The following is a 144,179-nucleotide window of genomic DNA, read 5'->3' as shown; positions in this document are numbered from 1 at the left end:
GCTTATTTTTTTTAATATTTGTATAATTAGTTTATTTATTTGCCTGTTCAGGTTGGGTCTTATTTGCAGCATGCAAACTCTTAGTTGTGGCATGTGGGATCTAGTTCCTGGACCCGGGTTCAAACTCAGGCTCCCTGTATTGGGAGCTCAGAGTCTTAGCCACTGAACCACCAGGGAAGTCTGCCTTGTAGCTTATTTTGTACCTAATAGTTTGTACCTCTTACTTTTCCCCCTGTGTTGCCCCTTAACCTCTTCCATTTTTTCACTGGTAACCACTAGTTTGTCCTCTATATGTGAGCCTGCTTCTTTTTTGTTATGTTCACTAGTTTGTTGTATTTTTTAGATTCCACACATAAGTGATACCCTACAATGTTTTTCTCTGACTTACTTTGCTTAGCATAATGCCATCCAAGTGCATCCAGGTTGCTGCAAATGGAAAAATTTCATTCTTTTTTATGGCTGAGCAGTATTCCATTATGTGTGTGTGTGTGCACGCACACACATATCATATCTTCTTTTAACTTCTTTTAACAAACTATTAACTTTTAGGACTATATTCCATTTATATACCTCTGAGAGATTGGATTGGGTGCAGTTTTCATTTTCTACAGCTCACACGTATTGCTCTTATGACTTAGAAAAAATCCAATAAAGATCTTAAAAGCAGACACAAAGGAAAAATAACAAAGAAATACACAAAATTAATAATGATGCCAATTGAAGGTGGAAGGATTATTGGTAGCTTTTTTCTCTTTCTCCCCCTCTTACTATACAGCCTGCAGTGTTATGATACTGTTGGGTAAAATGACTGTGAGAACCACATCTCCACGCCTCACCACAGCCCCTCTTAAATTTGCTTCTTTCTCTATCTAGCTATTAAGTCCTGACCTTCCAGTAATTAATCCTTTATTTTATTTTTTTAAATTCATCCCATTTCCTTCCTGGTATCTAATTTCAATTTTATAGCAAAATCCCTCTTCCCTTTATTCTAGTTATTTTGCTTAATTCTAACCATATCCTCAGTTCCAGTTCTAAATATTTACTAGAAAGCTAGTGCATTTCTCACTTGTTTTCTAAGACCTTTACCTCTTTAGAAATTATAGATAACCTAGAGTCTCAAGGTATCTGAGGCTCTGAACGCGTTTGCTGAAATTCACCCTGAGTTGTACTTCTTCTGGAAGGCAACAAATGACACAAGGGTAGATTCCATGTCCTCGAGTTGAGAATGAATACACTGCTCAGTGCTCCAGAGGCTTCCGCCATGCTGTTTGAGCCTCCCTAGAGGCAAAAGTGCTGGAGTGGTTGCCGTGCTCTCCTCCAGGGGATCTTCCTAACCCAAAGATCGAACCCACGTCTCTTGTCTCCTGCATTGACAGGCAGGTTCTTTACCACCAGTGCCACCTGGGAGGCTATGGAGGCCCTTCCTAATTGATCTCTATCTCAGCACCCTGTTTGTAGTCTGTTGTCTGCTTACCTGTTGATTGTCTGTCTCCTCCATCAATTACATAGGTAGGTGCCAAGAGAGCAGCTTCTGTTCTGCTCACCACAGGACGTAGAATTTCAATATATACCTTTTAAGTGAAATAAATGAAACCATAGAGTGGAAGAGACCCCAAAGTCACCTAGTGTGTCCTCCCAATTCCCTCCACATCTTTCCTAATGAGCTCAAGATAGAAACTTCGGGTCACAGCAAATGCTGTATTTGGATATCCCAAAATGTCAATTAATTCTAAAGTATATTGAGTAGAAATCTGTCTTTCTTTCTGAAACTTCCCTTTACTTGTCATCTGGAGGTACACGTAATAGACTTAATTCTTTTCAATGTCACTTTCAAATATTTGAATATGACTATCTCTTCCTCCACACATATTCTCATTCATTAGAGAAACTGTTCCAACTGCTTCAATTACTTCTCTCCCCACCAGACCCCCTCACCAGCATTTTTCAATGAATGTTTGCTTAATTTGAGGCATCTCAAATAGAATTCAATATGAAGAATACTGTGGAGTAATTATCTCCTTTTTTTTTAATACAGCCACTTTATGTATGTAATAAAAGCTGCAAAAATTGTTTTCTCTCTTTTCTCGCAAATGTCATGCTCGTAATTTATATCAAGAGTGCAATCAGCCAAAACCACTGTTTTCATTTCTCATGCATGTTCTCAAGTCTCCCTTACCTGGTGCATCTAATTGCTTGAACTTAACTATGGCTTCCATCTTTCATCTTGTTAGTTCTGATCCGTCATTCTAACCTGTCTAGATCTCTTTGAATCTTGTTCCTGTCAGCTGACTTATTAGTGCTATCTCATAGCTCTTTGTCAACTGAACTCTTGACAGGCCTGCTCGTTTTGACTTCATCCAAGTTGCCAGTAAAGATGCTGAACAACACAGACACATTAGCACCACCTGGACAGATCTCTTCCAGGTAAACATGGCGCCTTGGACATCACACTTTGGGTTTGCTCATTCAGCCAGTGGAATCTCATTAATGCATACTGCTCCTTTTTGTTCAAATGCCTCACTGCAGGTCATTCATGTTCTATCTGTATAGCTATCCCTTGACGTCCCAGCCTGCAAAGCATAACAGAAGAGGAAGTGACATGAATCTGGGTGACTTTTTTTTTTCTTGGTGAGCAGCACAGGAAGCAGCCTAGAAGCCACAGGGGGATGTGGTTCTTCAGGATGAAGGCTTGTGCTTTGCACTGGCCTAGTAAAGAGTCAGACACGACTGAGCGACTGAACTGAACTGAACTGAGTGATCCATTCAGTCACACCGTCTCCTGTCTCGTTGATTTGCCTCACAGCACCCCTCACTTGTATCTAATCTGCCACCTGCTTCTTCTCTCTCTCGGTCCTCTCTCAAGATTTACATGCATTTGGATGAAGGCTAGGAAGTTCTAAGGGACTGATTTGCTACAGTCCAACGATGAGAAGAAGAAGAGCTACTAATCCTTTTGATGAAGATCTGAGGCAGCCTTCCTGGGTAGCCCAGGACATCCCCTTCAAAAGATGTAGCTCTTCCTAGCTCTTCAGTTCTTTATACTTTCTCACCCTCCCTTTCCTGGACTGACTCCCACCTTACTCTAAGCAGAAGTTGACGGGTCTGTTTCCACATGCAGTAGACGGAACTTTCTCTACTATTCTGGAGACACGGTGAGCCTTGCCTCAGGGCCATGGGACTGCTGCCACCCTTGGCATCTGAAGGGCTTCTTCCTGAAAGCTTTTTCCTTCTGAAGCCACCAGCATCTGCTGCAGGGCATCAAGAGAAGAGCTTGGATGGGGCCGGGGCTGTGAGGGTCTTCTTTCTGTATTTTGTGGCTTTAATTTCTGCTTTCTTGTTCTATGTGCTAATTGCCCATTTCTTCTCTCCCATTCCCCTTTTTCCCTCATTTCCCCCCTACTACCCCTCCTCCAACCCTTTGGTCCAGAAGAGACAAACCCAACATTAATGATTTGCTGTGGAGGATGATCTTCCAGGTTCTGTCTATTCTCACCTAGAACTCTGCAATAAGCAGTCCCTTTTCAGCCTGCAACTTTTTCATGATGACACCATACCTGCCACTTCAGTCATCACCTATTTGTGATGGAAGAGCTGAAGCATGGCTAAGTGGGAGGTGGGAAGATGCTGCAGGTTTGAATGGCTTTGCTTCTAAGTTGTATACCCTACCCATGTGTGTGCATGTGCAACAGAAAATACCAAACATGTAGCACTCAAATAACTTTCTCCATCTGACACATGTGACAACCATGAAGAGCACAGGTACAGGGCAAACCACAGTTCAGGTCATCACATTGCACTGTCAGTTCTGCTGTGGGCTTAACTGTGTTCCCTCGCATTCTTATGATGAAGCTCTGCATCTCATTGTGAGGGTATTTGGAAGTGGGGCCATTGGGAGATAATTAGGTTTAGATGAGATCATGAGGGTGGAGCCCTAGTGATCACATTAGTGTCCTTATAAGAAGAGATACTAAAGAGCCTCTGTCTGTCCATCTCTTTCTCTCAGTCCTGTGAGGACACAGTGATAAGTTGGCAGTCTACAAGCCAGGAAGAGGACCCTTGCCAGTGACCTGGCACCTTGATCTGGGACTTCCCAGCCTCCAGAACGGTGAGGGAATAAATTTCCATTGTTTAAGCCACCCAGTTTATGGTATTTGTTACGGCAGCCAGAGTAGACTAATACAAATTCCCCAGCTAATTATTTGCTATCTGCCATAACATTTGTTTTCCAAATGTGCCATTTGCACTCAAATCTACATGTAAATTGAATTAGCTAATTAATACAGGTATAAAATACCTCAGGATAAGAGTCCCTGGTGACTTCATCTCCCATTAATTCCTGTATATTTATATGTCTTCCCTTGGAACTCCTGGATTAAACTATATTGGCTTCTCATTTAACTGTGAAGCACTCAGACAATTTTATCTAAATGTTCCCCTGTCCCTGTTACCTTGATATCCTGACTCTTTCCTGAAACTCTACACCTGTCTATCCCTAAATTAGCCTCTTGGACTGTGGGCCCAAAAAAATAATCCCATTTTGTAGCAAAGCCCATGCTTTCATTTCCATACCCTGTCTCTCTGCTGTTATGTTAAAAAATTAGGACTTAAAATGTAAGTAACTGGTTTCCTTTACAGGAGTAAAAAAGATTAAAATGGCCAATTTCTCGATGATGATAAGGATGATATCTAACATTTACAAGTATTCATTTAATCCTTATGACAAATGCTATGAAGTAAGGGATATTCTCCCCATGTTTATGAATGAAGGAAGTGAAGGAAAGAGATTAACCACCAAAAATTACACATCCAGTGAGTGATGTCATCAGGATTTGAACTTAGGCATCTAAATCCAGATCTCACATTCCTGACTATTAAGTTACCAGAAGTATTTATTGGGCATGCCATCTAAAAAGACCCAAAAGTCAAAGTGGAAGACCCTAAGAGGGAGTAGTTAGCAGCCTGGATTTTGTCTCACTACAGCTTACTTCTCAGGAGGATTTATATGTTGACTATTTCTTTTGTATGGAAGGGTTACTAAATATCACCTTGCCATTTAGCCTTCTGTTGCCAGGTGGGAAGTCTCCTGGTTTACTTCATTTGAATGATTCATGCTTCATACCATACTGAATACCTTCCATCAATCAAGAAAAAGGTTTAACAAACTCACAGACATAGAGAACACACTTGTGGTTGTCAAGGGGAGGTCGAGTAGAAGAGGGATGGATTGGGAGTTTGGGATTAGCAGATGCAAACTATTATATAGAGAATGAATAAACAGCAAGGTCCTACTGCATAGCACAAGAAACTATATTCACTATCCTGTGATAAACCATAACGGAAAAGAAAATGAAAAAGAATATATATATATATATATATATATATATATATATGTTTAACAGAATCACTTTCCTATATAGCAGAAATTAATTCAACATTGTAAATCAACTATACTTCAATATAAATTTTAAAATAAAATGTAAAAAATTCACTTGTTTCAAGTGAAGAGTTTAGACATGTGTGTTAGGAGCTGCCATTAGACAGAGCCAGTAACCCTCATAACCCTCATTCAATATGGATGCTAAAGGCCAGCCCACAGGCACTTCAGACTCCTGTAACACTGCTCCATTTTTTGCTTCTATAGTGATGCTTTTTACACAAGCATCCTCATTTGCAGTTTTAAGGCTAGAAGATATTTGGCCCACACATGGGAAACAAAGGGCACCCTAACACTTGGATCCTTTTATTGGGCTGATTCTATCTTAGATATTGAGAACAGAAGAATCTTCAAACAATTTCCTGCTACTAGCAGTGTGGTACAAATAGCTGTTGTTGGACAGACCGTTAAACAATACAAAGATTAACTTAAGACAGATTTAAGAACTCATAGAATCTGCCTTTAGTCATGGGAGACTGTAACAAAACATGCTCTCGTGTGTCTATTTGAACAGCATCATCAGGCAGCACAGAGTAGCCATTTAATCAACATGCACTGAGCTGAATGGAGATCTGTGGGAACCAGGGCAAATAGGGCAATGGGATCCCCTGCTCCTCCAGTCCAAATTCGTCTCCCCTTTGTAAAGCTAACTGGCCCCAGAAAGCAAGTGGCAAAAAAGCACACGGTATTGTTTTCTGTCCCAACCATCCTCTCACTACCTTGTAAATATAGATCATCGCTGATGATCAGACAGTGGAATCTCCACAGCTAGAGGAAGCATGCTGTGACAGAGCATCGTTTTTGGAGGCCATGCTCATGCTCTGCCCCCCTTAACGCCTGGTGACCTTAGGCATAATGCTTAACTGCTTTTTCCTGGTTTGTGGTTTTATCTCCATTTCTTTGCAGGTTTGTCATAAAGATCCCGTCATCATCATTCATGAACCCCTTTCTTCTTTCCTCTTTGAGGAAATGGATGATGTCAGTTATTTCTGCATGCCTAGCTCCTAGTGTATGTCTTGGCTTATGTTAGACATCAAAAAGTGCTTGTAAAATGTGTGCCTCATTTCTCTCATACATTAAAATACCTCTCTATATGTTGGTCATCTAGTTGATTCTTAAATGCTTTTTGAAAGAGAAAGATTTTTTTTGAAAACTCAGGTTTAGGTTACATATAAGCTATCTGTTATGTATTAGTATTATTAGTATTAAGTTCAGTTATTTACATACAACAAAGTACTCAATCTTAAGAGGACTCGTTCTTACGTGAATTTTTACATATCCGTACAATCATGGAACCACCACCCAGATAAAGATAATAAAAAGCGATTCAGTTGCTTCAGAAGTTTCCTTCATGCTATTTGTAGTCAAGGCTCCCCTTGCTAGGGAAAACCATTATTCTGACTTCTGTCACCGTAGATTCATTTTGCTCATTCTTAGACTATGTACCCTGCTATGTCTGGATTCCTTCATTCAACAGTGCTGTGAGATTCATCCATATTGTCTTGTACATCAGTAGTTTGTTCGTTTTTTTCCACTGTGCAGTATTCTGTGGTTTATATAAACTGTAATTAATCCACTCACCTGATGATGGACAATGAGTTTGTTTCCAGCTTTTAGCAATGATGAATAAAGCTGTAAATATACTTGTGTACATCTTTTGGTGCATGTAGGCATTCATTTCTCTTGGGTAAATGCAAGGAATGGAATTACTAGGTCATAAGGATGGACATGAGTTTGAGTGAACTCCGGGAGTTGGTGATGGACAGGGAGGCCTGGCGTGCTGCGATTCATGGGGTCACAAAGAGTCGAACACGACTGAGCAACTGAACTGAACTGAACTTAGAGTCATTGTATGTTTACTTTTATTAGAAACTACCAAATTATTTTACAAAATAGTTGTACAGACTTATACTCTGCTCAGGATTGTATTGAATTCCAATTCCTCCAAATTCTTACATGAGCATTTCCTTTTTTTTTCAATTTTATTTTTTGACCACACTGTATGGCATGTGGGATCCTAGTTACCTGACCAGGAATAGAACCTGTATCCCCTGCACTGGAAGCGTGGAGTCTTAAGCGCTGGGCCAGCAGGGAAGCCCCTGTCTTATGAGCATTTGATATTGTCTGTCTTTTCAATTTTAGCTATCTTGAGGTAATGAATTTGGGTTTTCATTTAAGGGTTATTTATAACTTATGAACTTATTAATAATTCCTTATCCAATGTGGTCCTCCATCTTAGCAAGTGGTTTAATGTGATAAATATGCTTCTAGTCAAAACATCTCTATCTGGCAGTCCAAGCTGCAGAATGAGGTGCAGAAGGAGACTTGGATTCAAAGATGACATGGTAGGAACTTCAAATTTCTAACAAGTAAATTAAATGTAAAATCAAGTATCAAACGATAAAGTAAATAGAAAACCAGTTAAGATAATGAACAATGTAACTCTCTCTTATCCCTACACTTATCAGTAGGAAATTTGGTTAACAAATATTTATTAAACGCTTCCCAGGTGGCTCAGTGGTAAGAAAAAAAAAAAATCTGCCTGCCAATGTTGGAGTCATGGGTTCAATCCCTGGGTCAGGAAGATCCCCTAGAGGAGGAAGTGGCAACCCACTCCAGTATTCTTGCCTAGAGAAATCCCATGGTATAACCACAGCCCTCACCCCAAACCCTCTCCATCACCCAGACTGCTGCTTTTTTAAAAGTTTATTTATTTTTAATTGAAGGATAATTGCTTACAATATTGTGTTGGTTTCTGCCATACATCAACATGAATCAGCCATAGGTATATGTACGTCCCCTCCCTCTTGAACCTCCCTCCCACCTCTCACCCCATCTCACCCCTTTAGGTCGTCACAGAGTACCAGTTTGAGTTCCCTGAGTCATACAGCCAGTCGTACATACTGGCTATCTCTTTTACATATGGTAGCATATATGTTTCCATGCCACTCTCTCCATTCATCCTATCCTCTCCTTCCCCCACCCTCCCGCCGCCTTCTGGTCCACAAATCTGTTCTCTATGTCTGCGTCTCCATTAAGCTGTTGCTTTTTCAATCCTCCTAAAGGACAACTGTTCTTTCCCTACTAAATAACACCTAAGTGACCCACCCTGTCCACCAAATAAGGTCCAAGTTCTTTTTTTAAAAAAGTTATTGGAGTATAGTTGGTTTACAATTTGTGTTAATTTCAGGTGTACAGCAAAATGAATCAGTTATACATATACAGTTACCATTCTTTTAAAGATTCTTTTCCATATGAACCATTACAGAGTGTTGAGTAGAGTTTCTTGTGCTATATGTGCGTGCATGCTAAGTCACTTCAGTTCTGTCCGACTTCTTTGTGACCCTATGAACTGTAGCCCACCAGGCTCCTCTGTCCATGGGATTCTCCAGTCAAGAATACTAGAGTGGGTTGCCATGCCCTCCTCTAGGGGATCTTCCCAACCCAGGGATTGAACCCTCATGCGCTCTGTCTCCTGCATTGACAGGCAGGTTCTTTACCGCCAGCGCCACCTGGGAAGCCCCTTGTGCCTTATAGAAGGTCCTTGTTAGTTGTTGTTGTTATTTAGTTGCTAAATTGTGTCTCACTCTTCTGCAAGCCCATGGACTGTGTAGCCCACCAAGCTCCTCTGTCCATGGGATTTCCCAGGCAAGAATACTGGAGTGAGTTGCCATTTCCTTCTCCAGGGGATCTTCCCCCATTCAGGGATCGAACCAAAGTCTCCTGCATTGTCAGGTGGATTCTTTACCACTGAGCCAGCAAGGAAGTACTTTTGTTACCTATTTCATATATAGCAGAGTGTGTGTCAATCCCAATCTTCCAGTTTAAGGTCCAAGTTCTAACCCATGTTCACAATCTCTTTTCCTGCCCCTCCCCACCCTTAGTTAGAGTTTGTTACATTTCCATGTTTATCTCTCATTTCTCCCCTTCATAAATCTGACCCTTAATATCAAACCAAAGATATTCTACACCTTGTGCTCTACATGGAACTATCTCTGCCCTCAGACTACTGTTTACTCCAACTTCTATCAAAATATTTCCTGACATTTTGAAAGTTTAAATGACACCTCTTTTGTGAAATTGTCTCTGATTTCTCATAGCCCACAGCACTTCACTGCACTGAGGGGGAGGCAAAAATTGAAAGGTAGCATGATAGAAGTCTGAACTGAGCCTACCAGGAATACCAATTTCTCCAGACCTGTCTGATGAGTGGGAAGCCTCCCACAAGCACAATCTGCATGACACACCTGCAGGAGAAAGGAGGCCTGTGATGAAGATGTTTCAGGGGTTCCTGGGAGCTGAGAATGGGAAGTGGAGAGCATAGTGTGAGGTTTGTCTCCCATACTGGTTCCAGATTGGCCAGCATTTGGGCCCTATAGAGGAAAAGGAGACGATGAGTGAATGCTAAGGGAGCAGTGTTCACTAGAGAATCTTTAGAGATATGGGGGCACAAGCAACCTTGGATCTGTCTGCAATCCAAGCAGAGTGTCATGCAAAGACAGAATGAGGTTGGGCACTCTCCCAGTCTTAGAGTCCAGCTTTGGCATCTCATGGGTTCCAACATTGCAGGGGGAGCCCACAGATCTGATCAGAGCAGTGGGAAGTCCTGTGGCAAGGGACTTGTCTGTGAATTCATCTGAATTCCCAGAATCTGATGGAAGCCTCAGAAATGCTTTAAGAATGCTTTATAGATGGCCAAGACACTGTGTAAGGACTTCCCTGTAGCTCAAATGGTAAAGAATCTGCCTGTGATGCAGGAGACCAGAGTTCAATCCCTGGGTCAGGAAGATCCTCTGGAGAAAGGAATGGCAATCCACTCCAGTATTCATGCCTGGAGAATTCCATGGACAGAGAAGCCTGGCGGGTTACAGTTCATGGGCTCACGAAGAATCAGACATGACTGAGCAACTGACACACACACACAAGACTCTGTGCAAACCTGGGGCAAAAGTCTATAGAATTTGGATTATTAGTGTTGATTCAATTTCATTTTTGTGCACAGACAAGGAAGGCCTGGAAATACTTGGGTTATGCAGATGTTCACTTATGACTTGAAATGGTTTAAAACTTATCTTCATGTAAATATCTGATTTGATCACCTCATAACAACCATATGAGGTGGATACAATTATCACCAGATTTTTCTGATATTAGTGGATTTGAGCACAGTATTGATTGTGGAAAGAGTCTAGACTTAATGTCAGCGGGCCTAATATTGATCCCTTTCTCTTCTACATATGACTGGGCGATCCTGGATAAACCCAACCTCTCTGAGCTTTAATTTCTTACCGGCAGGAGAAGAATAACAGTTCATTTTGCATGGGGATGCTGTGAACCTCTGAGATGATAAACAGCTCCTGTGCAATTGTGAGAAATTATCATGGCACATGACTTTCTACCAATGGCATTCACCTTCTGCCATGAATCATTTGTTTCCGTACATGTCTCAAGAGACTGAAAACACTAAAAGGAATGTATTCATGCCGTATTCCTCTCTGTGTCATCTCATCCTGCAACTTAGGACGGTGTGGAATACCTTAGGATGATGTGTTTCTCATCTTCAGTGGGAACATGCAGGAAAGGATTCATGCTTCAGAACTACTTGGACTAGACACCAATCTGGAGAGCCTAAAATTATTTATTAAAGTCATCAGTTGTATAACAGAGACATATATAACTGCTTAAATCAAGCTTTCTAGGAACATAATACATGGCTAAGATAGAACATAAGCTACTGAAAGAAAGCAGGGAGTGGCCAGTTTTTTCCATGAAGGGTCAGATAATAAACATTTTAGCTTATTGTGGCAACTACTTTATTCAGCCATTATATCATATCAGCAGCCATAGATAATATGTAGGCAAATGAGAGTGTCTGTATTCTGACAAATTGCATTTTAAAAAACAGGTGGTGGGTCTGTTTTTGGCCTGTGGGCTACAGGTAGCCAACTCCTGAGGTAGAGGTTTGTCCTGTTGCCAAGGAGGATTTACTGACACAAGAAGCTGAAAGTGGTGACATTAAAAAGTTGAAGTCACTGAGTAAAAGTAAAGATCTCTGTGAAGCCTAAGAAACTAAAAAGAACAAGCCCATAATCAGAGAGGTTCCATATAAAATGCCTACTGAATTGGATAAAAACAAATTTTATTCTAAAGAAGTTCAGAAAGGTAAAAAGAAGACACTCAGGTTTTAGCTACCAGAAAACTACTGTGGGCCAAACAGCATGATGTGACTTCTTAGAAAATTTAACGTGTTCCAGCCCCCATTAAGGAGAGCAGAGCATCCAGAACAAAACAAGGTGATCATCCCAGGGGAACAGGGGCTATGTCTGCCCAAGTCACAATAGCAACCTTCACATCCAGGAAGTGCTCACTGGACAATAAATCTGCTCTAGGTGGAGCAATTGGATATCTGAGTGTCTGTTCTGTGCAATCTCTGTACTGAATTCAAATGTGAAGAACTGCTGTTTGAGCTGAGAGCTGAAAGGCAGTATCCAGGTAATGAAGGAGAACAGTGTTTGGGGGAAAGGGTACCCAAGTTGGGGCAGAAGTAGAATCTACTCTGATTCTCTGATGGAGCTCAATTCCACTCTTTCCCTTCAATATCCAATTAAGGTTTCTGGAAAAAAACGATGGGAGTATGGAAGGCATCACACTTTCTAAGATATCTTAACATTAGCTTTGTTTTTGGAAAACTTTGTTCCCTTTACCTGAGAAAGAAGAAATAAATGCACTAACCTGTTTAAAAAATTTTTTGGAATATTTCAAAAGGGCTACAAAGGAAGATGAATTCAAGGAACCTGTAGGTCTGCAGTGGGAGTTCTCATAGTCACGAATAATCCCCTTGCAAAGAAACTAATTATGTTTGGAGAAGACGCGTGTGCCTGATAAAATAATTAAAAATAAATTGCTCTCCTTGGAAATCCAAATTAATGAGTGTTAGAGCAACCCTGTTGGTCACATAGCTAATAAATAGATGTGTTTTCTCAAGTCTGTTAGGTGGCACTGATTGATTTCCAATTCTGGCTACATCAGGGCCTGAGCAGCTTTTGAAACAAAGGTGAGGGGACCTCAGGCTCAGTGGGGACAGTTGATATCTCTTAGGGGATGGTGGTTGAAAGTCATCAGCCATGACACTCCCCATCTCCCAGCCCCTGACTTTTCCTGGCTGAGAATAGAGGATGCAGAGGAGCCAGTTTGACCCACCACTCCCCCGGAGCTCCTAGTCCCTGCCAGAGCAGGGCAGGAGAGAAGCACTGTTAACCCTCTGCCCTCACATAACTACCATAGCCCCTTTTCCTGCTACTCAGTGCTGTCAGGTCAAGGAAAATAAGGCCTTTGGCTAAGAAGAGCCAGGAGCCAGATGGACCTTTGGGTGTGGGATGAAAGGGAGATATGAGGCCTTGGGGAACTGACTGGAGCACTGTTGCAGAAATTTTTTTAAATTTTTTCTTACCAATGACTTACTAAGTCTTATGGAGAAAAAAGAAGAAAGAAAGGCTACAAAATACTTTATCATTTCATTAAGGAACCCATATTGATTAAGAACCTACTATGTCGAGCTTGCTTGTGAGTAGCTTTTAGAGAAGGGGTGGAGATGCGGTGGAAGAGAAGACAGGATTTCTGTCTTCAAGGTCGTCACAGTCTGGTTGGGAGGCACATTTGATGTGAATGAATCTTATTCCCAACTTCTCTTGCCTTGCTGGCATCAGGTCCTTTCCTATGCCTCTGATCTGGAGGCAAAAATTACCTGGAGCCAGGGTGGCTGGACCGCTGAGTGTTCTCTAGTCAGTGACCTAAGAGAGCAAGGCGAAAGAAGCATGGCCCTGGAGTTTGCCACAGGATCTCACTTAATCCCCAGCAGCTGAGTGAGGGAGGTACTCTTCTCCTTACAGGTCTTCCGGATGAGGCGCCTAAGCCTTGGGAGGTGTAGCAAATCTAATACCAGTGCCACCTAGCTCTTGCGGGGGATGCAAGGGGGTGATTAGATGAAATACAAAGAAACACTTAACTGTTTCTGGAACCACAAACACGCTCAATACACGTTCCCTCTGAGTCCTAGGCACTTTACCCCAGGCCACAGACTCACAGAAGGACAGAACCAGGGGGCGTGCCTATCCTGGGCAGTCCAGTTCCAAAGTCTTTCCTCTTTGTGGGCACCACTCAGGATTCAATTGTCTTCACCGTAGTCTCCCATCCTGTTTGTGGTCCTGCCTGCAGCCCCTTTTAAGTTCACCCAGAGGCTCTGTTCTTTCTGCATGCTTAGACTCAGGGCTGACAACTTCTTGGCCTTCCAATACAGACAGAGGAGGGACATGAGCAGAAAGAGGAGTATGACGAAGGGGCAGATGAATAGGAAATAGACTAAAGGTGCTGACGAGCAGATCCTGGAAGGAAACGTGGGCTCTGTACCAAAAAAGAAGAAAATAAAGAGAATCATTAGTCTCCAGCTTATTTGTACTCATCAATTATAAACACTTCTGGGATTTATTATTACAGGAAAATATATGTAAAAATAATGGGGCCAGATAGCAGGGGGCCCCTTAAATCACACTCAAGGAGCCAAGGAAAGAGAGTTGGGAGAAGAGGGCTCTAGGGCGGCTCTTCCAGCCCGACTCCCCCTCACCCTGCAATTTCCAACCACCAGAGGTTCTGATGACCTACTTAAAACTAACAGCCAGAAATGAAAACAAAACAAAAAAGAAAACCTCTCCTTTAATCTTCTTTCCTCAGAAAAGATATCTATAATTCAACCCTCGTTCCCAACTCTGTTGCCGATCCTGAATTTTTAACTGAGTTATTCCCACTGCTGCTTCTGAAACACACACACAGGCACACACACACACACACACACACTCTACACTGTCCTTATATAACAAGAGCACCCACAAATGAGAAGCACCATATACCTTCCTGAATCTCCAGACTGGTCTCTCATCCCCTGGCACCCCCCGCAACCCCATCCAGCTCCTTCACGTCTCCCTCTTACTGTTGCCTCTGCCTGGTAAGCTCTCTGCTCCCCGTCATATCCTCAGCTATCGTATCCTCTAGCCTCTGGTCCTGCCGGCCCCACTCTCCATCACAGTGGCCTTCCCACCTTGCCTCAGGCACAGTTTTTCTCTTCTTTCTGTCCTCTTCTCACATACACCGTTGTTTAGACTTCTTTCATTCCCTTTTACCCATCTCTGTCATCACAGTTACTCTAGTAGGTCTCACAGTGTCCTTTGTTTCTATAGCCCCCGCAGTGCCTAGCATGTGTGCCTTGATAATGCTTACTGATCTGAATTAAACCGGCTTGCCTGCAACCTCACGGGCAAAGGCTACTATATAAATGCAGGCTGATGCATCTGGCAGCTGCAGCCCACAGGGAAGTGCTATCGGCACACAGACACGCAGAGCACGCACCAGCAGCCCCGAGGGGTTCCTGGCCACACAACCAGGAAAGCAAAGGCGAGCGGACTGCCAACACCTCACGCTCTAGGAAGCAGTGCCCTGAGTTACTAGTCAAAGGACAGGGATTTAGTCTCTCAGCGCAGAAAGACACATGCTTAAAGAGATACCAACTATTAAATGCAATCTTCCAGCTATGTTTATTTACAACAGGGTATTCAAAATCAGGGCTGTTCTGAAAAATCTGATGTTAATGGTAGCTGTGCTTTTATTGGAAAATTGCAATGACCTAAGCACTTTCTTCTTCAGAGGTAAAACTATAGCATTCATGGGATTATAGATGCTTAGAGATGAAGACAACAGGTTGAGACATCCTTGTGACCAACCTCATGCTGTGAGAATTTCATTTTTGGCATTGCTAATACATTTTGTACCTTGAAGAATGTCTCTTTGTGGGAAGTCAAGAAAGGATCTAAACCTGGGTACAGCTCCTGTATTTGTAAACTTCCGGAGGAGAAGGCCCGTGTCTTATGCATATTTTCCTCCCATGTAGCACTTTGTTCACAGGTCATCAGTGGAGATTAAAGAAGGAGACGATTGCATGAGTGATTTGCACACACAGGAACTCAGGGGTCACTGCCATGATGTTCCCCAGAGTACAGATCATCTCTGAACATAAGGCTGGCAGCTTTGAACAGGGCTGGCAAGGAGCTACAAGGGTTTATTCCCTGGCTTTTCTCTGGCCTCGTTTATATTCTCCACCCGAAATCTGGCTTTTGTTTTTGAAAGGGTGGGCAATAATAAAGCGAGATTTTGAATTCTTTCTCACTCCTTTCCATATCCTTCCTGACCCTTCTCTCCAAGGCCCTCCTATAATAATTCTTCTAGGTCTTATCTGAATCCATTTGAAAGCATATAGTTAAGAAGAAGGTACAGAATGCAATGTTAAACAAGAATGGTACCTACCATAGAGACCAGTGAGCCAGAGTTCTGGCCTTGCTACTTCACACTACTCATGTAGGGAGTAGGGACTGAGCATCTACTTTGTCTCAAAGATAGTTGGGTTCAAATCATGGCTCTACAGCTTACCCTTACTGACTTTGGACAAGTTACGTATCCTCTCTTCCTAATCATTAGTTTCCTTGTCAATCAAAGGAGGATAATAATTTCCAGAGTTATAAAGAGATAATGCTTAGTGAAGCATTAAACAGTGCTTGGCACATTTGTTGAATCAACAAAGAATAAATATCAGCTGGAAAGCTACTAACAAAGTTAGGAAAATCACAAGCAAAATCTCCCCAAGAGAGCAGGCAGAAAAGAGAGCCGCAGGCTTGGCCCTGTCCTTCCCCAGCCCAAGCCTCTCCCTTAAATCTCTGATCTCTCTGTCCCCAGGGCAGGGAGACATTCAGTTGAGAGTCAAATGATTACTTGTGAGACTCTGGCTTCCTTTTCCAATCATGGGAAGCAGAGAATTGGGAGGTAAGAGTCCCACGGCACCCATGTGGCACTGTTGCTAGAATGGTGGCATGCTGATGAGGAGACAGGGCCGGCACAGAGAAGGTGGAAAGAAACTTGGCTCTTGGATTTTCCTGCCAATGAGACTCTAACCTTCAGCATGAAGGGACTGCCAGAGGACCTGACTATACAAATGGGGAGGAGGCTGCTTGACTTCGAGCAACCTATCATCCAAGGACGACAAATCAGACCCCTCACAGTGCTGAATTGGCCGACAGCTAGAAGCTGTCAGCTCCAGTGCTCCTAAATGACCTCTCCTGGGAGGACAGCACTTGCTCTGGGTCCCACAGTCACTGTTCCCACCATCTGCCTCTCACCCACATCTGGATGAGCATTGCTGCTGCTGCTAAGTCACTTCAGTCGTGTCCGACTCTGTGTGACCCCATAGACGGCAGCCCACCAGGCTCCCCCGTCCCTGGGATTCTCCAGGCAAGAACACTGGATTGGGTTGCCATTTCCTTCTCCAATGTGTGAAAGTGAAAAGCATTAGTGACATTCAAAACCATTAAGGTTTGGCATTTTGAAGCAATCCGAGTAAATGCCCTGTGCTCCAAGCACAAGGCCTGTAAGGCAGAGCCAAAAGTGTAATGAGAATGCTTCATCACAAGGTTTAGTCTGTAACTTGTTTCTGCCTTGCAGCCAAGCATATCATGAGGAGTGTTCTTGTCTGATACTACCCCAGATATACTGACTTTGGGCTTCCCTGGTAGGCTAGTGGTAAAGAACTAGCCAGCCAATGCAGGAGATATAAGAGATGCAGGTTCTATCCCTGGGTTGGGAAGATTCCCTGGAGGAGGGCATGACAACCCACTCTAGCATTATTGTTTGGAGAATCCCAAGGACAGAGGAGCCTGGCAGGCTATAGTCCATAGCACCGCAGAGTCGGACACGACTGAAGCAACTTAGCATGCACACATGCATACAGACTTTCAAGAAGAAAGGGAGAGGATAATGAGGGGACTATCAACTCCCCCTCAACCCCAACCCACCCTTGGGTAACTGACATGCCAGGTGTGGCCATGCGGGAGAGGTGGCTCCTGCCAAGAACTGAAGGCAGGGTTAGGTAACGTGATACAAGTACATCCCAGAATAAGTGAGCCCCTGACAGCACTGGTTTCAACTCCATTAAAACTCGCTTGCCCATTCTTTCATCAAGCATTTGTTGAACTGAGTGCTATGTGCCAGGCCTTGCTGAAAGCACTGGGGTAGCACTGATACATGACACGTCCTCTCCAGAAACGTCAGTGTGATAGGGGCTCAAGTCTCCTATGAGGACTCGCTTTCTAAATATATCCTTACCACCCCAAAGCTGGGAAATCGTAACAAACACCACACTACTACAAATAATCCAGCACCCAGAAAGCCTTATAACCTTGCCTATTAATTAATCAGAGAATTCTCTAAAATGAGATACAAAACGACTCAGGTTAGCCCCTGCGTTGGCTTAGTCACAGCTAAGCAAGTAAGATGGAGAGGAAACTGCAAGGTGAGATCCACCGGGGAAACACCTCTCCATTTTCTGCCTTCACAGGAGTCACATGCTTCATAGCTTTATTGTGAAGTGAAGTCGCTCAGTCGTGTCCGACTCTTTGCAATCTCATGGACTGTAGTCTACCAGGCTTTTCTGTCCATGGGATTTTCCAGGCAAGAGTACTGAAGTGGGTCGCCATTTCCTTCTTCAGGGGATCTTCCTGACCCAGGGATTGAACCCAGGTCTCCTGCATTGCAGGCAGATGCTTTACCCTTTGAGCCACCAGGGAAGCCCCAAGTAGCCCCAAACTAACCCAACCCAGTAATGACAAACAGAGATGGTAGAAAACCATTTGAGAAGCGAGAACTGGTAGCCTATTGTATTTGACCTGAACTTTATTAATATACAGAGCTGATTCTGACCAGGAAGGCAGCTATACTGATTCAGGAAGTGTGTTTGAGCATCTTCTATGTGCCAGGCACTGTGCTAGGGCTGGGAATAAGACACTCAGTCTTTGCCTTCCCAGAAGGTATTGTTTGGCCCTGACGATGGATGTTAAACAAGTGTGATGACTAAGAGACAAAAGTGAGTCACTGAAAATGCAGCAGTTAAGTTGGTTGGTGAAGGATTAGTGGGTGTTGACCAGGGACGGATAACATGAAGGAGAATTCCAATCAGGAGGTGGTATAAATTCACTCAAGATGTTGGACCGTCAATCTTATCCACTCTCTTCTACCTTCCTCTTCTGATTCTCCAATGACTCTTTTCTCTCTAGAATATAAACATGCTCAAATCCCTACTAACTTCAAACCAAAACAGAACAAAGCAAAGCTTCAGCGAACCCCTTGCCTTTTGTCCTCGTCTTCTCCCCCTTTACGTCAAAACTCTTGAAGGACATTCCTGGTGGTCCCATGGTTAAGAACCCACCTTCCAACTCAGGGGACATGACTTTGATCCCTGGTTGGGGAACTAAGATCCCACATGCAATAGCGCAACTAGGTCCATACAGGGCAACAAGAAGTCCTTGCACCGCAACTAGAGAAAGCCCATAAACCGCAGTGAAGACCCAGTGCAGCCACACACACACACACACACACACACAAGCTCTTAAAAGCGTGAGCTGGATTTGATGTGTCCACTTTCTCTCTGCAGTCTGATTTCACTGCTTTCCTGGGATTGTCCTCTGTTGTCACACCCAAAGGATATTCTCCTCTCTGGCTTAACTGAGCCCTTTGCGCCAGCTGAGCCCGTCGGCTCTCCCTTTCTCTCTGATACCCTTGCCACTGTTGCTGTCTGTGATACCGCCACACCCCAGTTCTCTCTCTGGCTACTCCTTCCATTCTCCTTCACAGGCTTCTCTTCTGCAATCTCCTGAGAGATCGTGGTATCTCAGGGGTCCATCCTTGGGCATCGTTATAGGCTATAAGCTGATGATTTCTAACCTATAACTCTCGCAGAGATCCCACTTGGAAATTCCAAAGTTTATTGGATAGATCTCCCTGGGTAACTCACTGGTACTCCAAACTCAATTCCAGCCCAACTTATTCAAAATCGAACTAACTTCTTCTTTAGATCCTTTTCTTATATCACCTCATCTAGTGACTGCCCCCACGATACCAGAAACCTGGTATTTACTCTCGATTCTCTTCTTCTGCTCATTCACCCTCCTCATACACACACAGGCATGTGAGCTCAGTCACTTCAGTCACGTCCGACTCTTCATGACCCCACGCACTGTAGCCTGTCAGGCTCCTCTGTCCGCAGGATTCTCCAGGTAGGAATACTGGAGAGGGCTGCTGTGCCCTCCTCCAGGGGATCTTCCCAACCCAGGATCGAACCCGCGTCTCCTGCATCTCCTGCTTTACAGGCGGGTTCTTTACTGCTGGCGCTTCCCTGGTGGCTCAGACGGTAAAGCGTCTGCCTGCCGTGTGGGAGACCCGGGTTCGATCCCTGGGTTGGGAAGATCCCCTGGAGAAGGAAAAGGCTACCCACTCCACTCTTGCTTGGAAAATTCCATGGACTGAGGAGTCTGGTAAGCTACAGTCCATTGGGTCGCAAAGAGTCGGACACGACTGAGCGACTTCACTTCACTTCACTTCTTTACTGCTGAGCCACTGGGGAAGCCACATATACATAATCAGTCTTTAAATCCTGAAGACACCATCTCCTAGTATGGAATGCCAAGTGCTGTCCTCTCAGCCCTCATGGGCACTGACTTCATTTGGGCCTTCATCTTGTCTCACCTGGGCTTACAGTCAGTTTCAAATAGTTCTCCCGGCTCTGTGCCTGCCTCCCTTCCAATTCACTTTTAACATTGCTCCCAGGGGGAGTTTTCTAAAATGCAAATCTGACCTATCACTACCCTGCCTGAATTTGTTCAATGACACTCTGTAACTTCCATGGTAAAGCTCACCTGTCCTGGCTCTGTACGAGGACCCATTTGCCATCAGTGCCCTTTCTGTCTCCTGAGCCTCCTCTCTTGCCATCCTAGCACAAGTTCTCTGATCATCTTGCATATCCTTTCTTTTCCCAAAATGTGTGCTTTCCTTTGATAGGTTCCATACTCTGGGAACATTCCCAGATCTCCTTCCCACCTAGCCCTGCCTCTGCTCCTTCCTTAGTATCCTGAGACTGCTTCATTCATGACTCCTATCATGTTGGACTCTCCTTCCCTTACCAGCCTCAGCTCTGTGGGAACAGACTTCATAATATATTTTTTTATGTGGCCTTAGAATCTCATACAGTTATTTATTGAACAAATTAAAATATTTTGCCACATAAATAGATATATACAAATGTAGATGTGTATGTGTTAGCATGTCTGGAGGCATAAGGGGAAACTGAGGTGACATTTGTTGACCACTTACAACGGGCCAGGGACTATGCTAGATACTTCATATGCATTTGTATTATGACCCTCATTTTATGAGAAAGCTAAGTAACCAGGGGATGACTTCACAGCGAGTAGGGAGGTGACAGAACAACAATTTGAGCCTAGGCTTCTCTGATTCCAAATGCTGGAATTTTTATTATCTCACACTCTCTCCCCAAATACCAGAAAGGAACAGTCAGTTTGAGGAAGTGAGATGGTGTACTATAAAGACTGACTTGGGAACACATAACTATACTTACAATGAAAACCCTCAGGTTCTCATGGCACAGGCTTCTAAGCACCTTCACTTGTGAAGAATACAGGGACCATTTGGTTTGTAATGCTTTCTTTTCAGAGTTCTTTTTTTAAAAAAACCTTACACCTGCTTTCTAAGAATTTCACAAAGATGAGCTGTGTAAATATGTGTGTGTGTGCTGTGAACAATCCCATCTGTCTCAGGAAAGATGTGCTTTTTAGTCATAGAATATATGCTTTTTACAGTTATTATCTATTTATTCTACTACACAAACTGCTGAATCTACAGAGCCCAGGAATTCCAGTGGGAAAACATGTACAGAATATGCTCAGGGTGGGGACTTCCTACAATTGTTGGAATGGAAGAAAAGCTGACAGGAAAATCAATTCTGCCTGGAAACTTGGGAGAAGAATCCTGCTGAAGAATAGTCAGGGGGCGAGAGTGATGGACTACAGGGAACAGGTTAGATAACTCTGATTTCCACTCCAGAAGCCTTGCTGGGGCTGGGATGCAACTATTACTACTCTGAGACAATGCCATTCATTCTCAGTAGCCCTCTTTCCCACCTATGGACTGTCTCTACAGCTAGCTGGCACTGCAAGGAGGTCATTTTTATTGATCCTTTCTACTCTTCCTGGCGTGGGACAACAAGACCACACCCCTGCCTCTCCAGTGATCCTCTCTTACTGTAAGTGCAACCTATAGCTCAGCTCTCGCCTACTCCTTAAACCCCACCAGAAAGAAGTTGCTCGAAGGATGAGCAGGCTACGACATCTACCAGCTCACTGATAACCTGGGAAGATTTAGCGGTCTGGCTGGAGGAATTTTTGCTTATGCTGTTATGTGCCTGGCACTGCACTGGCTGGCAGGAATCCCTCTTCTTCACAACCTCTTATTCTGCATGCCTCCTGAAGCTGAGTGCTCAGCAGAACGGATCGACCGTCCACACAGAGAAGACCACTGTGGCCAATGGTCTTCAAGTACCTGAATTTTTGCTAGAGCCTGTAAACAAGTTCTATGGGGCACACTTGCTCCTGTGATGCCTTTCAAGGTGCAATTAGGAGAGGCACACCTACTGACTATCATGATCAAAGATCTGGTAGTTTGTTGAGCACATCAGTAAGAGGCTTGGCACTTATTCATTGAGAAAGACTTTTTGTTTGGTTGGTTGATTTTTGGCGCAGGGAGCAGCAGCGAGCATTTGGTTGTAGCTGATTTTGGTTGAACAGGTTACGGACAAAGTCACCATGTCACTATCCCTCACCCCACTCTCGCCACCGGTCAGTATTCTGACATCGGAGTGTCAGCAAAGAGATAAAGCTGTCTGCTTCAAACATTATTTGGTTACTTAAAGGGATACAATATTGATGGCTTTTTTGTTTATGAGGGGAAGTGGGGGAGGAGGTCAGATGCCCTTGACATTTAAACGTCCATGCCAAAACCTCATGTAACCTTGTCTGTCTGAATGGGTTACTATTGAGAGAAATGGAGAAGTCATTTTCTTTCTGTTAATTGTGATCAGCCTGAGAAGAAGCAAAACGTAGCAGGGCAGGAAAGCATAGGAGCGGAGACAGAGATTCTCCTGACTGCGAGCCGTGGCGGATAAACTTCTGGTTACCTGAAGGCAGCACTTTGAGCACCACAGGCTGTGACTCATCTGATGCTTGGCTGACCCACTTGCTTGGGTTGCCGTGGAGCCGCCACTCCGCCACCTTGCACCAGTATTTTCCAGCATCGTTCATCTCCACCCGATGCAGCGCCAGGACAAAGTCAGCGGCGGATGAGCGGTAAGAGTGCAGGTGCCACCTGAGCCCCTCTTCACCATACCCCAGCAAGCCATCATGCTGCAGGTGCACCAACATCCTACTTTCAGAATCTTCTCTCTGCCGGTACCACATCACAGAGAACAGAGATGTGGGGCTGACGGCACCCTCCAGGCTGCAGCAGATGGTCACCTCACTGTGCTCAGAGGCATTTTCTGTCCGGGACACTTTGGAGACACGTACCTTACTTCCTAGGAAACAAAATGGCAGTAAATTTGAGAGAAAGCCAGACTTCAGATTGGACATCTCCTCTGAAAAAACTACTTCTTGAAGTGATGCTGTCTGATAACCTTCAGATATCAGGTCCTTCATCTTTAACACTTTTCCTTGACCCTTGTCCTTCTTCCATATTTGCCAGAACATTCTCTGCTGTGAATCAGACCAACCACTTTCATTCTTCAGCCCGCCTCTTGTCCATTGGCCCTGTCACTGAAAACCACCCAAGTCTGCGGGAAGCTCTGCCCTGCTGCTTTTATCAATACTTCTCCCAGGTCAGCTCTCCCTTCAGCTACTTAGAAAGGTCATTTGAAACTTCCAGTCCTCTCCTCAAGTCCTGTATTCCACCACGACCCCTTTTTCTTAGCAAATTACCCTCTTCCCATATACCTAGATATCGACCTCAGGTATGGACACAGGAAAAGAGGAGGTTAGGTGAGAGACTGAACATGTTCATACATGTGTTAGAATATCACTCAAGGGACTTCCCTGGTGGCCCAGAGGTTGAGAATTCATCTTGCAACGCAGGGGACACAGGTTCAGTCTCTGGTGGGAAGACTAATACTGCACATACCACAGGGCAGCTAAATACCAACAGCCAAATCCATATTTTTAAAAAAAGAACACTATTCAAGGAGACTATTTACATGACTAGATTAGATTACATTTTTAACAGATGCTGACATTTGCTTTTTTAAAACGCTACCCTGTTAACCAGCAGGTAGGAATTGGAAGGAAGGCTAGAGTAGTCACAAACAAAATAAAGAAATTATGTCGTTGATGTTCAATCACTAAGTCTTGTCCAACTCTTTGTGACCCCATAGACGAGAGCAGGCCCGTCTCCTCTGTCCTCCACCATCTCTTGGAGTTTGCTCAAACTCACGTCCACTGAGTCTGTGATGCTATCTAACCATCTCATCCTCTGCTGCCTCCTTCTCTGTTTGCTTCAATCTCTCCCAGCGTCAGAGTCTTTTCCAAAGTGCTTGCTAAGTCACTTTAGTCATGTCTGACTCTTTTGCGACTCCATGGACTGTAACCCACCAGGCTTCTCTGTCCATGGGATTCTCCAGGCAAGAATACTAGAGTGGGTTGCCATTTCCTCCTCCAGAGGATTTTCCTGACCCAGGGATCAAACCTGCATCTCATATGTCTCCTGCATTGGCAGGTGGGTTCTTTGCCACTAGCGCCACCTGGGAATCCTCCTTTTCCAATGAGTATATGCTAAATTTTCAGCTCTACTACAAACATATTTATTGGTCTATCTTTAAAAGATTAACTGTGTCTGCTCCTAGATTCTTTTATAGTTCCATCTTTACTCTCTCCTCTTTGTAGAGAAGCATGTGAAATATTAGTTTATATGGTACTGTCTCTGCTTCCTCACCTCAAATTACTCTCTACCTTATTGCCATCAGCTTTCCAATCCCATCACTATGCTGTGGCCAAGGTTCCCTCCCAGTAAAGGTGCAAGTTCCCAACTCAAGAGACCCTCCAGGATTTTGTGTTCTCTTCAGTTTTTGTCACCAAAACCAATTTTCTTCTGAAATCCTCTCCTCCTTTGATTGCAGAGAAAACATCCCCGCCCCCTCCTATGGCTCTCACCAATCCTTCTCAGTGTCTTTCCCTGGGGCTTCTTCCTTACCTCACTCCCTATACAAGGGGAACCAGCTAGCTACCCCCAGCCAGTCACACCCAACCCACAATTATGTTTTATTTGACATCTTCAGTATTTTAAAAGAATTTGAATTCATTATGGACAGTCTCAAAATGGGTGATGCCAACAAAAAAAAGAGTTCAATCATTTCTTGATAGACTAAAAGACTGGACAACCCTGGTCCCTCATTTCTGAACAGGAAGTACTGGCTCGAGCTAAGAAATGGTGTGCAATTCATTTTTTTTCAGGATTTTTTTGATGTGGGTCACTTTCAAAATCTTTCTTAAATTTGTTATGATATTGCTTCTGTTTTATTTTTTGGTTTTTCGGCCAGGAGGCATATGGGATCTTAGTTACCTGACCAAGGGTGGAACCCACACCCCCTGCATTGGAAGGCAAAGTTTTATTCACAGAACCACCAGGCAAGGCCCTTGGTGTGCACTTTTTAAAGGGCTGGGTGCACATTATCAAGATTCAGCTTGGACAGTTGGAAGAAAAGGATGCCAGCCACACAGAGGGAGAATTGAGTGGGCCTAAGCCTTGTGGGACTGAGCAGCAACAACAGAAGGCCTTGTGGGATGGCCAAGAGGATAGTATCATGATGATATGGGACATAAGGATGACTTGGAACAAGTGGAGTGTGAGGGTCTCTGGGGCAGCCAAGTAGAAATATGCAACAGACAGTTGAGTGGAAAGGCCTGGAGTTCAGGAGATGGGGGGTAAGCATAAAAACTTAGAGCTTGTTTCGCTGAAGGTGGTAGTTGGAACCAAGGCAGTGTTTAGGAGGTTCTGAAGGGAGCAGAGAGTAAGAATAAAAATGGGCTCATGTCCCTGAGGAACACTCACATTGAGCAGGGAGAGGAAGAAGGGCCTGAAGGGCATGGAGAAGGGGAGCCAGAGCGAAGGAAGAGACCCTCACACTCAGCTACTATTTTGTCCCTAATGCTCCCAGCTGACTGTGAGCTCCTTAAGACTCTGCCTTATTTATCTTTGGATCCCTAATTGCCTAACACGAAGCAATGTTCATTATAATCTTATTTTTTGATGTTACATTGAAAATAGAATTTTAAGTGCCAAACTAGATTAACTTATTTGCATTGTGCTTTTGGATCTCAGCCAGTTCCCGAACCTTAGATGTGACATTCATTTAATTTTAATCAACATTGGAGGTGACCTAACTAATGCTGATAGATCTAATCAACCCTGCCCACATTTAGACCATGGCACTCTTGGACCAATGCAAATGAGTGGAACTTCTATTTTATTTTTAAAGGTCTCCTGAGGGGGAGGAGATGCCCTCAGTAAGCCATTCCAACAGTTAACTACTCTTATTTGCCTTATGTTGAGGCGGCCGAATGTTGAAAAGCAATCTCTCCACACATCCCTATAGAGTTGTACAGTTTCTGTTCACAGTGGGAGAAATATGCTTTGTATTACTCTTTCTCTGCCAAATTACAGTAGAGCCCCACTGGAATGACACGGCTTGTTATTATAGAGAGCTGGAGATACGATACCCTGGGTAGCTGCCTAGACCAGGCTGCCAGGCTGAGAAACCAACCATTCAAAGGGATCTTGTTCCCATCTAAACATCTCCAAATCTCAGACTGACTCACCAGAAATGACCCCCACATCCTCTGGTGGGCTATTCCGTCCTGTAGACGCTATGCTGGTGGCCACTATTCCTATGTCTCTAGGTCATATTTTCACCTGCATATTATCATCCCATAGAACTGCTGCCCAAGAGAAGGGGATCATTCTACAGAAAGATGCTAGAGAATACACTTGCAAGGTTTACCTGTGGGCCTGAGCTTCAATTCTGTGAGACCTGATGTCTGTTCTCCAAGCTTGTGCCAAGTGCTATTTGTAGACCAGAGCCATTCCTCCACAGCACAGCGATATTTGCCCTGATCACTGTCTTCCACATTCAGAATATGTAGCTGAAACAAGTCTTGGGAAACTTTCTCAGAGTGGAATTTTTGTTTTCTCCGTGTGGTCTGAAATTCATCCCCATATTTTACTACGTGGTTTTGGTCCACTTCCAGGATCCTCAGCCAGGGTGCGTCAGCAGAAATGGGAAAGAAGTACCAAGTCACGACCAACTGAAGGTTTCCAGGGGATTGGGACAGGATGCCACACTCTATGTCAGCGTTGGAGTTGATGGAGATCTCTTGGACTTGACTGCTTGAATTCACCTTCAGTTTGCTCTCTAAATGAGAAGAACAGTACAATTACTTTTGTTACTTTGCTGGAAAATAGAACTTGAAGGGAGAAGGGACATTAGAGGTCAGCGAAGGCCATAGATCCTAGATCCATCAGATGTGTGAATTCTCTCTTTAGTAGCCCCACTAACTGCTCATTCAGCCTCTGAACAACTCACTAACTAACAAAGCACCCATCCCATTTTTGGACATGCTGCCACTAGAGAATTCTTTCCAATATCAAGTTGAATCTTACTTTCTCATAATTTCCACCCACTGGTCCTAGTTCTACCCTGCCCTAAGAGTAGAATGGGGAGGGGAGGGGAAGAAGGAAGTATCAAGCCAAAAAGCCAATCTCTCCCACATGAAAATGCTTCAATATTAGATAACCAAAAAGGACCTACTGTATAGCCCAAGGAACTATATTCAACATCCTATAATAAATCATATAGGAAAAGAACATATACATATAAAACTGAATCACTTTGCTGTATACCAGAAACACAACATTGTTAATCAACTATATTCCAGTATAAAATAAAATTATTAAAAAAATAAAATTATTCAATATTTAGGCACAGACATCTTCTCTTTTGTAGCATTTCATAAATCAAATTGAGAGAAAGTGGCCCTTGGATGCTTTGTCTGGGTGTTTGCTATCCAGAATACTCCTTGATCCATAATTTGCCCAAGCCTAGTTGTATCTGTCTGCGGACATGGATAAACAAGAGGAAGCTGAATGTTCACTATTAAAACTGAATGTCTCTTTGCAGTCACTCAACTCTGGGAACATTGTGTGGATATGGAGTCAACTATCCTTTAACCCCAAAGCTTTTCTGCTTTGTCAGAAAGATCAAAACCTGGCTTCTAAATCTTATTCTTTTTTGCTGACATCACAGATTATGCTTTTGTGACTGCTAACTGATGCTGCCAGTAGGTTCCTTTACTCCCCTTCAACAAACATTATTAACGCATACTATTTTATGTGCCAGACTATTCCAGGCTCTGTGGATCCCTCCCCTCAGTTTCTGCCTAGAGGGAGAGACCAGTACAGGGACAGAGGCTGAGAGATTGTAGGATTGTGTCACCCAAGCAGGACAGAAGTGTGCTAAAGTGACTATCAGAGCACACAGCAGGACTGTATAACCCAAACACGGGAGTGAGGCTTCCTGGAGGAGATATCACTAAGCCAAGTCTTAAGGGTTAACAGGAATTAAGCTGATGGAGAAGAGGTAAAGGAATTCCATGCAAAAGAAGCAACTTGAACAAAGACTAAAAATGAGAGCGAGCATAGAGTACTGGAGGAACTGCAAGTAGTTCAGTGTGGCTGGAGCTCCAATTCAAGATGGAAAGTGGAGAGAGATGGTGCTGGGAAGACATAAATGTACCAGATCACAAAGGACCTTGCCTGCCATGTAATGCGAGTTTGAACATGAGTTGGATGTGGAGGAGGAGTGGATGACTCAGGTTTCTTGCTTGGATCACTGATGGATGGTGGGGACATAGAGAACAATGTCAGAGGAGTAGCTTTGGCAGGATGATAATGGTGTATTTACGTTCTGACATATTGAGTGTAGACATGTCTTGAAGGCAATTGCATGAGTCTGGAGATAAGAAGAGAAGTCATTCAAGATAGTGAATTTGGGAGTTGTCAATACATAGCATAAATCCCTGGGTAGGAATAAACCTACTTTGGGAGACTGTATAGAATGAGAAGAGAGAAAGTTGAGAATAACGCTCAAAGGGCTTAGTCAGCACGAGAGGAGGACTCTGCAAAAGAGAATGAGAAGGAGCCATGAGAGGGCTAGAAAGGAAACCAAGAAAATATTGTGTCCCAAGGCCATGGAAAAAGAAGTTTTCAGAAGAAAGGATTGAAGCAACAATTTGAAATACATCAGAAAAGACAAGTAAATTAAGGCATGAGTTAATCAACAAGGAGATGACTTCTGTAACCAAAACTATTGCTCAGTAGCTGAGAGAATGATGGTTACCATGTTTGAGCATCTGCTTGGTTTGTCAGGCACTGCACTAGGAACATGTCACCATCTTTAAATTGCACATCAGCAATTTATCCATGGAGTCAGTAGGCTTGGACAGATTAAGTTCTCATTAGATCTAAGTGATGTCAAAGCCTCTTGAACACTCTACCTTAAGAGGATGGAAATCAGGAAAGAAGAAACTGGCACAGCAGAATTTGTAAAGTTGTGTCTTACTTTCCATCTCTATGCTCTATTACCAACTGACAAGGTAAATTATGTTGACTATAATCATAAATTCTCTAATTCTTATACAATAACATATCAAAATGAATGGCTAAGTGTATTGAATGGAATTTGCATTATCCATACCCCTAGGAGAGACATTCTAAACATTTAATGACTGGCCAGGCACAGGCAGGGACCAATCTGAAAGAATGCCCCAGCACTGGAGCTGATCCTGGAGGCCCCCTGCTGTGCCATGTGGTGTCCAGCTGCTGAGCGGTGGGGACTTACAGGAAATGAGGAAGGGGCAACAGTTATTATTAGTGTGGAAGTATTCCAATGTTTTAAAAACTAGTGAGGCCACTTCGTGCATATTAACTCAATGTTAACCTAGATCACTTTGTATGTGTGTGTGTATGTGTGTGGGGGTGGGGAGTAGGTTTTTGTTTCGGGTTAATTTTTTTTTAATTGAAATATGGTTGATTTACAGTGTTTCAGGAGTACAGCAAAGTGATTTAGATATTCTTTTTCAGATTCTTTCCCATCACAGCTTACTCTAAGATATATAGCAGGTCCTTGCTATTTATCCGCTTTACACATACTAGTGAGCATCTGTTAATGTCGTTGTTGTTCATTCACTTAGTCGTGTCCGACTCTTTGTGACCCCATCGACTGCTTCCCTGTCCCTCAGCATCTCCCAGAGTTTGTCCAAGTTCATGTCCATTAAATCTGTTAATACCAAACTCCTAATTTATCCCTACCCCGCTTCCTGGATATCACTTATATATTGTACTTACTTATAGTACAAACATGGGGAGAAAGTATTTTATGCTTTAATTCCATAACTTTCCCCAAATGGGAAGACTGTTTTTTAAAAAACGGAATTAATTTCAAGCAGTGTTAACCTGGTAAAGTGACAGTGATCCTTAGTGGGTGGGAGGTGGCAGAAGCCCTCACAGGACTGTTTGTGTGCAGAGAATTTCTGTCATAAACTTCTACTTTACACTGATAAACTCCTGCTTCTTCCTCGGTGGCATCATGGATTAGGAGCTGAGAGCAAAACGAAGACTGTGAAATCTTCGTCTTCCTTGGGAACTGGGGTAGGTGGCTCCCCCATTCAATAGTGCCATTGTGGGTGATTCGAAGAAGCAGATCAAAGGCTCGAGATCTGGCTGGCTGGAAATGCCATGTCGTGGTGAGTGGAACCTTGAGGTCAGAGTAGCCAGCCTTCACTATGCAGGACAGGTCAAAGGTGTTGGTTAATTTTACTTGTGGTTGACGGCTCATCAGACTAACTTGTAAACTTGACTCTGTGGGCAGAAACACAAAACACGATTTCTAACATGTTTATCAAATCGAGGTACAGTGCTTCTAAGTTTTCCTAGTCGTCACCTCTTCACACTGAACCATGTGTTCATACATTGGGAGTATCAAATATTTGGGGATAGAAATTGATTCACAGTACAGGCTGTCCTGAATTCTGACCTCAGTTTTCTGAAGTTGACCCTCTTGTAAGAGTGTTCTCAGCAGAGACAACAAACAGGCAGTGTTTCTCCAGTCCATGCTTAGACAGCTGCTACTGAGGGGTGGGGCGCTCCCCAGCCCTGCTGGCTGGCCTCCTTCCCTTCCCCCCACTGCTGGGTGCACCATCACTGTTTCACACTTGATTCCGTAATCCCAGGCTGCAGCTGTCAGAAGCCTGAAGGTACGAGGCTCCGCTTCACTTGGCATCTCTCTTTTCTAAGTCTACTCCAAATGATACGATTCTGTTGTTAGCCTTGAATAACAACTTATAAGTTGCACCCTAAAGACGATCTTTATAAAGATGAGTAAACTTTAGAGACCAGTTGGCAGACTTGGTAACCAGAGACTCTGCTCTGTATTCTGGGGTATACGTACTGTAACTAGAGGATGCAGGATGACATGCAATCAAATTCCATGGCATCCCACTACAGGAGGAAGATACTGATGATACGCAAGTTCAGCAAAGGCTTTCCCTGACACTCACCGAGGGGCTTTACAGTGATCGGCACCTTCTGAGTCCAGCTCTGATCTCTGGCCTGGCTCCGGGTCCTCTCAGACACTCTGCACTCGTACGTGCCACTGTCCGTGAGGGTGGTGGAGGCGATCTCAAGTTGGAAGGTGGCCCAGTCCATTTTTTCCAGCCTTGCATTTCTGAGGTTACTGAGTTCCCCATAGGAAGCACCCAGCTTCACGGTGCCATCCTGCTCCATGCCAGCCACAAACACTGGCTGGGTCTGGTCTTGTGGGACATGCCACCAGGCCGCAGTCAGGAGATTCTCAGCTCCATCTGCCTTGCAGAGAAGGGTTAACGCCTCTCCTTCCCACACTGCTTGCTGCCTGTTCTTGGTAGACACAACCACATTTCTTGCTGTGGATTACAGGTTTTAGAAGAAAAAGATATTTCAAGTAAATGAAATTTTTTCTAAAAAACAGTGAACTCTCATTAATTAAGACTTGACTACTTTGTGACAAATCCAATCAAATTGTTCACTCTTGCACCATCCCCCAGAATAAAAGATTTAATCAACACGACTAAGCGACTGAACTGAACTGAACTAAATAGTAGAAATGGCAGAAAGAACACCAGAAGAACTAATTTACATGTAAACAATTTACAGTTTGCCTTACATTTTAGTGATTTGTTTCTTAGGAACATCTAGTTGGGAAAACACATGGTAATATTTTGTTAAATTAATTAGAGTTTGTGTATGAGACCGAAAGTAATGAAGCTGTGTTTATTTCAATGTTTAGTTTTCTAGAATTCAGACTTTCACAGTTCAAAATGACCTTCCTCTCCTTACTTATCTTTCCCTAATTAGTATGTATCTGAACAGTGAAGAACTACTGTTAATTATATTTCTGTTCAAAATACTGCCATTAAAAAACAATTACTTGAAGAGGGCGTGGAGAAAAGAGAATCCTCTTATACTGTTGGTAGGAATAAAAATTGATACAGACCCTATGGCGAACGGTATGGAGGTTCCTTAAAAAATGAAAATAGAACTACTGTATGACTCAGAAATCCCACTCCTGGGCACATACCCAGAGAAAACCATAATTACAAAAGATACACGCACCCCAATGCTCATTGTAGCACCGTTTGCAACAGGCAAGACATGGAAACAACCTAAATGTCCATTAACAGAGGAATGGGTAAAGAACATGTGGCACATATATACAACGTAATATCACTCAGCCATGAAAGGGAATGAAATTGGGCCACTTGCACTGAATGAAGAAAGTCAGCAGTTGAAAAACAAATACTGTGTGTTAAAGCATATATGTGGAATCTTATAAAATGGTACAGATGAAGCTATTTGCAAAGCAGAAATAAACACACAGATGCAGAGAACAGGCATATTCCCACCAAGGGGGGAAGCAAGGGATGGGGTGAACTGGGAGATTGGGATTGACATATATACACTACTATGTATAAAATAGATAACTAATAAGGACCTCTGCTGGAGCACAGAGAACTCTACTCAATGCTCTGTGGTGACAAAGAGGGGATATATGTATATGTATAGCTGATTAGCTTTTCTGTATAGCAGAAACTAGCACAAAATTGTAAAGCAACTAAACTCCAATACAAATTTTTTTTAATTAAAAATGTCTTCTTTTAAAAAATTATTTGGGGGGAAATGTATGTATATATAAATATATATACTATAAATACAGATATATTTCCCCCTGAAGTATTTAAATAAATATATATATATATATATATATATACACACATCTATACACACACACACACATATACATTTCTCTTTTTCAAATCATATATTCATTCATATATATTGTTGGTTGAAGGGAGATCCTTCTTATATCTGAACTATAGTGTAAAAGAGTAAATGTAAGTCTGGCTCCCAGATGGAAAATTCAAGATGATCAGAAATGTGGACATCCTTTCAACAGATACTTCCTGTGCGAGGCCTTGTCTTGGGTGCTTTGCAGGCAATGCAAAGATCCCTCAAGCTCATGCATCTTAGGCAGCCCAGCCTCATGCTTAAGGTCAAGGTCTGTGGAGTTATTATAGAATTACCCTGGACAACAAAGTGAACCTCTCTAAGCCTCAATTTCCTTTCCTGTAAAGGAAAGGGGGTAATAATAGCACCTCACTTTTGCACTGTGAGAAGACTAAGTGAATGGCATGTGCAAAGGGCTTACCCTGGCTGGCAAGGAAAAGTGCCCAGCAAAGGTGAGCTACTAGCGTTAGTGTGTAATGATAGGCCCTTCATGAAAGCAGAGGTGTTCAAAGTCAGAAAATGAAAATAAAAAGATTTTTTTTTAATTTTTATTTTCTAGACTTGTGGGATCTTAGTTCCCTGACCAGGGATTGAAACTGGGCCCTCAGCAGTGAGACATGGAGCCCTAATCATTGAACCACCAGGGAATTTCCAGGAAAACAAAACAGAACTGGCATTTGAAATCTTAATAGGATCTAAATGAATTTGCAAATTGATCTTCTCTGCTGAGAAAGAGTTCTGTCTTTAACAGCTTTATGGATGAACTTATGTTACTAAGACTAAGGCTAATGTCCACAAATAGATTAATATATATATTTCATATATATGTATATAACATAACATATATATATATAACCTGCTTCCAAATTTGGGGTATTAGAGGCACTATTACACTTAATTTTTTGTGAAGTTAAAAATAGACTCATAACTAAAGTTTCAAAATTAGAGGGGAAATTATTAGTCATAATCTTACTATTTAAGTATATCCATTATGATAGGTTTCAAGCAGTTTCAGTTTTTAAAAAAAAACTGTGGTTTCCTTACTTTATTGTGGTCATTGCTGTCTCCAAGTTAGAAGTGATACACTCACCAGGCATGTGTAAGCTGCGCTAGAATAGTGGTAGGGAAGTACCCTCTTCTGTTTAAAACATTCACGGGATGATAAAACAGCTGATACTTGAAGTAATGGTTTGAGTTTCAAAACCAAATGCTCAGTAGGATCTTTAATAAACCTGTTACTAACTTTTTCTGTTTCTCCATAAAAAGAAACAGGTTGGACTCCAGCCTGCACAAAGTATTATTTTTAGCTTGGAAAGACCACCTACTTGATAGGCTTGTGATCTGTGTGCCCCAAAGCACACCTTTTGGTCCTTTTGGCACAGATTCCTATGTCCTGAGTTTATGAAAGGTTTACAGTTCTGCTCCAGTGGAGACAGATACACAAGGTTGAGATTTAGCTCTGTGTAAATATGTAAACACGCCTACATAGTTTTTTCTGAATCCTAGCAAGAAAGACCAAATGTTTAGTGTAAAAACTAACACCAACAACATCCTGGCTCGCCAATCTAGGCCAAAGCTGTGCATCTTCACTCCAAGCAAATGGGGTGATGGAGAAGAGCATGGAAGTGTTTGTGTCTATGGAGATGCCTCCAATAAGCGAGTACAAGGACGTCTTCATTTTGGGTTTGTTATTTATATATCTTTTGGTTTTTGTTTTGGGGCAATTTATCCTTCTAGACTTTGAATTTAATACTCAGCCCAGAAAAATCATAGTATTGGTTGTGGATTCATCAGTTTTCTCTCCACACAAAAAGCACTGATTATTCAAACATGTTCAAGGTCACCCAGCCTTCAGAAACTTAACAGGAGCTGAATGGCTTTCCAGATTATCAGACCCAGCCTATCTGGGTCAGATAGGTGTCCCGCCACTTCACAGCAACATGCAGGCAATAGAGTCTGCCCACTCTCACTTCTTCTTTTCTTACTCTGAGTCATGGGTTGATGCAGAATTAAGACTAAGTATCATTCCCTGTATCAGGTTAAGAACACAGAGAACTGACGAAAGACACCTGAAAGATGTTGAAAAAGTAGAAGGGGTAATGTGGGTGTTTATTTCTCAGGAAAGAGGCAAGTACAAGCTCTTTTCTCTTAATCTGCTCAAAATACACATGCACACAAGGAGACAGGGGGCTTCATGAATGCAGGTATTCTCGGCTGAAAGAAAACCCAAGACACCAATTATAAATAATAGCAAATAGAAGCAAGAATCTAAGATGGCAAGAAGGGACTTAAAGACAGTGAAATTTGATTATCTTACAACTGAGGAAGCTGAGAATTAGTGAATTGAAGTGAAGTACATAGAGTGGTCATGGTCACAGCCCATTTATTGGCTCAGGAGTAGGACTCGGGTCTTCAGCTACATGGGTGCGTGCTCAATCACTTTAGTTGTGTCCAACTCTTTGTGACCCCATGGACTGTAGCCCACCAGGCTCCTCTGTCCATGGGATTTTCAGAGAAGAATACTAGAGTGGCTTGCCATTTCCTCCTACAGGCGATCTTCCCAACCCAGGGATCGAACTTGAGTCTCCTGGGTTTCCTGCAATGCAGACAATTCTTTACCTACTAAACCACCTGGGAAGCCCCCAGGTTTTCAGCTAGTTTGGGTGCTTCCCTTTATTCCACTCCACCTCAAAGTGACCTGATTGATACCTGACTTCAGGAGACCGCCCCTGTGTCCATGAAGGTTATCCAGTACTCACAAAGGAGGACATCGAAATGCAGCCCAACTGTGTCTGGCCCCAACTTCACATACCTGCTTGCTTCCAAAGGTGCACAAAGCTGTCTGGTGACTGTTTTTTCTGAAGCACCTGCCAGGAGCCCATCTGAGCGCTTGTCACCTCTGCCACTACACATCTGTATGCACCTTCATCCTCTGGGCCCACAGAGAAGATCTTGAGAGAGAAAGACTTGGGGCTTAACTTTGAAACCTGGAGCTGTCCTTGACTTGCTCTTTCTTGGTAATCTTTCTTCAGATCCAGAACTCCGCCAGCATCAATGTGGGCCATTTCAACATCATTGAAGAACCAAGTGGCCTGAAGGTGTGGGTCCTGGCCACCGCCCATGACCAGGCAAACCAGTTCTAAGGATTTTCCTTCAGGAACCGTGCTCTCAGCTCTAATGTTAACTTGAAAATCTCTCACTAGGAAACAAAAGCAAGGCAGATATTTAGAGAGGCCACTCCACCTATCCCTTTAATACCAGAGAGAGATGCTATCCCCTATCAGGATAGTACAGGGATTGAATTTAATGTGGGAGATCAGAGATAGGCCAAAGAAATGCCTAGAATCAAAAATGCCCTTGACTATTTTTTAAATCATCTAGAAAGAACAACACATGTGATTTTCTGAATGCAATACTATTAAGCAAGATGAATGCAGGATGTGTAAAGTACATAGTAATGTATCTTTTAAAATAAAATATTTTATACTATGTTGAAATGACATAAATTGTGATTTCTTGCTCTCATTTTTGGCTGAGAATATCCAGTGGAATTTTCCTAAGTTAAAAGCATATGTGATATATGGCAAATCCACAGCTAACATCACACTTAAAAGTGGAAAACTGAAAGCTTTTCGTCTAATATCAAGAATAAGACAAGGATGATCACTCTCACCACTTCTATTCAACTTGGTATTGGAAGTCCGAGCCAGAGCAATTAGACAGAAAAAAAAATTAAAAGCATCTACATTGGAAAAAAAGAAGAAAGACTCACCATTGGCAGATGACATGTTCTTACATATAGGAACCAAAAGAAAAAAGAAAAAAAAAAACACACCAAACTCCACCAAGAAGCCATTAAAACTAATAATTTCAGTAAAGCTGCAGCATACAAAATCAACACATGAAAAAAAATCAGTTGCATCTCTATACATTAACAGTAAACTATCAAAAAAATTCAGAAAACAATCCCATTTACAGTAGTATCAAAAAGAAGAAAATACTTAAGGATAAATTTAACCAAGGAGGTGAAAGAGATGTACAATGGAAACTATAGGACACTGATGAAAGAAACTGAAGAGGAAACAAATAAATGGAAAGATAGCCCATGTTCATGGGTTGGAAAAGTTAATATTATTAAAATGCTCATATCGCCCAAAGCAATCTACAGATTCATTGCAATCCCTATCAAAATTCTAAGAGCATTTTGAAATAGATAAAAACAATTCTGAAATTCATACGGACCCACAAAAGACCCCGACTGGCCAAAGAATTTTGAGCAAGAGCAGTAGGTATCACATTACCTGATTTCAAAATGCATTACGAGGCTACAGTAATCAAAACTATGATACTGGCATAAAGACATATAAACCAATGAAGCAGGATAGAGAACCCAGAAATAAATCCATGAAACTTTGTCAATTAATCTTCGATAAGGGTGCCAAGAACACACAACAGGGAAAAGATAGTCTCTTCAATAAATGGTGTTGAACCAACTGGATATCCATATGCAGAAGAATAAAGGTGGACCCCTATCTCACAGCATATTAAAAAAAATAAACTCAAAATGAATTAAAGATTTAAACCTAAGACCTGAAATTGAGAAACTACTAGAAGAAAATAAAAGGGGGACTTCCTTGGTGGTCCAGTGGTTAAGGCTCTGTGCTTCTACAGCAGGGGGCATGGGTTCAACTAAGATCGCACATGTCATGCAGCATGGCCAAAGAAAAAAAGAAAATATAAGGAAAACCTTCCTGACATTTGTTTGGGCCATGATTTTCTGGATATGACCCCACAAGCACAGGCAACAAAAGCAAAAATAGACAAGTAGAACTGCATCAAGCCAAAAAGATTCTTACAGAAACGAAGCAATCAGCAGAGTGAGAGATAATTGACAAAATAGGAGAAAATATTTGCAAACCATGTATTCAAAAAGAGGTTCCTATTCAAAATGTATAAGAAACTCAAACAAGTTAATAGCAAAAAGTTCCAAATCAGTTGACATAAAAATGAAAAAGGATCTGACTAGGTATTCTCAAAAGAAGACATACAAATGGATAAAAATATGGAAAGGAAGATGCTTATCACTAATCACCAGGGAAATGCAAGTTGAAGCCACAAGATATCACGTCACATCTGTTAGAATGACTGTCATCAAGAGACAAAAGACAGCAAGTGTTGGTGAGGACGGAGAAGAAAAAAGAACCTTTGTATACTGTTAGTAGGAATGTAAATTGGTATGATCATTATAGAAAACGGTATGGAGGTTCCTCAAAAACTAAAAGTGGAACTACCACATAACCCAGCAATCCCCACTTCAGGGTATACAGCCAAAGGAAACGACACAGTGTCTCAAAGAGATACCTGTACCATGTTCATTACTCGTAACATCCAAGATATGGAAACAACACAAGTGACTATCAAAGGATAAATGGATGAAGAAAGTGTACATATACACAATGGATTATTATTAAGCCATAAGAGAAAAGAAAATCTCCCCATTTTCAAAAACGTGGATCAACCTGGAGGACATTTTGCTATGTGAAATAAGCCGGGCACAGAAAGACTGTGGAAACTAAAAATGTTGAACACATGGAAGCAGAGAGCAGACTGGTGGTTGCCAGGGCTTGTGGGAGTCGGGTAAATGGGGAGGCGTTGGTCAAAGAGTACACAGTTTCAGTCATGCAGGATGAATGAGTTCTGGAGATCTAATGATTACGGTTAGTAATACCGTGTGGTGTTACCTGAAATTTGCTAAGAAAGTAGATGTTAAGTGTTACCACATACACGACACAACCATGTGAGGCAATGGATATGCTAACAAACTTGATCAGAGTCATTTCACAAAGCAAACAGATATCAAAACACAGTACTGTACACCTTAAACATATACAATTTTTTATTGATTTAAATAAATAAATTTTAAAAATAAAGACTTTTACATTAAAAAAATTTTTTTTCCAAAGAAAGGAGAAAAAAAGCATATATGATGTGTCTCCACAGGACTCCCCCTGTATAATTTGGACATATAACACCATCAGGACAGTTTTTAATGGAACAGAATAACACTCCTCTTTAAGAAAAAAAAGAAAGAAAACTTCAGTCAACCACCACTGGATCATTGCTGTTAGCGTAAATGTTTATAGTTTTAGATCTCCTCCTAGTGGACCAAAGCTCAAAGTGGAGAGACCAGGAATTACAATGGAGGCTTCCTGCTTGCTCTGGTGAAAATGCCAATGGATCACAAAGAGTGATATTATTGCAAGGTAAAGGAGTCAGGTGGAGGGAGCACTGACAAGGCTTCACATTGGAAACTGGGGCTATTCTGAGGCCCAAGTGACTGTGGTGAGAGGGCCTTGGAGAGACACACGTGTCTTCAAACACCAGCTCTGCTTCTCACCAGCTGAGCAAGCTTAGGCAGACCATTAGCTGGGGCTCCGGGTTGTGTTTCGAAAACCGGAATTTGACGACTTGCTCTGAGGCTGGTTGTTAGGACTATGTTAGACAATGCAGCTGGAAGTGCTTACACAGAGCCTGGCAAAAATGGCAACAAAACTATTTCCCTGTATGGTCTGTGGAATCTACCTAACAGTCAACAGATTTTATCCCATCTAAAACCTCCTGTGGACATAGCCTGTGGACAGAGCCCAAAATGAATATCTTTCTTATTTATGCTTCAAAAATGACAAAAGCAAAATTTACCCAAACTTTCTAAATGATCTTGTTTTATATTCAACCAAAGATTTTAAAATAAAAATCGGGAGTTCCCAAGTGGTTCTGTGGTTAAGACTCCATCCCTGGTGGTCCTGTGGTTAAGATTCCATGCTTTCACTGCCGAGGACATTGATTCAGTCCCTTGTTAGGAAGCTAAGATCCCATAAGACATGTGGCACAGCCAAAAAAAGGAAAAAACAAACAAACAAACAGAAAGATATCACCCACCACTAGCATATTAATGAATTTCCTGAGAAGATAATTACCTGCTGGCTGGACCCTGAGAGTTGTTTGATCCGTCTGCTTTTTCGTGATGGAAGTCCAGGTTTCATCAGGATCCTGAATCCATTCAGTTGCCTCACAGAACAGCTGACCTTGATCTGAGGGCTGGAGCCTCCCCATGGAGAGCCTGAAGGTAGTGATCCCAAGCCTGTCGAGTCGCACGTCACCAGCTGCAAACCTCTCTGTAAACAAGGGCCCAGGGAGCAACGTAAAATCTTTGGAGAGGGAAATAATCTTGCTGGCTTGGCTTCCTTCTCCATCCTTCATCAGGTACCAGGTGATGGAGAGGTGGGTGTGTTGAGCTGTGGCTTTGGATACCTCACAGGTAAGTTCCAATGGCTCACCTTCCTCCTTATTTAGAGTATGGGGAGCCATGGCCGCCGAGAGAGTATCTGGAATGACTGGACACAGAGGAATGATGGTAATTGACTTAGAATCAATTAGAGGCTTAGTTAGACTAGCCTCTCTAGATGAAGGTGGTGGCCTGACCCACCATCTGTAAAATACATTCTTTGAGTTGGCTTCCATCAGCCGTATGCTTTACCTATTACCAAAGGAACACTGGCATCTATGTACATACAGTCTATGGAACCTGGCAAAGCTCTTGGTTCACTGTTACATTTTTAGCATAGTCTGTAACCCATTTAGCTACTCAGACACAGAGGTTTTAAATGGGAAAAGCACTAGGAGCTAGAAGACCTATATTCTGGTCTTATATTTGTCCCTATTTGACTCCATGAACTGGAACAAGTCACTTCACTTGTTTGGGCCTTCACCTGCTCCTTTATAAAATAAAGTTCTGAAATAATCTGTTGTAATTTATCTTTCAGAGCCCAAATGCAACCCTTATGAAAGTTTTGATAACCATCCTATACCCTAACATTCTCTTCCTCCTCAAAGGAGCTCACACAGCCTAAGTTTATGTGAAAGAAACATTTAGGTTCAACAATGAATGTTTCTTGAGCCTCTACTCAGTGCTAACCACTGTGCTAGGGAGTGAAGTAAATTCTCTTACAGTGCTCAGGGTGAGGTCAGAGAGGGTCATATAAGAAGCCAATTACCGCATAAACTGAGTGAGTGCTAACACCAGCGCTGTGAGTAGCACATCAAGAAGGAACAAAGACGAGAATATTGCCTGCAACAGTCAGGACAGGTTTCACAGGAGAGGAAATGTTTAACCTGGGTTTCAAAGTTTATGTAGGAGTTTGCTAGGCTGAAAAGGAAGTGACAAGATATTCTAGGCAAAGGGACAAAACAGTAATTTCAAATATGACCCTTGCCACATAGGAAAACACACTAGAGAATTGTAGTTTGAGAATAACTATTTCCACGTTAATGACTTACTTCCTATGATATTAGCTATATATAAATGTATTATATCAATACCAGCTCTTCTATCAAGTTAATATTCTGCTTCCAAGAAGAGACATGAGAACTCTCAAGGCTTTGTCTGATACTGTGTTATTATCAACCTATGGATAGCTGTGGGCAAGGCCTAGGAATACCACATCATATCTAATTCTTCATGACAAAGTTGATTGGGAAAATGAATTGAGAGTTTTAGATAATATCTATGACAAACTCCAAAATATCCAGAGGGGTTCATGGGCTCTTTTGCTAAAACAAACAGCACAATATAAAGCCATGTCACAGTGCAAGGCATTGTGATGATGGAGACTCTGGTTTGTCAGGGGCTGGCTAGCAAAGAAGGGCACACATCTTACCAGTAAGATTAGTCTTCGCATTGTAAGTCCCATAGTATTTTTCATCAGTGTTGGGTGTGAAACACTCATACTCGCCAGTATCCTTCATCTGGAGCTTGGAAATGTGCAAAAAGACTGAGTTACCCTGGACCCTCTCCACGTAGATTTCCCTACTTTTTACCCGCTCTGCATACACTGCATAAGTGAAGGTGTCATCCTTGGTGCTAATGATCTGGATTTCTTGGGTCGGGGCTGTTGGCAGGTAAACAGACCATTGGAAATTCTGCTCAGAAGGTCCTTGGTGGCCAGTTACATTGCAGCCAATGCTGATGGGGTAACCTTCAGCTCTGAATAGCGGTCCTTTCTGAACTGTTACTTCTCGCTGGCCAATGCTGAGCTTAGCTTGCAAGTAGGAGAAAGAAAAGGGAATAAAAATAGATTAGTGCTCCAGTTCCCAATGTGCCACATTATGTAGCTCCCTGTATTACAATTCTAGAAAATGAGATCACAGGTTATTAGCTATAATCAGCTCAAATGTTCAATACCTTCTTCAGCTGAGGAGCAGAGGAATGGCTTGATCAGTTAATTGCTCTTTTATAATTCTAATTTCTAGAGTAATCTCTAGTCTCTTAAAAAAATAGCTTCATCAGTGTAACATGACCACTTCTATAAAATGCACCTACTTACCTAAGTGCACCTGAAGTAAATATGATGTATGATAATTCACCTTTTATATTATTTTATGGAAAAATTCTCAGTATACTTCCTCAAGCCTCCAATTCTTAGGTACCTGTCATTGAGCTGTCCTAACAGAAATGATTGCTGGAGAGACCGAGTCCATGGCACTGCCCCTGGTGCTATGCCTTTTCCTACTGGTTGGTTGGAACTATTTGTAGCTCCCAGCCAGGTCTGGTACAAGATTAGCTAAACTTAGCATCTGAAGAAGCAGCAGTACTTCCTTTCTATACCATAGAGGGTTTTTCATTTTGTAATTTTTTAAAGAGCCACTACAGCTTTGTTGAAAAGCTTCATAAAAGATGACTGTCAAGTCCAGCAGGATCCGGGATCAGACTTAGTTTAGTTGCTCTCTTATTTAAAGCTTTCAGTTGGGATCACAGTGGAATGCTTCATGTTAGGACAAATCTCAAGTATTAGGTTTAAAGGAGAAAATACTATTTAGTGATAATATTTCCTTTGACATGCACATTTTCAAAATCAAGACTTTTTAAGAAATTAAAGTGTATGTGTTTATTTCTTATGTTAATATTAAAGGCTGGTTTATTTCGTGTTACAGAAAGAGCAACGAGCAAGTGGTAGAGACGCCACAAAGGTGAGCTAGGTCTTTCACTGCGGGCCTAGGGCCCCGGGAAAGACATCAGAAGGGTCCAACAGGGAGCAACTACTGGTATCATGGAATTAACAGAGCAGAGTTCATAAGCAGAGCATCTGCTGAATTTTGTGAATCCACAAAGACAAAGAGTAAGGGAGACCAGATTGGAAAAAAAAGTGAGAGAAAGGAAAAATGACGTTACAGAGACCATGAAAGTGAAAGTGAAGTTGCTCAGTCGTGTCCGACTCTTTGCCACCCCATAGACTATAGCCTACCAGGCTCCTCAGTCCATGGGACTTTCCAGGCAATAGTACTGGAGTGGATTGCCATTTCCTTCTCCAGGGGATCTTCCCAACCCAGGGCTCGAACCCGGATCTCCCGAATTGTAGACAGACGCTTTTACCGTCTGAGCCACCAGGGAATAGTAAGGTTAAATATAGAAATTTTAGAATGAAAACAATTCTGATAGGAGGGGACCTGCAAAAACAGGGAGAAAGTATAATTGGTCATGATGTAGCCAGCTAAAACGTGCATATAGATACAATCAATGCAAAACTGGAAAACAAACATCCAATCAATCAACCAACTGTATACATTTCCAGTAATCATTTAAAATATACTAATTTATTCATAAATCCCAGTTAAATGTGATATATATACATTAGACTTTCTTGGTAATAAGCACTCAGGAATAGAAGTTAGAAAATATGAGAAAAAAATTTTGTTACTTTAATTTTTTTCAAAACAGGACTTTTTATTGAAGTATCGTTGATTTACAATGTTGTGTTTGTTTTACGTGTATAGCAAAGTGACTCAGTTATACATACTTATATAACTACTCTTTTTCAAATTCTTTTCCATTATAGGTTATTACAGGATATTGAGTATAGTTCCCTATGCTGTACAGTAGTAAAATTTTAAAACATTATTTACCAAAAAATTATTCTACAGAGGCAGTTTAAAACATTGTCAGCAATGCTAGCCAGCCCTTAGACACACATCTTAAAGAAATGTGAGCACTGCACCAGGCTACACATGAAAATGTATCCACAGCAGCATTGTTCATTGCAGCCCCCAGACTAGAGACAACCTATATGTCCATCAGCAGTAGAACAGGCAGGCTGTGCTACAGTCATACAATGGAATCTTATACAGAAATAAAAGTGAGTGAATTGCAGCTGGTTGCAGAAACATGGATCACTGTGTTTAAGGAAAGATGCTGAACACTTAGAATTTTTTTGACTATATACAAAATGAATACAAAATTTAAAGAAAGGCAAAAAAACCCCACACTGTATTGTTTAGTGATGCAAACATAAGAAGTTAAACCTTTTTTTTTTTTTTTTTTAAAAAAAAAGCTAAGAAGTAGTTATCATGGAAGTCAGGAAAGTGATTGTGTGAGTATCTGGTGGGGCATACAGCAAGGTAGATGGGCAATTTTAGGGTCCTCAGTTCACACAGAGTCAGACACGACTGAAGTGACTTAGCAGCAGCAGCAGCAGTTCAGTTCAGGTCGCTCAGTCGTGTCCGACTCTCTGCGACCCCATGAATCACAGCACGCCAGGCCTCCCTGTCCATCACCAACTCCCAGAGTTCACTCAAACTCATGTCCATTGAGTAGGTGATGCCATCCAGCCATCTCATTCTCCGTCGTTCCCTTCTCCTCCCGCCCCCAACCTTTCCCAGCATCAGAGTCTTTTCCAGTGAGTCAACTTGTCGCATGAGGTGGCCAAAGTACTGCAGTTTCAGCTTTAGCATCAGTCCTTCCAATGAACACCCAGGACTGATCTCCTTTAGGATAGACCGGTTGGATCTCCTTGCAGTCCAAGGATCCGAGCAGTGTTCTATTTCTTCTCCTGCATAGTGATTGCATGGTTTTTACTTTTTCCTTATTTATTAAATTTCATAGCTGTGTTTTATTAACTTCCCTTTTTAATTAATCAAGTTTTGGCTGTGTTGGGTCTCGTAGCTACAAGCAGGGTTTCTCCACTTGCGGTGAACGGGGGCTAATCTTTAACTGTGGTGTGTGAGCTTCTCATTGCGGTGGCTTCCCTTGTTGCCAAGCAGGGGCTCTAGAGCATGGGTTCAGTCGTTGTGGCACGTGGGCTTAGTTGCCCTTGCAGCATGAGATCAAACCCATGTCCCCTGCCTTGGCACGTGGATTCTTAACCACTGGACTACCAGGGAAGTCCCTTTTCTTAAGTGTTATATTTGCACAGTAAAAATGTTTTTAAAAATATGATTTCCGAGGTACCACTAATGTGTTTATGTCAGGGGATGTTTCCACAATATTAATTTTTACGCCTAGGCAGCATTTATTCCACATTTTTTATGACTTTTCAGAGAGATGGGTACATTCAAAACATTTTATTGTGAAAAGTAGTGCTTAATTTCTTCTGCTTCAGTCGCTAATTCGATTAATCCAGTACTCTTGCCTAGAAAATCCCATGGATGGAGGAGCCTGGTAGGCTGCAGTCCATGGGGTCGCTAAGTGTCCGACACAACTGAGCGACTTCACTTTCACTTTTCACTTTCACACATTGGAGAAGGAAATGGCAACCCACTCCAGTGTTCTTGCCTGGAGAATCCCAGGGACGGGGTAGCCTGGTGGGCTTCCATCTATGGGGTCACACAGAGTCGGACACGACTGAAGTGACTTAGCAGCAGCAGCAGCAACCACTTATAGTATTTCTGATGCTTCAAGGACTAAGATATGAAGATGAGTTTAGGATAGTCTCTGACTTCTCGATTTTACAATTTAGTCAAGTACAGTGGTCATCATCTCTCCTGGAAAGATATATGATAGAAGTTCTTTGAGGAATTTGAAGGAAGGAGAGATTACATTTTAGGGGAGGAAAATAGGTAAGGTGTATGGAAGAGATAGTATTAAAAATGGACCTTGGAGAAGGTTATGACAATTTAAGTGGAGAGAAAGGATATTTTTCAGTGAAGGAGACTTCATGAAAAGACTGTATAAGTAGTAATCAAAAGAATTGTTCAGGAAATAGGGAATAATCAGTTGGATCTGGGGGTGGGTTACACAAAGTTTAATAGAAAGAGGTAAGATTGGGCAGGAATTTTGAGTCCAAAGCATGAAGGGCTTGACTGGCATGTTTAAAGTTTGGGCTTGATTGATAGGCAATGGGGAACCCACTGAAAGTGTTTTAAAGTTCTTAGTAAAATAAACCTGACGGTTTGTAGGATGATGGAGTGAGAAGTAGATGTCAGATAATTACAGTAGCTCAGGAGGTAGTGATGAAGGCAGTAGAAATGGAAAGAAAGGGGCTATAATTTGAGAGCCACAGTGGAGCTAAATCCAGAGAGTTTTCCAGTGCCTTAGATGCTTGGAGGTTAAAGGAGTGGATGGAAGACAAGAGGAAACCAAAGATGATGCCAGGTTTTGTGAGGGCGACTGGGAGTAACAGTACTGTTAACAGGAATAAGGCCATCAGGAGGTATTGTTGTGTGTTCAAGGGTGAAGGAGAAGATAAAGAACCTAATTTTGGAAACACTAAATTAGAGTGCTATGGAATACACAAGAAGGAAATCCAGCAAATATATAGAAATATTATTGAAATATATGTCAGTATCTGTATCTCTTTCTATAAAATCTACTCAACTCTTTGAAAATATTTGTCATCTAGCTATCTTAAGAACTCTGCAATATTCCCATATTTAACAACGTCAAAGTTGTAAATGGTGGAGCCAGTCTTGAACTTGGATTTACAAAATGTCAAATTCCTGACTGTCTCCATTGCTTCCTCACTGCTTCCTGTAAAGGCTTGTTTGTAACTAGGGAAAGCTCTGGGCTGTAGATGCTGATTAAGTCATTTACACATTAAGTAGTGGAAAATGTTAGGGGATATAAGGAGAGAGCTAAGGAGAGATTATTAGAGGATCTCTCTATTTAGGAAATAAGATGAGAAATGCATGCATGCTACAGAAGGAAGAATCAGGGAGGTAGGAGGGTAGCCAGGGCACTGCAGCTTGAAAACCAAAGGAGCAAAATGTTTCAAGAAGAAAGAGCTTGTCAGCACTGCTGAATGCTGCTGACAGAGTAAGGATTCGAAAGGCAGAGAAGTGTCCTTTTAGTTTGATGATGAGGACATCAGTGGTGATCTTTGTAAAAGAGATTTCAAGAGAGCAGAAGCAGAGCATTTCAAGGGTAAGAAGCAACTGCAAGAAGCTTAAACTAAACTACTTCAAGAAATTTCATGTAGAAGGGAAAGAGAATAGGGTGGTAGTAAGAAAGAGCAGCTCACTGGGGCAGAGCAGTGAGGGCAGATGGACACGGGTACCTCTGCATGTTTACGGGCAGAGGAGATGCAGAGGGGAGAGATGGATGAAGCCAGAGAGATGATGATGAATGCAGTAAGGTCTTAGTGGAAGCATGAGGTCAAGAACTTGATTGGGAGGGTACCGCTTTCTCAGAAAAGTGAAAGAGACAATGTGAAGCATTAATAGGTATTATGGAGGTACAAAGGAATGACGGACAGAGGCCAGTTCAAATGGTCACGCATGGAGAATCATACACTTGAAGCATCTTATTATTAGTCTATTTTCTGTGGGATGTTGCACATATCTCTCCTCCAAAAGAGGAAAATACCTTACAGGACTGTCCTGTTGCTTTCTCTTTTAATGGACAGAGGGTTAGGCACCTCTGGGCAGCAGATTCTTGCTGACTGATGCACACACAGCTTAACAGTGACATACTGCATCAGACTCACACTTTTGATACATGAAGAATTTCCTGATGGTATTGGCTTTTTTCAAAAACATCACTGGCATTGCCAAATTTTCTATTTCAGTGTTATTTGAATTGAAGTAATTTGATTGAACTATATAAAATGGTCAACACCTGACCATTTTTGATATACAAAAACAGCAACTTCAAATACTTCCACCTTATACAAAACCTAGCTGGAGAACATCAAACACAACAAACAACTTCTCTTTCTTTGCCCATACAAAATCTCTGCATGCTTGGAGGCTGAAAGCATTTTCATCCATAATTTAGTGGATTTTTTTTTTCATGAATACAGCCTTAGTAGGACAAACAGTATGCCCTCCCCAGGACCCTCCCGAGTTAATGACTTTTATTTGTAGGGCAGCTAGTTAGGGTGAGGGGTGACAGAACAAGAGGACAAAGCTAAGTCCAAGAGCTCATTTATCCATGACTTTAACCTCATCTGGCCCCATATTCTAACAGGATTCATCAGGCTTTACATATTTTTTTGAACTTTTAATTTTATATTGGGTTAAAGCCAGTTAAACAATGTTGTGATAGTTTCAGATGAACAGTGAAGGGACTCAGCCATACATATACATTTACATATTTATTTTTTAAATTAATTAGGACAAGGTAAACATTTGCTAAACAATGCAAGTGCTCAACTGATCATCCATCATTTAGTCTATTTCCTTAATTTCTCCCTCTGTATTTGCAATGACAAATAGCAGGCTTGCAACATCTTTTTCAAGTTACTTTCTGATTAATGTGTTTTTCACATAAAAACTGTGGCTCTATACAAAATTAGTATTTATGGAATCTAAATTTAGAAGAAATAAATAGATAACCCAGTTTAGGTAATGGTTCAAATGAACTAGGAAAAGCCTGGCAGCTTCCCGTTTTTGAACCTTGGTTACTTTCCTTTTTCCAGGCCTTTCAGACTACTCACCCCCCATCCCCCCGACCAAAAAAAAAGACACAGAATTTGCAACCGTCTGACTTGTTGCACAATGTAAGTCCAGTTTCCCCATACACAAGCCAAACACACAGTTCAGAGACACAAAGGCAGACACTTGAGAATCACTCTCAGATACCTGAATAGGACACGTTGGAACATGCCAGGCAACAGTACCCAAAGGACCCCACCAGTCCTCCCAGTCATCAGTGCCTGCCAAGCCTGTCTGGTGGGCATCAATTAACCAGCAACTGGCCCCAATAACTCCCCCTGCAGGCTATCTATCACCCCCATCAGGCCCCATATCTGATCTTCACCTCTCACTACCCAATGTCCTTTGAGACATGAGCCCAGTTCAATTCAAGCCAAGGGTTTATTAAGCGCCCCTTTGAGCTGAATGCTGCACCCTTTTTGTCTATTAGCCACAGCCTTGGTTATTCTGATTCTAAGCTCTTTTAGTTCCCCTACTGTCCAGATCCCTTCACTAATTCCATCTAGTCACTCTAAAGCAGAAGTTTTAAAGCTGAGTCCACATGGGGCATTAAAGAGTTCGTAAACTTGGGTGGAAAGACACCCTACATCTTTATTTTCACTAACCTTAATGGAAATTCAGTATTTTCTTCAGCTATGAAGGTAGACAACAAACCATAGATATTTTCACATCACATCTATTGCAGAGTCTTGAAATATTGTTCACACTCATTACTAAATTGAAATTTGTTGGTTAATAGACCACCTCTAGATCTTATCATATAATGAATAAAGAAGAAAATAAATGACTACATCATAATTTATTTTAAAATATTTTGATAACTGCATTTCAATATGATTTTTTCCCTATAATCTTATATGCTTTAATTTATATATTTAAAGATTATTCTGAGATGGGGGTGAAGATGAGCTTCACCAGATGTTAAATGAATCCGCAGCACTAAAAAGTACCTGCTTCCTGCTCTGTCTGCTCTGAAACTATTTCATGCCCTTCCCAGCTCATCTGTTCTCCATCCACCCCCAAATTTCTACTTCCTCCACCCTGTTCAACCATGTACAAATGCCCCTAGGCTCGTTGAAGCCCTTCCGGCAGAGCCAGGTGACTCTTCCTGCCCCCTTCTCGGTTTCACAGTAGTCAACGTCCACTTAAGCTCACAGGTGAAGTCAGAACCTTCTTTTAAGTTAGCCTAACACTATTACATGCTCTCATAAGCCTTTCATCCAGCCACATCCCCAAGGTACATTAATCTAGACAAGCTCTCATCAGGCATCCCCTGTCAGTCTGAAGAGTTAAGCCTCATCCTATCTCCAGGAATGGGTTAGCCCAAGAAAATAAGGTGAAGGCAGGGCCAGCAAAACTGGCAGATCTAGAAACACACACAAATATAAAGACCTATGGGATCAGGCTCATGGGACTCAACCAAACATCGCACCACCTGGAACTCAAGGTTGTCTAGGTAGCCAAGAACATCATCAAAAGTCAAAAATGACTGCCAGCACCAGAGATATGTGCCATTGTTATCCCTATAGAGACCAAACTGTCCCATTTTATCACCCAACAGTCTCTGTTTGACTAGTTCCTGTGACAACAGTAACATACAGAATCATGACACTTACTCAGAAAGAGAAAAAATGATGCCACATGTGGGAAGCGTGCCATTTGGACCAATGTAGACCTTTCCTGGTGGTGTCACTGAAGTTGCTCAGACGCCGAGTGACAAATACTGCGCTCTCACTACAAAGATAAAGAGGAAGCAATCGTGCGGTTTCCAGCCCACTGAGAAGCAGAGATGGCCTGCAAAGGGCAATACAGTTTGCTTTCTATGGCTCTTTGATAATCATTCAAATTCGGTGTGAAAAGTTATCTTCATGGGCAGGTGACCATATACAGATACAAATAAGAAAAGCTGGCCTCCTTCTGGCTAAATATGTATCATTAGGTAATGATGAGGGAATATAAGTAAACAGAATAAATAAAACAATCAAGCAGAAATTTTATCTTCTTAGCCCTTACCTTGCCTCCCATCTTGGGAGAGGAAAGGGTTGAGAAAAGAGAGCAGCACACCTGGAAGACAGGAACCTGGGGAAACATGAGGTGGTGGCGATGCTGGCATGCTCTAGAATCAGGCTGCCTGGGTGTGCACACAGACTCTGTTTTCAGTAGTTGATCTTAGAAAAGTTAATTAACATTTTCTAACTTTCATCTACAAAACAAGAGATACTCACTGTGTACGTCCCATAAGATTGCTGTGAGAATTGAATGAACTAATTCACTGAAAGCACTCAGAACAACATCTAGTACATAGGAAGTGCCCAGTGGACATCAAGGAACATTTAAGGGAATCTTCAGTTGCTCAGTGTGGACCTGGCCACTAAGGATGGCCCTGAATCCAAGCCAAATTAATCTTAGTACCCAAAGACAAGACTGTACAAGGGACAAGCTTACTAAGGATGTTAGTTCTCCAGACCAAGCCTATATTTAGATACGTCAGGAATGGTCTAGTCTGCTTCAGGCCACAGTTACAGCAGATCCCTGCTCCATCCATCCACCGATTCATCCAAGGATTTTTTCCTTTACTTTTTAATCTTCTGGGTGCTGTGGTAGGTGCTGCACATACTGGGTTGGACAGAATGTTTCTTTTTGACCAACTCAATACAAAGTCTTTGTTCTCAGGAAGCTTCCACTTACTCAGATAACCACAAGGTAATTTTGCAAGAACAATCAATGGGGCACCTCAAGGGAGTCTGGGAAGTGAGTGGGTGGGAGGGAGCGTCAGGATCGGCTGGGTCACCTGAGGCAACCAGGGAGGGGGATCCGAGGTGCAGTTGGGGAGACAGTCTAGCATGGACTGTGATTCATCAGCTGTGCCCTCTTGGAGTAAAGTTAGAGGCTGGTGTGAAGGGAGAAGGGTCTATAGAAGTGAGCTGGGACAGACCTGAGTTGGTCATGCACGCCAGGCCTAAGCAATTGGTCCTAACCTTATAGAAAAGGGAAGCTATTAAGAGGTTGTTTGTTGGCTTGTTTTTTAAGTAGGAAAATGGCCTGGTCATGTTTTTCTTTTAAGCTGAGTACCAAGATGAGGAAGGGAGGCAAGGTTAGAAGCAGGAAGGCCAGATACAGCCTTTTGCAACTTTCTGTAGGAGCAATGGTAAGGGCCTGAATTAGGGCATTTAACATAAAGACAGAGCTGGGAGAGATGATGAGGTCATGAAATACTTCACAGAGCACCCACTTTAGGATAAGCACCTTACCAGGTGACACATATGGAAAAGTGTAGCCTCTGATCTTAGGAAATTTTGATGGTGAAGCCTGGTGCAGGTGAACAGGAAAGAAAGAAGAACATGACTGGCTGTCACATAAGGTAAATTCGGGGAGGTCCAGTAGGAGAAATATAGGGGCAGAGACTTGGAGAGCTGAAGGAGAGAAAGAATGTATCTAATGTGAGGAGAATGGGAAGTCAGGGATCTTCAGGGAAAAGGCAGCATTTTATGATTTATTTTCCCAGGGGGATTAGAGTAGAGCAGGGTAAGATTCTACAAGCTTTCATCTGGAAGCCTATAACTTAAAAAAAATTATTTATTGGCCATGCCACACAGCATGTGGGATCCTAGTTCCCTGAATAGGGATCGAACCCCTGCCCCTTGTAGTGGAAGCATGGAATCTTAACTACTGGGCCACTGGGGAAGTCCTTGAAGCCTCTAACTTCTTTTTTAATTTTAATTTTTTTTCAAGTTTTTAAAAATTGAGATATAACTGACTCATAACACTGTATTAGTTGAGCTTCCCTGGTGGCTCAGTCAGTAAAGAATCTGCCTACAGTGCAGAAGACCTAGGTTCAGTCCCTGGGTCAGTAAGATCCCCTGGAGAAGAAAATGGCAACTCACTTAAGTATTCTTGCCTGGGAAATCCCATGGACAGAGGAGCCATGGAGTCGCAAGAGTTGGAGACAACTTAGCAACTAAACCACCACCACCACTGTGCTAGTTTTAGGTGTGCCACACAGTGACCTCCCTTTGGTTTTATTCATTAGCAAGGACACCAAACAATAACAACCCTCCTCCACGTCAACCTACAAATATTAACATCTTCAGTTAAGAGGCTCCGTGCTTTCCTTTTTAAGGTACTATGCAGTGCTTGGGGGATAAAAGAGGTAAAAAATGGGCCCTGCTCTCCAGGAAGTTGGAATCTAGTTTGATAAAGGACTGTAGATAAGAAAACGGTAGCCATGGAAGGCAGCATGTGTTGGGTACCATTTTATGACTCAGGCAGGACCACTGCAGGCAGGGGGCAGCCAGAGGTCATTCAGAAAAAGGCTGGTTTACGTGGTTTATGTTAGGTCTTTGGAGATCTGGAATGATGCAAATAGAGAAGAGAAAAGAAAGGACATTCCCTAGGGAGAAAAGAAATCTACAAAGATACTGAGGCAGGGATATACAGGTTGTATTCAGGGAACATTTAAAGGGCTGGTGATTTCAAACTACCTCTCCGGGCGGTTAACTATAGTATCAGTAGGACTTGAAGTACAAGAATTTTTTCACCATTTCAGTTGCAGAAGTCATGGGTTATGCCCTAGGCTCCAAAATTCACTGTATCAGTTAGCTATTGCTGCATAACAAATAGCAAGCTTCGGTGGCATACAGTAATAGTACAGACTTTTGTTCACAAGCCTATGGATAAGCTGATGGGAGCTGGATGATCTAGGATGGCCTTAGCTTGGATCCCTCTCACAGTCCTCGAATAGGCTAGCCTGGGCACATTTTCACAGTAATGTCAGGGGTCCAAAAGGACTAGGAGAAACACATCAGTACTTTTAAAAGCTTCTACTTACATCATGACCACTAACATCCTCAGATCAAAGCAAGTCACACAGCTAAGTCCAAAGCAAGAGATGGTTAATAAACTCCATGTCTTGAGTGAAGGAAACACCAAAGTGGCAGAGCAAAAGAAGTGGAAGGGAACTAGGGCCATCAATGCAATCAATCTGCTACATGCACTGACAAGAGAATTATGTTAGAAATAAGCACTGACCACAGACACAATCACTGTCAACAATGCAAAAGACCCTGTATCCCTGAAATACACACAACTAAGTAATGAAGTGAAAGTCGCTCAGTTGTGTCTGACTCTTTGAGATCCCATGGATTATACAGTCCATGGAACTTTCCAGGCTAGAATACTGGAGTGGGTAGCCTTTCCCTTCTCCAGGGGATCTTCCCAACCCAGGGACTGAACCCAGGTCTCCCACATTGCAGGCAGATTCTTACCAGCTGAGCCACAAGGGAAGCCCAAGAATACTGGAGTGAGTAGCCTATCCCTTCTCCAGCGGATCTTCCCAACCCAGGAATTGAACCAGGGTTTCCTGCCTTGCAGGCAGATTCTTTACCAACTGAGCTATCAGGGAAGCCCAACTAAATAATGCTATAGCAATTTTTCACTCCTGGCTGTTGCCAATTTTTTTTTTTTCTTTCCATGTTAGTGGCTCTGTTTCTGCCAGAATTTAACATTGACAGGGTGATGCCACTTCTTTTCTGGAAGGGAAAAAGAAGCTTTATGTTATTAAGGGTAAAAGACAAAAGAAGAAGAAAGAAAAAATAGAGCCAGCAAGAGAGACATTCTATTACCTTGGGAATCACTGTAGTGCATGGCAATTGTATCAGTTGAAAGGAATGTAAAAACGGAATTCCTGATTCAGATGGAGGGACAGGGCCAGTGATAGTCAAAGGAACACAATGATGTATTAAAGAAAAAAGTCCTTTCTTAAGTTCCTAGAAGATTAATGAAAAGTGATGTATTTTTTTCCAGGTCTGACATGTTCAAACATTAATTCCACAAAATGACCAAAATTGCAAGTATCACAGATTCCTAGCCTAAGCATTCAGGCCTAAGAAATATTTAAATGCAGACCTTTTACATGTCAAGCTCTGGGGCATTTTCACCTAGGCAGTGTTACAGAATAGCTCACATCATTAATCCCATTTTATAGATGAGAAAACTGAGGCTCAGAGGAATCCATTAACTTGGCTAAGATTGTATGGCTAGGAACGGGTGCATTCTATGGCTGCCTTGCACTTTTGGCTCAGTGCCCTTTCTATTATACTTTCTAGCTTGACATTCACGATTTTCAGAAGGCAGAGTATGTGGGACAGTGAGTGACAGGAGGACAGAAAAGAAAATCCTGAAGGGGTGAGCAGAAAGCTGATCAGGATTTTGCCCCTTTTCCTACTTGAGCTCCTGCAATTTAGGTCAGTGATTGCTACCCGCATGGGTGTAGGTCTTACCCAGGTACAGGGAAGCCCCGGGTTCTGAGTCTTGTTCCTCCATGCACGGAACGCCACCGTCAACTCAATCAATCAGTCCCTCATACAACAGTGGAAGAAACTGAGGCCTCGAGCGGACCAGGTACAACTTGGGTCCTATGACGGAGAACAACTCTCATGTCCTTTACTTCTCACCAGCCTGACTTCACCAGGAGCTGACAATTAGCTAACTGAGGCTGCGTTTTTCAAGGTGGGTGGCAGCTCCTATCTGTGGGGAAAACCTTAAGTAGATTCCTGTGGGCAGAGGCAAAGGCCAGGGCACAAGAAGGGCATTTTCTAGCCATACAATCTAGGCAGGTTAGTTGATTCCTCTGAGCCTGTTTTCTTATCTGTAAAACGGGATTAGTTAATACCTATCACACAGTGACGTGAGTTATTCTATCATAACGTATATGTGAAAGGAACGGAGGTGAAGGAGATGGGGACTAGGGCTGGTGGCAGCAGGGAAAGAGCAACAGATGGGATTCCCAGGCCAGCTTCTGGTTTCAGATATACCCTTGGGAAGAGCTACTTCTTCAATTCCCTATCAGGGAGTAACTGACAATGAGTTCTGATTTTAAAACAAGGGGGTGTGGGGGAGTGCTCAAAATAGGCCCCAAAGGGAAGAAGAAAGGGAGAGAAGGGACAGGAAGTTTGCTTTGCCTGGGCTTTGGGTACCGGTGTACCCCGACACAGATGTCCCTTCATGGTCTCCTTGGCCCATAAAGCAGCCCAGTTGCCTACTCCCTTACTAAATAGTCGCCTTTCCACCATAGTTTCAAACTGCCTCCTCTTCCCTCCCCTCTTCAAATCTGTGAGTTTCCCCATATTCTGTATTCTGCTTGATTTCCTAACTAGCCAGCACTTGAGCCCACCGTGATCTGGGCTTGACTTCACCCAAACATCCGAGGTCACAGCCACGGACAGTGTTCAGTTCTCCCTTGACTCGGTCCTTCTGTGGCACAAGGTATGACCGACCATTGGCATATCTGCTCGGAATTCTTTCCTTCCTTCTCCGATACCGCGGTCTTGCTGGCATTTTCCCTCCCCCTTTGGAAGTTCCTTCTCAGTGAAGCCCTTCTCAGGGTTCTGTCACCAGCCCCTTCTCCTCACACTGCGTCCACATCTCTGTCTGTATACCGACAATCACAAATCTGTCTCTGCCCCCAACTTCTCCCGTAAGCTCCAGGCCAATTACCTAACTGTGCTGAACACTTCCACCTGAAGGTCCTGCAGAAAACTCAAACTTGCATCCAAAGCTAAAATCTTTGTTTTCTCCTCCACTGGTACTGTCCATCGTGGTTGAGTGTACTGACATCCATCCAGACCCATGGCTGGCCTCCACATTCCACATCTAGTTATAAAGTCCTGTCAGTTCTCCCCAAAACCTTTAATGAATTCACTGTAGCCGCTGCTGTCGCAACTGAGACCTGTGATTTTTCACCTGGATTAATGCAGTTCAGTTCATCTTCCAGCCTTGCCTGCACCCTGCCCCCGCTCTGCTAGAGTAATCTAAAATGCAAACATACCACACACTCTCCTGAATAAAGACTTTCAGGGGTTTCCCCACGGTCCAGTGGCTAAGAATTCACCTTGCAATGCATGGGACACAGGTTCGATCTCTGGTCTGGGAAGATCCTACATACCACAGAGCAGCTAAGCGCATACGCCACAGTTACAGTTACGGAAGCCCGTGCATCCTAGAGCCTGTGCTCCACAAGAGAAGGCATGGCAATGAGAAGCCCACACACAGGAACAAAGAGTGAGACCCTGTTCACCACTAGAGAAAGCCTGCATGCAGCATCAGAGACCCACCACAGCCAAAAAATAAAATAAATCTATGCCTTCCCCCTACAAACTTTTAGACAACCAAGTCCCAACTCCTTGACTGGATCTTCATGAGCTGGTGCTTGGGAACTCTCCCATCACTTCACCTTTCAGACACAGAACCACTGTGTTTCTTTGACTGGATCTTACCATCCTCTCTAACTTTGCATATACTGTCCCTTCTGTTAAGAGTCCTCCCTACGTGGTATATGCCTATTTATTTAAAAAATTTAAAATTTGGGTTTGCATCTCCTATGCAAAACCTTTCTTGACACCTTAGAAAGTTCACCACTCCCTTCTCTATCTCTGTCATGAACTGCTATAATTTTACTTATTACATGTAATAAAATGAAATATTTACATGCCCATGCCTTCTCCTACAAGTCCAGGAATTTCCTAAGGGCAGGAATCAGTTCTTACTCATTTTTCTATTTCTTCAAAAAGTACTGAATGGCTAAAATAGACACTGTAGCTGGTGCAGTGATTTAGAACATGTACACACTTTGAAGCCAGAAAGACCTAGGTTCAGATCTTGAGCAAATTAGTTTCCTTAAGCCTCAATTTCCTCATCTCTAAGAATGGGGACAATAATAGGAGAAACTCCATTATCTGACACAATTGGAGGTATCAGTTGATCAATAAACAGAAATGTCAGGTAAAGATGAAAATCATCAAAAGACACTTATGTATCTTAAAAATTTTATTTTTACTTCAATCATATAGTATGTATTTGCTCAACAATCTCTTTACACAGGCCCAGGTCTATTATCTTGAGTCTCCTCTCTTCTTGGCATAAACCAAACCTATCTCCTCTTCTACAACTTTCAGGTTTGATTTCTTTAAAAAGGAGTAAGAATTAACAACAACAACAAAAAGTTTGTAAAGTCAATGGAGTACAGATCTTCCTATGCTTTTATGATTTATAAAAACATAAATCATTTATAGTTGTTTTGCCTGGACTTAAATTGACAGCACTAAAAAAAAAAGCAATTTGCCTCTATCTAGTCTTTTCAGGGAATTCATCTTCATCAACACATCTTTCTTTGGCACTCATATTTCATTGATTTATATATTATTCAATGAAATTATATAATCAAAGTAACCAGTACTGGTGGCACAAATACACTGGCAAATAAACAGAACAGAGAGGACTCAGGTGAGCATTACTCCCCACCCCTAGTGGAGCTGAGCCAACCAGGTGTACAAGCCCTCAGCAGTGAGTGTATTATTAATCCTGTCATTTTATTTCTGGTTTTTGATGCTTTGACATCCAGAGCCTTGCTGACCCTGGAGACACTGCTCCTCCCAGGACTGACCAGTTCCTAGAGAAAGGAAGTCATTCTGATTTGCCTGTGCGCATGCCTTTCATCAACTGATAAAGAATCCGCCTGCAGTGCAGGAGACACCGGTTCGGTTCCTGGGTTGGGAAGACCCCCTGGAGAAGAGAACAGCTACTCACTCCAGTATTCTGGCCTGGAGAATTCCATGGACTGTATAGTCCATGGGGTTGCAAAGAGTCGGACACAACTGATCAACTTTCATTTTTTCACTTTCATGTCTTCCATGTGCAAACCCTTCCTCCACTGGGTTCTTACACTCAGGACCACTGTTCCCTGCTCAGATCACCCCAAGGCCAGGAACCAGATGTGTTGGGGGGAGAAGGGGAATAGCTGGAGTATTAAATTAGGCATATGCAGACCATGACCTATTGAACAAGGAGGCACAAACCACCCACATCGGGTCAGCAAGTTGCTCCCTCAGCATCTGAACCCCTACCCTGAGGAAGTGAAACCCAGGGTCATTTTGATTGAAGGCGCAATTTCAATACACTCACACAAAGAAAGTTAAGTCATAAGATTTATTACTTACAGACCCCAGAAACCAGGGCAGGGGGACCAGCGAGCCAGGGGAAGGACAGTTCTGTGACATCCCAGGTGTCCAGTGAGCAGGAGATAGAGAGCAGGGTAACAAGTGCCTATTACTTGTAAGGTGGCTGCGGTGGAGGCTGCAGGCTCAACTCAAAAGGGTTATTTTAAAAGGAGCCTGGGAAAAAGCAAAGTAGGGACTTGGGGCAGGAACTGTAAGCTCAGGTCCTTATCTATACATTCAGGCTTTGGCTGTGAACAGCCCTATTATCCTGTAAAATCCTAGGCAACAACTCAAAGTAGCTGTTTTCTCATCACACCTGATAACTAGGGACACTTGCTATGCCCCAGAACCCGCTGAAATTCTCCAAACTAATCAATCTGAAGCCAGCTTACCCTGATTTGCCCATTCCTTCCTGTGAAAACCAAAACAAGGGCTGCAGTCCATGCCTTTCTCTTGCTCCCTCTGCTGCCTGAGGGATGCTGGTGCTTCCCCGTGTGGCCCCCGGGGTGTGGCGTGACCCCTCCTCTTGGGATCTGGGAGTGAAACAAGCTGTTCTTCTCAATGGTTGGCCCTGCTTCACTGAAATAATAAAACCTGTATTTTGAAGCTGTGTGCTACACACACTGGTCTGTGGGTAAGAGGACACGGAGTGGCTGTTAGCTGGAAGATCCAGTTTCATGAAGAACACATAAGAAATCTCCATGGTCACCTCGGGTGACCTGAGGCTCTTGCCCAGGTGTGAGTGCACGCGTATGCATGCTCAGTCAAGTCTGACTCCTTGCGGCAAGAATACTGGAGTGGAGCGCCATTTCCTCTTCCAGGGACTGAACCCGTGTCTCCTGCATCTCCTGCATTGGCAGGCAGATTCTTTACTGCTTGAACCACCTGGGAAGCCCTCGAGCCCTCGCCCAGGCGCACAGCACATCAAAGCATCCCAGTGTTAGTTAGCTATGGTCACAGTGGGAAGAGGTCCCTGCCCTCGGACCACTTTCAGACAACCAGAGCATCTGTCAGGGGTTTCTCTTCTAGCCTAGAGGGGCAGATAAAGGCTCCCTGAGACTTGACAGAGAAGCAGGAGTTGGAACAGGTGGAAAGAGGTTTCTGGATGAGCCAACAGCAGCTGCCAAGCCCTCTAGGAAAGGACGTAAGTGGGAGGTTTTCTGTGCTGAGCACAATGCCTTGGCCACAGGAGTTGTGTGAGTAAGTTTTTATTTTGCTTTTAATATAAACTGAGGCAGGTACCGGCTCAGCAAGAGGTGTGGGACCGCTGCAGACCAGCTCTGACTGTGTCAGGGTTTTGATGTGAGCAGAATCTTCCCTCTTCATGGAGAAGCATGCAGTGTTGGGCCATTTCCCACAGGACAGCGTTCACTGTGCATTCATAAACCTCTAGTCCCTTCTATGGGGTTTCCCTGGTGGCTCAGCGGTAAAGAATCTGCCTGCCAATGCAGGAGATGTGGGTTCGATCCCTGGTCTGGGAAGATCTCCTGGAGAAGGAAATGGCAACCCATTGTGGTATTCTTGCCTGGGAAATCCCATGGACAGAGGAGCCTGGCAGGCTACAGTCCACGGAGTCAAAAAAGAGTTGGACAGGACTTGGCAACTAAAAACAACAAGTCCCTTCCATATGCCTGGAATGGGGCCAAGCCGCAGGCGAGGTTAGTTAACCAGGACACAGACACAGCCTCTGAACACCTCACAAGTGACGTGGTCCCTGCCCAAGACACAAATAGGGAAGGCTGGCCGAGGCTGAGCGGCTGCTCCTGGGGCCAGCAGGGAGGTGGGAGCCCCAGCACTCTCTCCTATCCTGGACTCAGAAGCCAGCAGCCTGGGAAAGGATTGTTTTTACAGGGGCTAACACCTTCTGGACATGTTTGGCTCCAGACTGGGTCATGAGTCAGAAAAGCTGTTCTGTTCCAGGCACGACATGGTCAGAGAACTTGGGTGTGTTTCCTCATCCGCAGAGAGGAACAGCCTCTAACTTCTCTCTTTCCTGACAAGGGTCCTATAAGGTCGTGAGAATGCATGGAGAGACCATCCTCAGCAGAAGGCCCCAGCCCTCGCCTTTCCGCTTGGTGGAAATCTCACTATTGGCCCTGTTAAATCCATTTCTTCTTTTATCTTTGGTGAACATCTACAACACTTTCACAGGATTCCGAGAGATTTGAAGGTGCTCAAGTGGGAAGGGAATTCAGCCACAGGCCCTTACGCGGAGGAGATGAAAGGGTGACAGAGGCCGAGATCAAGTTCCTCACACAACTTCACTTTAAATTAAACTTCCTTTAATGAAATAAAAAACAAACGGTGCATTGCATAATATTTTGTGGTCACAGTATAAAACAATACAATTAGTTCATATAACATTGGATATGGACAAAAATACACAAGACCCTTTCTTTTGTCTACGTAAAATTCGGCAGATCTGTATGTGCCACGCTAAAAAAGAAAGAAAGTCAACTTTTTTTCTCCTAGTGATCTGCGCACAATATTTATCACTGAGAATTTGGTCAAACAGCGGAGGAGAACTTACCCAAATCCCAGTTCCCTTCTTCCTCTGTTGTCATCGGTGAAGGTTTAAAAAAAAACAAAAGGTTTTCTGAAAATAGCAAGTTGTGTAGTATTGCTTATTATTCCTGCTAAAGAGGCTCAGTCTTTGGCTCACAGATGTCAGCGACAAAATCATGGCTGCAGGCAGTCTGCAAAGCAAGAAGCAAGAGCCACCAGGGAAAACAGACAAGGGTCTGGGCAGGAGAAGCCACCTTGACCAGGATCTAGGGAAAGCCACATAGATAGGAGGGGAGAAAACACACAAATAAATACATTTCTAAATTAAGATTTTAAATCCAGTTGGTGAGTCAGAGTTCCACTGTCCCATGAAAAATCTGAAAAGTTGTTAAAAAGTCAGAGCTGGCATTTTCTTTTTTTTAAAAAAGTGAAAAGTACATGTAAACATTATAAAGTAAACAATGGAAAGTACTTTTCAGGCTTTTATCTGAATATAGCTTAGGCTCTTTCTGGGGATATTTTTATGATTAGAAGAAAAAAAAAAGTCACACTTTCTATCAAGTTTCTCTGTGTTAAGCAGTGCACTTTCATCCATGTCAGTTGTGGCTGGGTCCTTGCCTTCATGCCAGTGCTTCTGCATAACCTTTTCCAGAAGAGCACTCAGCAGGGGGCCCTATTTGGTATAACAAGAGTACATCTCACGCTCTGACCAGGACACATGTTCCAGCCACGTTTACGTCCCTGGAAGGGAGGAGGACCTTGGTACAATGCCCTGTGACTTCTCCCTACTTTGTACCAGCCCAGTGGATGGAGGGTGGGGCTAAGGGCACGGTAAATGCCGTAAAAGCCCTAGCCTTGAACTGCAACAGCAGTTTGAAAGAAAAAGGTACAGTATGAGCACGTGTCACCTTTACTGCCACCGGCTGTCTGCTGCGACCCGTCCATGTTTTTACATACACCTGGGGCCACCAGGTCACATCCAAAGCCAAGGATCCTTTCCTCCTTCCAAGGGCCTGTACGACAACAATCCTGAACCTTCTTTTAGGAGGTGGATCACTGTGAGGGCTCAAAGGGCACTGGCCGTTCTAAACGCAGCACCTGTGTCTATTCCTGTTTGCACAATCACCTGTGACTCACCACCTCTGAGACGGCACAGTTAGGAAACGGCACGTAAATACCCCAATCTAGTGCTGTCACAGCCTCTTCCCCTTCCCTTGGTCTTTCATGCTCTGGTAGAGCGGACCTGCGGTACGTCTTCCCACCACAGATGCTAGGCCCGGAATTCCTCTGTTTTGCTACCGTTAGTACAGAATCTAGTTTCAATCATATAAGTGGTCCCCTTGGTGGGCAAAACCATAAGGAAAAATTTGCTGGCAATCTGCCGTCTGGGGGGTGACTTGGTGATATGTGCAGAATGAATCGTGGGCAACAGAGGGAAGGCAGAAGAAGGGAAGATGGTGAGCTGGGAGAAGTCCAGCTCGTCCAGCCCATTGTGACAGAGAGCCGCACGTGAATGGCCATCATTTTGTATTACTTTATTGCTCAAAACAAATGAATCTTTTTTCCCTTTTGGAAGACAAAGCAGTATTAGGTCCTTCAGAGCCAGGGTAAAAGCACGCAGAATGCAATGTGGGGATTGAGTCACCAGTGAGCCTCAGGAAACCCCACTGGGATGCTTCTGAAAGGCCAGCGCTGTGTAGGGACAAAACACAGATCTTTCTGGGACTGCTGTCCTACTCCTGGCATGAGTGATCGGGCAAAGTGGAACACTCTCAGATCTACTTTGTAGGCTGTTCACATGGCAGTAAATTGCTGGGTTTCCTCTGTGTCCCTAATAGGAAAGCAAACACACCACAAAGTATATCCTTTCTCACTAACCCCCTGCAGGGGATTTTTTTTCGAAGACTTGAAGGACTGACAAGGTCACAGAAAATGCATGGTTCTTCTGGGTAATTTCTGATTCTGTGAAGTCAGTCTTGCAAGCAGCAATTCAACTTCACATTAAAGAGCCCACGTGGCCCGTGAAGGACATGGGATGTCAGTGGTTCCCCCTGCAGACCCACAAGGCTTTAGCCTCTCACAAAGGGTGGGACAGGGAAGAGAGGTGGCTTCGTCCGCCTGACACACCCCTGCCCCGCTGACCCTCTGGCGCAAACTGCAGAAATCGAACTTCCGGAATATCCCCCTTCTGCAATCTCTGGGGCCCCCTGAGGCATGGTAGCTCAGAACGATGGGAGTGACTGACTGTTCCTTTCCTTGTCCCCATCCTCTTCTTCCTTGCAGGCCTTCTCCCTGCCCTGGACAGAGGGGGCTGTGCATTTTTCTTCATACTCATTCTTAAGGCTAAGGTGGCAAGATAAGGTGCTGGGTGGAGAGCCAAATTCTCGATTCCAGGGCCATTTCAGCACTCGCACATAAAGCAAATACGAGAGAAGTGGAAAGGGGGCAGAGAAGCAGAAAACCAAAAAACAAAATGCATTTGGGCTTGATAGGAAGTTACGGACTGCAGGTTTAGATTTTAAATGTAGCCTAAACCCCCTGGAAAATAGGGGGTGGGGAGGGTAGTAAAAGCCACACATTAGCCTTCAGCACTGGTCTGTGTTGTCCCTCGGCCGGGGTAGAGGGTCGCCTTTAGCAGCTCTCGTGGCACGTGCCTCCAACTCGGAAGACGTACGGATCTCACCCGAGACAAAGAACTCTGAACGCCTTCACCCCTTCTCTCACTGCAACCCCTCAAAACAAAAGGCAGAAACACACACAAGTCAGAGATCTATAAGCCAGTAGGAGAAAAAAATTAGAGGTTAACCATTAAAAAGCCGCCGTCAGGAAAACACACACTCGATTGTTCCATCAGAAAGTGCCGTGGGAAGAACAGCCTTGTGCTGGTAAACATGTCTGCGCTCAGGACTTGACATGCAGAAAAGAGCGCGCGCCGAGTCCCACCTGAGATTAGAGAGGACTGGTTTTTAGTGTAACACACTTCGCGTTAAAAGATTGCTGTCCTCATCTCGCCCAAACCGCTCCTCCACCGTCCCTCGGTCTCGGCCTTTCTGGCACCAGCTAGTCCATCTCCATGGACATGAGGCGGCGGCGCTCTCGCCGGGTCTCCTGGACCTCCTTCTTACAGCACCAGTGGGAGCTGCAGTACCCGATGAGGCAGGACAGGAGCCCGATGGCCGTGGACAGGCCGACGCCAATCAGCAGCGGGTACTTGAAGGCATTCAGCACTGGAAGGGAGAGGTCAGAGGGAGAGAATTAGTGATGCAAACTGCGGGGGTGGGGGAAGCTCAGGGAAGACCATCGCCTCCCCACTCCACTGCCCGGGGTGTCCCCCAGGAGTCTGACCTCATGGGTCTTCACCTAGCACAGGGCTTGAGACAAGAGCAGATCAGCCACAGGTGGCCGAAAATGAGCAAATATATCCCCACCCAATTCCACAGCAGGCAGGGCGGTGTGGGGGGGAACCCAGAAAAAAAATTTTCCTTCGATATCTTTGAATGTCAACTTGCTTTTTAGGGTTTTGGCAGGAGATTGATTTTTAAAAGTCAGTATAAGGGCACCACACACTCAGCAGCAGATGCATCCTTAAAAAAAAAACTACATAAATCAATTCTATGCATCAGATAACTGAAGTGTACTAGGGGAGCTATTTTAAGTAACACTATAGTAAATTATCTAGCAAAGTGAATAATCACTCCCTGCTTGTTCAGTAAATCTGAATTTTCATATGGAATGACTTCAAGCAAGACATTTCTAAGAGGCAAATATGGTATCACTGACTAAGTTGCAGGAACGCATACAGTTCAGATCCTGTACCTACAAAGTCCCCATCCCCCAAATTACCAGCAAAACTTGGGTGGAGGCTTGCACTGTGGTTGTTTGCCTGACATTTAGCACAACAGCCCCATGAGAGATTATTACCACATTTAACAAGAGAGGACACAAAGGATTAGAAAGACTAAGTTGTCTGTGGAAGAGCTGGGGCTCCAATTCCAGTCCCCACCAAACTGACACATCGTCAGGGAAACACACTCGAAGGCTCCTACTTAATCCTTCCAGGCACCTGGACTTGAATTCTGTCCATGAGTTTTTCAATTCACACTTACTCTGACACTTCTGCAGAGAAGACAAGTTTTCCGTTAACCAAGGAAAATGTGCCCTCACTCCAGGAGGCTCAGAGAGCAGAAGGGTGGGGAGGGGGCCCCCGACCACTTAGTTAGGCTGACTGGTGGTCAGTGTGAGCCAACAAGGCGGGGAGCTCCCCCTCCCATCTCAGGGTTCTGTGAAGAACCCTCCCTGTGCTAGTGAATGGGAGGAGCCCCCTTTCACCAAAAGTAGGACCAATAAGGGGCTTTCCCAGATGGCTCAGTGGGTAAAGAATCCACCTGCAATGCAGGAGACAAGGAGACTCGGGGTTTGATCCCTGGGTCAGGAAGATCCCCCAGAGGAGGAAATGGCAACCCATTCCAGTATTCTTGCCTGAAAAAGCCCATGGACAGAGCAGCCTGGTGTGCTGCAGTACATGGGGTCTCAAAGAGTCAGACATGACTGAGCGACTAGCACAGCACAGGACCAGTATAAGGTTAAAAGGGGCAGGAACTCACTCACAGCCCCTCCTAGAGACCTTGACCCTGCCTGGCAGAATCCGTGCCAACCCTAGGATACAACAAAGTGACTACGTCTAGAATTTACAGAATGCATCGAAAATCTGTCCAGTAAGTTTAAAAAATCATTTCCCAATGGCACCTCCAGCACACCCAGTACCCAAGCTGGGAAAACAGCAAGGGCTGAGTGTGCTCTTTCTGGGTACACGCCTGAGCCAGGCTAGAGAGAAAGCAGGCACATTCCTCAAAGGGTAAGAACCTGGATCCCATCAGCAGGGGCAAAGCATGCAGAGAAGACATTCCCCAAACACTGAGAAGGTTATTCGTGTGTCATTCTTACCATCCATCTTCACAGTTATAAAGATGGGCTTGGACTGGATCTCTGCCTCCTTCTGCCAGGAACCTGTGGGTGACTTCACCCACGGAGTCACGGAGCAGTAGTAGTTGCCAAAGTCCTGGTCCTCAGAGCCATGCACTTGCAGCAAGAATTCCAACACACTCATGCGCTCCAGGCTGAGGCTGCTCTTCCAGTCCCTCTGGGCCGTGTTCACAATCCCCTTCCGATCCAGTGATGACAGGAGGACGGGAGCCTTGTCCAGGCCAAAAGAGTGCACCGCAAACCAGGACACGTCAAAGGCCATGTCGTCTACGGATGACCAAGCCAAAACCCTGGCATCAGTGGCACAGGCAGAAGAAGTTCCAAGTATGGATAACACACCTCAGGTGGTGTTAGTGGTAAAGAACCCTCCTGCCTAATGCAGGAGACATAAGAGACTCGGGTTTGATCCCTGGGTTGGGACGATCCCCTGGAGAAGGGCACGGCAACCCACTCCAGTATTCTTGCCTGGGAAATCCCATGGACAGAGGAGCCTGGCAGGCTACACTCCACAGTGTCGCAGAGAGTCGGACACGCCTGAAGTGACTTAGCACATATGTAGCCTGACTGGGGGCCAGCACGGCTCTGGGGACCTTAGGTGTTCCCGAATCCTCTCAACAACCGTACATGAAGGTACGGTCACATTTTCTAATCTCTGGAGGGACCCATTAACCTCGTTTGAGATCACACAGCCAGGAGGTTGCAGAACATGTGGCTTAACCCAGGAGTTCCACTGCAGAATCCACCCTTTTAACCAGGCCACTGCCACCACCCAGCTGAAGGGAACGCAGCCCCAAAATGTCTCCTCTACAGAACTCAGGATGGAAAACGATTGTGTAGTGACAACAGAATGCTCTCTCCCCCAAAGAAAGCAGGGCCCTTCAGCATTTCAGGCAGAAGAACCCAAGACAGGAAGCACACTAGTCGTAAGCGACAATACGGACATAAACTGAATCGTTCAAAGACTCTGTATAATTTCAATATCTTTAGATCATGAAAATTTTGCACCTTGTTTTATGCCCCTGGATATGTTCCAGTGTCTCCTAGTTTATAGTCTATGGTAACTTGAGTAGAATTTGTATTCTAGTGTTGCGTGAAAATTGTATAAATCTTATTTATGTTGAATTGGCTCAAAAAAAAAAAGATACAAGCTTTCAGTTATAAGATAAATAAATACTAGTGATATAGTATACACATGATGACTATAGTTAACACTGTTCCATGATGTATATGAACGTTAAGAGAATAAATTCTAAGAGTTTTCATTACAGGGAAAAAACCACATTTTTGTATCTACGTAAGATGATGGATGTCCACTAAACTTATTGTGATAATCATTTCATGATGTATATAAGTGACATCATTACGCTGCGTACCATAAACCTGTACAGGGATGTATGTCAATTTTATCTTAATAAAACTGGAAGGAAAAACGGGAAAAAAATAATAAAGCGAATCGTACAAAATGGAGAGCTGTAAACAGTTTAGATTTTATCGTTCACTGTGATTTTTTTCCCCCTGAAGTGCTTAAGTTCAAAACAAGAGGAAAAAAAATGTCAAGCTGAGAAAATTGAACACGGTTTAACAGTCCCAGTGAGTAATGCTGTGGAATCGTAAAGTACTCTGCAAAATTAAGGTTCTAACAGCCTCAAATAAATTAATGTGGGCACAAGAGTAAGATGACTTTGGCACAAGTGGTAATTCTCATCGAACGTGGAAATAAGACTGCACATCCTAAGCCTCTGACCTCTTCTTCTGACAGTTATCAAGTGATACCAGCTGTGTCAGGTCTGAGAGTCACCCAGCAGGCAAGAAAGCAGGCCACAAACACTGCTTTATCTTAAATTCACTTGACAAGACTTTCTATACAAATGTTAAATGACACAATTTTTATTAAACAAAAAGTAATATCCACTTAGTAAAAATACACTAATAACCTCAAAAAGCACATTATAAGGCAAATAAATCATATTCAGATGCTTACACAGAGAAAAAGAATGTAAGCAAAATTGAAAGCAAGAATTTTTTTATTTGGGGGGCCACCTCTCTCAGCTTGTGGGATATTAGTTCCCTGACCAAGGATAGAACCCTGCAGTGGTTAAGCACGGAGTCCTCACCACTGGACCACCAAGGAATTCCCCCAAAGTGAGAATTTCTACCAAACTGTTCAAATGATAATTCCTTTTCAACTCACAAGAAGAATGTTCAGTGCTAAGTTGCTTTAGTCATGTCCGATTCGGCGATCCCGTGGATTATAGCCTGCCAGGCTCCTCTGTCCGTGGGATTCTCCAGGCAAGAATACTGGAGTGGGTAGCCTAACATGTTAATGGCCACAGGCAAATCTCAACTCTACATTGATGTCAGCTCTCTACTCTGAGGCACCAAAATATCATTTCTTCCCTTCCCATCAACCCACCGAGGCACTCGAGCAAAACATTTGATTGTTCCCAGCGTGCAGGCCATCTCTTGCCAAATGACCAGCTCCCTGAGGGCAGAGGGCATGTGGTCAACGTCCTCACATCCTGGCCAGTGCCTGAGCAGAGCGGATCACCCCCAGGTCCTCAATGAAAGCCAGCTCAGTGCTGCTGTCACCTGCAGACGCGGGGGTTACTAAAGGCAGAGAGGCACAGCTGTGTCCACAGACCTTGTGCCCGGACTCGAACCCCTGTCCTGCCATGCATGCCTTACGGTATGGTGGCCAGGCTGTAGAGTCAAGGCTACTCAGCCTAGAATCCTAGCTCTCATTAGCCGTGTGACATGGATGAGTCACTTAAGTTCACAAGGACTCAGTTTCCTCCTCTCTAAAAGGAAATTACAATAGCACCCACGGTGAGTCAGCTGTATAAAATGCTTAAAACAGCACCCGGAACGTGGTAAGTACACCATAAAAGGTGGCCATCACGAGCATCCTTATCTCCACAGTTCAACACACACGGTACCAGGAGATGCCCTGGCACTGCTGCCTGCAGCAGATGCTCCTGGCACTCTGCCCTGACCAGCTGGAGCGGTGGGCCCCCAACTGCTCTAGGGGTCGGTTGCTAAGCTCTCACACCTGAACCCTTCTCCAGAGGATGTCCTTAGCTGACAGAAGCCACCTCCAGGAGAGCCACCCCTGGAGGTGAAGAAACACTACCCCTCCCCAGCCATTCACTGTGGACAATGACTGACAACTGGGGAGGGTAGGTATAAAAGCCTTAGCTCTACAAGGTCACCCTCTTTGGTATAATCCAAGCTCTGGAACACCCCATAGGGAGTTACACTTATTCTGAATTCAGATCTTTGCCTGGCTTCTTTCCTAGTTCTACCTTGATTCCCTCGGTCCCTTGTAGTTTCCTCCTGAGGGCACATCTTTAATTAATCACTTGCACGCTTGTCTCAGGCTTTGCTTCGAGGGAATCTGACTTAAGATCCCGCCTCTAAAGACCTGTGATCCTCCCCACCCCTCCCCCTGCATTGGCACTTGGCCCACTTGGGCCACATGTCCTTTCCAGAAGAGAATTCCTTCATAGCCCATAGGAAACGTGAGGAAAAATGAAACCACAAATTGTGTTTAATTATTCAGAATCTTCTACCCATGCAGTCCAAAGAGTGCAAAGTTCTGGAAAATTGTAATGTGTAAGATAACAGCTATGTATAGCTTTTGCAATTACATTGCAATTACCTATAGCTTTTGCAATTACATTAGAGGGAAAGACTTACATTAAGGGCACAATTGGTGGCCCATTAATTTATGAGAAAGACATTTAAATGTTACATTTTTGTATATTTATAAATGAGATTAAAATTTAAAAAAAATTTTTTTATAAACAGAAGGATTGTTGGGGAGGGATACTTAGGGAAGACATATACACACTGTTGTATTTTAAATGGATAACCAACAAGAACCTAGGTGGCTCGTGCTTAATCGGGTCCAACTCTTTGCAAGCCTATGGACTGTAGCCCACTAGCCTCCTTTGTTCATGGGATTCTCTAGGCAAGAATATTGCCGTGGACCTACTATATAGTATATGCAACTCTATTCAATGTTATGTGGCAACCTGGATAGAAGAGGAGTTTGGGAGAGAATGGGTACATATATATGTGTGGCTGAGTCCCTTCACTGCTCACCTGACATGCTCACAACATTGCTTGTTAATTGGTTATACACCAAAACAAAATAAAAAGTTTAAAAAACATTTTTTATAAATAAACTTTAGAGGCAAAAATAGTATTAAATCATTTCAACTTTTGCAAAGTACCTCCCTGCTCCCCCTTTCCTAGCAGCCTCCATAGGAGTGGTAGCTCCTTCCTGACTACAAAGGACAGAGTTGATTGATCTTTGTTTTGGATGGGTTGTTTTTTTTTTTCTTTTCTTTTTCTTACATTTTCCATAAACCCTTCTCCTTTTTTTTTTTAACACCTCTAAAGCTCAATCATATTTAGGTTCCTGACAAGAGTCAATTTTGGTATCAATCAACTTGTGCAGGGTTCAGTAAACTGTAGCCTGCAGGTCAAGCCAGCTCACCACCTGTTTTTGTAAATAAAGTCTCACTGGAACACAGCCAGGCCCATTTGTTTATTCTCTTTGGCTGCTTTCCCTCTACAACAGCAGAGTAGAGTAACTGCCTCAGAGATCACCTGGCCCACAGAATCAAAAAAACTGAAAATACTCCCTATCTGGGTCCCTTCCAGAAGAGGTTTGCTGACCCTGAGCTAAACGCACCTGAACCTTCAGCTGGGGGCCATGCGGGAGTCAGACCTCAGAGGGCAGAGGCCCGGGCCTCTGCTCCTGTTGGTCACACAAGATCAACTACAGCCCACCCTCAATTTACGGACAGCTTGCCCTTAACACAGAACGAAGACCTGCTTCATTTCCACCCCAGGGCCACATGTCCAGTTGTCTCCACAAAGAACTCAGTGACTCTGCACAATTTGGCCTTTTCAAGGTGCACATCTGTATGAGGTCATGGCTCTGCCTATGATGGAGAAGGCAGTACAAGATACCAGAGGTCAGAGCATGGGCAGCCCCTAGGCAGGGAGTCGGGGTCTCCACAGGCTCTATAGAAGGCAGAGACACACCTGCATACATTTAATATTCTTTCAAACCCTGAGGATCTAAGTGAGAAGCACAGCACCTCATACTAAGGGGGCCAAGCAAAAAAGGCATAAGGCTGCTGGCCCAAAACTCTTGGGCATCCTGTTGGCCCTGCTAATATTTTCTGCAAAAAAAAGATTTACAACGATTTCCTAAAAGTTTAAACTGCAAGAGCATACCCTGGTTACTTGCCACTCATTTACTCTGCTTTGTATTTCTCCGGTGTTAATCACTATCTGATACTACATATATGGTGATTTCTTTCTTGTCTGTTTAATAAACTAGGCTGCAAGCTCCATGAAAGTAGACGTAGAATATTTTGATCATGCCTCTCTATTCCCAGTATCTAGAACAGCATCTGTTTATAGGAGTTCAATAACTATTTGAAGGAATAAACGAAAGACAAAATGGAAGGGAACTGGACTCTTCCAGTGGGTTGCAAACCAGCTTGAATTAGCCCCTGAAGTGGCCACTGGATCACCATGAGAACTTACATTCAAATGTCTAGCTGTGTTTTCAAACCATCTAAACCATCCAGATAGTGGCATCCATTTTAACAAGTCCCCAGTAAATATCTACTGAATACAAAGGATGGAGCTAGGCACTTTGGGAATAAATAGCCAATCCAATCCCTGACCACATTTGTAACACAGTGGGGATGATATGAGAAACACTGAAAAAAGCAGTATGAGGAAGGGGAAAGGATGGCAAGAGGTACCTGGATCCAAGGCTGCGCCTTCGACAGTGATGATGCAAAACAATTTAATGAGATCTCCCCGGATGACCGACGGCGTGTCCGAATGCACAGAGGCATTGAATATAGGACCTGGAAGAAAGTAACATCACTTCATGATCCTCTTTCACACTTTTGTTTAAATCCCATGCTTGGTGCACAAATGTGCATCTAAATGTGGGCTTGGAACTGGGCTGCTGCTGCTGCTGCTAAGTCGCTCCAGTCGTGTCCGACTCTGTGCGACCCCATAGACGGCAGCCCACCAGGCTTCCCCGTCCCTGGGATTCTCCAGGCAAGAGTACTGGAGTGGATTGCCATGTCCTTCTCCAATGCATGAAAGTGAAAAGTGAAAGTGAGGTCGCTCAGTTGTGTCTGACTCTTCGCGACCCCATGGACCGCAGCCTACCAGGCTCCTCTGTCCATGGGAACTGGGCTAGAAATCCTCAAAACAGGCTTTTAAGTCCACAAAATAGGTTTTTAAGGATGTTTTTCTTCTCTTCAGAGAGACATGAATTAAGCACGTCCAGCTGAGCTTCACCTTAAGATTCCAACCACAGTCTCATTTCGAGACCACCCCACCTCCCATCCTGGTACAGTTGGGGATGTTTCTGGCTCCACACAGTTCACTTCCAGGCCAGAGTGGCTCAGAGATCAGAGGGCTTGGGACTAAGTCAGGGACGTGTTTGGTCCCAATAGACTGAGTAGCCTCATTGTGCTGGGTGCTGGCAATGGGCCCTGCTGTTACGAAGCTGACATCCAGTAGGGAGATGGGCAAGCCAACAGTGACGATGTTGCTACCAGGTTCAGCTGAAGGCGATTCCAATCTGCTGGGGGAAACAGAGGCAGCTTGGAAATCCCTTTTAAATACCACCCAGCAGGACCTGTGCTGCCTGCTTTACTGGAGTCCTCCCTCAATATCCAGTTTACTTTTATAAACAATCCCTTTACTTCTCCCAAAGGCCAGAAGATGGTTCTACACAAATCACGCTGACTCCTCATGGTACCAGTGACTCACTGCAAGCCAGGGCTGTTTCAAGTTTGTAAGTTGTAAGGTAATAAGCATATGTATGGGCAAGAAAATATGAAGGGTAAAGTAAAAACAATTTAGGGCTAGAAGTTAATAATATTTACCATAGAGTCAGTTGGATGCATTTGGCTGTAGGGATAATTATCATTGTGCTGTTTCATTAGTAGGCACAAATAAAAAACTTATTATATTTAAAAAAAAAAAGGTATGCCTTGTATGGAAGAAATCTGTAGCTCCAATCCCTTCCTGAGGCAGAGAGAAGGGCCAGGTACTGCATTCTTTGGTTTTAAATCTTTGACAGCTTACTTTTTAGGTGAGATTATTAAGCAGCTTTAAACTAATCTGATCCTAAAAGCTTAATAGTTATCATATCCCAGTTCTAACATCTAGGAATAGGCAAGCCTGAAGATGATTCCAAAATACCAACGCTATGGGATTTCCCTTGCGTTTTCTTGAAAGCAAAGATAGATGGCCCTGGACACTGATTCTGAAACTCATTTGAAGCTAAGAATACAGATGTAACTACCTTTAAAATCAGATTATCAGGAAGGAAAAGGTACTTTTTAACATCCAAAAGAAACGACTGTGAGAGAGAGAGTAAAAGGTCATGTGAACCAATGAGGCAAAGAATTGAAAAGGCTATACTTTTATTTCAACGAAAGTAGTAAGATGAATTCAGCAGAGGGCTTTTCTAACACCGGGTTCGTGAGTAATCTGTGTTTTGCTGGGAGAAAGGTGAAGGATGGTTGTAGAACACGGAAACCTTGAGGCGTCAGACAGCTCTGGTTGGGTTTGCTGAGCACTCAGATTGGGCCTAGGGGGTGGAGAACACAATAGAATGGCAGCTCCAGGACACAGGGAATGGGATGAAAGCGAAAAGGACAAGGAAGTTTTACCCACTTCTGGGCACCATGTCCCTCAATTAACTCGGCTCTTGGCCATGGTTTGCTCAGGTCCTTACCACCCTGGATTTGCTCTGTTTATAGCAGTGAGGTGGGAAAGGATTAAGCCCGTTGCTCTGAGTTGGCTCAGTGGTGATGACTGGGGGGATGTCATGCCATTTATGGTCATCTGTGAGGACAGGTTAGTAGCAACCATGGTGAGCAATGGGGACTAAATTTTTTTCTCTGACTAGAAATTTCATGGTTAAAAATAGAACTATACTATGGGGCTTTCTTAAAGTGTTCCAGGCGCCTTCTCAGAGAACACAAGATAATAAAACACAAGGAGAGCAACATAATGGATTTCGGTTCCTCTTTACTTAATTAGAAACAGCAAAGAAATTTGGACATACTTTCTTTACCTAATTTGGACAAATTTCCCTTTCTTTCCTTTACATTTCCAAAGAAACCCAAAATGCCTTCTGGATCACAAGTTACAGTCCCCATTTCTCCTCGTGGCCGTGGGAACAACAGAGGATCTGTGCCATTCTCAGCACACAGACGAGGACCAGGGAAAAGGCCCACATTGTGAACTACGCACAGCAGTGGATTTGCTTCGGACGAAATCAACAACTCACTGTTAATACGGGTCATTATCCCAGGCTTAGAAATATTTTTATTATGGTCAATTTCTGGGTAATGCTGCTTTTGTGAGGGAATGTGTCTGGTTAACTTCACAGATGACAGATTATGGCACAGACAAACTACGTGAACAACCAGGGCCACGACATGTGCCCAGATTCCTATCCGTAGAGGACACGGACCACTTAACTTTTAAACACAAACGTTGACACAAACCATGCTCCAACTCTAGCCCCTGAGAAAAGCCTATAAAGGACAGTATTTCTGTGAAAGCCAAAACTGCAGACCATCTGCATGTCATCAGTAGGGAAGTGGTTAGCCAAATTCTAGCAGGTGTAGTCATTAAGGTTGGTATTTACCTATAATTTTTTATAACATGGAAAATGCTTATCTTATAATGTTAAAGTGGGGGAAAGCAGGTCATAAAATTGCATATACAGTCTGATTTCAAAGTCACGAAGAAAACACATAAGGGAAAAATTCTAAGATAACAAATACCACTAATTAACAGTCTCTGGTAAGATGAAGGGTGATTGGGTGATTCTTCCTTGTATTTTATTATATTTTCAAACTTCTCTATTAAGAAAAATATTACTATTATTCTTTTAATATCAAATATTAAAATATTTAACATCATCACATTTAAACCATATAACCACATTTAAACCCCTCATACTTTGAGTCAGAAGATGTCACAACTCAGTAAGACCCCTTGGGGAACACAGTGCTTATACTAAGAGGCAAGTGTCCTGAAAACAGAGGACAAAAAGGTGGACACCAGGAAAGACCTCTCTGTTGCATGTATTTTACTGTGTGCCGATGATTTTTGGGAAGTGAAAGCTCTTCAGTATCAAGTCAGTATTCTCGTGGAGCTATTCAGGGCTACTGCAATGTGCTGGGTGTTGGATTTGATGCTGCTGCTGCTGCTGCTGCTAAGTTGCTTCAGTCATGTCCGACTCTGTGCGACCCCATAGACGGCAGCCCACCAGGCTCCTCTGTCCCTGGGATTCTCCAGGCAGGAACACTGGAGTGGGTTGCCATTTCCTTCTCCAATACATGAGAGTGAAAAGAGAAAGTGAAGTCACTCAGTCGTGCCCGACTCTCAGCGACCCCATGGACTGCAGCCTACCAGGCTCCTCTGTCCATGGGATTTTCCATCCAGCTCCTCTTAATTAAACTGTGAACCCATGATAACTCCATGGATTTAATAAAGCAAAAACCTTAAGCAGTCTATTCAACCTGCAAGCTACAGTGATTTTATATGTTATGATGAGATTTAAAGAACTGCGTAATAGATTCAATACCCATTCTTCACCTAGAAATACATATAAAAGATTTTATGTCTCCCTTCTTTCTCATAACAGTTTTAAAGAAACATCAAATAACAAATGTAAAATAAAATGGAATAAAATCCTATAGACAATAAAAACATATAACACAAAGAACAAAACCCACATATTCATCTGAATCTCAATAGTCAGAAAGCATTTGATAACACCCAACACTAATTCGTAATAAAACATTCAACAGATTAGGGATGAAAGAAAACTTCCTCAACTCAATATTTGCTGTCGACGAAATACCCATAGCTAGCAAGATACTTAAGGGTAAAAGATATTTAACAGGAAAAATTCCCTCAAGATCAGGAAATAGACAAGGATGTCCACTTGTGCCACTACTGTTCAACACTTTACTAGAGATTCTAGCTAGGACAATTAAGCAAGAAAAGTAATTAGAAGGCATTAAGGAAAACTGAATATAAGACGTAAAACTACCTCTATTTTCAGATGACATGGTCCTATGTTTAAAAAGCCTAAGCCACCAACAAAAACAACAAACTATTAGGACTAATAAACAATTTCAGCAAGGTTGCAGGATATAGGACCAATTTATAAAAGTCAGTTCAGTTTCTACACACTCACAATAAATAACCTGAAAAGGAAATTAGGAAAGCAATTAATTTACAGTTGCATCAACAATAAAATACCTAGGACAAATTTAATAAAAGAAGTTCAACATTTGTATGCTGGAAACTGCAAACACCATTGTAAAATTTTAAAAGACCTTAATAAATGGAAAGACATCTCATGTTTATGGATTAGAAAACTATATTGTTAAATGGTAATACTCTCCAAACTGATTTACAAATTTGGCACAATCCCTATCAAAGTCCCAGTTATCTTTTTTGCAGATACTAATGAGCTGATCCTAAAATTTATTTGGAAATGCAAGCGACCCATAAAGCCAAAACAATTTTGAAAAACAACAAAGTCAGAAGAGTCACACTTATTTCAAAACTTGCTAGAAAGCTACAGTAATGAAACAATGTGATTCTGGTACAGGAAAGGATAAAAGGATCAACAGAATAGAACCGAAAGTTCAGAAATAAATCCTTTTATTTATGGTCAAATCATTTTTGACAAGTGTACCAAAGTCAATGGGGGAAAGAATACAGACTTTTCAACAAACGGAGCCAGGACAACTAAGTATTCACACACAAAAGAATAAAGCTGACCCAACTTCATACCACAGACAAAAATTAACTCAAAATGGATTATAGGCCTGAATGTTTGAGCTAAAACTGTAAAACTCTTAGAGGAAACCATAGGTGTAAATCCGCACAGCCATGGATTAGGCAATGGTTTCTTAGATATGACACCAAACCTACAAGCAACAAACATAAACTACAGATAAACTGGACTTCATCAAAGTTAAAGACTTGGGTGCTTCAAAGGACACAATTAAGAAAGTGAAAAGACTACACACAGAATAGACATTTTCAAATCACATATTTTGTTAAAGGACTTTTGTATTCAAACTACGAAAAGCTCCACTAGCCAACAATAAAAAAAAAAGTCAATTAAAAAAGGGGTAAATGGTATGAATAGACATCTCTTCAGAGAAGATACACATATGACCAATAACTATTAATATCTGAAAAGATGCTCAACATCAACAGTCATTAAGGAAATACAAATTAAAACCACAATGAAATACTACTTCATATACATTTTTAGTGAAGTGTATGACACTGTTTAGTCACTAAGTTGTGTCTGACTCTTTTTATGACCCCATGGACTGTAGCCTGCCAGGGGCCTCTGTCCATGGGATATCCCAGGTAAGTATACTGGAGTGGGTTGCCATTTCTTCTCCAGGGGATCTTCCCGACCCAGGGATCCAATCCTCATCTCTTATGTCTCCTGCATTGGCAGGCAGGTTCTTTACCACTGAGCCATGAGGGAAGCACTCATGTATGCTAGGTTGGCTATAATTAAAAAAAAAAAAAAGATGGAGAATAACAATAACTAACCAGTGATAATGAGGACAAATTGGAACCCTTACACATTGCTGGTGGGAATGAAAAATGGTGCAGCTGCTTTGGAAAAATATTTGGCAATTCCTCAAAGAATTAAAGAGTTATCTTATGACCCAGCATCACTCCTAGGTGAAAAATGAAAACTTAATGTCTACACAAAAACTTGTACACTAATGTTTATGTCAGCATATTATTATTCATAATGGCCAAAAGATGGAAACAATCTAAAAAGGTCCATCAACTGATGAACAGCTAAACAAAATGTGGTATAGTCTTACAATGGAATATTATTCAGCGATAAAAAGGAATGAATTATTGATACACGATATAATATGACAGACCCTGAAAACATAATGCTAAAGCAGAAGAAGATAGTACAAAAGCCCACATACACGTTTCAAATCATATGAAATGCTTAAAAAGGCAAATCTACTGAGACAGAAAGTAGAATAGTGGTTGCCAGAGGCTAGGGGTAGAGTTAGGAGTGATTATTAACAGGTACAGAGTTTGCTTTTTTGGAATGATTAAAAAGTTCTAGAATTATATACTAGCAATGGTTGTACAATATATATCTGTGAATATACTAAAAACTATTGAATTGATATTTTGAATGGGTGAATTTTATGGTATATTAACCTTATTTCAATAAAGCTATTATTATAAAATAAATGAGACACTTGTATTTTCTCTGTTCTTTCCAAGGGTTTAAAATCAATATTCACTAAAGGTTGAGAGATTATTAGATGCCAGAACAGAAAACAACACAACACTGTTAAGTAATTATCCTCCAATTAAAAAATTAAAATAAACAAAAAAGAGATTCTTAGATGCCAGAAGATTATTTCATTATACACTATAAAAAGTTACAATAATACAAAATAATACTAAAATAAAGCAAATAGTTTACCTTTAATGTAAATGCAATTCAACAAATATCTTGCATTCATAGTACCGATTCAATTAACACTTGAATCTTTATAGATGAGTAAGATTTTATACATTTAGAAATTTCTAACTGGAATCCAGGGCAAATTTAGTGAAAACATTCAGTATTAAACTCAAAAGTAATGATCCTTGACTTTGATATTCTAAATAAGATTGGGAATCAAAAAATTTTAAATCATCTACCTGCTGAAACACACATAGATTTGTCAGAGGAGCTTAATGAATTACACAGATGAATAAGAAACATTTCCATTTGAGAACCCACTCCAGTGTTCTTGCCTGGAGAATCCCAGGGACCGGGGGAGCCTGGTGGGCTTCCGTCTATGGGGTCACACAGAGTCGGACACTCAGCAGCAGCAGCATGCATGCTATTAAAAAAAAAAAAGTAGATCTTCCCAACTTAAAGCATAAAAACATTTGACTTACCAAAGATAAATCATTCAGAACAGACACCAAAATGCTCCTGTTTTAATTAACCCTCTCATAGATGAACACTGCTAATAATTACTCTTAACAAAGCAGATTGACAGACACAGTCACACATACCACCATAACTCTGGAGACTCGACTAACTGGAAATCTTTTCCTAGTCCAAAAGCAAAGGTGAGGCCCAAGGTTGGGATACTCACCCATGTATGGAAATATTGCTGTGATAAATCAGACCAAGAACAGCACCTACCACCTTCAGTCCTAGAGACCTCAAAGAGTGAAAGCTATGGGTGGGATAAAACTTGGGTTTTAGCTTTGAATCTTTTACTCTTGGCAAATCATTTAATCCCTCTGGAGGCCCAGTTCCCTCTTATCTTTATACTCTGCCATGTTCCCTGAAGGATTTGATATAGCTGTGTGTCAACTGATCTGTTTTAAAAATGAGGGGGCTGGGTTTCCCTGGTAGGCCAGTGGTTAAGAATCTGCCTTTCAACACAGGGGACATGAGTTCAATCCCTGGCCTGGGAAGATTTCACATGCCGCGGGGCAACTAAGCCTGTGTGCCACAACTACTGAACCTGTGCTCTAGAGCTGGGGAACTGCAATTTCTGAAGCCTGCATGCCTACACCCTGTGCTCTGCAACAAGAGAAGCCACCACAATGAGAAGCCCACACAGTGCAACTAGCGAGAGAATAGCCCCCACTCTGCAACTACAGAAAGCCTGTTACAGCAACAAAGACACAGCACAACCGAAAATAAATAAATAAATATTCGGGGAATAAATGAGGGTCAAAGTAGAGGTAGTATGTTCACACAAAAATCTGCACCCAGATGGTCACAGCAGCATTATTCAGAATAATCAAGAACTGCTGCTGCTGCTAAGTCACTTCAGTCGTGTCCGACTCTGTGTGACCCCTTGACGGAAGCCCACCAGGCTCCCCCGTCCCTGGGATTCTCCAGGCAAGAACACGGGAATGGGTTGCCATTTCCTTCTCCAATGTGTGAAAGTGAAAAGTGAAAGTGAAGTCGCTCAGTCATGTCTGACCCTTAGCGACCCCACGGACTACAGCCTACCAGGCTCCTCCATCCATGGGATTTTCTAGGCAATAGTACTGGAGTGGCTTGCCATTGCCTTCTCCGAATCAAGAACTAGAAACACTCAAATGTCCATTAGCTGATGAATAGATAAAAATGCAGTATACTCACATAATAGAATATTATTCAGTCATAAAAATAAAGTGCTAACGAGAATTTATTTTGCATTAAATGCTCAAGTACAAAAAGGAGGGAATATGTGGTATCAGTAGTGTTTGTAGTTGTGAGTTACACAGGTTTATGTGGAGAGAGCACAGTTTGCTATAGCCACCAAAAAAAAAAGTCTTCCTAACACTTCCCACGGAGAAGGCAATGGCAAGCCACTCCAGTACTATTGCCTAGAAAATCCCATGGATGGAGGAGCCTGGTAGGCTGTAGTCCATGGGGTCGCTAAGGGTCGGACACGACTGAGCGACTTCACTTTCACACATTGGAGAAGGAAATGGCAACCCACTCCAGTGTTCTTGCCTGGAGAATCCCAGGGACGGGGGAGACTGGTGGGCTTCCATCTATGGGGTCACACAGAGTCGGACACGACTGAAGTGACTTAGCAGCAACACTTCCCAAGCACTTTGAGATTCCTAAACTTATTTTCTGATATACAAAATGTGGTATTTATTGGCATTATTTCGCATTTCTCAAGACAAAAATGACATTAAGTAAAAGTTGTGTGTAAATTTGATTCACAGGTACTTAAAAACTTTAAAGCTGCAAATGAAATGAAAGGTCACCAATATTAAGACAATGTTATTTTCTTTTTTTATGAATTTATATCTCATTTATTTTATAAATGGTTTAGTTAAAGCAGGCTTCAATGGTGGCTCAGATGGTAAAGAATCTGCCAGCAATGCAGAAGACCTGGGTTCGATCCCTGAGTTGGGAAGATCCCCTGGAGAAGGGAATGGCAACCCACTCCAGTATTATTGCCTGGAGAATTCATTGGACAGAGGAGCCTGGTCCGCTACTGTCCATGGGGTCGCAAAGAGTCGGACACAACTGAGCAACTAACTCTCCTTTTCTTCTTTAAAGCACTGTTCCTTTTGATGTTAAAGTTTTCATTGTACTACATTTTTCATGTAAGACCAAATCCAGAACTGCATTTTTATAGTACTTTTTTCCTCTCAGTGCTGCTAAAAAGAAAAAGCAGCTAACATTTTGAATTTACAACATGCCAAAGATGACACAGAAATTATTACATTTATTTTTGTTCTTGTTAAAACTCTGAGCAACATTTACCAAGATAGAGTGTTAAATTACTGGCATTCTCTGGGTAGTAAATAAAAGGCTGCAACTCTCTAACATTAATATATATATATAAAATTCCCTAGTGGTCCAATGGTTAGGATTCTGTGCTTTCACTGCTGAGGGCACAGGTTCAATTCCTGGTTAGGGAACTAAGATCCAACAAGCTGCAAGGCACAACCAAAAAAAATACAGACATAGAACAAAAAAGAAAAAAAGAAGTAATTAAAAAAAATAAAGAACGAAGTACTGATACATAATACAATGTGGATGACTCTTGAAAACATGCTACATGAAAAAAGCCAGACACAAGGCTATATATTACATTCCATTTATGTGAAATGTCCAGAATAGGCAAGTTTATAGAGACAGAAAGGAAGTAAGTGGTTGCCAGGGGACAGGATATTGGGGAGCAGAGTGGGGGGTGTTGAGCGGGAGGACTGAAGGGTGCCAGCCAAGGGTGCAAGTTTCTACTGATTGTAATGAAAATGTTCTATAACTGATAGTGGTGATGGTTGCACAACTCTGCAAATATACTATACATTTATATTTATAGTGTAGTATCAATATTGGGTTGGCCAAAAAAGCTCGATTGGGTTTTTCCTGTAACATCTTATGGAAAAACTTGAATGACTTTTTGGCCAACCCAGTACTATAGTATAGTATCTAAATACTACATATACTATAGTATAGTATATTCTCTGTTGGCTCAGTGGTAAAGAATCCTCCAGCATATGGAGGAGACTCGGGTTCAATCCCTGGGTTGGGAGGATGACTTGGGGAAGGAAATGGCAAGCTACTCTAGCATTCTTGCCTGGGAAATCCCATGCACAGAGGAGCCTGGTGGGCTATAGTCCATGGGGTCACCAAGAGTCAGACACAACTAAGCACACACATAGTGTATTTAAATACATACTATATATTTAGATGGGTAAATTGCATGGCATGTGAATTACATCTCAATTAAGCTGTTTAAAAAAAATGAAGACACTGGATCAAAACCCTAGGGTCTCTTCCAGCCAATCTATGACTTACCAAGTTTCCCTGCTCACCTGAGGTTTGGAAGTCTATCTCAATAGGATTGGAGAGACTGGTTGCTGCTTCTCGCCATAGGCTGCCCCTGACAGGAGACCAGGCTGTCACCACACAGCGGTATAGGCCTGCATCTGAGACCTGAGTCTGGTACATTCGATAGCGAAATTCATCTTCCTGCACTTTCTCTAACACAACACCATCCACCCGCGATGCATCTGTCCAGTTCTCCAGCTTCACCACAGAATCCTGGTCCAGGGAGATGATGTACTTGGTTTCGTTGGGACTGGAGAGGTCCCCAACAGGTTTCTCAGCCGTGATGAGAACAGAGTAGCGTGGCGACTTAATATTTTTGGAAGACACTTTGCAAGTCATCTCAAATGTATTTCCAGCAGCAAAGAAAGGCTTGGGCTGCCGTGCCTTCACCACAAGCACGGAATCTGCAATGAAGCCAGAAAGATGTGATCTCTAACAGGATTAGCTAAATGGATATGCATCTGAAAGCACAATGTTAAGGAAATAGAAATTTATTTGCAAATTGCCGCACAATAGCATTTAGGAAAATCTGGGAACTCAGAAAGAAAATAGTGTGTGTCAGGAAGCAGGCTGAATGAACACCACCACGCTGGAGCAGTCTGCTTTGATTTAATAGGTGTGAGGGAACAGAGGATCGATGGGTGAGAATTTGCTTTTAAGGATTTTCAAGGCCTTGAGAATCTCACCCAGAGTGAGAATTTGGGAAGCTACTGGTGCCCCCACGGATGTGAGCGAGAACTTGCTTCTAGTGAAGTGGGGAAGATGCAGCTCTAGGCAGTTCCACCTGCCTCTCCCCACTGGGGCTCCCCTGGGTGCAAGGATAGTAGCAGAGCAAGTGAGAATTGGGTTCTACCGCTGTTTCACCATACGATGGTAACATTATAGAACAGGTCACTACTAACGTGACTGCAACATACACGCGTAGATCTGTGTATGAATATCTGACTGCAAAGATGCATAGTCATTTCCAGAGATGCAATTAAAATCTACTATCTTAAAAGGTTTAAGTGTGTTACTTCCTGTCTCTCTGTCAAAAAAAAATTAATCTCTAAGCATATACACAATAGAATTAGAATATACACATAATATTATAATATTAATAGCTCAATGCCAGGCACTTGGAAGATACCTAAATGTTTGCTGAGTGGATGGATAAATGAGCTAAATACAACCCTTTTACCCTTTAATGATATAATTCTGTAACCCATCCAGTTACAAAACAAAATTTTTATGTTGGGGTTTTTTGAGGAATAGTTGTTCCACCAAACTATTAGGACAACATGTATATTACAGGGTCTCTCCAGAATTACTGATTCCTGAGATTCTACTGAGCCATTCACATACTTGGAGCTTCAGTTTGTGAGATTAGAAGAGATCACTAGAGGTTAAACAGGAAAAGAGTCTGAGGTCTGGGTCCTCAGGCATCTAATGTTTGAGGCTCAGGAAAGTAAATAGAAATCAGCAAAGGAAGCTGAGAAGAGCTCAAGGTTGGAGAAAAGCCCAGAGAGGATGGTGTCCCACAAACCAAGGAGAAACCAAAGTATTTCCAAGAAGAGGGAGTGATCACCATGGTAAATCCTACTAAGTCAGGAAAGATTAGATTAGATTTTGCAATATGTCACTCACTAGTCATTTGGGTCAAAAGCCAGACAAGAGGAGATCAGAGAACAGGAGAAGGGAAAGTGGAGATGCTGAGGACAGACAAAAGAAAGAAACAGAAAGGGGTAGGCAAGGGGTGTGGAGAACACAAAGATGGAGGTGGGGGAAGCAAGATCAAGATGCAGTTCAGTTCAGTTCAGTTCCTCAGTCACGTCTGACTCTTTGTGACCCCATGGGCCACAGCACGCCAGGCCTCCCTGTCCATCACCAAATCTGGGAGTTTACTCAAACTCATGTCCATTGAGTGGGTGATACCATCCAACCATCGCATCCTCTGTCGTCCCGTTCTCCTCCTGCCTTCAATCTTTCCCAGCATCAGGGTCTTTTCAAATGAGTCAGTTCTTCACATCAGGTGGCCAAAGTATTGGAGTTTCAGCTTCAGCATCAGTCCCTCCAGTGAAAATTCAGGACTGATTTCCTTTAGGATGGACTGGTTGGATCTCCTTGCAGTCCAAGGGACTCTCAAGAGTCTTTTCCAACACCACAGATCAAAAACATCAATTTATTGGTGCTCAGCTTTCTTTATAGTCCAACTCTCACATCCATACATGACCATTGGAAAAACCATAGCCTTGACTAGATGGACCTTTGTTGGCAAAGTAATGTCTCTGATTTTTAATATGCTGTCTAGGTTGGTCATAACTTTTCTTCCAAGGAGCAAGTCTTTTAATTTCATGGCTTCAATCACCATCTGCAGTGATTTTGGAGCCCCTCAAAAATAAAGTCTGTCACTGTTTCCACTGTTTCCCCATTTATTTCCCATGAAGTGATGGGAGCAGATGCCATGATCTTAGTTTTCTGAATGTTGAGTTTTAAGCTAACTTTTTCACTCTCCTCTTTCACTTTCATCCAGAGGCTCTTTAGTTCTGCTCCGCTTTCTGGCATAAGGGTGGTGGCATCTGCATATCTGAGGTTATTGATATTTCTCCCAGCAATCTTGATTCCAGCTTGTGCTTCCTCCAGCCCAGCATTTCTCATGATGTACTCTGCATATAAGTCAAATAAGAAGGGTGACAATATACAGCCTGGACGTACTCCTTTCCCAATTTGGAAGCAGTCTCTTGTTTCATGTCCAGTTCTAACTGTTGCTCCCTGACCTGCATACAGGTTTCTCAAGAGGCAGGTCAGGTGGTCTGGTATTCCCATCTCTTTAAGAATTTTCTACAGTTTGTTGTGATCCACACAGTCAAAGGCTTTGGCACAGTCAATAAAGCAAAGATAGATGTTTTTCTGGAACTCTCTTGCTTTTTCGATGATCCAGTGGATGTTGGCAATTTGATCTCTGACTCCTCTGCCTTTTCTAAAGCAGCTTGAACATCTGGAAGTTCATGGTTCAAGCACTGTTGAAGCCTGGCTTGGAGAATTTTGAGCATTACTTTACTAGCGTGTTTCAGATGAGTGCAATTGTGTGGTAGTTTGAACATTCTTTGGCATTGCCTTTCTTTGGAATTGGAATGAAACCTGATCTTTTCCAGTCCTGTGACCACTGCTGAGTTTTCCAAATTTGCTGGCATATTGAGTGCAGCACTTTCACAGCATCATCTTTCAGGATTTGAAATAGCTCAACTGGAATTCCATCACCTCCACTAGCTTTGTTTGTAGTGATGCTTCCTAAGGCCCACTTGACCTTGAATTCCAGGATGTTGGCTCTAGGTGAGTGATCACACCATCGTGATTATTTGGGTCGTGAAGATCTTTTTTGATCAAGATTAGCTTAGCTTTAATTTAAAAAGACCACAACAAGAGATCTAACAGCATGTTAACAGGCCAATGGGAAACAATGGGAGTGACCTAGAAAGATAGGTGTGTTGAGAGGATAGGCTGCATGAAATTGAGAGTATGGAGGGCTCTCAGTTAATCAGAAGTGAGATCTCTAGTGTCGGGTGTAAGCTTGTGAGTGAATAACCCAAACAGGACAAACGTCATGATGATGAGAGAAGGGGACATGAGACTGAGAATGAAAGGCTTCTCAGCCTCAGATGCACCTGAGAACCATCTTGGGTATTTCAATGCCTGGATTACAAGTAACCTCAGGCCAGTTAAGACAGACCCTCGTGTGCAACTTCAGCTTCAGTACTTTTTTAAAGCTCCCCAGGTGACTCCAAAGTGCAGCCAAATATGACCCAGTGCCTATGAGGATCATGAAGCCAGCAAGACAGGAGGACAGAAGGTCTGTGAAACAAGAGTGAGCATCTCCACAGACGCATGGGGAGGACCCAGGAGTGACGGCAATGAGAGGAGGGGGCCCATCTGATGACTGGAGACCTGAAGTTGGATGTTTTTAGGGAGAAGGGAAAAGGGCTTGGAGGCTGCAGTGAGGGACAAGGGACCTGCCTCATCTAGCCTGGGTTACACAGTGAGTAGAAAACAGCACCACTCAGGAAGACTCCAGGGAAAATGGTGTCCTCGGAGAGAGGTAGGTGGGGCATGTTTACTGGGAACAAGAAAAAGGAATATTCAGAGATGAGGTCAGGAAGCAGGAAATTTTGCCAAGTGCTAGAGGGCCCACTGTGGGGCTTGGGGATTTCAGAGGCGTGGCAATGAGGCCACAAAAGCATGTGGAGGGCTGTGAAGGAGGACCCAGGAGGCCTGGCCTTCCTGCAGTGACAGACTAGACCGAGGATAAAAGCCTTGACCAGTCTGATGTCCCAAGGCACACAGGGCTCTGAGCATTCGGGAGGAGACTGCATCAAAGAAGCTGTTTCCCTGAAGTTCTTGTCAGCTCTCCCCAGGAACGGTCTCTCTGAACAGGTGATTGGCCGCTCAGGGGCAGGTGCCACGGCCTGGGGCTGCCCACTTACTCTGGGATTTTCTCAAATGTGCCTGCGTCCAGCGGGAACTCATGGACACTGAAACACCCCCAAAGGACTGTGTGAAGTTTGGTTTGAGACCAGCAAACGGAGCAAGAGTGACAGTGTCTTCTCTGGGCATCTGTGGGCTCCCACAAGATGATCTTCTATCTCCAACCAAGCCCGAGCCCTCTCATTAGGACTTATCCCTCTCAGTGTCCGCACTGCAAAGGGATTCATGCTGAGGATAAAAGGAACAGTCTCTTGACTGCATTTCTTAGATTCTTAGTGTAAAGGGAAACCTGCAGGGTGACTGTGAATCTGAAAATGCAGAGCAGGACGACCGAAGCCAAAACAAACCAAACATGTTCATGAACGAGAAGAAAGTGCCTACCTTCCAATGCCCAAAATATGTTGATGGGCTTGGAGAAGACGTCCTTGCTCTTCACCCAGCTATTGTTACGCTGTTTGGTCCAGGCAGACACAACACAGTAATAATGGCCTCTGTCTTCCTCTGTAGTCCTTTGGATCCGGAAATTGAACGTGTCCGGGTGCTCCTTAGAAAAAATGAAGTCTCCCTCCCGGGCCCGCTGTCTGCTCCGCTCTCCGTACTTGAGTGTCCAGTCCCCATTCATGGCGGCCAGGAGCTCACTGGCCACCACGGCGTCGTTGCGCCGGTTCAGCCTGTAGTACCAGGACACTGTGAAACGCACGCTCGCCTCTGGGTTCTTCACATCCACTATCCGGCATTCCAGCTCGGTGAGGTCGTCTGAGAACTCAGGGACCTTAGAAGCATTCAGGTACACCTGATAGTCTGGTTCTGAACAAGAGGGGGCCAGGATAAAGAAAAAAAAAAATCAATCAATCAAATCAGACGCAGCAATTTCCCAAGAATTAACAAAAGGAACAAGACAAGCACTATTCTTGTCCTGACAATTAAACGCCCATCCTACCAACTACAGTGAAACAAACAGAAGTCTTTACATTGCACGGGAAGGATCCTCTGAGGTTGTCACAAAATTTGATATCACAAGTTTTGTTATCACAAAACTTGATAAACACTGGCCCCACTATGACCCGCAAGAAAAACTCCAAAGGCCAGAAGCTAAATATCTCCAATCAGAGTCTTTATCTTCCCAGAGGGTTGGGGTCGGCTGTCAGTTTCCCCTGGAGGTTAGTCTTTTGAGAATCTCTTAATTGGTATCCATGCTCGACCAACATGTCCTCTAGCATGCCAGGCAGTGCCCAGAGACCTCCAAAGCCCCTACTGGAAAGTCTCAGAATCTCAGAATACATTTTGTTCTTGAGGCCAGTCAACCCCCCATGGCTCAGGTTCCTGCCATCCTTGGCTTTGGCCCAAAGGTAAGGTCCTCATTTCCCCATGTATGTTGGTTGCTCAGTCGTGTCCACCTCTTTGCGACCCTATGGACTGTAGCTGGCCAGGCTCCTATGTTCATGGGATTCTCTAGGCAAGAATACTGGAGTGGGTTGCCATTCACTTCAGGAAGGGGATCTTCCCAACCCAAGAGATTGAACCCAGGTCTTCTGCATTGCAGGCAGGTTCTTTCCCTCTAAGCCACCAGGGAAGTCCCCATGTATAGTCATACTTAAACTCCCCAAATAGCATTTTTTTTCACTGACACATGTAACTCTCCCATTCAATTCTGCCAACCTTGAAGCTAGCTCACTGTGATCCTGGCTCTAGTAAAGCCTGATCATGATGACCACTCTGCTCCTTGCCAGGCAGGTTCTGATAAGGGAGGGAGGAAAGTCAGTGTTCTCCTCATGTCCCCACTGCCACTGTCACAGTCCGGTTATTTTTCACTTATATAAAAGCCCTCCTGCTACGAGGGTCATGTTGGCATCTATTCCATTTCTGCAACTCAACATCTCACAACCTCCCAGAAACTACTAACAGGGCCCCTTCACACTTCCTCCCTCTACCATCACCCTCTCTGCGTGTCACACCTAACATCTGAAGTCCTCTGCTCACCACAGTCTCACACCTCTGGTGACCTGTCTGCCGAGGCCTCTCCTCTTGACTTCCCTACAAATGCGCTCTCATTCTTTCATCTCCTCTGTGCCCCCTTCCTGGGTCCCCAGAGTGTGACACCCTTTCTTTGTGCTCCCATAAGCAGCAAGTTACTCCTTGCTTGAAGGTCTTGTCCCCAAGCTCCAAATACACAGCCTTCTCTGCAGTAGTCACTTGGTGTGAAGCCTTTTAGAAAAGGCTACATTTTTCTCCTGTAGCACTCTGCCTGTTAGGAGACAAATAATTCTACCTACACAGAATTTTCCATTTGCCAATACGATATTCACATCACCTCCATCAGACAGTTTAGTTTTATTTAATGTTGCTTTTATTTATGACTCATACAAATTATAAACTGCTGAGGTCAAGGAACTGTTCTTTTGTGATTTATACTTCTAACGAAATGTATAACATCATGACTTCCCCAAGAGTGATTCAGTGGCCAGGAAATGGAAAGAACTCAAAATCCTAATTCCCTCAAATGTCATATTCACAAGCATTTAGTTGCAAGTGAGGCTGGACCCCGTGCCACAAAAAGTTCAATCAATGCTGCTCTGCCTGCCGATGAAAGAATGTCCTCAGTGACATAGATGTTACAGAGAAACACACTAGAATGTCATCTGCCACCTTGTCTCAGAGGTGAATGTGTTGAAGGTGCATCGCTGGGGGTTTTCCTGGCCCTGGGCAGAGTGCTAACACACACACTGCCTCTCCAGCAACTGCTGACTCTGGAGCTGACACTGAAATGTCACATGCATAAGGCAAGGCATTCCCAAATGACCCCACATCCAGGGTTTCAGATCCTTCCCTCATGTCAGAGTTTGGCACGGCAGCAGGGGTGAGGACAAGGTCAACCAAGTTTATTTAATGTGGAAAGGACAGACTTGAACAGGTTGTGCATGCAGCAAGACTGCCCTCCTCAGTCCTGGCAGGACCAACCGCGAACACCGTTATCACCAAGAGTCCTCTCGAAGCAGGAGCAACCTGCTGCGCTCTGAGCACAATGGGAAGACCCTTCCCATGGGTCACCACATTAACCTGAACAACAAACCGTGAAGCCGTAAAGAGTGGTGGTGAGGAGCCAGGGGTCTGGAAGACAGACTGAGTCTGAACCTGACTGTGCCGTGACTGGCTGTGTGACACTAGGCAGATTACTCAACCTCTCTGGTGGCTCATCTGCAAAAATGGGGAGAATAACAGCAACCACCTCATAATGTTATCATGAGGATTAATAGTTAAAATATAGGTGAAAGTGCTTAGACTGGCTGCTTAGTCCTGGGGGTGGGGGAAGGGAGGGTGTACTGGCAGAGGCGGGTGGGGAGTGAGTTGTATTGGGTTGCAAACATGTTATTGTTGAGATGGGGTGGAGACACCAAGTCACGATGCCGAGGACAAAGCTTGGTGCCCTCGTTTGAACCTGGAGACTAAGCAAGAGCTGGGGCCAAAGCAGGGGAATGAACACACCCCCCACCAAACAAAGACAGCCGGCTCCTCCCCTTACCTTTCCAACCACTGCACCTGGCACCACACCCCATTCTTCACTCCCCTGTGCCCATTCCCACTCTCCATGCAGATGGTCCCCAAGTCTCACAATTCTACCTCCTCAGTGTCTTGGCCACTTCTCGACATCCAGGGTTCACACACAGTAGGTGTTCGATAGATATTTGTGCATAGAAGTGAAAACCTCACAACCACCACTTCCATCCTGGCTCTCTGCCTCCATCCGAGACTATCGTGATAACCTTCCAACCTGCCTCCAAGTTCACACCAGCACTAGGTCATCTGTTCAAGAAGGCTGCCGTGGCTTTTCCTCTCATCTACTGAGTTAGGGCTTCCCTGGTGGCTTCAGTTCAGTTCAGTTCAGTCGTTCAGTTGTGTCCGACTCTTTGCAACCCAATGAATCACAGCACGCCAGGCCTCCCTGTCCATCACCAACTCCTGGAGTTCACTCAAACTCATGTCCATCGAGTTGGTGATGCCATCCAGCCACCTCATTCTCTGTCGTCCCCGTCTTCTCCCGCCCCCAATCCCTCCCAGCATCAGAGTCTTTTCCAGTCTTTTCCAGTCAACTCGTCGAATTCTGCCAATGCAGAAGACACGTTTGATCCCTGGGTCGGGACGATGCCCTGGAAAAGGGCATGGCAATCCACTCCAGTGTTCTTGCCTGGAGAATCCCATGGACAGAGGAGCCTGGAGGGCTATAGTCCCTCCAGGACTATAGGGGTCACACAGAGGCAGACACAACTGAAGCAACTTAGCGCACACACATGCACTGAGTTAAGAACACACTCCCCAGCCTGGTATTCAAGGCCCTACAGAACGTGAGTCTAACCGCTCTGTCCAGCCCCACTGCCCGCGTCCCTCAGTATCCACTCTAGACTCCACTCCCTCATCAGCTCCTCTGCCTTCTTCCTGCTCTTGCCTCTGCCTGAGCACCTGGGACACCTGCTCGGTCAGGCGCTGAGTAAATGACCGAACAGATTGCTCTCCTCTCCGCACAGAGGGCCTGTTTAAGTCTGTGTATTCAAATGTGGAGAGAGGACAGTACAGGAACTCCAGCTTGGCAGAACAGCAAAGCCGCTTCGTTGACAGGCTGGTCTCCTTGTTCTCTGTTAAAACTAAATCTTAGGTCCCAAGAGGAGGAACCTAATTAAAAAACAAACAGACACGTGGATTTTTGTGAACTTACAAGGCGTAAGTTACAGTGGTTTAAAGCAGTGGCCCCTGATCTTTTTGGCACCAGGGACCAATTTCAGGGAAGACAATTTTTCCATGAACTGTGAAAGGGGGGAGGGAGTAGGGAGAGGTAGGGGAGGTGGTTTTGGAATGATTCAAGTACATTACACTTATTATGCACTGTATTTCTAACCCAATGCCACTGGTGACCTAACAGGATACTGGTCTGAGGCCAGGAAGTTGGGGACCCATGGTTTAAAGGATGCACAAAGGTCATCTGAACTACCCCCCAGCCTTAGAGATCGTCTTTCAGACTTACACTCCTAGAGAAGATAGGACTTCACTGCATCAGACTGGTAGGGGTGTGCGTGGGTTCTTATTTCCTTTTTGTTTTGGTGCATGTGTGGAAATCTTCCTTTATTGCGGCTTCACAATTTTAAAAAACTGTTGGCAGAGATTGGCCTGTTCCTCATGGTCCAAAGTACACAGACCTCACTCTGAACAGACAGAGACAGCCTCTCCTACTGAACAGGAAGGTCTCCTTTGAACTCACCAGCCCATCCCACCTCTACTTCTTATTCAACAAACGTTCACAGAGACCCTACCACCTGCCAGGCTCCCTGCTCTCTAAGGACTTTCCTTGAACATCGCCTTGAATTTCAGTTACATGTCTGTTTGCCTCACGGACCTGCATTCGGGCCCTTCGCTGGGTCTGGGACCCCCTACTTGATTCATCTGTGTGTGCTGTGCATACAGTGTCTTGTACATAAAAGACATTAACACACTTGCTGAATTGGACTAAATTTAATACTTTGCATAAAAATGCTCATTTTCAGCATAAGCATTCCACTACTGATTACTGCTATATTCTGCTTGATCTCATCAAGAAATCATCTAAGAATGTAATGGTGGTTATGTTTAAAAAATGCTTATCAGTGAAAGATGCATACTAAAGTATTTAATGGCAAAATGACATGATGTCTGGGATGTGTTTTAAATTCTTTCAGATGGAAAAAAAGAGGGCGGCAGGGGAAAGAAAGAAAGAGAGAGAGGAACAGGGTGTGTGCGTGTGTGTGTCCAGGGGTGGGAAGAGAGATGAAGCAAGATTAGCAAAATATTGGTAATTGTTGAAGCTGGTGGTTTGTTCTACTACTGTGTAAACTTCTGTCCCAAAAGCTAAAAACAAGCAGCCCACCCACAGAGTAAACCCTTTCACAGAATACTGAGGCCAGTGTAAGGCACATCACTAACCTTCCAGAAACAAAGATCTCTCCCTAACCTGTCTCCCAGGTCAACCTGCTCACTTACACATCACCTCCCGAAGCTTTCGCCTCCTACGGTACAAACCCTATCATCACCAAGAAAGAGTTTATTTTTTTATTATGGATGATTAAACTCCTTTGTTACTACTTTCAAGACAGTGAAAATATTCAGAATTATTGGCTAGTGTGTAAAAGCAGGTATTTTGTGCCTACTGCATACAGGAACCTGAACTGGGGGTTTCCAAGGTTTACCTCCTTCTTTTACTCTCACAATTCTGTATGGAAGGTACAAGAATACTAAGAACTGGAATGTGTGCAGGGCCTCCTGTAAGCCAGGGACCACGCCATGTACTTTCCTTGCAATCTCATTTAATCTTCAGAATATCCTTATGTAATACGTACTACTTTTACCTAAATTTCCTAAACAAAAACAAAGCTAAAATCAAAGCTCAAAGGAGGTTAAGTTCAAAGATTAAGGTCTTGCATGGTGTAGGGGAGCAGATTCATAGGCGAGGCTCTGGCTCCATGGCCTGGCTTCCACTAGCGCCGAACTGCACATCATTACACACCCAATGATTAATGCTTCTAAAGGCCAGCTCCATCCCAGAAGACAAGAGTGATGATAACAGCTGAGGCACTAATCCTGAACTGTGTACAGTGCCATGTTCTGATACCCACTTTGAAGCTTAGTTAACTTGGGAGAGCTAATTGGATGAACAGGCTGCACGCACACGTCAGAAGAAACAGGAGGAACTGGGCCTTGGTTTCTGCCAATAACGATTTTATCATCCTGAACTGGGCAGGTACTTTAGAGGCAGATGAAGGAGTGACTGTCAAAGAGCTGCCGCTATCATCATTGGTATGTGCGTGCGTGCTCAGTCGCTAAGTCGTCTCTGACTCTTTGCAACCCCATGGACTGTAGCCCGCCAGGCTCCTCTGTGCATGGGATTTCCCACGCAAGAACACTGGAGTGGATTGCCATTTCTTCCTCCAGGGGACCTTTCCAACTCAGGGATCGAACTCACGTCTCTTGTGTCTCCTGCAATGGCAGGTGGATTCTTTACCATACAACAATTAAATATTCTCTAACATTTAAACAGAGAAGACTATAAATAAGCAGCTGTTATTGGGGGTGGGGCGCTTTACCCCACTTAGGAAAACCGTTATTATGAGGTTGCATTCAGCATTATGGATTTCAGGGCAACAGAGATAACATTATTTGAATGGGATACCAACGCCCCACAGCCAAAGTGACACTTGTGCCATTTTGTTTTTTCTTTCTTCATCCTCTCTCACTCCTCCCAGAGAAAGAAGAAAAAGCTATCAGATTTGGGGGGGCATAAGGGCTAGGGGTGCTCAACTCGGCTCCGCTTTGGACCCACACATTCCTCGTTCTCCATGTCCTAAGACAACCCCAATGGCTTATTTTTTTCCCCACGACTTATTTAGTTAAGAGCTTGATGGAGAAAAGCTTGTTCTATATTGACTCTTCCTCCAAAACACCAATCAGTAACCACCACTGCCACCATGAAAATGTATGGAGCACTTAAGTGCCAGGCACTGCCCTAAGGCACTTCATATGCATTATCCCACAAAGCCAAGAAAACTAGAGCTTAGAAACCACAAGCATGAAGCCCGATTCAGCAGGCCTTGAAGGTGGTGGAGCAGGACTCCATCGCTCTTCAGCCTTCAGAGATAATCCTGGACGAACAGCGGATTGTAGTTGCCTGTAAAATTCTGCAGATCTAAACCTTATCTTCTGTAGACAGCAAAGAACTTTCAAATCTCTCCCAAGTACTTAGCAGATTAACAGCTCCTTTTAAAGAAAAATAATTACCTTCCTCACTGGCTCTCGGCTGGAAGAGGGGACAGTCCTTGAGTGGAGAAGAATGCAAATTAAGTGCTTAAGCCGGAATAGCAGAACTCAGCTCTGCCTCCTCCTGCTCTCCTATCTGAAGCCGGTGGAACCCTCTCCAATTAACACCATAGAAGTCTGGGACTTCGGGCAGACAGCTCAACCATGAACTGATTAGTATCCAACTGTTGCCAAGGGCTCATTTAAGACATCTGATAGCACAGAGAGATGGCTTAATATGCAGATTAACCAGCCATTCCTCCAGATTCTCTATAGTTTTAGCCATATACTAAATGGGATAGACACAAGGCAACATTTGTCGTCTGTAGTAACTCAGCGTCTTACAAAAACTCCTTCACACACTTAAGGTTTATGCCCTTGGTTTTTACAGGGAATGGATATAAGAAACATCCATTTAAACAATCACCTGGAGTTTTTGTAAAAGAGCAGCTGAAAGCACTGTCCGTTATGTTATCCAATGCCTCTTAAAGAAAAAGCATGCAATATATTCAGTGCCGAGAAAAAGTTTTTCTTTTATTTGTTTTCCCTCATCAGAAGAGGACTGCATAATCACATCTCTTTTTGCCTCAACTCTCCAAAACTTCAGAGGCAAATTCAGCGCTCAAATGCAATAACTAATTCATCCCAACCATCTTGCCATATCTATTCTTTGATTTTTTTTTTACCCCTTTTGATCTTGAATTTATTTTTGTGCCTCCTGCTTTAAATTGGACTTCGTTTTGCAAGCCAACTTATATCTTTTTCCCTTCAAAAGTAGGACATCCATCCTAAGAGGTTTTTTCTTAGCCACTAAGAAAAATCATAGTCCTCCCAGATGCTGCAAGTGCTCTTGGACTTGACAGACCCATTCATGTCTTTGCCCTAATCTGTCTGGATAACACAGTGAATATGAGAAGACCCCAATCGGCTTCAACTCCTCACCTACTTAGTGTACCAACCCCAAGCAAGTGAGAACAAGAACCACCCAGCTTTTAGGATTTTATGCTCGTGAGCTTCAGGAGTCAAGCTGATTCCCAAAGTCAAAATGTTTCCACGCAGGATGACAATACTTGGGACAGACCCACCTTAAGGTAAAAACACTTGGGACAGACTTGACCCACGGCCACAATTCTGTCCAAGCCATTCTAAACATTTCTTTTGAAATAAAAGAAACAAGCATTAACCACTGTGTAGATTCTATTTTCCAAAGAGAGCTGCAGTAACGTTTCCCCTTTCACACGCCCTTTTTGCAAAGTGACCTTGCTAGTCTCCCATTAAGAGATGGGGTCTCTTTCTCTACTCCTTTGAACGTGGACAAACTCTGTCGTGACCTTGGCCAACAGGAAACAGTGGAAGTGTGTTGTGCCAGTCCCAGGGATAGCGTTTAACTAGCCTGGCACTGCCACTTCCTGTGTCTTGGCAGTCAGCTGCCATAAAAGGAGCATGACTGTCCCGAGAAGATAGTTCCACAAAAAGCACCACATGGAAAGGGCCTGGATGAGTCACCATGTGGGGACAGAGATGCCCCAGAATATGGTGACACCTGCCTGAGAAAGCCATCTGGAAGGGGATCCCCAGCCCGGACTGTCCTAGCTGTCAGCGTATGCATCAGAGATGAGTCTTGACTTGTTCCCTAATTCCTGACCCTCAAAACTGTAAGCAAAATAAAAATCAGTGGTTTTCAAATGGGGACTGGGACAGTGTCTTAACTCACACTATTGTGAGGATCAAATATTTCATGCATGTAAAGCCTCTGGCCCAGTCCCTGGCAGGCAGTAAGTGTTCAACACATGGTAGTGATCATTTTTAATTGGTCTAAGTAACAAAACCGAGCATTTTGAGTCACACCTGCATAGGAAGCAGGCTTTCTCAAGAGCTCTTCTGTGACAACACTCCACAGTCACACAACATAAGATGACCTATATAAACAGAATACTTCCTGCCTTATCGCCACCTCTCAGTTACCTCCAACAGGCCCCAAGTCGCATGTGGCATGGGATCGACATGCATGTACATACATGTTGTAAATCTAGAGAATGTCACATAGTGTCAAGCCATGCCTGATCTCTGCCAGGCAGAGAACCCTTTTGGGAGGTCCTGGGGGAAGGTCTACTGCTGTACTCGTGCCCAACTCGCCTTCTGACAAATGTCCAGGGAGCTTAGTGGTGAGTCGCAGGCACACGGAAGGAGGAGAGATTTAAGGGAAGACAAGAATACCACTTACACTCCTGGCAGGTTTACCCATGTGCCTCTGAGTATTCTGAGCTGAACATTACTGCTTTCTTTGCAATTCTTCTTTTCCCATGCACATATTTTAACATATCCGCGGGTTGGTGCTGCCTTATCTCCCCATCTGCCCAATGTTTACCGAGTGTCCATTACTTGCAAAGGTTCGGGGTGGAGGTAGGGGGTAAGTCAGTCAGGGAAAAGCACACTGACAGCTTTCACAACCGTGGTGCTGGACCCTTAGGAGAATAACTGAACCTTTCCCCACAATTTAGTCTCCTTATTTCTTTCCACTTTCCGGAGAACACAGCCACCATCAAATCCCTCCCAGCTAAAAGAGCCCATTCCCTCCCAGAGCTCCCATCCTCTTCCTGCCAGCCCCGCCATCTCCCCCCAGGGTAGGCTGGGATCAATGCATGAGGACTTCAAAGAGGCCCTCAAATTGGAGTGCAGGCAGCACTTTCTTTAAAAAAAAAAAAAAGGAGAGAAAAAAACCCCGCTGGAGCTGTGCTTCTAAGTCAGTGGGGGAGGGGTGCAGGAGTCAGGGACGGGCTCTAACAGCAGGGCACAACGCACCGAGGATGAGGGCTGTGAGACGCATTCAGCTCCAGAGACGAAAACTCTTCTTTCGGTGCTGACAACATCTGTTTTATTTTGAAGGTTGCTAAGGAGAGTTCTAGCTGGGCTAACATTGTTCCAGTTCAGTACTTCATAGTGAGTCTCTTTGCGCAGGGTTCAGGCGGCAGGAATAAAAGCTCACCAGATAAACCCCGCTCCTTTCACTCTGCAGATATCAAAGAATCACTTTGCTACCAGGGATGACTAACACCCCGCCTCGTCTTGCTCTGAATTGGACGGACCCTCTGCTCACTCTCTTATTACTCTTCCTCTCCCTGCCCCCCTTCTGTCCCCACTTGCCAACTCCCCATCTCTGCCAAATAATGGCTTATTAGGAAGAAACAAGACAGTGAATGTGCCACTAGCCTGGGAGAAGATTTCAATGCAGAGACAAGAAAGAGCTGAGGAATGAGCTGGGACTCATGGAGTGAGGATGTATGGCATTAAACAAAGGAGGAAATGATTTCCTAGCCTTTAAAGATCTGTTTTATCTCCTAGTAGAGCAATGCCAAATGCCTTCGTGTGGGCTTAGAATGGTCAGAGGACAGTAGAGAGATCAAGTTCAAAACAGGGAAGAGGCTGACCTGCACGCCTGTGTCCATCTTTGCAGTAATGGATGTGGGAAGCAAGGTGTTCCACACTCCACTTGGTCCCATCCTGCCTAAGTTCACTTGCAATTAATTACAAGATGGTAACAAAATTAGGAAAAGCACTCAGAAAAATAAGAGATGGGGAGGATGACAGTGGTAAAAAAAAAAAAAAGAAGAAGAAAAGGATACGACAGTGACCTTCACATATATGACAAGTAGCAACTGCATGAGTGGCAAGGTGGGGAACAGTTGAGGGCCACTCCGCTTCTCCCCAGGGAATCAGACTTGGGGAAAGAACCCTCCAGAAAAGGTGGGGAAACAGGAAGGCCCTTACATTTAATTGGTATCTGCAAAAAAAAAAAATCATTTTGGGATGCCAGGGCATTCAGTGAAAAAACTGTGTTCCATTAACTGAAGGAATTCTTTTTCTTCCCCGGGCTTTAGAAAAGCAGCAGCTCCTCCTACCAGAGAATACCTAGGAGTCTAGGAAAAAGAGAGGAAGAATGGCAGTGTGCTCCCTCCAACAAAGATCCATTTCAAAGAGCCAATCGGCAGGACCCCCAACCCTGCAAATCTCTGACCACAAAAGGAAACTGTATCCTCTCAAATGAGGGTATTGAGACAACTGAAGCCACATTATCTAAACATTTCCCTTGACTGCCAGATTCTATTTCAGCCAGTTTGCTTTCTCTCCTCACCAGCTTGGAAAGTATGCTTGTGGATATCAAGAATGCCACAATAATGCAAAACACACAGCTCCTTGACTCCTCTCCAGATCCCAGGGGAAGGATTAAGCCAGAGAGGTGAACAGCCACCCTCCAAAACCACTCACCTAGCCAGGTCACAGTCACGGCTGCTGGAGCCGACACGGCCTCCGCCACCTTGTGCCAGCTCCTGTTGTGGCCAGGGGTCCAGAGTGCCACATGGCAGAAATAGTAGCCAGCATTTTCTTTGCTGACATCTCGAACCAGTAGGTGGTAGGAGCGTGCATCCACGTGACTCAAGGCCACCTGAGGAGAGCCGTGCACCAGGGAGTCACGGTCCAGCCGAGCCAGCGCACGGGAGCCCGGCACCGTGCTGTCAGGCGCCCGGCTGAAGGACCACGTCACCTCCGGTCTGACATCGTCTGCTCGGTCCGTCGTGATGTTGCAAGCCAGGCCCAGGTCCTTGCCTTCAGCCACAGACACATTTCTGGCCACAGCTGCTCGGAGAACTGGAAAACCAAAAACAAGGACATCGAGATCATCTCAGCTGCATTTGCCACTTCCACCCCATCCCCTTAGATCACCTGCTTTTACCTTCTTAGCACGACATTCAAGTAAGGAGACTCTGTACAGTTTTATGTGCTTGAGAAATGCACTGAATAAATGAATGACATAATTCTTTTTATTTCATTAAAACAATAACAGCAGCAAACACTTACACAGATGCTTCTATGTGCCAGGCACTCTTCTGAGTGCTTTCTAAATATCATCTTCAAAACAACCCTACGAGGTGGTTCTACTACCATCTTCACTTAACCAATAAGGCAACTGAACCACAGAGGAAGTTAAGTAACTTGCCCAGTGTCACACAGCTGCTATGTGGCAGGGTTAGGATTCAAATTCAGGCTGCCTGCCTCGAGGGACTCTGCTGTTAAGTGTTACACCATCATTACGTACATTATCATTTGAAATGTTCATTCAACTCTGTTGAACATCACAAAACTAAATTTCTATTTTCTCCATATGCATGATAGACATGGGAGACTTTCAGAGAAAGGGTAGCTCAGCTCTGGCTGGTACACCCTGTCACTCGGGGGCTAGGAGATGGAGGGTAGAAGTGAGGGTAAAACCATCTTCTGGGTAAAACAAGGTTGGGAATGTAAACAGAAGGACTGGGAAAGGGAAACCAGACAACACGCCTAACAGGTCAGGTCTCCCAAATGCAATGTACTTAGAGCATCATTTATTCTGTTCTACACCCCCACCTTAAAGTTAAGGATAAAGAATATTCTAAAACCAAAGCACAGTGATTTCTGGACAATGCCACTGCCCTCCCTCATTGGTGTGGATAATTAAAAGTAAACTATATTTAGATAAAGCACTGAAGTATTTGGTGAGACAGTCCCCAGGCAGATCTGGTTTCAGCATTCACCTGTCAAAGCTTTTTATATGGAAACATTTTATTTTATTCAAGGGATTTTTTTGCAAAGAAGTTGAACATCTGTAATCAGAGTAGCAAAACATTCAACACGTGGTAATGCTCTGGGAACAACTGCTTAGATGATGAGGAGTCAACACCTCCCAGGGGATTCAAGTGGAAGCACAGCACAGGCCTGGTCTTCCAGCCAGAGTCGCTCAGCATCAGCTACAGACCTGGGTCAGCTCAGCGACAAACGCTGGCACTTGGTTCAGAAAAGACCCAACCTCTCGAACCCATGTGCTTTGAAGTAAATGACTTTCATTATAGATTTTTCCGAAGACTGATGATATTTCAAACGAGTTTCAGGCCAAGTTCAAGCTTCACTTTGATGAAGACAGAAAATGAGGTAGGCATAGTATTAGAAAAAGGAATTTAAAGTCTAATTTCTCACCCCCACCCACCTTCTTCCAAATTCTTCCTCCTCCTTCACCCCTTTAAAGGAGCCAAAAACAAAATGAGATATCATTTGAGAGGAGTCAGGAAACTGCTGCTCTGAGCCCGTGCTGCCGTTTGAACCACTCCTTGTGCAACCGTGGTCAGAGACCCTGGAATACTACCAGAGCTGCTCTATGCCAGCCACCACTACAGCAGCTGTAAAAGAAGGCCCAGGAGGGAGCCAGCCGAGAAAAGGGGGAGACAGTAAGCAACTGCGGACAGGATGTGTGGAGAAAATGGATTCCTGCATTTACAAATCTTGGCATCTCTGTAACAAGATAGTTCGCTTTCTAATTTTTTTCTCTGTAAGTGGCTAAATATCTCGTCACATCACTCAGCACAGTTTTTACATGTTCTGTGGGGTTGGAGGGTTCACTACTGGGGCAGGATGAAGAATGGTGAAAGGAAAAAGGAATCCGTTCTAAGGACTCGTAGAGGGGACTTCAGACAAAGTCTGTGATGGTGCAGGCTTTCTCCTACTGGATATAACTGACCCTATAATTAAGGCACCAGGCTCAGCATTACAGGGGGGTTTACTGCCACCTACATGTACAGCCCCACCATGTAAGTCACTTTGTGCCATTTATCATAAGAACGCAATAAGAACAGTTAAGAAGTTAGCTATGGACAACTTCATAGCAGCACTATTTACTATAGCCAAGACATGGAAGCAACCTGTGTCCATCAACAGATGAATGGTTAAAGAAGATGTGGTATATATAGACAATGGATTATTACTCAGCCATAAAAAAGAATGAAAGTTAGCCATGTGCAACAAGGATAGACCTGTAGGGGGTTACACTTAGTGAAGTAAGTCAGACAGAGAAAGACAAATATTATATGTTTTTACTTATAGATGGAATCTAAGAAATAAACAATATAACAAAAACAAACAAAAAGGCTCACAGATGCAGAGAACAAACTAGTGGTTACCAGTGGGGAGAGGGAGGTGGTGGGGCAAGACAGAGGAAGGGGGGACTTCCCTGGTGGTCCATGGGTTGAGAATCTGCCTAGCAATTCAGGGGACTTGGGTTCGATCCCTGGTCGAGGAACTAAAACTCTATACCTAAGACACAGAGCAACTAAGCCTGCCTGCTGCAGCGACTGAGCCTGCACATCACAAGGAAAGATCCTACATGACATATTGACGATCCTGCATGTTGCAACTAAGATCCAACACAGCCAAATAAATCATACAAATTAGTAAATACTTAAAAAAATATATAGAGAGAGGCAGGGAGTCAAGAGGCAAGAAGTACTAACTGCTAAGTAGAAAGTAAGTAAGATTCAAGGATGTAATGCACAGCACAGGAAATAGAGCCAATATTTAAAAATAACTTTACTGGAATAAATGGGGCTTCCCTGGTGGCTCAAATGGTAAAGAATCTGCCTGCAATGCAGGAGACCTGGTTCAATCCCTGGATCAGGAAGATCCCCTGGAGAAGAGCATGGCAACCCACTCCAGGATTCTTGCTTGGAGAATTCCATGGACAGAGGAGCTGATGGGCTATAGTCCATGGGGTTGGACATGACTGAGTGACTAACACTTTCACTTTTAATGGAGTAAAATCTATAAAACTATTGAATCACAATGTTGTGAAACTCATCAGTTCAGTTCAGTTGCTCAGTTGTGTCCAAGTCTTGCAACCCCATGGACTGCAACACTCTAGGCTTCCCTGTCCATCACCATCTCCCGGAGCTTGCTCAAACTCATGTCCATTGAGTTGGTGATGCCATCCAACCATTTCATCCTCTGTCGTCCTCTTCTCCTGCCTTCAATCTTTCACAGCATCAGGGTCTTTTCCAATGAGTCAGTTCTTTGCATCAGATGGCTAAAGTACTGGAGCTTCAGCTTCAGCATCAGTCTTTCCAAACAATATTCAGGGCTGATTTCCTTTAGGATGGACTGGTTGGATCTCCTTGCAGCCCAAAGGACTCTCAAGCAATACCATTAATATGATATTATAAATCAAATAAACTCCAATTAAAAAAAAAGCTAACTAGGGAGAATGCGAGTGTTTAAAATGAGAGAAAGACCATCACTTTAGTGTGGTGGTTCTTAATCCAGGATCCACAAAGAGAATTTAAGGAGTCTGTGACATGGATGCGAAAACAAATTGCCTTTCTTTTACTAACCTCTACCTGAAAGACAGCATCTCCTCTCATTATGAAACTAAGCAACAAACCAGTGTAGTATTATCTGTCCCTGTGATCTTGCACCCAGTAGAAATCACAGATATTTTCACATTACACTTCAATTGTTGCAGATATCTTAAAATATTATTTATATTCATCACTTATCAGAAATTACAGTAGTTGTTAGGTCTGCCACTGTTATTATTTAATGCATTAATAAAACACTGGGCTTCCCAGGTGCTTCAGCGGTAAAAGAGTCCAATGCAGGAGATGCAGGTTTGATCCCTGGGTCAGGAAAATCCCCAGGAGTAGGAAATGGCAACCCACTCCAGTGTTCCTGCCTGGAAAATTCCGTGGACAGAGGACGGCTATAGTCCAAGGGGCCGCAAAAAGTCAGACACAACTGAGAGACTGCATACACACACATGCAATAAAACAGTATATTGTTATACAACAAATTTATCTTAAATATTTTTGATAACTATTTTAATGTTATTGTTTTCCTATGTCATCCTCTTTATGCATTTTATTAATTAAAATATATTAACTCTGAGAATGGGCTTGTGAGGTTCAAAGGACTGTCAAAGATACCCATGCACAAAAGGCTATGAACAATCAGGCTTGAGTAAGAGCCAGATGCTGCTGCCTGCCTAACAGGCTCAGAGTGTTCAAGACTTATAACTACACTCTGGGTTTTGTGGCTTGTCTGAAATAAAATAAAATAATAAAAAAAAAAAAAAACCTTTACAACTGAAATTCTTGCATTTGCTAAATCTGAAACTCTTAACCCTTTCGCCTGTTAAAACAGCTGTTTGATGCAAGATGAATATCCAAGGTTTCTTATGTCAGATTCCTGATAGATCATTTCTGAAAAGGCAGGTGACCTGAATCCATCTGGAAAGTGATTTCGGCAGCCAGGAGAATCAAGATTGAGTGCAACCTATGGCCCCTCTTGTCGACGAGAACACCTCCGACCTGCCTGACTGCCACAGTCAAGAACACTGGTCCTATTTTTACCAAATTCAGCTCTCGTGCTGTGGTGTAAATTCAGGGGCAAGTGCTCAGGATAACACAGCTTGCAGAGGAAAAACACTTCCCATGTGTATCGTTGCCTGCTTTCCTTCTCATCTGAGCAACAGAGAGGCCACGCTCCCTTGTTTACAGTCAGGAAACGAGTCCAGCCAAGGTCTTCCCAGTTTACAAAACAGGAGACAGCAGCAACAGCGCAAAGTACTCTGCGTTCAGACTCCCAGCAAACCAAGTCATCCAACCACCTGCAGCAGTGACATCCCCCTGAGAAGGTCTCTTTACACCTTCCCTCTGCAGAGCCAGAAGCTCCACGAGGCTTGGGCACAATCCTCAAGCATCTCTGACCCCAGAGCCCAGGACAGAACTCAGCACACAGTAGGTTCTCTACTCATGCTTGCTGAACACTGGAGGCAAAAATGGCCTGTTTTTCTTATTTTTCGTTTATTTTTATGGTTTTTTGGAAATGTATTTTGCATTTCTTTAATTACTTCTCTAATAAGAGTAAGAAGGTTTTTGGTTATTGTTTTTTAAAAAGATGGTTCACAGATGAAAACAACTCCTTGCACATAGACCCCAGAGTTGGATGCTTCTGGGGTTTGTGTCCTCAAGGAGATAAGAGGCCCAGGCCTAGGGAATCCCTCACCTACAAGGGGATGTCACATCAGAGGGGACCTGAAAGGCAGGCCTAGAGGACCCAAGTCAGACAGAGGTTTGGGGATGAGCCAAACACGCCCCCAACAGCTGTGGGGAAGGGCAGATCCAGAGATTAGGAAACATCAAACAACATGAAGCCATGGGAGCAAGGTGGGGGCAGCCCCACCCCAAAGCCTCTCTGAACACCAGGCTGGACCTTGTCCTGGCACCTAAAGGGACTTAATCTTTCAGTCACAAAATTCTCTGAGTGTCTTATGTAACCTGCAGCTTCCCATGGGTATGAACCCAGAGGAAAAGCAGCTGCAGAGCAAAACTCTGCATTTGGCACAAAACAAATGCATCCTTTCTAAACCATCAACACCACCCTATACCCTCACCCATCAACAAGAGGTCTTCCAGGAGGAGGAGAAATCTTGTCAGAGAGGAATAAGGCTCTGGCCTAGTTCTTTAAGCAGCTTCCCTGAGGGCTCAGTGGAAAACAATCAGTCTGCAACGCAGGAGACCCAGGTTCGATCCCTGGGTAGGACAGATCCCCCGTAGAAGGAAACGGCAACTCACTCCAGTATTCTTGCCTGGAAAATTCCATGGACAGAGGAGCCTGATGGGCTGCAGTCCATGGGGCTGCAAAGAGTCAGACACAACTGAGTGATTAAACAACAACAACAATCTAAAACATGCAATTTTCAGAAGCTCACCTGTTGGCTGGATCACCACGGTGGCCACATCCACGGCTTTTTCTTGAATTTCTTGCCAGTTTCCCTGCTCTCCGATCCACTCGCTGACGATGCACCTGTAGGAGCCCTGGTCGGAGGACAGGGCCCGAGACACGGAGAGGCGGTAGCCGTCACTCCCCACGGTGTCCAGGCGTACGTCCCCGCTGCGGTAGCGCTGCTCATAGCCAGGGCCAGGTCGGAACCTGCCCTCGTGGGTCAGGGAGAGGATGCTCCGCCGGGCGGGGCCGCGCCGCACCTCCCACTGCATGGCCAGGTGCGTGTGCAGCGGCGACGTGGTGGAGGCCGAGCACCGCAGCTCGAAGGGCTCGCCCTCGCGCAGGCTGGGGCCCGGGGAGGGCTGAGGGCTGGCGGCCACATGCAGGGCGTCGGACAGCACTGCCGGGAGAAGGCAGAGCGGTCAGAACACTGCTGCCCCAAGCACTGGGCATGCCCGCCCACCTCCAGGTCTTGAGGGACAACTTCCTCCCCTCCCCTTTCTAATGCCCACATGGGCCCATCTGCCCATTTCACGACATCTCTCATCTCAGCTGACATTCTGACTTGATAAAAGAGGCAGCACTAATAAGACACGCCTGCTAGAACTGGGTGGTGCAAACTCCCTTTGGGAAGCTGCGCCTTGGGCTACACTTCTGTCACCCTTCGGCAAGTCACTGAAACCCCTCTGTGCCTCAGTTTCCTCATTTCTAAAATGCGATGACAACTAGACCCAACTCAGGAAGCTGACTGAGAATTCAACTAGTTATAAGGGAAGGTTCCCAGGACAGTGCTTGGTACTCAGGGATAACCAGCCATGACTGTCCAACATATCTTTGTTGGCGCACAGGCTGGAGTAGGGAGCCTGGGGGATCTTCTAGCAGTTAAAGCAGTGTAGTTCTCAGGGCAATAACACGTGGGAGAACTTCCTGCACCCCCAGGTCTAGGCAATGCCTAAGAATAACTAGGTTGAGAAGAAGGTATCTGCAGGGTAGGAATCCATCAAGGAAAACCGAAGCCTCAGTTATTTAATTATTAGGACCCATTGGGAAAAGGCCGGGTTTCTCTATAGTCTAGAAAAAGGGGGCAGGAGATCAGGCAAGTGTTGGTGAGAGCTACTGAGGAAGGGAAGCCACACGATACAGCAGTGAGGAGGCCCCTACCAAAGAGACTGCAGGGACCACCACCGCTCAGGTTTGCCAAAGGGCTGGCTGAGAGAATGCCCAAACACCACTGTTCACCATCTCCCTGGGTTTTCCTGCCATTCCACACTTGGAAATGAATTCAATGTCCTTGAACAGGGACTACTTTAAATAACAGAAAAAACTGCTACATTTTTTAGAAGGACATATCCCAAAGTCCTGTCTCTACTGCAAATGAATATAATGACTTTCTAGTATATACATCAGTCTGTGAGTCCAGCTAACATGACTCGGTTCCCAAGACCAGTTATCTCTGAGGCCATGGATATATACAGTTTTAAGACCTGTGAAGCTGAAGGCCAGAGAGACCCTAGATCATTCATGGCAGCCACCAGAGGCTCCATCTGGGCAGCCAGCCAGTCTCTTTCATGGCCATCCATCTGCTTTCCTGACTCTGAGGAAAGCCTCTCCTTGCTTCTCCTTCCAAAGACTGGAGAAGAAACAGAAAGATACTGGGGCAGGGGGGCAGGAAGTTCCTCCTGCAGCCTCCAACTCCTTAAGATGAGCATCGCAGATGGAGACAAGTGTGTATCTGATCTATTGGAGGTGTGGCATGTTTGTGATGACTACGGAAGCCATGGGTTACTCAACTCCAATGCAAGAATGTCTTATGAGACTTTGTTCCAAAAAGACATATTTGATTTCTGTATAGGAGTGAGAAGAGGTAAGGGAAGAGGAGACTGGACATTTTCATGCTTGCATAATGGAAGTGGCTGTTTTTATCCCCTCGTGAGCCTAGTCGGGGAACAGAGTCTGGAATATGGTAGGAGTCAAGAAATCATTACAGAAGGAATGAATGCCTGAATTAACCCCTTCTTTTTATGTCATCATATGGATTTTCTGCTTTCTTGATCATTTAATACACTACTACCCTGACATAATTCTTTTTGGAACAAGGCAGGATACAAATAAATGCATAATTAAGTAATAATAATAACAACATTAATGTTTCTATTTTGCCAGCCTCAAATTAAAATCGCTTGTTCTTGCTCATTTACCAATTAGCTGTGTGATTTTAGGCAAGTAATTAACCTAGGATTTTCCATCTCCTTGTGTGTAAATTAGGGAAATACCCTGCCCTCTCTTCTTCACTGGGTTGAGAACTGAACGGGTGAGTAAATCAAATAGAACTTAGAAAATGAAAAAACAAACAAACCCAAATATTCCAGCTATTTAGGTGTGATTACTTGCACAGCCAGGCTCACCAGCTTGCAGTGACCACATCATTCTTTCTCTACATATGACCCATACGACTTCTAGAAAACACAGGTACTTAAATCACGAAGGGCACAGAGAAAGACATGAGCTTCGAAGTATCTCTTATTCCCATAAACACGAACAGTGTCCACGTGACCACCACCCTCTCATCCCTAACTTGACTGAGTGCTTACTATGGCACTGCTGAGGCTTTACATGTGCTAATTCACCTTGCGGGTTTCCCTGGGGGCTCAGTAGTAAAGGCTCTGCCTGCCAATGCAGGAGACGTGGGTTTGACCCCTGGGTCAGGAAGATACCCTGACAAAGGAAATGGTAACCCACTCCAGTATTCTTGCCTGGGAAATCCCATGGACAGAGGAGCCTGGGGGGCTACAGTCCATGGGGTCATAAAAGAGTCAGACAAGACTTAGCGACTAAATAACAACAGTTCACTTTGACCTTTATGGGAGGCACTGTTTTCCAGAGGAGGAAGCTGAGGCACGGGACATACAAATGGCCAGAGAGGTGACAAACAGGAGAGCCAGCCACGGAACTAAGCGCAGGCAACCTGGCTCAGAGCTGGACTCTCCACCATACACCATGCTGCCTCCAACTCACCAGCTACGAGACAGTTCATATTCACCACGGAACGAAGAGAGGGACCTCAGAGGCCCCCTGGCCCATCCCCTGCCTTTCATCAGGTAAGATACTATTACTCCCTTGGACAAAGGAGGGAGCAGAGCCCCGGGCACAGTCACTCACGGCGGGGTGGCAGAGGGAAGTATGGCCCCTGGCACAGCAATCCCCCACCTCCCATGAGGACATACCTTTAACCTGCACTGTATCCTCATAGTTGCCCTGCACGGTGGCGTCCGTGCTGGGGGTGGAACACTTGTAGTGGCCCTGGTCGGAGTGCTGGACATTCTTTATGTGCAGCTCCACCGCGTCGTTGGCCGTCCGCCGCAGCAGGATGTCGCCCCTCTGCAGGCGCTCGCGGTACCGTTGGGCTGGGAAGCCCGCTTCCCAGGTGCTGGCAAGCTCCACGAAGCTGCTGCCCGAGGCCGAGAAGCTCCAGTCAAAGTTCTGCTCGCTGGGGCCATCGTAGTCACTGACGTTGCAGGGGATGACCAGCTCGGTGCCCACTACCCGCACCAGGCTGCCCGCGGGGACCCTTACCACGCGCCCTCGGCAAAGAGCTGCAATGACAAGAAGTGAAAGAAGGGGGCTTGAATCCAGTAAGCTCTTCCCGGAATAAATGTGGCAAGCCTGTGGGCGCTTCAGCTCCCAGGCACATGATGGAAAACACAACACTGACCAGCGTGCTGCCAGTGTCTGTGCAGAAGAAGGTTCAACCCACCTCAAGGACCCCGAGCCAGGAATAGCCCCCTGCAGTGAGTACCTCTCATGCACCAGTCTCCTAGGATCAACAGGGAGGAAGACAAGTACTAAAGGTAGGCTAACTATAAATTTGAAGAGCTTCCTCCCTCCTGTTACTATTTAACCTACTGTGATCACTCAACGTGATGTGGAAGTATTTTAGGTTTTGTGTGAAAGAAAAGGACACAGCTAATCAAGTATTTACATTTCGGCCCACCCTATATCAACCCTCTTCCTTAGAGACCATTCCCCCAGGCTCCTGAGACCTGATTTACAATGATGGATGCCAATTTTTTAAATCCTGAAGCAGCCTGCTGATAAAATGATTTAACTCTGGTTATCTGACATTGCCTGTAAATTAATTTTAAAATATGACGACTCTACCAAGTATTAATTTTCTATTTTCTGGCTCATTTCCTTCTCTCTACTCTTCACCCTGATCCAAATGCAGAATGAGGCTAGGGAAGCACGAAGTGAGCGAGTGCGTGCTCCGGCCTGTTGCTGGGCATCGGTAGGAATGTGGCAGCTCACTGGGGATGGGCAGGGTGGACAACACCAAGAGTTCACTGACATTTCCCGCCCCAAGAGCACAGACCTCTCGGGGCTCTGGGCAGGCCCTTGGGGCCTGTCATGGGTGTCCTTTAAGATAGCTTCTTTGTGATGAACTTTGGCACATTCTTTGTAGTGAGTTTACTACCTGTGTAAGCATTTCAATTTGGACCAAAAGAACTTGCATGGTTCTTTCCTGAGGTTCGATGAATATGTCCGGCATTAAGATATACAGGAGAAAGGATGGGCTCTGAAATCAAGGTGTGTGTGTTTGTGTGTGTGTGTGTGTGTTAGTCTCTCAGTTGTGTCTGACTCTTTGTGACCCCATGGACTGTACCCTACCAGGTTCTTCTGTCCATAGAATTCTCCAGGCAAGAATATGGAATGGATTGCCATTCCCTCCTCCAGGGGACCTTCCCAACCCAGGGATCGAACCCAGGTCTCTTGCATTACAAGCAGATCTTTACTGTCTGAGCCACCAGGGCAGCCCTGAAATCAAGGGGATCTAAGTTGAAATTTGAGAGACTTCTAGTTTTGGCTTCCTCAACAATAAAATGAGGCGAGAAGGAGTAACTGACCCGATGAAATAAAATGGTTAGCTGAGACTCCATCATGTAAGAAGAGCTCAGCCAAAGGGATCTTCTATTACTTATTTTCAATTTTGTATTTTTGTCATTTGTTCTGGGTGGAATTGTGTCTCCCTACCACCACCTCCCCATTCATATGCTGAAGTCCAGGCCCTCAGCACCTCGGAATATGACCTTATTTGGGAATAGGTTGTTGCAGCTGTAATTAGCTTAACCGTGATGAGGTCACCCAGAGAAGGGTGGGCCCCTGATCCAATGACCAGTATCCTTAAAAGGGGGAGGGCGGGAGGGAATGTGAGCATAGATGTGCACCAGGGAGAGTGCCAGGTGAAGCTCAAGGAAGAGATGTGTCTGCGACCCACTGCCCTGCACCCCAGAGCCAGGGCCAAATGCTGAGGCTGAAACCAGGTCCTGGTTCTCCTGGCTCATTTCTGCTGAAGCTTCTCGGAAAGACATTTTCACCTCCTTTGGGATCAGGGTACCACAGGGCCGCGTTGCTCTGAAGCAGCACATGGGCAGCCCTCCTGACTAGGCGAGGAAGCCGTCTCTGGCAGAAGGGACTCAGGCAGACACCAGGAGAGACGCAAGGACTGTGTCCTCCTGACAGATGGCCTCACCTGAGCCACTAGATTTGGCCACACCCTCTACGTCCTTCCACACGCTTGCCCGTGCACACACACGTGTGCACAACTTCAATTCCTTACAATCCCACCTTAAGCTAATGGTCCTTAAGCTAATATCTGTCACTGGCAACTCAGCGCATTGAAATAAAACATACCCACACAGCAGTGACGTCATCATCACCACAGTTCACAAAAGAAACAGGCAATCTTTTTTACATTTAATTTCAGAGATGACCTGATAATCCCAAATCTCGCAGACCCTTCAGAAGGAAGGTCACAGTGGAGACCTGTAAGAGGGGTCACAGCCCAGTGCTTTTTTCCTCGTGCCCAGTGTCCTCTTCCATGAAGTGGACATATGACCCCTTAGGGCTTTGTAAGGCATAAATGAGCCACAGAGCCCCCATGATAGTGCATGAAATTCGGTAGGGCTCTGCTTTGCAGGTGGCATCTACAATAAACTTAATCACATTCATTCACTCTGCTTCCCTGGCAGGTTTACAAAGGAATTTCCTAATGTGTCCATCTTTGCAATTCCTAGCCCTTATCAAGAGGCTGACCAGGTTAATAACCGGCTCAACAGGGCCCTTCGGCATGAGCAGAGCTTGGGGGACAGCCGGTTCGTCTCAGCTCTCCAGTCCTGCTACCACACACAGCTGCCCAAATCATCTTTTAAGGCATAAATCATGTGTCACTTCACTGGTCAGGAGTCCTTCACGGCTCCTCATCACCTGCAGGATTCACTCTATCTTCCAGGTCCCCTAATGTGATCCCCCGGGTTCAAGCCACCTTCCCTCTCACCTGAATTATTGCAACAGTCTCCCAATGGGCTGCCAACCTGCCCTCCACTCTCAACATGGCCAAGCCATCTTTTAGTAACTCAAGTTGTCTGACATCTTTACTCTGTTCAAAGCTTCAGATAAAAAGCAAGTCCTCACAGAGGCCATTAAGACCTCACAGGACCCGGCCCTCTTTGCTTCACCACCCTCCTGCTCCTCCTTCCACTGTACTCTAGCCATCCTTAACTCCTAAGGCTCCTGAGCAAACAGAACTACTCCAACCTCAGGGTTTCTGCACATTGCTAAGTTCAGAACATTCTCAGACGTTCACCATGCTCCATGCTCCACATTTCATTACAACGTTGCCTTCCCTTTCCTGACCATCTTAAAATTGCACATACCCATCCTTATTCTTGTCGCATTTTCTTGTCACTTATCAATAATACTCTTTACGCGTATCCATATATTTTTGCTATTATTTATTATCCACCTCCTTCCACTACACTGTAAGGACTATATGAGCTGTGATTTTTACCTGTTTCCTTTGCTCCTGAATGCCAGTGCCTAGAACTGGACCTGGTACATAGTAGATGTTCAGCAAATATTTGCTAAATGAGTGGGTGAATAAAAATATACAAGGTCCTTCAGAGTCTGGCCCATGGCTACCATTCCAGCTTCATCAGCTATCACTCTCCCAGCCCTTAGTGCTTAGATGCCAACAAAACAAATGACCCTTCGTTCTCTGGAAATGCCATGCTTCTCTCGTGCACCAAAGACTCTGCTTCTGGGCCTCATTCATCTGGAATTGCCATCCCAACCACCTCTCAGCCTCTTGCAAGAAACAGCTCCAGCCCCATCTCCTGTGGGAAGCCTTCCTCATCTCCCCAAGGGTCACTCAGGCACTCCGGCCTCCACATTCCAACTTAACCTGCAGAAGTACCTTCCATGCTGGCCATGTTACAGTGCCACTGGGAAAAGCCAAGCAGATATGAACAGATGCTTAAAAGATCAAATTTTAATCTAAAAAAGATAGAAACCTGAGTAGTGGCATACATGAAGATCTGGGATGTCCTCTCATCCGTGCAAAGCAAGATTTTGAAGTTGAGAGAACAGAATTTCAATTTGCTAATAGCAAGCTGGTATTTAGCACACATTTCCTTTAATACTGTTAGATAACAGTTAATAATATTTAAAAAGAAATACAACTTGTGAAACATAGAGCATATGGCTCTTTCAGAATCAAAAAGAATATCTGCAGAGTCACACATTGCCAACGTTAGTTGAAACCTCTTGTAACAGCTGATAACTAAGGGAAAAATAACAAAATTCTCCTCTGGTTTTCAAATTCTACCAAATTTCACATGAAGAGTCCCAAACACTTTGGCACCTGAACTGTATTAGTTTCACGTTCTATAAAAATACCTTTACTAAGGAATAATTTAAAATTGTAGTTTCAAAAAAATAAAATAAAATTGCAGTTTCATTCGTTTTCAGAGGTCAATATAAGAAATCTTCACATGAAATACATTTCTTTATTAGCCTTAAAAGGACTATTGAGGGCACTACTGTGTTGTTCAGTGACACAAGAAAACATAAGTCTCCTAAAATTTAGTACCTGAACTCCTGTTGATGGCCCACTGTGTGTTCTTTCCCCAGAAAATAAGAACTACATAGGCATCTCTCACCACTCAGGCCAGAAACCACAGCCCAACTACCTTTGAAACTCAACACAAAATGAGGGCACCTTAATAGCACATTTTGTTCAGTATATTAAGGTTCTGATGCTAAGGCTCTTCTTCAAAATCCCAATTACTAAGTGGACCAGTACCACATCACCATGCCCCGACTAGATCAGACCTTCTTACATAGGTCTCAGAACCCTGCACTGCTCCCTAATTCCTGTTTTTAAAACTCCTGCCTAAACCTCCCAGCAAACACACACACACACACACCCCTGAATAAAACTGTGACTACTAACTTCATCACCTCTCTTTTCTCTATTCCAACTTCTAAGTCTTGTTTTCCCCATCACATATAAAATTCGTGTGTCCTTCTGTACTTTGGGCTTCCTTGGTGGCTCAGAGCGTAAAGAATCTGTCTACAATGGTGGAGACCTGGGTTTGATCCCTGGGTCTGGAAGATCCCCTGGAGGAGAAAATGGGAACCCACTCTAGTATTCTTGCTTGGAGAATTCCCTGGACAGAGGAGCCTGGCGAGCTACATAGTCCACGGGGTCCCAAAGAGTCAGACATGAATGAGTGACTTTCACTTTTCTACCTTAGCTTCAAGGAAATCTAGGACTAAATATGACAGTGAAATATGGAGACCATCCACAACTTAACTTTCTAATAATTATCTCTTTCTTCTATCTCTAAAACTTCTTGTGCCATCGTTTGTGTCTCCTGCACTAGCAGGCAGATTCTTTACCACTGCACCACTTGGGAAACAAAAATTGAAGTTCTGAGTTCACATCAAAAAAGCGAGAGAGTTCCACAAAAACATGTATTTCTGCTTTACTGACTATGCCAAAGCCTTTGACTGTGTGGATCACAATAAACTGTGGAAAATTGTGAAAGAGATGGGATACCAGACCACCTGACCTGCCTCTTGAGAAACCTGTATGTATGCAGGTCAGGAAGCAATAGTTAGAACTGGACATAGAACAACAGACTGGTTCCAAATAGGTAACCTGCTTATTTAACTTCTATGCAGAGTACATCATGAGAAATGCTGGGATGGAGGAAGCACAAGCTGGAATCAAGATTGCTGGGAGAAATATCAATAACCTCAGATATGCAGATGACACCACCCTTATGGCAGAAAGTAAAGAACTAAAGAGCCTCTTGATGAAAGTGAAAGAGGAGAGTAAAAAAGTTGGCTTAAAACTCAACATTCAGAAAACTAAGATCATAGCATCCAGTCCCATCACTTCATGGCAAATAGATGGGGAAACAGTGGCTGACTTTATTTTTCTGGGCTCCAAAATCACTGCAGATAGTGATTGAAGCCATGAAATTAAAAGACACTTACTCCTTGAAAGAAAAGTTATGACCAACCTAGACAGCATATTAAAAAGCAGAGACATTACTTTGCCAACAAAGGTCTGTCTAGTCAAGGCTATGGTTTTTCTAGTGGTCATGTACGGATGTGAGAGTTGGACTATAAAGAAAGCTGAGCACTGAAGAATTGATGCTTTTGAACTGTGGTGTTGGAGAAGACTCTTGAGAGTCCCTTGGACTGCAAGGAGATCCAACCAGTCCATCCTAAAGGAGATCAGTCCTGGGTGTTCACTGGAAGGAGTGATGTTGAAGCTGAAACTCCAATACTTTGGCCACCTGATGCGAACAGCTGACTCATTTGAAAAGACCCTGATGCTGGGAAAGATTGAGGGCAGGAGGAGAAGGGGACGACAGAGGATGAGATGGTTGGATGGCATCACCGACTCAATGGACATGGGTTTGGGAGGACTCTGGGAGTTTGTGAATGACAGGGAGGCCTGGCGTGCTGCGGTTCATGGGGTTGCAAAGAGTCGGACACGACTGAACTGAACTGAGTTCACAAAGGAAGGTGGACTATAGTAAATACCCCAGAATGAATTACAGCCCTGGAAAGGGCTATGCCTTTGGAGTAAGAGGAAAGCCGAAGGAAAAAACCTGCTCTATTAATACTGAAATCTCATCTCAAAACATCTCAATTCCTCATTGGATAACAGTGTTTCTCTCACTCTTTAGCCTGCTAGGGGGGAAAAAAAGTACATCTTGTGAAGAACATAGCATCATACATGTTTTTTTTTCGATATTTAATTGAAATATTTTTCAATGTTTCAATATTTAATCAAAACCTACCAGACACCCCATATGACAGCACCAAATGACTGAAAATAAAAGACAACAAAACAGACAATAGAAACAGATGCACAGGGATACAGATATTGGTGTTATCAGACGGGCTTTAAAATAACTATAACTAATTTACTAAAGAAATAGGCAACAGGATTTCACTTAACTTAATTAACTATTAAAATAATCAGATTAAAATCTAGAACTAAAAGAAAAAATCTAGAATTGAGCTCAATAAATGGGTTTGATATCAGATTAGATGCGGAGAAAAGAAGTCAGTATAAGATATCCAATCCTGGGGAAGGAAATGGCGACCTACTCCAGTATTCTTGCCTGGAGAATACCATGGACAGCAAGACTGGTGGGCTACAGTCCATGGGGTCGCAATGGTAGGACACGACTGAGTGACTATCAGTCACTCATAAGATATCCAAACTGAAGCCCAGGGTGTAAAAAAGATTAAAAATATAGAAAACAGTCTAAGAGACACATGAGAGATAGCAAAAAGGCCAAACATGTAACAGAGACCCAGAATGAGAAGGAAAGAATGTGATAGAATTGGGTGGAATTAATTTCTGAAGAGATAACGGCTAAGATGTTTATTAAACTGACAAAGAGAGCATGCCACAGATTCAAGAAGTACTATGTATCAGAGGCAGTGCAAATACAAAGAAAACCACACCTAGGTACATGATAGTAAAACTGCTGAAAAGTAGAGAAGGGAGCAACCTTTCAATAGAAATGATGCTCTTAAAACAATGTAATGACATCTTTAAAGTGATGAAAGAAAGTAACCAACTGAGAGTTGTACACAGAAATGGCAAAATAAATTTTAAAAGGAAGGTAAAATAAATATGCTTTCAACTAACTCTCAACAAGGGAAAGAGAACTAATAAAAAGAAATAGTAACAGAATACCAAAAAGATATGCTAACGGGCATTCTTCAAACAGGAGAAGAATGATCCCAGATGGAATCATGGAGATGTACAAAGACATAAAGGGCAATAGAAAGGTTAAGTGTGTGGGTAAACCTACTGCTGCTGCTGCTGCTGCTGCTAAGTCACTTCAGTCGTGTCCGACTCTGTGCGACCCCATAGACGGCAGCCGACCAGGCTCCCCCGTCCCTGGGATTCTCCAGGCAAGAACACTGGAGTGGGTTGCCATTTCCTTCTCCAATGTGTGAAAGTGAAAAGTGAAAGTGAAGTCGCTCAGTCGTGTCGGACTAGTAGTGACCCCATGGACTGCAGCCCACCAGGCTCCTCTGTCCATGTGATTTTCTAGGCAAGAGTACTGGAGTGGCTTGCCATTGCCTTCTCTGTGGGGACTATATAATACAATATTAATCATGTCTTCGGGAATTTAAAATATATACATAATTAAAATATATGACAACAGCAGCAAAAAAAAATGAGGGAAAGAATGAAATAAATGGAGCCTAAATGTTTTCTAAGGTCTTGCATATGATAAATGGATCATCAGTAGACACTAATAAGTCAACAATGTATGTTCTAATCTCTAGAATAATCATAAAAGTAAAAGAATAGATAACAAACTAAAGAGAGAGGGATAATAAAAATTACTCGATTAGGGACTTCTTTGGTGGTCCAGTGGTTAAGAATCCACCTGTCAATGCCCAGGACATGGGTTTGATCCCTGACCCAGGTAGATCTCACATGCTTTAGAGCAACTAAAGATCTGCATCATGGCTACTGAGCCTGTGCTCCAGAGCCCTCCAGGAAACTCCTGAGACCATGTGCCGCAATTACTGAAGCCCATGCAACCCCCTCCCGTATTCTTGCCTGGAGAATTCCATGGACAGAGGAGCCTGTCAGGCCCCATACAGGCTATAGGGTCACAGAGTCAGTTACGGCTGAAGCGACTTGGCGCTCACGCATGCGCACATCTAGAGCCTGCAAGCCACAAGAGAAGCCAACACATTGAGAAGCCCGTGCACCACAATAGAGTAGCCCCTGCTTGCAGCAACTAGAGAAAAGCCCGCACACAGCAGCAAAGACCCAGCACAGCCAAAAATAAATAAATCAAGGAAAAAAAAAAATAATCCACCTGCCAATGCAAGGGACACAGTTCCAGGAACTAAGATCCCACATGCCTCGGGGCAACTAAGCCCTTGCCTAACAACTACTGAGCCTGCAGGCCCTGGAGCTCACGCTCTGCAACAACAACAAAAAAAACCCACAACTGAGAATCCCACATACTGCAACTAGAGAAAGCCCAACACAGCCAAAAATACATACATACAAAAATAATTTTCAAAAAAGAATCACTGTTCTAGTCCATTCTTAAATAAATTTAAAACATATATTTAAAAAGCTTGATTAATCAAAGAATCCATAATGTCAGCTAAAACGACATAAGCATTTTTGAAGTATTTACTTTGTAATCTGTTCACTCTGATTCATCACCAAATTTCTCTCCAGAAGGCTGAGATAGAGTAAGAGGAGGAATAATAACATCCTATGTCTCTCTTATATGCCAGAACACCCCCACCACTGAACAGAGGAAACTGAGACTCAGACAAGTTAATAACGTGCATGAAACTATGAAGTGAGGGACTCCAGCCAAGCTTATCTGGTCCATGCAGTGCCCTGCCAGGACAAAGATTGGCCGGGTTGGTTTTGTCTTCAACTGCATTGTTGATATTACCACCTTCTGTTGATTTTGTCTTTATGCTGAGTGGGAAGAAGGAACAGCTTGACATTCCCTATAAAATATTTCAAATTCTCCAAGGACAATATGAATCAGATGGGCAGCAAAGTAACCAAAATGAGTTACTAAAGAGAAGAAATATATATTCTTGATGTAAAGTAGACAGAGGAGAAAAATAGAAAAACAGGATTATTAAAAATAACGTCCAGTTTCTTAAAAAATTTTTTTCTGACAGACTGTCTTCATTATTTTAAGTGATACTAACTCCATGTCTTACACTTTCATATTCAAATTAGGTGAAAAGAACTTTATTCTAAAAACATATAGGGAGGACTTTTGGAAGCCTACTGCTCTTTCTTGCAGTACAGACAATTAATATGCAAGCAGTAACTGTTTCCTGTTTCCAGATTTCTATTTGCCTACCTCTGAAGTACTCAAGAAAATAATTAAATGCCTTCAACTTTCTTCCATCATGTAGAATGGATGGGGATAGGCTTGCTCCTTGGAAGAAAAGCTATGACCAACCTAGACAGCATATTAAAAAGCAGAGACATTACTTTACTAACAAAGGTCTGCATAGTCAAAGCTATGGTTTTTCCAGCAGTCATGTATGGATGTGAGAGTATGACCATAAAGAAAGCTGAGTGCCGAAGAACTAATGCTTTTGAACTGTGGTGTTGGAGAAGACTCTTGAGAGTCACTTGGACTGCAAGGAGATCAAATCAGTCAATCCTAAAGGAAATCAGTCCTGAATATTCACTGGAAGGACTGATGCTGAAGCTGAAGCTCCAATACTTTGGCCACCTGATGTGAAGAACTGCCTCATTTGAAAAGACCCTGATGCTGGGAAAGACTGAAGGCAGGAGGAGAAGGGGCAACAGAGGATGAGATAGTTGAGTGGCATCACCGACTCGATGGACATGAATGTGAGCAAGTTCCAGGGATTGGTGATGGACAGGAAAGCCTGATATGCTGCAGTCCATGAGGTCGTCAAGAGTTGGACACAACTGAACTGAACTGAGGCAAGAGAAATCAGGCAACTTTTGCAGTGCAATCATTCCTGCAATGTTCATTTCAATAAGCGTTATTGGCAACCATGAGGAATCATTAAGAGAGACCAGCTAATGAAGACGAACTGTATTTATCCAGTTCTTTCACCCCCTCATGATAGCCACGGGAAACAGATTTTATTTCCTGGGTTACCATCAACATTATTCTAAATCAAGACCTGCAGAGTACAGAAGACCTGCAAAGGATATTTGCAATTGTTTCTATTATTGCTCAAATGTTATCACCTCACTGAGCAGTCTCGAAGCAAACAATCTGACTTTCCAATCAAGAGTAATTTCTAAGATAAGTATTGAAAGTTACTGAATCCAACCGTACAGGTAGAACAGAAATACTGAAACTGAAGAGATTGTGGTATTTTTACTCTGCCTTGTAAAATGACACCTAAATCCCCCTTCCCCAGTCCTTACAAGCCCTTTAAGAGAGACTAGGGGCCTGTGGATTTCTACATGAAGTTTCCAGTCCACACGTGATTTAGAAATGGATATACAAGGTCAAACTTATAAACCCTCATAGGGCCTTCACTGCAGCATCTGACTTAACAAATGCAAAACCATTGTCTCTCCATGACTGCCACTGAGAGGTCTGGCAAGGAGGGAACGTGCCGGCTTTCATTTACAGTCCCTATGTGATGAAAATGCAGCAATGTACACATTAAACAAGTTACAGCCAGCAGAGAAATGTGTAATGAAGTCACATATGGCACTACTTCAAAACCCCATCCAAACACAAATAAGGTTCTACTAGAGCAGGCCTCATCATCATTTAAAAAAAAAAAAGATTTAGCTAAGACCTTACAGAGATAAACTAGACAAATACAATATGACTTTTTAAACAACTATTGAGCAAGAAGCCCCCTAGCTAGATGATATGTGAGAGAGGAAGGTAAATCAACCTTGGACCGTCTTTTAAGAGACTGACGGTATATTGAGTTTTAGAGGCACATTGAGTCTTAGGGGAACGTGAAAAACTAACAGGAGGAAGGATATTTGTAACCAAAGAAAGGTACTAGCAAGTGCCAGGGGTTCCACAGAAACGGAGGCTGTGTCCCTAAAGAGATCAGGGGAAAGCTTCACGCAGTGTCAACATTTGTATTGGGCCTTTGAAAAATGGCTGGGGGCTAGGGGTTGGGCAGGGGACACGGAGGAGAAAGGTGACCAGTGTTAAAAGGAGGAGCATAAGCAAAGGCCTAGAGGGAACACGTGGGTTGTGGTGAAGAGTAGGGCGAGTGGAGAGTGCAGTATGGGCAGTCTGGAATGGACACACACAGGGGAGGTCAATCAGGAATCCTCAGCGAGATGGGGGTGGGGAGGCTGGTATAAGAATCCAAAGAAGAACAAGGGCGGGAGTGGAAAGGCAGCAGCTCTGAGAGCCGTGCTGGAAGAAGAATCCATTGACAGACCTGAGGTGAGACAGGAGTCCCAGGGAGGCTGAGAGCTGCTAAGGAAATACCGAGGAGAAAAGTAGTCAGTGAGACTCAGACAGGTTGAAAGGTCCACCAGGAATGGAAACCCGTGATATTTGAGGCCATGGAGAGGGGACTGGGTGAAGATCTCAGAGACACGGAAGTCCACGGAGTAATCAAGGGACAGAGTACAAACAAGGGGAAAGGAACAGAACAATAGAACCACTGCAAATTTCTATTACTTAAACACAAACAGAAGAAAAGGGCTGAAAAAGGACCAAAAAAAAAAAAAGCAACAGCAGCCAGTTAGGAAGAAAATCAGAAAGGGCTTATGTCCCAGCAGCCACCAAGGGATGCGAGAATTCCAAGAAGCAAAGGTTGGGAGTGACATCTACTGTTTTCCTTACGGACATACCCATCTATGGGTTGTCCAAAATGTTTGCCTGCATTTTGCCATAAGATGTTATGGAAAACCTGGAACAAACTTTATGGCCAACCCAATACTTGCTCCTGGGAGGCTGCAAGCTCCTATGGCAGAACCTGGCTCCTGTACTATATGCATCTTGCACAGCATCTAGAGCAGAATCCTATTATGTTTCGGTTTGGAAAAAAATGAGCAAAGGGTCAATCAAACCTGCAGAAAAGTCAAGGAAGATGGGTGCTGAGAGAAGACTTCTGAACTGATGATCAAGTAACCACTGGTAACCTCCACAGAAATGCATTTGCAATAATGTGGTGTGGGACTTGGCGTGTAAAAGCCAGGAGAAAGGAACAATCCAGATGCAAGGAAGACAGGCAGCCACGAAAGAGACCCCAAAGTAGGCAAGTGGCAATGAAGGGCACAAGCGGGCAGTTTATCCTGGAAAGTCAGCCAGTTGGTCCTCTAAGCACCTTCTAGGCACTGCGGACATTCAGCCAAGTGTCCCTGCTCACAAGGAGCTTGAGCTCCAGTTAAGGAGAGCATGGAGAAAGAAGCCAGGAGAGCTGATAAATGCTATCAAAAGAAAATAGGCTGATGTGCTGGTGACTGGGGATGGGGATGGTGAAGGGCTGCTTTTAGCTAGCTGGTCAGGAAAGTCTCCCCTGAGGTCACCAATGATTTCAGACCTGAATAAGGAGGAGGCAGGGGCAGAAACTCCGGGGTAAGATTGCTCCAGGCAGAGAGACCAGCGAATATAAAAACACTAAGACTGGAGGAAGTCTGGGGTAGTCAAGGGAAAGGAAAAAAGACCAGTGCGGTTGGATTATAATGAACAAGGGGGCAGAGGCCTTGGACTCTGGTTGAAATGGGAAGCACATAAACTAGGGAATGGTAAAGCTTACTTTATCACAGAAAGTCCACCCTGGCTGCTCTGTGAAAGATGGACAACAATGGGCTAATCTGGATGTAAGGACACCGGAATGGAAGAAGTCACGGTAAATCAAGCAAAAGATGATGGATGCTGGGCCTCAGCTTGCAGTAGTGGTGACTCTCAGGAGTAGTCAGATCCAAAATATGTTTTATAAATAAAATGAAAAGATGCACGGCTATTTTGAATGTGGAGAATGAGGAAGACAGGAATAGGGGTGGTACAGGCTCTGGCTGGAGCTTATGGGTTCATGGTGAAGCCATTTACTGAGATGGGAAAGTAACTGGCAGGAAGGAATTCATATCAGGCAAGACTAGAGCTCTTTTCCAGCCCTTTTAAGCTCGAGATGCTTATTGGACATGAGTAGGAGTGCAGTACTCTTGCCTGGAAAATCCCATGGATGGAGGAGCCTGGTAGGCTGCAATCCATGGGGTCCCTAAAAGTCGGACATGACTGAGTGACTTCACTTTCACTTTTCACTTTCATGCATTGGAGAAGGAAATGGCAACCCACTCCAGTGTTCTTGCCTGGAGAATCCCAGGGACGGGGGAGCCTGGTTGGCTGCCGTCTATGGGGTCGCACAGAGTCAGACACGACTGAAGTGACGCAGCAGCAGCAGCAGCAGCAGGGGTGCAGTGGAGTAGGCAATGGGTACATATGTCTGAAGCTCAGGGGGAAGGTCCAACCAGAGACAATCACTGAAGAGTCTTCGGCACATAGATGGTATTCAAAACCACAAGTGACATGGGAGTCGCATAAAGACATATTGCACACATTCAGAAGAGAAAAGCACCAGAGACAGGGTCCTTACTTTTTTCAGAATTTAGGAGAAAAGGATGGGTAAAAATACAGCCAGGTTTTGAGGCGAAAAAAGCTTGAGGAGCCTTAGGCTAGTCTCCAGTGTCACAGTGAAGTAGTAGGAAAAGGATTAGATCCTGGAGAGTGTGGACAAGGTTTAGAATAAGAATTAGAAGGAATATAATGGCAAACCATCACAAAACTATTACAAGGTTCACTGAGATGCAGTAAAGACAACCTAATTGGTAAGAAAATGAGGTGGGCAGGATTTAAGATTTTGCAAGATGATAAAGCTTAGACTTGGAGACTATAGTTGGTGTGGGTTACTCAACCACAATATAAGGACTGGCAAAGAAATGAGGCAGAGGGTCCTTAGGATGTTAACAAGCTCACTGCTGACATGCTGACCACCAGGATAAGAGCTCATGAACTGAAAGTGGCTTGGAGAAAAAGGAATTTTCAAGATCAGGGGATCACAGTGAGGATGAAGAGTAGGTTCAACACATATGAGGGAACTTGTAAGGAGTAAAGAGAAGCAATTGTGGTCACAGAGGGAAATATCAGAATGGACAATCAAAAAGGTGAAAGAATTCTGAATGATGATAAGGTCCATGTGGCCATTAAATCTCATAAAGTGTGTTATTTTCTTAGGGGCTAAGATGACCACAGAAGGCATTTCCTTAGCCCTCACTGACCTGAGATGGCTGCAGAAACACGAGGAAGAGGCCATATGACCAACAGATCACAGGAGTAAAGAAGGGAGGAGTTATCATTCTGACTCGTTGTGACCCCATGGACTCTAGCCTACCAGGCTTCTCTGTCCATGGGATTTCCCAGGCAAGAATACTAGAGTGGGTTGCCATTTCCTTCTCCAGGAGAGCTTCCTGATCCAGGGATCAAACCTTAATTTCCGGTGTCCCCTGTGTGGCAGGCAGATTCTTTACCACTGAGCCACCTGGGAAACCCCGAAGAAGGGTGGTACAGGGATCCAAACTGTGCTCTCACTTAGCGTTCGCATGACAGTTTCTGGCTCTAGTCTGCAGTCATTCATATCTGCAAATTTTCTTTTAGCCTTTGTGCTGGAAGAGGAGAGACAGTAAGGATGTGTTTCTCTAGGTCAAACAGGAACTTGATGGTAGAAAGACTTCACGCTTGGGACTTCTCTGGTGGTTCAGTGGTTAAGAATCTGCCTGCCAATGCAAGAAACATGGGTTCAATCCCTGATCTGGGAAGATCTCACCCGCTAAGGGGCAACAAAGCCTCTGAGCCACAACTACACATGCCCTGGAGCCTGTGCTCCACAGCAAGAGAAGTCACCACGATGAGAAGCCTTGGCACTGCAAGTAGAGAGCAGCCCCTGCTCTCTGCAACTAGAAAAAGCCCATGTGCAGGAGCAAAGACCCAGAGCAGCCAAAAATAAATAAATAAAACTTTAAAAAAGACTTCACGCTCCCGGGGAAGTGACAGGCTCTTCAGTCAATGCAACTTTCCACAGCTTTGGCTGCCGAGATAACCATTCCCTCCCGCACTACAAGTAGGAAAGGCAAGGAAGACAGGAGATGCAAATGAGGAACACACCTGCAAGCCACTTCTTAAAGACTGGATCACTAACTAAGTGAACGTCTTACCAGGGAAGCCCCAGATCAGGTAATCATGACATTACTCCAGCAACGTGGCCTTTGAGAGATACTGAGAGGCCAGAGTCATGCCAAATCCTTAATTCTGCACTGACACTGTGCAGGTTTGTACTGAGTCAATGTGGTTATATGGAACTACACCTCCCAGAGTCCTCCTTCCTGCGCAGTTCCGGGTTAGAGCTGGACAAAAGGGAGGTGAGTACATGTGAGGTTTGGGAGCAGAAAGGAGGTAGGAGCCATAATGTTATGGGGGTCATCAAGGTTCAAGGAAGCGAGAGACAGATGAGCAGGTGTTGGTGGGTTCTAGTTTGTTCTTGTTCTTCTTTCTGCTCTGGGTTTCTTCCCGAATGTTATCTTTACTGACTAAAGTGGCTCCAGGACTACCAGGTGGTAGCTATGAAGAGGCAGTTGTCTTTGCATAAACTCTTATGCCAGACCACTCCCCGTCGTCATGGTCCCACTCTGCCTGGCTTCTCCATTCCTTGGCCAGCTTCAACATGTCCACCCCTACCAGTGCTTCAGGAGAGCTGGCTTTTCCCTGACCCCTTTTCAGATCTTCATTTACCCAGCTCCTCCCAAAATTCAGTTCAGTTCAGTTCAGTTCAGTCGCTCAGTCGTGTCCGACTCTCCGCGACCCCATGAATTACAGCACGCCAGGCCTCCCTGTCCATCACCAACTCCCAAAATTGTACAGTCTAATTCCTCTACTAGATGTCTTATTCCATAATATTCACAGTGGCTCTGTTCCTCTGATGGAGCCCTGATACATAAGCCAAGTATCGAGCAGAAAGCTTTGCCCTCAAGGACTCAGTAATTGACAGAAACCACCTTACATTTACAGCACGGCTTTACAGTTTGTAAATCCTGTTCACATGATTTAATACTCAACCTTGAGAGGATTAAATCAGGAAACTGAGGTTCCAAGAAGTTAGGTGACCAAAGAAGAACACAAAGACACAAAAAGCACTTTGAGACGATCTTTACTGGTGGGTAACCAAAATAACAAAACATGACATGATTCAAACAGTTCTCTGTCCAAGGACCAGAGACAGAAAGAGCTGAGGCAAGATCTATCCACAAGGATTATTTTAGAATGTTCTGTAAAATTAACAGCTGCCAGAGGCCTCAGTACTGCCCTGCACCCCTTACTACTCAGCCATTTTCAATCCTCCCTGTGTTCAAACAGGCCAACAGAGTCTGCCAAGTTGTGTGTGAACACCTGGCCCTCCTTGCAGTCTCAAGTTTATAGAGAATGGGAGATTCACGTGAGTTTAAACGTGCATCTGGGCGTGAATGCACCTGAGACAACTGTTGGTAAAATTCTCCCCTGCTCCTTTCCTTGGGCAGCTGTGTCCTCTCCTTCCTGATTTTACCGTTTCCCATTTTCTGCTCTTCCTTTGCCTTGTCCATCCCTCTCCCCCAGCAAGGCTTAAGCCTATCCTTTATATTTACAGACACACCACCAGATGCCATGGGTGGTGGAGAGGCCCAGAGAGGGGTGCAGGGTGGTAGACTGACTTGAAAACGACTCTGAGTTCACACGCCTTTTAAGGAGCAGGCCTTGACTCCATCAATCTGATATCTCATTCCTTCATTCAGGAGTTCTCTACTGCACACCTGCTGGGTGCAGAGCCACATCATCAGGTGAGTCTACACCAAGCCATGTGTCAGTGTCAAGGATGTGGGAACAATGTGACAGACTCACAGACAATCTCAGGGTGGGGGTGGGGAGGGATAAATTAGGAGTCTGGGATGAGTAGATACAAACTACTATATATAAAACAGTTAAACAACAAGGTCCCATTGTATAGCACAGGGAACTATATTCACTATCCTGTAAGAACCTGAAAAATATACATATATGTACACACATACATACATGTGTTCATATATGTGTCCATGGGCTTCCCTGGTGGCTCAGTGCTAAAGAATCTGCCCCCAATGCAGGAGACACAGGAGATGCAGGTTCGATCCCTGCGTCAGGAAGATCCCCTGGAGGAGGGCATGGCAACCCACTCCTGTATTCTTGCCTGGAGAAACCCCATGGACAGAGGAGCCTGGTGGGCTATAGTCCATAGGGTCAAAAAGAGTCAGACACAACTGAGCAACTAAGCACAGAACAGCACAACACAGAAACTAACACAGTATAAATTAACTATACCCCAATAGGGAGAAGGCAATGGCACCCCACTTCAGTACTCTTGCCTGGAAAATCCCATGGATGGAGGAGCCGGGTAGGCTGCAGTCCATGGGGTCGCTAAGAGTCAAACACGACTGAGCGACTTCACTTTCGCTTTTCACTTTCATGCATTGGAGAAGGAAATGGCAACCCACTCCAGTGTTTTTGCCTGGAGAATCCCAGGGACCGGGGAGCCTGGTGGGCTGCCATCTATGGGGTCGCACAGAGTCGGACACGACTGAAGCAACTTAGCAACAGTAGCATACCCCAATAAAAAAAGAGGAGATGAGTCCTCCAACAATGAGAACCTTTTAAAGTATCAAGTAAATAAAGGACACAAGGGACTTAAGGCAGACAGAACTAATGAAAAATAGATGCTCACTCACAACATCAGGCTTAAACTCCTTCAGGTGACATTCCAGGCTCTTCCCAATCTTACGACTTTCTCTCCAGTCTCAACCCTTTCCTTCTGAAGCCCCTACAACTTAACCCCCAACTCAAGCCACCGAAAGTTTTCTTCAGGCAAGATCACCTTACTTTTATAAATAGGTATACTTCTTTACTCACGCTCTTCCTTTCATCAGAAACAAATAACCCGCCCTTTCTCTGCCACACAAAAGCCTACTGATGGTCCAGACTGGATGAGTTACCAGGTGTCCAACTTGTGGAAACCTTTCCTGATCCTCATCCAGCTCCAGGCAGAGTTCAGAAGGTGCCTGCTGAGGGTGGACTTGGCATGGACACCAAGATCACCCTGGGCCCCCTGCTCATCATCACACTCCAAACCCAGCAACATGCCTGCTGACACAATAACTAGGATCACTCTGGTCCCAGTGAGTTTCTGCAAACTGGAATTTTAGAGCCAGAACTGATCTTTGGGTCATCATCTAGGTTGGCTCATAGGAGTTACTTTATCTCCTTTATATCAGAAATGGCCCCTCATCGATGAATTTTTTAAAAAGCTCTTCACTAATTACAGAAAGTGAAGCGCATACGGTTAGAGCAACCATAACTTGTAGCATCACCAGTCAAGAATAGCACTGAAACATATACATGACCATATGTAAAATAGATAACAGAGTCTGAGGTATGAAGCAGGGCACCCAAAGCCAGTGTTCCGTGACAACCTGGAGGGATGGGGGGGCATTCAAGATGGAGGGGACACATGTACACCTGTGATCAACGCATGTTGATATCTGGCAAAAACCATCACAATATTGTAATTATCCTCTAATTAAAATAAATACATTTCAAAAAAGCCAGTTCTCAGCACCCAGGAAGTGATCACTCAGGAAGGGATATCATCTCAATAATCCAAACCCCCCAAATTTGCCACATCAGTTTTATTATCGCTCTTCTTTGGGGCTAGAGAAGCCAATGACCTGGATGCTCCAGATCCTTACAAAATATTCCCAATTCAGGCATGGCACTAAAACCTAAAAAGTGCATATTCTGTGCAGGTAGAGAGGATACAGGCAGTGCTACAAGCAGGTGTAAAGGATTATGTCAGCTGTCCCACCTTTTCTGCAAGAGCACCTCTGTCTAAATTAGCCCAGAACACTCTCCCTTTTCTTTGAAGTTGTAGCATTTTTTCCCTAACAATCCTTAGCCACTTTTTATTGGCTGCACTACCCTGCTTGCAGGATCTTAGTTCCCCAACCAGGGGTCAAACCCGTGCCCCCTGCAGCGGAAGCACAGAGTCCTAACTGCCGGACCCACCAGGGAAATCCCCTTAGACACGTCTTCCAGGCCACCTCTCGTGTATATGTCAGGCCTCCACATTGAGACCGACAGCTACAGGAGTTGAGGGTCTGTGACTACGTCCTTATATGCCCAGAGCTCAGGTCTAATGCCTGGCACAGGATAGATAATAAGGCGTCGTTACAAGCCAGGTCAACACATGCTACAGGCAGCTGCCCCACCGTCCCTTCCTGCAGATGCGCCCAGAGCTTGCCATCTATGAGAACAGTGATGGCAAGGAGGCAGTATGCGGTTTGGACTAACCCGGCCACCAGGCCCTTGAAACCTGTACTGGAACTGAACAAGAGTGCTTCCCCATGCTGTGAGCAACTAAGATGAAGCCTCGGAAGGAGCAGATGCCAGTCGGGGATGGGAGAGGCTGTGCCAATCCCACAAAGGTCAGAGTGGGTGGAGAGATGACAGTGAGAACACATGAGTCATCTGTCTTCCACATGAGCTGCAAAGGGAAAAACTGAGAAAGACAGGAGGAAGAAAGAGGGCTTCCTCCTCGCTTCTCCCTCTTCAAGGGTGGACTCCATTTTTTCCCGCCCCTACCCAACCCTACAAACCTCTGTTACCTGCAATTACTTCGAAAATGCTATGGTAGTAACAAAATAAAAAAAACAAAAACAGTAAAGTACATAAACGAAAGATAAAGATACCGAGGACACACAGATAAGCTCCATCCGCTTTGTGACTTAAGGCCCACAATACAGATTTTATACATGTATCTCATATATGCTTTGTACATGTCATATGTGGTATACATATATATGTATATGAGATATATACATGATATATAGGCATTTTCTAAATACATGATACATCATTCAAAGACTCAAAGTCCTAAGACACTGGAGTAAACAGAAACAGACCTGGCCCTGCTTTTATGGTGCTTGTAGTCTGGGGTGAGACAGACACTCAACCTAGTAAGCAGGTCACTATAAATCTCCGGCTGTGCTCTGAAGGAATGGGGCCAGTGAGAGCCCATGCAGGAAAGGACGCAGCTGCACGCTTATGTTACAGGCAGCCTCCCCCTGGGTCAGGATGCATGCTCACCACTCCCAGGGCGTGAGGCTTGAACCGGGCTCCAAAGAATCAAACAAACAGCAGTAACTCCAAGACAATATATAAACATAGCAGGGGCAATGTGTGTGCAGATTATACAGCTATTTCTAAGAGCATGAAATGAGGGATATTTGGGAAGCCTTCAACAGGTGTCATCAAAACTTGATTGTGGAGACTTCCCTTGTCGTCCAGTGGCTAAGACTCCATGATCCCAAGGCAGGGAGCCCAGGTTCAATCCCTGGTCAGGGAACTAGATCCCACATGCCACAACTAAAGATCCTGCCTGCTGCAACTAAGACCCAGCACAGCCAAATAAAATTTCTTCTAAATTTGATCATGTGCTTCTTTGTTCTGAGACTTAAAACACTGTCAGTGAACACACCAGAGAGAAATAGAGCTTGTCTTACCAGTGCCATTTTCTTAGGACCACAGTGCTGTGGGATAATTCCCATTAGGTCTGTGGATCCTGAAGGTACAGTTGGGCAGCGTATACCACCTCGTGCCTCTGGGACACTCCACAGACGCAGCAACAGAAGCACCATCCCCAGGTACTTAGAAGCCAGGTTCAACACTAAGCTTTCTGGGACTCATACTGATGTTCAGAAAGAACTAGTTTGTGGGATAAACTGTTATTAAAATGGGACTCTGATGAATAGACCTCATGATTGCATTAACCTTGTTCCCAGAGAAAACCATCCAAAACTTCCCATCCTTCCTCTGAAACTTATCTGTGTCTCTTATCAGGCTATAGTCCTTTGGAGAAACGCTCTGATACACTTCCTAAGGGGAACATCAACAATTGTTTTGTGAGCCATTTTCCTCATAAGAAACAACCAACAATAAGATTATGGCCTGACTTATCACCTTAACTGAGCAGACTAGCTTCCTGTGGGCCCCAGTGGGCCTTGCCAGCCTCATGGATGTGGGTTCTTAGCTGCCCTCTGGGCACCAAAAATGCTGCTGACCCCTTTCAGGGTGGCTCTGCTCCCGTTCTTCCCCTCTGCCAACCTCCCGGCCCCAGAGTTTAATTGCCACAACCCCTGAGGTCTATCTTCCTGTTTCACCTTAAGTCAGCTAATCCCCAAACATTACACCACCCGCACACGCTGATTTACTCCCCATATCTGAGATGCTGCACTGGTCATTTTCTCACCTGAAATGCTTTTTCCTGCTCTTGGCTCAAACAGCTTTCCAGACCCACCTGCTCCATGGAGCTTTATGATAAAGCAGCTCCCGGCCTGTCTTATCCCTATAATTGTGACAGCCCCATATACACAGCTGTCCAGTAATCCATCCACTCAAGATTTTTTAAAAGCACCCACAATCCATTCCTGCTGTTCAGCTGTAACTGTTTCCACTTTGGACTCCACTTTCTAATTCCTATGTCATTTTCACAGTGTCAGAAACATGATACGTGTTAGCCATTCAGTTGTGTCCAGTTCTTTGCAACCCCATGGACAGTAGCCCACCAGGCTCTTCTGTCCATGGAACTGTCCAGGCAAGAATACTGGAATGGTTTGCCATTTCCTTCTCCAGGGGATCTTCCCAACCCAGGGACTGAACCCAGGTCTCCTGCATTGCAGACAGATTCTTTATCATCTGAGCCACCAGGGAAGACCAGAAACATGGTAGAGTCCCGAAATGCTGCTGAAGTATGAAAAAAATAAAGCCATAAGAAAAAGCAGGAGTGTTGTGTATTAACAGTTGGGCACAATGTATTTATTCACAACTGTCTTCACTTTGACCAATGTGACCAAGCGCCTGTCACGTTCCAGGCTCTGGCCTGGGCACTATGGTCTTCAGTTGGAACTTACTGCATGGATTTCCCAATCAAAGATGATGGACTATAATGCCTTCCAATAAATAAGAAAACATTTGGGTGTGCCAGCCTTCAGAAAATGGAAAGATGAAAAGCTGTGCCAAAAGTGGTTTGGTTTTGCTTTTTTTAACTCCTCACCACAACATAAGCCAAGTAGCAGCATGCAGGACAGACATTAAATCAGCTAGCATTCTGTTCTGAGGACATCCTAGAGGGACAGTGCATTTATAAAGCACTATCCTCTGCTTTGCCTCCAGATAGCACATAACAGCAAGCCACTTCAAACACAGTGGAGAATTCACTCCCAGAGGGTCCTTGCATGCGTGCTAAATTGCTTCAGTTGTGTCCAACTCTGTGCGACCCTACAGGCTGTAGCCAGGCTCCTTTGTCCATGGGATTCTCCAGGCAACAATACTGGAATGGGTTGCCATGCCCTTCTCCAGGGAATCTTCCCAACTCAGGGATTGAACTCACATCTCTTATGTCTCCAGCATTGGGAGGCAGGTTCTTTATCACTAGCACCACCTGGGAAGCTTGACGAGGGTCCTTGATGAGCCTCAGAAAGACCCACGTCAGGGACATGGGTCAACACCGCCATCCACAGGTGCAGCTCAGAGTAGCGAGGAGAGCTGGGCAGCAGCCAGCAGGCAGTGAGGACTGAGGTCCTAACACAAGGTCCTACCAATATGGAGTTTTTGAGAATGTATCCTTTTCATTGCTATTGTAGCCAACATCATTTGCACCTTCCCCCTTTCAGACTAAGATGATAAAAAGGAAGAAAGTCCACAAACATTAGAACACATTTCTCAGCCAACTAAGGCTATGGATTGGAGATGTTGGGATTTCAACTCTCCTACTCTACAGGAGTGTGGAAAAATCCAAAGTAGTGTCAACATTTGGACCCAGCAAAAGGTGTCTGTGTCTCTTCTCGCTGTGGTTTGGGGGAGTCAGGAAAAGGAGAATCAGTGGTGCATAACCATCTACGGATTCAAGGTCAGTTCTAAATGGGGAAGAAAACACATATTACTCAGCTGAAACTTACTTGTGGCTGAGGTCCTCAACAAAACTTACACATACACACAAAATCAGTAACAAGGAACAGTTTGCTGGGAACGAATGAAGGCAAAAGGAGAAGAGGGTGACTGGGGATGAGATGGTTGGATGGCACCAGCAACTCAATAGACATGAGTTTGAGCAAACTCTGGGAGATGAGGAAAGACAGGGAAGCCTGGTGTGCTGCAGTCCATGGGGACTCAGCAACTAAACAACAACAAACTGCCACCTAGAAACCTGGACCAGTTTTGCAGTTTCTGTGACTCTTCTGAGGTCCACTGGAAACCGCAGATAGCCCATGGCAAGGACATCTCAGTAAGCTAGAGCACTCTGAGGAGAGAGCCCAGTTTCAGGACCTGGGACAGGCTAGGAGGACATAGCTGCTGCGGCGGTGACAAAACAGCAAACAGTTCCCAAGCCCTCTGAGGCACCAAAGCCTCATTGTGGAGCGGTGCCAGGCAGGTGAGAGATAAAAGGCCTAGGCTGCAGACAGGAGTGGTGGGAAAGATGGGCGAGGAGCCAGGGCTGGACCAAGCAGCCCATCTGGCCCACAGCAGGGGTCAGCGTGAACTCAAAGAATTCTGGAGATGAACCGAGGCCTTGCAACCACCTAGCCCAGCCTCTTACTTTACAGAAGCTGAGAGCCATTCAGCAACTTGTTCAAGGTCACAAAACCAGTGAGTGGAAGATCAAGGGCCAGAATCCCAGCCTCCTGTTTTAAAAGACGAGGACACAAATGTTATCACATCTTAACTAACTGCATCAATTCCTTTCTGTGTTTTCAAATATGTGTTTGACTGAGTATCTGGACTGAGACAGAGAGGCAGAACAGTGTGTTGTGGTGGTAAGCCCAGACTCTGGAGCCAGACCTATCAAGTGGAGGTCATAACAGCTCCTACCCCATCGGGTTATATGCCTGCCCCATGGGGTTAAAAGACCCTGACGTTGGGAAAGATTTGAGACCAGGAGGAGAAGGGGGGCAACAGCAGGTAAGATGGTTGGATGGCATTATTGACTCCATGGACGTGAGCCGGAGCAAACACCCAGGAGATAGTGGAGGACAGGGAAGCCTGGCGTACTACAATCCATGGGGTCAAAAAGAGTCAGACACGACTGAGCGACTGAACAACACTGGGTTATGAAGCCTACTGAATGATAAATGGAAAATATAGTGCCTGGCACAAAATAAGTGCTATATAAACGGTAGGAAGGAATTTCTTTTTAATTTTGTATTGGACTCCAGTACTCTTGCCTGGAAAATCCCATGGATGGAGGAGCCTGGTAGGCTGCAGTCCATGGGGTTGCGAAGAGTCAGACACGACTGAGCGCCTTCACTTTCACTTTTCTCTTTCATGCATTGGAGAAGGAAATGACAACCCACTCCAGTGTTCTTGCCTGGAGAATCCCAGGGACAGGGGAGCCTGGTGGGCTTCCGTCTATGGGGTCACACAGAGTCAGACACGACTGAAGCGACTTAGCAGCAGGAGCAGCAGCAGAGCCAATTAATGGGCTTCCCTAGTAGCTCACGTGGTAAAGAATCCGCCTTCAAAGCTGGAGACCTGGGTTCAATCCCTGGGTCGGGAAGATCCCCTGTAGGAAGGCATGGCAACCCACTCCAGGATTCTTGCCTGGAGGATCCCCATGGACAGAGGAGCCTGGCGGGCTATAGTCCATGAGGTCACAAAGGGTCGGACTAAGCAACTAAGCACAGCACAGAGCTGATTAACAATGTTGTAACAGTTTCAGGTGGACAGCAAAGGGACTCAGCCATACACATACACGTACGGAAGGAATTTCTTAAGGGGGAATAACCCTCATCCTAATGTTGGTTCCTCCCAGCACACCTGCTCTCAACCCCCATTCATCTTCGTCACAGGTTAAGACCTTGTTCCTACAATACTTGGGACTAATGCTTCTAAAACTTCACACCTTTGTCTCTCAATCCATTCAGCCCAACCCAGTCAGATGTTAGAGATAAACTGGCCAAAATGATGTGAGAGGTGAAGACTGGCTATTACTCTCCAGGCCTACTACCCCTCAGGTTTGCATTCCTGAGACCCTGGACTAAGACGTTACCTCTTTCAACCCTCACCTCCTACCTTGCTGGCCCACTCACTCCCTTGGACCTTGGATTCTCCTTTTACCTTCATCTTGTCCTCCAGGCCCTCAAACCTTCTGTGATTCACCAGGCCTTCCAGCCTCTCAGCTGCCAGTCCCACCTGGACCTCTTGGCCAACTGTCTCCGTGATGCTGTTAGAACTTTTTATGGATTCCTGCACCCTCCTCTCATGGAGAGATCACACCACGTCCCTGCCTTGCTCCTCAGCTGCTGAACCTGGTAGAGAAGGTCAGGAGACCTTCCACTACAGACCTTCTTTCATGGCTAACTGACCACCTGCTTCATTCCCAGAGTCCACCCCATTCCATACTCCTCTAGCTCTAATGCTCTGACCATGGCCTTTGCCTCAGAGTTTACCAGGGATGTCCAGGCCACCAAATAGCCCATGTGTCAAGCACTCTTCCGGATAAGGCTATCAAAATTTAGCATTTGAATTCCTTGGGGATATGGTTAAACCACAGACTCTAATTCAGCAGATTGGACCAGGTCCTGAGATTTTTCTCAGGAGCTGCCGACACTCTTGTTCCCCAGACCCCACTTTGAGTAGCAGAGTTCTAGGGATTAATATGTTGTCATTTTGGCCCCTAAGTTGTGTCTGATTCTTTTGCAATGAACTGTAGCCCTCCAGGCTCCTCTCTCCATGGGATTCTCCAGGCAAGAATACTGAAGTGGGTTGCCATTTTCTTTATCAGGGGATCTTTCCCACCCAGGGATCAAACTCACATCTCCTGCATTGGGAAGCAGATTCTTTACTATCTGAGCCACCAGGGAAGCCCAAGGATTTACATACATGAAGTTTAATGTGTGTATTTTCCTAGACATATTATTTTTAGTCTTCATGACAAACCTGTAAGAGAGGTATTAGTGCCTTTTTACATGTGTAGAAAATGAGGTTCAGAAACCACTGCTGGGGGGCAGGATTCAAACGGAAGGCTGATTCCAAAGCCTGAGCCCTATATTTTTCCTCTCCCTAAGTGATTTTGAAGAGCAGAAGTAGCTTAGAAACACACACGTAATGTGTTTATTTGTAATACAAATTATTGAAATCTCAGCTGATGAAGATGGGAGAAAGATGCGTTATAAAACTGACCTCAAATCCCCATGCTGGAGATTCCAACTAAAAGCTGAAGGCCTCAAAGCAGCTGTCAGAGAGGTTAATTCCACAAGTCAACGTGGACGAGGACACCCAGTGGAACACGAGACAAACTTTTAAAAATGTACAGAGAATGGAAGGGTGTTGACCTCTAGCGGACATGTCTGGGGACTCTGCTGCCATTCTCGGGGCTAAACAGGCTGAAAGCACTGCAGAAACTAGGTGCCCCACACCTTACAGCTCCCGCCCCGTCCCCATAACCTCCCCATTTCCATCCTCTCCGCAGCCTCCAAATATAAGGCTTCTCTTTCTCTCTCTGGTTTCTTGCAGCCCTTGAGCACTCTGTCCGTATATATGTTGTGCAGTCCTCAGTCACTTAGTCATGTCCAACTCTTTGCGACCCTAGACTGTAGCCTGCCAAGATCCTGTGTCCATGGGGATTCTCCAGGCAAGAATACTGCAGTGGGTTGCCATGCCATCCTCCAGGGGATCTTCCCGACTCAGGGATTGAACCCAGGTCTCCCGCATTGCAGGCAGATTCTTTACCAGCTGAGCTACCAGGGAAGCCCATATATATATATATATATTACTTATTTGTGGCTGTGCTGGGTCTTCATTGCTGCACGGGCTTTCTCTAGTTGCAGCGAGCAGGGGGGATACTCTTCGTTGCAAAGCACAGCCTTCTCATTGCGGCAGCTTCTCTTGTTAAGGAGCATGGGTTCCAGGGTACGTGGGCTTCAGTAGTTTTCGTTCCCAGACTCTAGAGCACAGGCTCCGCAGTTGTGGCACACGGGCTTAGTTGTGCCACAGCATGTGGGATCTTCCCAGACCAGGGATCGAACCCGTGACTCCCCCACTGGCAAGTGATTCTTTACCACTGAGCCACTAGGGAAGCCCACCGACCAGTTGTCCTTTAACAAATCGACAGCATCCACCTCTGCCTGGCTTCTGACAGTGATCCCCTGGTTCTCCTCCCTGGACTACTCCTCGAGAACTCTCCCTCCCCTTTCCTGTCCCCTGGCTACAGGCATTCCCGTGAACTCGCCCTTGACCCTGGCCTCTATTACCCAGTGCAGGTGGTGCTGCACTTTCTGGGACACCACCAGCCACGCATCGAGTCCATCCTGTCCCATCCTTGCAGGGTAGAGCTGAGCTGGCTCTGTCCAATGCAGCATCCCCAGAGCTGAGAACAATGCTTGGCCTGGAGCTGTAGGTACTCTCTCAATATTCGCTAAATAAACCACTGAGCGACATGCCAGGTCACTTAGCTTCTCATCTTCCATCTTGAAACTACTCATCCCAAGGCCAGGCTGGGGCTCAGGGGCTGCAAGGCTCTCCCCGGGTAAGAGGGAGACTGCCAGTCTCATCTGATCACAGCACACACACAGGAAACGGTACTAGCTCTATGGCTGTCAGGGTAGACAGCACTTCTGGCTTTGAGGCAGCTCTGACTTGTGAGTTCCAGGGGCTGAGGGTGTCAGCATCACGATACACCTAAAACCCACTTGAACCCATGTGGGTCCCTTACCATGGCCCACAAGCAGGGAAGTTTGGTCCAGGCTAACCCTAAGTAGCAACAAGGAAGAACCATTTTAAGGGTGTTCTTGGCTTGGTGTCACTGTTTATGGCTGTGCTGGATCTTCGATGCAGCTTGTGAGCTGCTCTCCAGCTGTGCTGCTCGTGCTTCTCACTGCGGCGGCTTCTCCAGTTACGGAACGCAGGCTCTAGGGCACACGGGCTTCAGCGATTGTGGCCCTCGGGCCCTAGAGCACGGTCTTGGTAGTTGTGGCACAGGGAGCCAGTTGCTCCGCAGCACGTGAAGCCTCCCTGGACCAGGGATGGCACTCATCTCTCCTGCATTGGCAGGCAGATTCTTAACCAGTGGACCAACAGGGAAGTCCTGCTGTCACTTTTAAGGTCTGAGAAGTAACCCATTGCTGCTTCTATTTCATTCGGATTCCAAGGCAGCACCCATTCTGAAAAGTCCCCTGCACCCTTACGTACAACGCTGTTCTTCACAGTTCTAAGGCAAATTCATCCTAGACAAGAGCAACTCTAAGCCAAACACTGTTTCTCCAATGCCCTGCAACATCCTGAGGGATGTCACTGCCTTCACATTCAGCCACTTATAACAGTGCAAAGTAGGATGCAGTTGAGGTCCCAGAGCTTAGCGACCACATAATCCAGTACGAACACACTGCGAGTGTTGGGGGGAAATCAACACTTCGAAGAACACAAATCTGCCCACAGTGCCAGTATCTCTAGATCCTGGAAATCACACTGTTGGTCCATGAGAGTGTTAACTGCTGAGTCTAATTCTGTTGCTTCACAAAGACTACAGTTGGTATGGAGGAAAACATTCCAAGATCTAAAAAGCACTGGGTGTGCCAACTACAGCACTTTGCCTTTTCCAGAAGATAAATTATGATGAATTTTCTGCCAGTTCAAGTTATTTGCCCAAAGCAGAGCGTCAAATGGCCTTGCTACCCTGCCTTTAAGGAACCAAGGCAATTAAACCAAACAGCTATGAACTGCCCTGACAGCTTCCCCCAACTTTATTTGATAAAGTGAGACACAGACATACACTGACAGATAAGCACACACCTTCTTCAACTGAGACACAGCGCCAGTATGGAAATGTACATTCAGTCTACGGGGTAGAAATCAACTCGGCAGCTCGGCACAGCAACAAAATAGCCCTATACATGCCGACTGGCCCGACTGCCTTGTAAAGAATGATTGCCAATGACTAGAGTTCCTATTCGGCAGGCTAATAAGAATAATTATAGCCAGGGCAGGCATTCATCAGCTTGGCAGATACAGGAATTCTGTTAACAAGGCTAAAATGAGAGCTGAGGACTCTCTGAAGGCCACGGCACTTCAAAGACAGTGGAGCTGGACGGATTGACTAGGGTTCCTCCCGCCAGCCTTCCTCCTCCAGCGCTTTCTGGAGGAAACTGCAGTTTGGTCCCTGTCCTCTGAGCAGGGTGGTGATGCCTTAGGGATTACAGAGCTGCCACATCTCTCAGGTGCATCCTGACACGGCCCCTCCCTTCAGGAATCCTGCCTGGGCTGCACTCACCCCAGACCTTCCTCTTTGTACATTTGCTTTCAAACCACTTGTATCCTTTTTCACTTAAACTAATCTTGCAGGGTACACAGCCTAAGACGATGGCATACCTCAGTCAATCCTAGCTCGGCAGAGACCAAATTTGGGTCCTGTGGTCAAATCCTGGCTCAAGTATGGATTGGCTCAAGTATGAATTCAGACAAGTTATTTAATGTTTCGGGCTGGCAGTTTCCTCATCTGTAACGTGGAGAAAATAGCAGTACCTTTCTCAAACTGTTGTCCAGAGAATTCAACAGTCTGATGCTTGGTGCATGTTATAAATAGCAGCTATTATTACTCTGTGCCTGTTCTGAGGGGAACTCTGTGCAGAAGCTATGAAAAAAGACCAAACAGCGCTTCCCTGATGGCTCACTGGTAAAGAATCCACCTACCAATGCAGGAGACACAGGTTTGATCCCTGATAGATCAGGGATCCCACATGCCACAGAGCAACTAAGCTCATGTGCCACTACTATTGAGACTGTGCTCAGTAGCCCTAACTACCGATCCCGCGAGCCCTACAGCCCAGGCTCCACAACAAGGGAAGTCACTGCATTGAGCAGCCTGTACATCACAACCAGGAGTAGCCCGCCCACTCTCCACAGCTAGATAAAGCACTCAAACAGCAACAAAGAGCCAGCACAGCCTTAAAAAATAAAATTATATACATAAAAATCAAACACAATAGTTAACATATGGACACATGTACATTATATATGAGCGGCTATGCCAGGGCAGTGGGAGGGTGGGCACATGCATCCTTTTACCTTATATTCTTCATAAATGACACGAGACAGCCGGCTGTCCCCCAGATCTGTTCTTCTCTTCTTCCACAGTGGTCAGCACACTGCTACCAGCTTCCTCTGCATTTCCCAGCCTCCCGAGTGGCAGCTAGTGTGGCCTGGACCAAATCCTCTGCCATGAAGTATATGCAGAAGTGAGAGGAGCCACTTCCGAGCTTAGCCCAGGAAGCCTCTAGATAGCCTCCTCCATGTTCTTTTCCCTTTGTGCTATGCGCTCAGCCACTCAGTTGTGTCTGACTCTCTGCAACCCTATAGTCTGTAGCCCGCCAGGGTCTTCTGTCCAGGGGATTTTTCAGGCAAGAATACTGGAGTGGGTTGCAATTTCCTACTCTGGGGGATCTTCCTGACCCAGGGATCAAACCTGCATCTCCAGTGTCTCCCGCATTGGCAGGCAGATTCTTTACCACTGAGCCACCTGGGAAGCTGGCGGGGCTGGAAAGGTGATGATGACAACCCAGGTGTACTTAGAAACTACGGGATGAAGACAGCAAAACCATCATCAGCCTGGGAGCTCAGAATGCCCATGTGGAACAGCAATCCCACCCAACCATTTCACTGGAAACATCCCCAGCCCACTCCCCATCTCCCAAGAACAGCTAGGAAAGACACTTCTGTTGTTTGAACCACTGTGCTTTCAGTCTATTTGTGAGAACAATTCAGCCTACCCAATAGAATAATACAGTACCCATCTATGAAATCTGGATTTTGAAACAGATGTAATGTTTTTGTTGTTTAGAAACTATTTTGATGGATTTGCAACTTTTAAAAGATGCACATGAAGAGAGGATCTTAATCCCTCTCCAGTCTTCATACCTCCCACTCTCTAATTCACGCTGCACACTGGGACTGACCTCCTCAAACACATCACCATGCTGTATCAATCTCACACTGCGAATTTTCAACGGCAGACCATAACCCACTGATAAAATGATACATACATGCATTCATTCAGGCGGCCAGTATTTACCAAACCCTATTCTGTGCCGTACACTCAGTATGAGGAATACTATAGTGAACAATACCGGCCGGGTCCCTGCCTCATGGGATATAATCAGAGTGGGGATTTAGAGCAGGAAAAATCACACACAGTGAGATAAATAAGTGCTCTGATGGGAGAAGCACAGTTGTGTGGCAGTACCCACAGGCCCATTCAAATGGCAAGGACTTCAGCCCTGCAGGAACAGCTTTCAGAATCCAACCCAGACCCACTTTTCCAATTTGCCCTCCTAGTGTATCCTCCTCCCTCCTCCAGTTTCATGGAACTTCCATGCCTTTTCTGAATGAACCATGTCCTTCCACTCATCCACACTGGATGCCTTTCCCCAGAGCCTGGAAGCCTTTCCCATCCTTTCTCTCAAAATACTAATTATCCTCAAGGCTCAGCTCAAATGTCACCTCTTCAGCAAAATCAACCTCAATCCCAAGTCAAAATTAATCATCCTCTTCCTTGTTTCCTACCAGTGCCTGGTTTCTATGTCAGGTATGTCATTCTGGCTTGTAGTTAGCTTTTATTATTAACTGTCCGCCCATCCCAACTGACCACTCAGTGAGACGCTATGTCTTGGTCATTTGTCTGGGGCACTCTTATTGACACAGTGGGCATTCAAGAAATGCTGTATTAAATGGATGGATGAGACACAGGCCCTGGAAGTGAAAACCTGGAGCTGAGTGTGTTCTGCTGTGATCGTGATAGGTACTCATTTAGAGAAGCTTTATGGAGGAAGCAGTTTTAAGGGGGAAAGGAAATAGACAGGTAAGAGGGGAGAAGCAGGAGACACTTTCCCAAGTCATGAGAAACGGAAAGGCCAGAAGGTTTACATACATTCAATGTAAAGGGTAGCAAACAAGCTCCTTAGAATGAGAGCATCCCTACTCAGAGACAAGTAGCCGGGGAGAGAGCACAAGGGGCAGAACATCCTCAGAAGAAAATCATAAGGGATCAAGGAGTCAAGATGGCACCTCCAAAAACAACCTGAAGGGAGGCCGGTGGAAAAAGTCAGACAGGAAGGTGTCAGATCTACGTGGGGAGCTGTAAGAAGTGAGGCTAGGACAGGAGCTCTAGATAAAGGAAGAACAGAAGATGCTGGAGTCTGCACTGTGGGAAAAGCGACAGAGTTGAGAGACAGAGTGAATGGGGAGGTCAAAGAGAGTGACAGTAAGATTACGCCCAGGTTGCAATACAAGAGGAAAGATGATCTAGCTTATCAACATACTGGGTGGCAGGAATCGGTACAGCGCAGAGTATCACAGGGAGGGCATCTGGGAGGTCAAACTGAAGCCACACCAGGTGAGATTCGGTATGGCAGAGTTACCACGTAAACATGAAGTTCAGTAGCTGTTAGGGGACAAGGCAGTGACCAGTGAGACCAGAGACATTCCCTGTGCATAGGTGACATGAGACGTCCAGCCAGGCAGGGCGGACTGGTATACCTTAAAGCGACCCCAAGCTGGGCTTTCCCCACTTACGTTTTTGCTTTTGTTAGTCTCTCTTTGCCCTTTCTCTCTTTTCCTCTTACCACAGCTACTCAAGGACATTCTTTTCAAATTTCTACCTGGCCCCACCCACTTAACTAGTGCAAGGGTTGTGAATCACACAACTCTAGGGAGGGTCATTCACACAGGCAGGAAGTGACAGCAGCTCCTAAAGTTGTTCCTAGAGTTGTGCAGTGCACAATCAGTGCAACCAGTGGCCGTGGCCCTGCCTGACCCAGACACATCAGCCAATTATGTAATGGGTGTGGGCTATCACCAGCGGTGTGCAACAAAGGGAAAATCGACCAGGGTCCCAGAGTGAAAGGAAGAGAATAAAAGCACTGGGGTCTGAGAGCACAGAGCAGATGCCACAAAACCAAGGGACAGGTGTGCACGCTTTCTGCACCTGGTGGCATCTAAAGCAATGTGGTGGCTGGGTGAGCTCTCTTAGGGAGGAAGTTCCAGAAAACCCCTCAGAGGGGAAGGAAGTAGCAGCTAGAAAAGCTGCCCCCTCAGTGGCAGGAGTAACAGGGGTGGGGACAGTGTGAGACCTGATGCCAGGCTGGGAGTGGCAATGGAAGGCCTCCACTGGGACCCTCTGACCATAAGTGCAGTGTAGTCAATTAGCCTGTGTGCAGCTGGGGCCTGGCTAGGATAGCCACCAAACACTGTGTGGCTTTATAAAAGATTCAGTTCTGCCATCTCCAGGGGTGAGGAAGAAAATCCCCGCGCAGGTCACAGGATTCCTTCTGTTCTGGTTGACACTGACTCAAGGCTTCAAGAACAGTTTTTAAGACTCAGCCTCCCTGATCCACAGTGGGCACTTAATAAGCAGAAGATTTCTGTGGCTGATAACCACTTGGTTACACTAATATAACCACATTATACGAGGTGAAGATGGTGTCTGTGTGTATGGAAGATGAGGGCGGGGGGAAACACCAAAGACTCCTTGGGTTGGGTGGAGGGTGCTGGGTCAAATGATCAGGAGGCACCGAGGTTTAGAGAGTGTGGAAGACAGGGGACAGCAAGGGAGAAAAGTAACAGGTAGGAAAAGTTGAAGAACCCAAGGCACCCAGGTCTTTGTGTGCAAATATGCAGCGAGGCAGCTTCTACAGGCGCTGAAGGAGAAGACCGAGGCAGAAGAGCTAGTTACAGCTAACACAACGGAGGGCCCCGCACACCCATTCTGACTGTAGCGCTCGGGGCCACCCGGTGACCTTCGGAGAAGGAAGTTGGTGGATCCTCTCGCTTCCCGGGAAAGGCAGCTGGGCGCGGGGTAGTGTGTGCGGAGCGCGGTTCTGCCGCTCTCGGCCATGGCGGGGCAGATCAAAGCCGCAGATTTCCGCTCGCAAGCCCGGGACTAGGGCCGGGACCGCAGGCACCTTCCGGGCCGGGAGTTCAAGGTGAGCCGGCAGCTGGCGGCTAACAGGTAGGGAGGGCCGGGGGAAGCCGGCCGCGGGCCACTCCCCCCGCACATGGGGGCGAGGCTCGGCCTACAGGACGGCGACTCGCACCCCGCGCCCGGCTCCGGGCGGCCCCGCGCCCTCTCCCCAGCCGGGCCCTGCCTCCCGCGGAGCCCGGCCAGGTCTCCCGGGAGCGGCCCCGGCCCCGCTGGCGCTCCAGGCCGCGCGCGGCAGCCGCGCCCCGCCGGTCCCCCCGCGCCCGGCCGAGCCCCCTGCGCCTCACCCGGCCCCGCGCGCACTCACCCAGCGACAGGAGCGCCAGCAGCAGCGGCCTCGGCGCCGGGCGCCCCATGCTCGCCGGGCGGGCGCGACTCTCCCCCTCCTCCTCCTTCCCCGCCGCCTCTCCTCCTCCTCCTCCTCCAGCTCCGGCTGCTCCAGAGTCAGCGCTCCTCCGCCTGGGCCGCGCGCCTGCTCCGCTCTCCTCGCGAGCCGAGAAATCCCAGCGCTGGGGCGGACGTGCGCCCCTCGCCCCGCCGCGCTCCCGCCCGCCTCCGCCCGCCTCCTCCAGCCGGCCGGGCACCGGGAGCCGGGCGCCAGGGCCGCCCCGCCGAGCCGAGCTTGCAGCCCCGACCGCTTCCCGAAAGCAGGAGGGAAGAACCGCAGCACCCGCCCGCCCGCGCCTCCCATCCGGCGCTTTGCCAGCAACAAACACAAACTTTCCCAAGCCCCTCCCCGCTCCAGGTAACGGAGGCAGCGCTGGGACCACCCGCTTAAAGGGGAGGAGGCGTCGGAGCCCACCCAGCTCTCCCCCCTCGGGGCCCCAGCCCCGCCGCAAACTTTCCTCCGACCTTTAAAAGTTGGCCTTGGAAAGACTCGTCTGGAAATCCCATCGCTTGAGAGCCATTCCGAGCCACCTCGCGTCCCACCACTCTGGAGTCCCCACGTGGGCCTCCGGGTCCCTCAGCTAAC

At 44.6% G+C, this 144,179-nt stretch overlaps 2 protein-coding genes across 4 annotated transcripts; both read right to left on the bottom strand.

Annotated features, from left to right (window-relative positions):
* Positions 1 to 8,270: 8,270 nt before the first annotated feature.
* Positions 8,271 to 50,230, bottom strand: CD101 (CD101 molecule). Of its 3 annotated transcripts, none has more exons than XM_055402068.2 (9): positions 50,113 to 50,230; positions 41,512 to 41,892; positions 39,772 to 40,188; positions 35,607 to 35,993; positions 31,030 to 31,413; positions 29,927 to 30,331; positions 26,418 to 26,828; positions 22,551 to 22,946; positions 8,271 to 13,834 (listed from the first exon to the last, which is right to left on the bottom strand). In XM_055402068.2, the coding sequence occupies exons 1-9, from the start codon at positions 50,153 to 50,155 to the stop codon at positions 13,599 to 13,601; spliced, it is 3,060 nt and encodes a 1,019-aa protein (XP_055258043.2). In that variant the 5' UTR covers positions 50,156 to 50,230; the 3' UTR covers positions 8,271 to 13,598. The 3 variants fall into 3 exon arrangements, with proteins under 3 accessions (XP_055258043.2, XP_088691742.1, XP_088691741.1); XM_088835616.1 differs by having other exon boundaries at positions 39,772 to 39,969; XM_088835615.1 differs by lacking the exon at positions 8,271 to 13,834 and adding an exon at positions 18,174 to 18,575.
* A 10,315-nt stretch (positions 50,231 to 60,545) lies between these two features.
* PTGFRN (prostaglandin F2 receptor inhibitor) lies at positions 60,546 to 143,836 on the bottom strand. The gene is made up of 9 exons (XM_055402069.2): positions 143,514 to 143,836; positions 108,505 to 108,873; positions 105,267 to 105,680; positions 98,966 to 99,346; positions 87,269 to 87,694; positions 82,411 to 82,830; positions 71,766 to 71,873; positions 65,938 to 66,243; positions 60,546 to 64,220 (listed from the first exon to the last, which is right to left on the bottom strand). The coding sequence occupies exons 1-9, from the start codon at positions 143,560 to 143,562 to the stop codon at positions 64,054 to 64,056; spliced, it is 2,640 nt and encodes an 879-aa protein (XP_055258044.2). The 5' UTR covers positions 143,563 to 143,836; the 3' UTR covers positions 60,546 to 64,053.
* Between the last annotated feature and the right edge of the window lie 343 nt (positions 143,837 to 144,179).

This window comes from Moschus berezovskii, chromosome 4 (assembly GCF_049115385.1).
Source record: "Moschus berezovskii isolate FMDL1 chromosome 4, NW_MosBer_1.0, whole genome shotgun sequence".
Classification (NCBI taxonomy): Eukaryota; Metazoa; Chordata; class Mammalia; order Artiodactyla; family Moschidae; genus Moschus; species Moschus berezovskii.
Note: the sequence above shows the minus strand (reverse complement) of the source record. Positions and strands in the feature narration are given on the sequence as shown.

What these genes read in the sequence shown, in the direction of transcription:
- CD101 (XM_055402068.2), bottom strand. Translation starts at nt 50,155, where the DNA reads ATGGCACGCTTCCCACATGTGGCATCATTTTTTCTCTTTCTGA. An exon ending in GATCACTGTAAAGCCCCTCG is followed by an intron (nt 30,332 to 31,029) that starts GTGAGTGTCAGG and finishes TTCTGCCCACAG; the next exon opens with AGTCAAGTTTACAAGTTAGT. An exon ending in ATTGAAGCTCAGGCCCACAG is followed by an intron (nt 22,947 to 26,417) that starts GTAAACCTTGCA and finishes TTTGTTTCCTAG; the next exon opens with GAAGTAAGGTACGTGTCTCC.
- PTGFRN (XM_055402069.2), bottom strand. Translation starts at nt 143,562, where the DNA reads ATGGGGCGCCCGGCGCCGAGGCCGCTGCTGCTGGCGCTCCTGTCGCTG. An exon ending in CATATTTTGGGCATTGGAAG is followed by an intron (nt 82,831 to 87,268) that starts GTAGGCACTTTC and finishes GCTTCATTGCAG; the next exon opens with ATTCCGTGCTTGTGGTGAAG. An exon ending in TATAACTGTGAAGATGGATG is followed by an intron (nt 64,221 to 65,937) that starts GTAAGAATGACA and finishes TCTCCCTTCCAG; the next exon opens with TGCTGAATGCCTTCAAGTAC.